The sequence below is a fragment of the Haliotis asinina genome, chromosome 15 (assembly GCF_037392515.1).
Source record: "Haliotis asinina isolate JCU_RB_2024 chromosome 15, JCU_Hal_asi_v2, whole genome shotgun sequence".
Taxonomy (NCBI): Eukaryota; Metazoa; Mollusca; class Gastropoda; order Lepetellida; family Haliotidae; genus Haliotis; species Haliotis asinina.
In genome coordinates, this window is record NC_090294.1 from 31095959 (window position 1) to 31240137 (window position 144179).

The window sequence follows — 144179 nt, forward strand, 5'->3', positions numbered from 1 at the left end:
TATGTTGTATATTTGAAAAAACCAACAAGAAATTCGACCGGTGAAGTGGAAAGAGTATCTGGGCAAATAATTTTACAAGTGTACTGTACCGGAGTACGCTAGCTATTTTAAAGTTATTTCCACCCTCACCTACCCAAGTTTTCACGTTCTTTTGTTTTTCATGTGCAATTATCGTTTTAGTATAGTAGAACAGAAGTAAATTGTTTTACCCATGATGAGTGGTTGATCATCAGTAGAGTATTTGTTTGGTCCATTGTCTTTTTAATACTGGTGTAGTGTCGATTTAAATCGTATATTTTACTAGTTTTACATATTTACTATCTGGAAGGAGTGAGTTGTTAAATTTCAAAAAAATCTTTCCCCAGTTAAGTAGGACATAGTTTTAAGATAGTTCGTAGTGAAAGCAAAGCTATCTCGATACGAACACGAACATGTATGAATGGATATATATGCTTTCAAAAATATTGACTTACCGTCAGGTTATGTCCGAAACGTCCATTAGAATGTGACAGATTAGGGAAAACACACCAGCGATATGCTCTGTACCAAGAAGACCGAGTGCTAGAGAGCTAAACCAGTGCAGAGGGTAGCCGTGTAAACATCTTGACACACTCAATTATGTTGCTGTCTTCAACAGTATAGTTGCGCAGTGTTCGAATTTGTGGTGATGTAATACTGTGTTTGGAGAAAACTAATAGGCATTGACAAAGATTTATATGAGAGCTATAGATATATCCTGATAAAGTAAATACATTTCAGTAGTTATCACATAGCAAACGTTCAATTTGTTTCAACACAATACTCCAAGACGGTTGCGCTTTTAATAAGCAGATTAAGAACATCTGCGTATAGAACGAAAAAAAGCCAGCACCATAACTTACCAAATATGTACTTGAAACGTCATTTAATTAGCATATGCATGATAATTTGCAAAACCTCCATCGTCGTTTAACTTCGTTTTCACAGCTGAACGTGTAAACGACATTGTGGATTCTGTTCACGTGCTGATCATCTTCATCATGGAGATGAAACGCCGCTTCAGGAGCACCCTATTTCCTCTGTTACGAATCTATTACTCCGAGTCATTTCTGATCCATAATGCCAGCACAGTTGGAGTGCAGGGACAACATCAGTGAATCCCTCATCCGACATTGAAAAAAATACCAAATGATGGACCATGCTTGTTTTAATGTTATCACTCTGCAACATGTGAATATTATGGCATTCACTATAATTATCAAACTGTCATATCACATAGTTATCGCATTCGCTGGAATTACGACTCTGCTATGTGCATTCACTTAAAATATCACTCCGCAATATGTAAATGTTACGGCATTCATTAAAGTTATCACTTTGTATTTGCAAATGTTATGGCATTCATTAGAACTAACACTCTGCCATAAACATATAGTTATTAAGAACGGTGTTGATGAAGTTTGCCTTAGGTAGTTTAGTATCAGTGGATTGTGAGTGCTATTTAGAGAGGAACGTTATATGCATTTTATCTTAAAGATATTTTAGTTGACAGATTGTGACTGGCGAGAGAAAAAGAAGAGCTACATGCCCGACGAAAGATCTTTTTTTCAGCTGCTAAGAGTGGGAAGCGTATTTTCTTTCGAGCCAGATAATCTGTCTGGCAATTCACGCCACGTCTAAGATACTAACAAGGAAGGCATAACTGATTTATGTTGTTTATTTTGTATTGTTTTTTCTCTAAACTTTCCATCGTATTTTTATATAAAAAACGTGAACTCAACCACAGGTTTAAGTTGCAAATCGTTTGTTCAACCACCTTATTGTCTTTATCCACAGTTTATATTTATATGAACCAGTTTAATTTGAAAACATGTGTTTCCACCTTTAATGAACAAGAAGAAAAATGTTTCGAGTCTATTACTTCGGGCACCATATTTTTCTGTATATTTAATGTAAACAAATCAATCTCAGCATACTCTGTTTGATCATCTTTGGGATTCTGGAAGAGGTGATTGAGCCTGTAAACAGTACTGTTTTGATAGATGTGTCTGGGTATTACCAGAAGAAAATATTCAGCAGCTAATCTGCCGCAATTCTCAGTGACATGTTCCTCTTCAAAACCTGTACTTCATCCTAAAATGACACTGAATGTATGGAAATCCATTTTAAATCACCCTTTCCATTGAATTTTTCTGTGTGTAGTTTGTTGTGGAATCCCAATTTAGAAACTTTCACAATACAGGATTTCATGATCTGTCAACGTGTATCTAGAGTTTTGTCACGAATTACGATGGGACAGAAAGAAGATCCAAGATACCCGTCTTCCAAAAATGGGATACCCGTGATGCAAAATCTTTGAACAGAGGATCCACAGTTATCCAAACAATTAAATAGCATTGATATATAATGTTACACAAAATACAATGTGCTGCTTTTTCTTATACTTAACTGCTAACTACTAAACTACATAAGGTGCAAAGTATATATCCTAAGTTCAAAGCATTTTTGTCAGTATAATTACATACTCACATTATTGCTTCCTAAACAATGATAATCTTTGTTTTATTAGATCTGAGGCCATGTCCCTAGACGACATAACACTCATTCTGATCTATTTTCTTTCTGAGATACTTACGAGTGTCATCAAAATATATCAACGTTTTCCAAAATGTGGTAAAACACATAGCAAAAGTCTAGGAAAATGAAAATGTCCTAAAGCTTTCACCTCCGGCAAACCAGTGAGCAATATAATATGAAGCTGATTTTCCAAATGAACATTAAAAACATCCAAAACCCACATCTTCAAAGAAAACACTTTGGCTCAGTAATCAACTTCCTCAAAAGCTGATGCTTTCTAGGAAGTATTACATCACATCTGGGTTAAATATATGTTTCTATGTTCATTCTAGTTCCTATTACAGTTGAGAAGTTTGTATTCTGTTCCAAGACTGAATAATGCCTGACCAGGAAGTGACCAAAACGTATCATTTGTATGGGGTTTTTTTTTCAAATTTTCTGGATGCTGAAACTTTATTATGCGTTATGATACTAGTAATCACTTTCAGAATATTCGTATTAGTAAATCCATTAATTAAGAAAAAAACAAAGATATCTTAAAGCAGGAGCCAGGAAACTAAGTTAGTACAATGTGATTGCACTGCCATGATATGTATATGGTGTTTGAATGCCAAGTTTAGGTGACAGGCAGACGACAGTTTCATTTTCTCATCTGGTCGAACCAGTATTGCAGCATTACAAAGACGATTTTTCCATTCTTCAATCACGAGTCCAGGTTCCATTCGCTTGAGAACTGGATCAGTTTGGAGAGCTGAGCTAAGATATGTCCGCAGCATTTTGGACGGGAGTATTTGAGTATTGAGTATTCTTCATTGTAAAGCAATGGTAGGTGCTTTGCCTACCCTTCAACAAAGTTAGGAAGTTGTGGAGGTATGAATCAATATCGGTTCCATCCTAACTCACTTGGTGGCAATGACAAGTTGTCTGCCATCTCTGGTCGCGAGAACCTCTACCGCTGCAATTGTCTTTGCATCCGAACTTTGAGAAGAGTTTGTTTTTTCCTCCCCCCTCTCTCTCCGTCTCTCTTGTCTCTCTCCGTTTGTGCTTGTGTGTGTGTGTGTGCGTGCGCACCAGCGTTGAAGTCATGACTCATCATTTTCGTTTAATCACAATGTTCAAACCTTTTGTACTTCTCTGGGTCAGTAAATGGACCCTATCTCTTGGACTATTTCAGTCATCTGTTTGTGAACGTAGCACCATTCTCTGATCGTGAACCGATCTCCCAGTAATGTGCCTTGCTCTTGGTGGCCTCTGATCAACATCATGGCGTATCTTGTCCATTCCACGATCGTTTCTATAGTACCGATGATTCACAATCTAACACCAAATCGGGTCGTGATCAACCACTTCAACGCAGAATGCAATGAAAACATCAGATCAAATCTTGAGAAAGGTGTTAGAACTTTTATCATTTTGCTTCCATTTTGCGTGTGAAGTTGCAGTAATGCTGTATCAGGGACAGCCAGAAGGGCGTGAAGTACGTGCAGCATACAATAACAACATTCAGGGTGGCATCAAAACTGTTCCGGACTTTAATCTACTCTCCGCTTGTATACTAATGATGACGGGTGAAGTGCTATCCAGTTCTGATTCTCTATTTCATTTTCAACTTTTTGTACATAGTTTTGCCAGGTGGCTGGTGTTATTTTACTTGTGGCTTTTTGTACTTCGTTTTAAATGTCCGAATGTGATATTGCTGCGGCCCACATCGGATTTAATGATACCCCAGATATAATATGACCAGAAATTATTGAGAATTTAAAGAGTGTTTTTTATATATATTCTTTCACTCATTACTCACATATCAAATGTGAATATCAGCAGAGCATAACTCCAGATTGAAAGACAGGTGAACAGTTAGTATTTTGTCAAGTCACCATTGACAGCAATGCAAACTTCAATGCTGGGGGGCGTACTACTGATCAAAGAAGTTAGAAAGTCGTGGTCCATGCTGTCCCAATATCAGGACAGTCCTTCTTTAATTTCAGCAATATTTGTCAGATTTTTCTGATTGATACTTTCCTTCATAAGCACCCAAACATTTTCTATTGGATTTAGGTCAGGGCAATAGCTTGGCCAATTTAATAGCCTTAATGCCATATTTTGCGTCTTCAACCAGGCCTGTGAATACTTCCGACGATGGTTTGAGTCGTTGTCCTGCTGGAAAGGCCAAACATTACCATAGAACACGTGATCGGATGGAAGCAAATATCCCTCTAGATTATCTGTGTACCGCTCACTGCTCATATTACAGACAGTCACAGTTCATCTGTCAGTCATATCCAGCCTTATGTTTTCTAAACTCCTTTATTTGCTTTTAGAAACAAGAATACCAAGCCACCTCCTGTCACTGACAGTCAATTTTCTGGGCCTCCCTGCGCCTCCCTGGTGCTCTCTGCCATATGCATATGCAATATTTTTCAAAACAGGAAAAACAGTGGACAAAGGGATGCCTGTTCTACTTGAAATCACTTAAGCTGATCTGATGTCCTCATTATAACACTCCAAAATCAACTTCCTCTTCTCCAAATCATCCATATGGGGGATCACTGAAAATGTCTGCTAGCAAGTAAACAAAGGAGGATAACTCTTCACAAACTAATGAAAAGGTTTAACAGAGGTGTCTCTCTTGAATGAAACCCAAGCACTTGATAGCTAGTCAAGGTTATTTATACTAGAAATCCACTTAAACACATTCCTAAAATTCTCAATAATTTCTCGTCATACTATAAGTTCTTTTGGACTGAGATCGCAGTAAAAAGGCAGTAAACGTCACGTTTCCAAGTTTCATATCCACGAGCTTTGAAATATTGGTCTATTGTATATATTGGTGTTGTTTTGTGTTAAAGTCATTCAAAACAGGTTTAGCTGCTTTTGAAGGAAACGGGAGATGTTGTTTTTCTAGTCATGTTAATGTCATAGACTAAATCATTTCAATAAATTCCTTTAAAACTTCATTTAGTCAGGCGATCTATGTGGTTCAATACATGTCCAAAGTGTACCGAAATTCTATCCCCTTTGTCTAATGTATTCATCAAACATTTGGTGTATCCCCTCTTACACACGCACGCACGCACGCACGCACGCACGCACGCACGCACGCACACAAACAAACACACACACACACACACCGGGCAGGACCTTTAATTCTCAAACACTATCAATAGATGTCAATTAACACCTCCCTGCGTCGGTGAATCTTACATATGTACGTGTGCACGGGCGAGTGACCTTGCATAATGTAGCGTAATGGATCTGCGTATGATCTGGCTGATATGGTCAGTCGAGGAGACCAACCAGCGAAACCAATGAAGGATACCAGTCACGGGAACCAAGCATGGAAACCAGATCATCGACAGAAGTGGACGGATTGTGCGGCCAGTCGGGGTGTCGGCCAAGGCCGTTGCCCCACCTACGACTACATCCACGATGAAGAATCCTCATCAGACTTCTGAATGTGTGTAAGTGACAGAGCGGGTCTCCACATCGGGGTCTCCACATTGGCCACTCATTCCAATGTGCGCGTTTCTGTGAGGTTTACCCCTGTATATACCATTTCGACCACCATTCTACCAAACAATAATAAAACATGGCTGCTGTTGTTTTCATCTCTACCACTGACTCTTGTCTTCCCTCCGTGTCTCTGTCAGATGAGAATACAGCAGAAAGTGGCAAAACAGCTGCCTCAAAGCGTTTCTTGCAACAAGTGGGCAGGCATTGTCCTACTACAACTTGACGTCACGTCCCCCGCCGATAGAACATAATATGGAAATTAATAGTGACGAGCTGTATTATTCCACTTGTGATGCCAACAGAGCCGTCGCCATACTTCTCTTGCAGAATGTTGTACCCAGTGAGAACTGTCCCGATGAAACCTGCTTTCGTCTGTGAACAGCATACTAACAAATTCTTGTTTCTGAAAATCAGATGCTGTATATGCTAAGCTTAGCATTCATTAGGGTGGCAGGGAAGAAAACCTGGTTGGGGTTGGGGGTGTTCCACCGGAATTGTTAATGAGGTATTTTGGAAACGATTCTTATTGTGGCAGTCGTGTGTGGTTTATAATGCCCCCAACTAAGCCTATAAATCGTGCACCGTTCGTGGGACAAGGTTGCAGAGATGTATTCCGCATGTATTGAACGATCCATTATTTAGTTTCAGGGTGAATGGGTGTCTGTTTTACAAAGCAGTTACATTTTCCCACCAGTATAGATCACCCAGTGAAATCCCACCCCCATGGTGATCTACATGTCAGAAGTTAACATGTTTGACGTGGTCTGGTATCTCACACCTACTTATACTTCTTCCGCGTGTCTAATGATGCACTTAATTTCAGCAATATGTTAGTGTGTAAATAATCAAGTGTGGGCAGGCAGGACAGCAATTGACATGAACATCAAAATATGACAAGCAAATTACAGGCAAATGACAATGTGACTGACCCCAAACCATTAAATTGCCCCTTGTGACAATAGCAGGTTTGTTGGGTACCAGTACTCATCTCTAGAATTTACACATCTGTGGTTACTTATGCCATATTTTTCACATCAGTGGTGATGTCATCTAGCCTTTGACTTTTCCCTTATTCACTTGCCATCATACCAGTTAGTGTGTGTCGATGCTCTGAGACCAGTCAAAGTGATCTTTTCATATGTGCCTCAATACTAAGTGATACTTCTGTTGTCAGCAAACTAAAGATCATCACTGACATTGAACTGGCCCTTCCAAGAAAGATCATGTTTATGTTTACTTACATTTCAAGCAATATTTGTACGTTTTCAATTTAGGCATGCAGACTGTTATATCATCACTAACATTGTTCAGTGGGTCATTCAAAAGGCCTTCACTGAACAAAACTTAGTCTTCAAGGTCTTCTCCGGGTGCACCCTGTAATGGTATCCTTCACTTCTTACTGCCCTTCAAGTAAACTGGTACAGAAATGCAGCAAACACAACACTATACAATCTTAACAATTTTACTTTTCTTATGACAAAATTAGAAAACGACTATAACAAAAATAATGATGTTGATTGGCATCTATTGACAAAATGCTAGCTATATACAGTCTATTTAGAAGGAACACACAATATCACTGAGCAATCATCACATTAGACACATGTTCCAGTAAGTGACATATTCGGTAATTGACACTGTCCTGTTTCTGCTGCTCTGCTTCTTCTGCTGTCACACAGAACATGACACTGATGATCAGCAATGCAATGCTTCTTTTTGTAAATTATGACTATTCACGCCTAATACTGTACATGAAATATATTTAAAAGTCTAGGTTTAAAATATCACAAATCAGCAATTTTAGACTTGTTGCCACAACAAGAAATACCATTTGTGTTGTTACTTTTTCTAGCACCTTCTGTATCAGCCTGCTACAAGCTTCCATACTTGCACAGGATAACCATGAGAGATTATATATTGTGTCATGTGCATACAAATTTCATTTTACAACTACATGCATTTACACAACATACCAAAACAGAAAAAACAATTAAAATGACTGCCATGATGGTTCTTGAAGAAACATTTTTTTGAAACTGCTGGGAACCATGAATTAGTTCACAAACCAATCAGTAACAACCCAATATTTCAGCATGGGTTACAATAACATCAGGTGTACATTTCATCAATGTTCATGGCTAACCAACATGACTTTCCATTTTGTTTCAATTTTGTTTACGCTGCTAGTAACAATATTCCTGCAGTGTCACAGCAGGGTACAGAAATGGACTTCAGATGTGGGGAATCAAACCCAAGCCTTTGGCATGATGAGCAATTGCTTCAACTACTAAGCTACCCCACCGCCCCAGGTCATCAGTCAGACGTCTAGATGAAATGTACTATCATTGTGCCAGATGTTGTTTGTACTTTTCATTCAGGGTCACAACCTATCAGACATTCTTGTGAACAACATATACTTAACAACAAAAAGTTATTGCAACCATAATATTCAATATTTAAGTATTATATGGATCATAACATGAACCATTACATACTATGATATTGAAAATTGGGGTGGGTATTAACTTCTTTTTGTTAAATATACATTGCTGGTGAGAGAGTGAGATTAGTCTTACACTGCACTCAGCAACATTCCAGCTATATGGTGGTGGTCTGTAAATAATCAAGTCTGGACCAGACAATCCAGTGATCAACAACATGAGCATCAATCTCCACAACTAGGAACCGATGACATGTGCCAACCAACTCAGTAAGTCTGACTACCGGATCTCATTAGTCTCCTGTTGTGGCAAGCATGGGTTGGTGGAGACCTATTTTACTCCTGATCTTCATGGGTCACACATCACTAGTATCTGTATCTACAAGGACAGGGATGGAAATAATTCTTGAATTGACAATGTACCCCGTTACAGTGGCACTTGTAAAATCACTTGCCCTGATAATTTTTCCACTATGCCAGCCGATTTTCTTGTTGATTATTTAAATAAACAACATAATTAACAAAGTCAACTGAACACCTACAGTGTGATATACTAATTCGCTTGCCCTACAGAAAAAAAACCCACCAGACTGGGACGTTGGGCAATGGGTTATTTCCACCCCCGATGGAGTATGTGCCAGTTGTTTTACACACCGGAGATAATTAATGTGTAAAAGTCACCAAACAGTTAAATTCCAACAGCGATTTGAAGAAGGTAATAAGACTTATCAAGGTGATGCAACATGATGATGCAGGTCATCTGTGGCTCATTTCAGAATGATCTGCAAAGTAGTATAAAACAGTTGTGTGCAACATTTCCATAAGGTCTGTATGATGTGATGATATGAAGACAAAACAAATCCCTGCCTCACCTTTTGTTTCATGTATTTCATCTGAAAGGAAGTTTGACCACATTTCTCAGTAACAAGTAGTTTTTTAAAACAGTAACTCCAAGGAAATCCAAAGTCTTAATTCATTCAAAACATATGTTCTTCTCTACCATCAAAATACATTCTGGAATAAAAAGCAAACTAGGTCCCTGCGAAAGATATTAGTGGTTTGATTGAGATTGAATGACAACACCATAAAGCATTTCATGATAAAATAAACCATCTATCTACTTCTTAAACAGACCCATACAAGCATGTGAAGCATGACAATGGCAACAAAAACATTAAGCATTCATTTCATTATGGAAAGTCCTCACAGGGGGACTACTGAAAGACTGACAGGAGGCTGATGACCTACCCCAAGAGAAAGGGCACCTCGATGTTGGATTTCGACTTTCCTGCTGTGACATCTGCACACAGCACATCATGGACGTACCTCAACTGAACACAGAACATCATTTACATACCTCAATTGAGCATAAACATTTACATACCTCAGCTCCACACAGATGCACCGTCTATTGGCAATAGTTAAGTCTGGAGTCATACAGTCAACTGAGGATTTCATTCCACAGATTTCACCTGTCTCTTGATCCCTGAAGGTTAGTGTAAGTTACAACCATCCTTACCCCTTGCATCCCCTTTCTGATCAAATTCCCTTTACAATACTTAGCATGAGTTTAGAGGTAAGAAATAGGTCAGCTATTTGTTTTAACAGATACATCTAATTCATTAACAGGAAGGTTGGGGTTTTTTAAATGTGATATTTGTAGTTGAAATGGCTTCTGTGCATGGAAGATATGTAAACATACATGGTTAGAAACCATGTTAGCACCTGTGGTACTGTGACAGGATCTTGGCTAATCAGATTTATACATTAGCTAAGCCAAAGCTTCAAGTGTCAAAGTGAGTTCGTTCCTCCATGTGGCTCTAATTGAAATCCAGGTAAAGAGCACTGCTATCCATTCATAACACATCTTCATAAACACAAACCCATGGCTCCTCTATACAGAGATCCATGTCCACCACATTTTCCCCATGTTTTCTGCAGTCAAGCTCTAACTGTATCAGACCATTATGGAACTCCAAACACAGGCAGAAAGCTTGTATGCAGAGAGATCCATCAGGAACATGTTTCACATATTTTCTAGAAACTAGCTCTAACTCTACGAGACCATCATGGTAGTCTTAAAACAGTCATAAAATTGAAACAATATCATCCAGTCACCATGGTAACTTCTGTAGGAGTTACCAGTACCACTGTTCAGGCTTTCAATGTACAAACAAAATAATTTCGGTTGATCATATGTTTTGTGCCAAGTTGATCTGTAAACAGCTCAACATGAATGTGAATGTGAATTTGTAAGTGTACATTTGGCTGCCATTACGAAATGATTATGTAGTATTGGTGAGTGCACAATGAATGTAACATAAATATCAGTGATATTGTTATGTAAAAATACCAGGTGCTTTTTATGACGCTCTTGAAAATGGCATATCAAACCCTCTGCCAAAACATCTTTCCAGGGCGTAAGTACTATGTGACCAGTCTTGTTTTCTTACTGTTGCTAGTACCTCATATAGACAATAACTGGTTTCTGTCACAATCTGGTGCAAACATGGACAACATGTAATTATAGATGACACTGAGAGGAAAAGTCAGAACATACAGCCTGTAATTATTGAAGACACAGAGATGAAGCCAGAAGACACAGCCTGTACCTACTGATGTGTTAACGCTTTGCAGCACTTCTTCCAAATGTTTCATCTTGTCTCTGTAAGGGCGAGACCAGTCAGCAAGGTTAACAAGGTAGCTGTTTCCAAACACTGAACACTACCATTTAACTTAAATAATAAAAAAACCCTTTCCCTTGTAGATAAGTCTTATGTACACTCACGATATACGCATGTTGTATAATTGTTCTCTGATAACACCTGAGACAAAACAGGATCATAGTAATATATCAAACTGAGTAGAAATAGCCTGGTTACCATGACGATATGAGCTGAACCCTGAATGTCTTGTGAAAGCAGTGTCCCTTGAGCTGCCATGACTATTGTGATGCATCCCTAAATGGGCCCCTTTGAGTTAATGATGTTCGCGCATGCGTAGTGTATGGTTCCGTCATTAAAAGTTATCTAAACAAGAAGCACGTTGTTGGTCATCTGTCCCGGTATTATTACACTGGTGTCAGAAGTAAAAAGAAGATTAACATCGCCAATTAGCAAACTCACATTCGGGTTTGCTAACTTTCAAAGGGTTTGAAGTGTTTCGCCGATATTGCCTCTGCTTTGTAGGTGCACTACTGTGCGATCTAAGCGAGATTTCGCTGCCGGGCGGTTCAGCTTACCACTGAAAAATCGTTTGACATTTTATGTGCTATAATCTTCGCCCCATAGTTTTTCTAAGCTTTGGCATTGAAGAGATATAGTTTTTCGTTGTGTATTGCTGGTTGTTGAGCCCGCGTAACTTCGCGCATCAACTGGCCTAGTCCTGTTTTGTCGTCTGCTAGCCGATCGTTTTGTCCACTCTCTGTGTTGTTGCCTATTGAAACATGTGTCCTTGTCTAGTTTTTTGAGTGTATTTTCTGATGATTTTGCATAAACCTTACATGACACATAACCTTTCATTCAGATTTCTCAGATTTTCGCTTAGTATCATTAATTTCTGGCAAGGCGTCTGTGCTGTTGAACATCTGTCATCACAGTATCCGGCCAGACGGGCGTGTTTGTTTCTGCACATCCATGCTATTGCCCATTGATTTGACAGGTTGCCTTGTCATATTGTGCCAAACTTGCTGGTAAGGTTGTTTCTGTTTGTAATTCCATCAGCTAGGCTTATGTAATATGTTATTATGTGATAGTTGGCACGATCTAGCTGTTTTAGTTAAAGTTGACCTACTTTAGTCACAGAATTTCACTTCTGCAACTGGATGTGTTTGTTTCTGCACCTTCATTCTTAAACCTGAGGAGGCTGGATTTTGACTTAATTACTGTGCCTCAGAAGTTCCACCGTAGTGGACACTGGGATTCACTGCGAATCCTTCAATAACTGTAAAGAGTTGTTTAAGGTGTGATTCACTGCGAATCACATGACAAGCTGAATGAGTGAGCGAGAGTTAGTGAAATTCATAGAAAGACACCCATTGAATGTGCCGGATTCGTCCTCTCCATTTATTCCAGTTCTTGTATCAGATAGTAAAGGACTGTATTTGAAAACTGCTGGTCCACTCAAGTGTTTAAATTTGCAATTTGTATGTGTGAGAGGGGGGACAACTGCAGATCTGGTTAGATGTCTTCGTCAAGAGTTGAGGCAAATCGTGGACACCTTTGAAAAACAACCTTATGTTTATTGGTGGACAGGAACCTGCGATATAACTGAGAAACTCCATGGTCGACTGCAAATAAGAAATTCAGAGAGAGAGACATGGCACAATTTTCGTAGAAAACTGAAGGAGGCTAGAGACATCATACTGGCCCTGGACGGAAGAATTAAAGTCATTGGAATTCCCACGTATTCCTTTTCTGCATACTGTGCAAGTGCACATCTGAAACATCCAGAAAGTGCAAATCTTCACGAGTTGGACCTTGAAGTTCAACATCAAGTTCATGAACTAAACATATACATTGAACATTTCAATAAGAAGCTAGGACGCTCCACACTGAAATTTGATGCAGATCTCTTAAAAACAAAACCAGGAAAGAGTCGTTACAATTTTAATCTTCTTCGTGACGGCATTCATCCAGGAGAACTTTTGTCAAGAAAGTGGCTTCACAAACTACAGTTGGACATTGTGAACGATTTATTCAGGGATAGAAGTTCTTCTGTCCTATCCATTGCTGCTGATCCTCAGGAAGTACTTGCCTTACGGTAACAGTCATGGACATGGGAGAGCCAGGGGGAGCTGAGGGAACTCATAAAATTAAAGATTCCAAGAACCAAGAGGATGCACAAGCATCCCTACAAGGAATGTTGGAGCTTGGTCAACAGACTGCCACATTAGTTGGGCTGATTAATGACCAGAGGCAGCAAATAAACGACCTACTTAGTATGAACAAAAGGCTGGTTTCGGAGTCGCAGAGAGACAGAGATCGCGACAGAGATTGTTTCACTTCGACACCGTATAGGGATCCTGAAAGTGAACGTGAGAACATGATGGCATCTTATGAGGACTCAAGCCCATTCGGAGAAGACCGGCGAAGGCAAGATTTTAGCAGGCAGGCACGGACTCTTCAAAATAACAGACACACTTTTGATAGATCCATGGGAAATTCACATGGGAACAATAGTTCCTTCTTTCAGGATACTCAACGCCCGAAAATGGCTTGCTTTGATGGAACCGATGATTGGGAAGGATTTATTTTACCATTTGAGCGAATGAGCCGTCGAAATGGGTGGTCAGATATCGAACGTCTGGATCGACTCCATAGCTGTCTAAGGAAGTCTGCAGCAAAGTTTGCCTATACCTTACCAGAAGAAGTTTTGGAGGATTACCATAAACTGAAAGAACAGTTGAAAGGGAGATTTGGAAGGGATGAACCACCTTCAACTTTAAGGAAGAAGTTGTCTGAACTTCGACAAAAGAATGAAACAATTGATGAATTCGCAGAATCTGTTAGGCGTCTGGCTGCAAAAGCATTCCCCTCCGTGCCATTAGCAATGCAAGAAGAATTGGCTGCAGAGGCCTTCCTAAAAGGAATTAGCAACACACGTATTGCATTTGAGGTTATGAATAAAGAACCAAAGTCTGTCTCGGAAGCTTTAGAACTAGTAACAACCCTTGAGCACAATTATAAAGCCACAGTAGGACGGGACTCAGAGGGAAAACAAAGTAGACGAGTGTCTTGGGACACCGCAAGCACAGGGGAGAAAGCGGTTACTACCTTAACTGAGAATAAATTCGAGGAAGTGATGAAACGAATGGAGAAAAGCATTTCAGACCTCACACTGGCTATAAAAGGAAAGATCCACGATGAGCAGATTGAAAGGGAGAAGTCAAAGGACTTAAGGTGCTACAAATGTAATCAGTCTGGACATTTCCAACGAGACTGCCACTTAAGCAGGTCACCCAGTCCTAGTCCAGCACGAAGGCGCTGGTCACCATCTCCAAACTACCGCAGGTCTAGGAGCAATAGTCCTGTCGAAAGCCCTTCAAAAATCAAAAGGCTGTCAGGCAACGGGAGTACCATGCTAGTTGATGTCACAGTGAATGGGAAAATATGCTCAGCTGTCGTGGATACTGGAGCTGATTGTACAGTGCTTTCTCAATCATTTGCAAAGAAACTCGGTCTTCAGCCAGGTAGTGAAGAAGTACAACTCTTAAATGCCCAAACAGGTAGGAGCATGACCGCTATTGGAGGTATGACCACTTTGATCAAGCTTGGATCTGAAGAGGTGGAGTGGCAGGTTTGCATTGCACCTATTAGTGACACGATGTTAATAGGAATGGATCTTCTTCGGCACCTGAATGCGATAGTTCTGACCAGAGATGGAGACTTGGTGATAAATGGGTCAAGAGTTGAAGGGAAGTCGCGGGGAGAAGGAACAGAATTTCGAGCAGCAAGAGTTAAGCTAGTAGCAAATGAAATCATCCCACCTAGATGCGAAAAAGTTGTTTTGGGAAGGATAACAGATCCTAGTCCATCAACTCTAGGTGTTCTTGATCCGAGTGATCTGCAAGATGATGTCCATGCTGGGTCAAGTCTGGTGTATATGGACAATGTGATACCAGTGCGAGTACTAAATGTAGCAGAGAAGGATGTAAAATTATCGAAGGGAACACTGCTTGGTAAGATAACTGAAGCAGAACAAATTTCATCAAGCAGCAAGCTCAGTGGAACAGTAAGAAGAGTGGAAACATCAGCACCCAAACAAAAACTGCCCCAGCATCTGGATGACCTGTTCCAGAAAGCATCAGCTGATCTGACCACAGTCGAAGCGAAGCAATTCAGAAGTCTCCTCTTGAAGCATCACGAGGCCTTTGCAAAGGACGACATGGATCTAGGAACCTTTTCAGAGGTTAAACACACAATTGAAACAGGGTCAGCTACTCCAATACGCCAGCCTGTACGCAGGACACCAATTGGATTCCAAGAAGAAGAACGAGCGCACTTACAGCTTCTGCTGGACTCCGGTGTCGTTGAACCATCCAGGTCAGAATGGGCATCCCCTGTGGTCCTTGTGAGGAAAAAAGATGGAGGAGTAAGGTGGTGTATCGATTATAGGAAGCTGAATGACAGGACAGTCAAGGACGCGTACCCTCTGCCTAAAATCGAGGAGTGCCTGGACACACTTGGACAAGCAACCTTATTCTCCACCTTGGATCTTCAAAGTGGGTATCACCAAATAGAACTTGCCAGTGAAGACAAGAACAAAACAGCCTTCATCACAAAGTTTGGCCTATACCAATACACTCGCATGCCTTTTGGTCTGTGTTCAGCTCCGAGCACTTTTCAGCGTGCAATGGAACTAGTTTTTCAAGGCATTCAATGGGAATATGTGTTGATATATTTGGACGACATCATTGTCATCAGTGGCAGTGTTTTAGAACACATTCAACGTCTGGATGAGGTCCTTACCAGATTGAACAGGGTTGGATTGAAGCTGAAGCCAAGTAAATGCCACCTCATGCAAACTAGAGTGTTGTTCCTCGGACACGTGATCAGCTCTTCAGGGGTTGAAACAAACCCGGAGCTTACCAAAACTATCAGATCGTGGCCGGAACCTACCCGTGAGAAAGAGCTCTCTGCATTCTTGGGCCTAACCAACTATTACAGGAAATTTATAAAAGGTTATGCCAACATTGCCCAGCCATTGTATAATCTCCTAAAGAAAGGGACCAAGTTCATTTGGAATAGCACAGCACAAGCTGCTTTCGAAGAACTTCGAGAAAAACTGACCAACCCTCCAGTCCTGGCATTCCCTAAGTCAGAAGGCACCTTCATCCTTGATACAGATGCATCAAATGATGCGATAGGTGCAGTGTTATCCCAGGTACAAGAAAATGAATGCAAGGTGATAGCCTATGCCAGCAGGACACTTGGAACAACACAGCGGCGATACTGTGTAACAAGACGGGAATTACTAGCGGTGGTAGCATTCATCCACTATTTCCGCCACTATCTCCTTGGACGTGAGTTTTTGTTGCGAACTGACCATGCAAGCTTGGCCTGGCTATTTCGATTCAAATCACCAGAAGGTCAACTTGCCAGGTGGCTAGAGGAATTGAGCCAATATCAGTTCATAATAGAACATAGAAAGGGCACTAACCATTCCAATGCAGATGCACTGTCACGCCAAAAAACATCAGTGGGTTCATGCAACTGCTACGATATTGGCACTAAACTGGTAGATTTACCATGTGGCGGATGCAATCATTGCCAGAAGAGACACACAGAATGGGAAAAATTTCAGGAAGATGTAGACGACATAGTCCCTTTGGCCATAAGACATGTCGAACTAAGGGAATCTAAAGACACTGAAGAAAAGACAGATGGGTTCAATTCTCTCACAGTAGAGGAGATCAAGAAAGAACAAAAGAAGGATCCAGATCTCCAGGAAGTGTACCATTGGCTTACCACCGGTACAGTGGTGCCACAAGAAATGATGTTCAGTGAGAGTCCAGCACTGCGCAGATATTGGCTATTCCGGAATCAGCTGAAGCTCCGCGATGATATCATTTACTACCAATGGGAAGGTTCTAGTGCACATGATTGGTCACTGCGGCTGATTGTGCCAGAAACACTGAAGAAGAGAGTCCTTAGTGTGAACCATGATGCCCTTTATGCAGGCCACCCAGGAAGCAGTAGAATGCTTGAACGGTTAAAGCTGCGATACTATTGGCACAATATGGCTGATGATGTGGAACAGTATGTTCTCAAATGTGCAACCTGCTGTGCTCAGAAGAAAAGTTGCAAGGCAGCAAGAGCCCCCCTGAAATCATACCAGGCTGGCACTCCCATGGACAGAATCCACATTGACATTCTCGGTCCTTTTCCAAAATCGGAAAGTGGCAACAAGTACATTCTGGTTCTAACTGACCAATTCTCCAAGTGGGCTGAAGCCTATGCGATTTCTGATCAAGAGGCAAAGACAACTGCACAGAAAGTTGTGGAAGAGTTCATTTGTAGATTTGGGACACCGGGAGAAATACATACCGATCAAGGGAAAAACTTTGACAGCAAGCTGTTTCGGGAAACCTGCACTCTGCTCCAAGTTTCAAAGACCAGGACCACTCCGTACTATCCGGCTTCAAATGGGGCAGTAGAAAGACTCAATAGGACTGTACTACAAATGATCCGCTGCTTTGTGAACACGGGTCAAACAAACTGGGATGCCTACCTACCTCTGCTGATGGCAGCATATCGTAGCACACCACATTCTTCTACTCGCATGACGCCGAACTTAGTCATGCTTGGCCGCGAGGTGAGCACCCCTTTTGATGTCCAGTCAGGCGACTTAATAGATTTCACTAACCTGCCGGACTATGTACAGGAACTACAAGCCAAAATGAAACTTGTGCACAGCGAAACTAGGAAAAACCTCAAGAGAGCCTGTAAGAGGCAAAAGCGCCTGTTTGATTTAAGAGTCAACAAGTCTCAATATGCCGTTGGGGATGTTGTGATGATCATTGACACAGCTAGAAAGAAAGGGAAGTCCCCTAAGTTACAACCGCAGTGGATTGGGCCCTGCCTTGTCACAAAGAGATTTGGTGATGTCTTGTTCGAAGTTCGTTGCCAGAAGAAATCGCGGGTTGTTCACCACAACAAACTGAAGCCCTGTTTGGCTGAGACCCTTCCTACCTGGCTGACCCGATGCAGGAGAAAGCTTACTGACCAAGGTACACTGGAGGATACTGTGGTAGAGGAGTACCAGTGTCCGACAACCCCAGAATTGAACTCAGACCAGGAGTCACTGCGACTTCCTGTGCCTGGAGTTTTAGAGAGAGCATCAAGACAGAGGCATGCAAACATCGAAAAGGAGGAGACATCCACAGAGCCGGAACTACATCCTTTGACCATGGAGTCATCCAGCAGTGAAGATGCAGAGGATCCGACAGGCGAGTTGGAAGTCCAGTCACAGCGACTGACTTTCCCAAAGAAAACCATGACTGATCAGTTGTCAACAGCTACCTACAGAACTGATGGTCGTCCGAAACGAATCACAAAGCCACCAATGAAATTGAACCTGTGAAATGACTTTCTCTTACAAAAAAAAAAAAGGGGGATAGTGTGATGCATCCCTAAATGGGCCCCTTTGAGTTAATGATGTTCGCGCATGCGTAGTGTATGGTTCCGTCATTAAAAGTTATCTAAACAAGAAGCACGTTGTTGGTCATCTGTCCCGGTATTATTACACTATGTTACCCCTGCATGTCCTGTGTGATAGTCCTAGTTGTGTGGATGCATTGGCACTAAAACTTGAGGTGTTCATCTGTATAGGCTCCCAAAATAATTCACCCTGAAAGGAGATGGTCATATGCAAACTCTTGTAAAGTGATGATTCACTTGAAAGGTTTTTCTAGTACCTCAGTGAAGATTGCCAAGACACTTCATCATGAAGAGATAAGTGTGTGTTGTGTTGTTGAGTTCACTGGTTAGCTGCAACATATGTCCATGCAACTCATCTACAGCTTCTCGCAGTATCAGTTGATCTTGTGCACTCACAAATGAAAAGTGTTTGTTCTGCTTGCGTCCAGACTGCTGTGCCAGAGGCTCATACTCTGCAGCTACAAAAGAAGAAAAGTGTGTCAGTGAAATGTTGGTCATAACTAGCTTACATAACACCTACACTCAGTAGGATATGTGTTGCTGGAGAATAATATAATATGTGCCTGAACATATAAATAATCCAGTTAGAAAACACTACAGTACAGGAAGTAACTTCTAAGTTCACCTGTATGCATTGTATGGATTGTCCACACTTAAATCCATTTATTCTGTCACTTTGGTGAGAAAGAGCTGATAAACTATACATGCAAATGTTTGTAGTTCTCCCAACAAGGTTGATCCTGGGCGAGTCTTGTCTGCTTTGCAACACATATCTTAATCCATTTATACCGGAGATTAATACAATTGGTTAGTTGTTTAGCAACACATGTCAATGATAAACAGTATCACCTATGCAGTTGGGATACGATGACATGTGGTCAGCTAAGTCAATGAGTTTGACCACCTGATCTCGTTTGTCGCTTCTTCCGACAAGTATGGGTTACTGTAGTCTTTAGTGTTCTTCCACAGCTGAATCAGTCCATGATAAATGTCGATAGCCACATGCATTTGATTTGTACATAATAGACTGAGTATGAGTGTAAGAGCATAGGCATCTTTTTTAATACTGAAAAGTCTAAATAACCACTGGCATGATCTAGTCTGCATTGATCTTGACCTGTGAAGATCACAGTTAGAAGTGGTCTTCAGTAACCCATGCTTGTTGAGTATACAAACCTTTCACTCAACATGCTTATTGCAGGACCTATATATATGGTGAAATTACTTCCTGCATTCACATGATTACACGTGGGGCAATACGACAACACATGAAACATGTAACATGTTTACTACTTGACAGGAACACAGAAAAACATGTGCTTCTGACACTGAAATGGCATTAACTGTAATTCACTTTTTTGACAGGTGTATGTTCATGTACTTACTTTGTGCACACTGCAGATAGCTCTGTGTATTTATGTAGACTAACATGGCCAGCTCCTCACAGCTTGCGGTGGAATACTGTTGGATCCCTGCACCATGGATCCCAGGCCCCTCATCATCTGATGGGGACTGGGGTGGGGTGACTAAGCTTCGGGGAGGGGAGGCTTGGTAGTATGCCTCTACAACTTGCTTCAGTGATACAGGGAAATCCTCACAACACAGACTGGTCCCATCACAATGATCTTCCAATAACCTCTGTGTTACCTTGAAGCGCAAGAGATCTGAAGACAGTGTCTGTAGAAACAGCTTTTTACACTGAATGTCTGACAAGTAGATGTATGTCCTAACCAATTCACAAGAGATCCGCTTAGCTGCATCCACACAGTTCCTGGATACCTGGATACCCAAATGCAACAGCTTCTGCAGATTAGGTAGCACCTTAGGAACACATCCTGCATCAATACCAGGCCACATGTGTTTAGACTGACCTCCCTTGTCTGCCCTGATTGTCTTCTCCACTAACCTCGGATTACTTACATCTTTGTACTCTGATGTTATAATGCTGCCTACCCAATAAACAATCTGCTTTAAATTGGTGTATGATGTCTCCACTGACAAATACTGGTAAGCAAGGGCTCTTCGTATTTCTGCAAGATTGTGTAGGTTTCTTTTGTAGAGATCCGTTTCAAGAGCCTGGATTACAAGTTGTACATAGAGACTACCCTTCACTATAGACTCTGTTGGTGTCACATTCCTCCCTTTGTCAAGGGACAGGTTGTCCATCACATGAGTGAAGAGATCCCAGTCTATGTGTATACAGCTGGGGTACTTTTGCCACACCTGACTCAGCAGTTTGAATGTCTTATATGATACTCTGATACAACTTGTACCCAAGAGACTTTTTTCAAGGATTTCAGATACAATTTCATCTGTTGGCTTTAATCTTGAGGAGAAGTCACTGACAAGGTCAAGCCCATACTCTAGGAACTTCTCTCCTTCTTCTAAAGCAGCCTCTACTGTATTTACATGCAAGTGAGTCAGAGATGCTGCAAGCTCATCTTCTTCAGTGACATAATGACAATGATAAGATATCAAGCGACTTGAGCGACCTTCGAGGCTTGCTTTATCATAGGAACTACATGGCTTGGAAGGAAAGAATTTCCGTATGTCTAAACGAGAAGCACTGTTAGATGAACTATTAGTGAAACTGACTGTTCTTGTCATCTTTGGAGCTGAAATTTGAGTAGTTTTCTTTATGTGCTGTGACTGGCACAGATTGAGGGGTTTGGTAATTTCACAGTCTGTGGTATCTGAGTCAGGCTGGTATTCATCATCGTCACTATCACTGTTACCACCACTACCACTGTTATCACCACCATCACTATCAAAATCACTACCATCAAGATCTATCTGAGATGAGTTTGACACATCAGACAAGCTTGGCACTGGTGATGGTGCACGAGCATTTTCATTTGGCGGAAAGACTGCATCCATAAAATGTCTGCTACCAGTAGAGGATGGCTTACTGCTGTTACTTGATACATCTGAATATTCTGAGGGTGACTGTGGCCTTCCAAATGTAGTCTTATTTTGCCTCAGAACATTACCAAAAATAGCTGCCATTTTATTTCTAGCAGAATCTGTTAACAGTAACCTTTTGTTTAAACCAGTTTCTTTCTTATCTTGAACGCTTTTATCAAGACTTGGCACTTCTGGTTTACTAACTGTCTCATCTTTAGCGGCAGAAAGTGATGCGAAAATGCCAAGCCGTGTGTTTGACACATCATCATCTGATGACAACACAATGGGAGAGGATGTGATGGCAGGGCCCGAGGAATAGGCTGGATGATGCTCAGGAGTCTTCTGTCTCAGATCCAAGTCAGGAAGGTCATCAGAGAATTCATCTTCATCATCCATGATGGTGATTGTCCTCCCCAGCTTGCTGCTGCTGCATTTTGGTGCCAACTCAGGCAGATTCAGCCGGGCCCGTTTACAAGCTGGAGGTAAACACTTACGATCTTCCTTTTCCTTTTTGTTTTGGGACCAAGACTTTTTGTTATCATACTTGTGTTTCACTGGTGGTATTGCAATCTGTTCTCTCAGGCAGGTCATACTGTTAGGTTCCTTGCAAGACTTGGAACAGGACTGCTCTTTAGTATTTACTTTATTTTCCTTTTTCTGGAAAAGAAAAATAAAAGAAGAGTTGAATGATACCATGACCTATGGAAACATGCGTGTTGAAGGTGGAGGATAACCCCATCCATTGTAGGAGACACTCTCAGCCTAGTCAATTGTGCATTTAATGACCCTTAAAGATGTTAAATGGGTTACAAATGACACTGTGTTTCCCATTGTTTTGTGAATAACAAGAGACATAGCACTCGCCCGGTCCAATTCTGGAAAGGATTTAAGTTACTTAAACACTATATTTGACTCACTGCCATGGTATACCTTCAGTTTATTTAAGGAAACATTATTTTTTTCAATATTTCTAGAAATCCCAAATCATCTAAAGAAACACATTCAACACTAAAAGGCCCAAGTTGCTGTCATTAAAGCACACTAAACAAAACAAAATTTTTGAGCACAGCTCCCTAATATGCTCCCGGCATGACTCTCAACAGCTTAACAACATTATATATTCTTCATTTCTTGACTTTGCACGGCACCTTTCTTATAAAAATAGAAATCATAGCCACATTTTACTCTTTTTCCTGATTTCAAGAGACATAGAAATAGTGAAAAATCTGGACAAATATCAAAGGAGGGTGGAGGGTGATCCCCAGATTTGGAAACAATCATTCAAATGTGTTCACATTATTGGTTGAACAAACAATACCTTGTGTTTTCTGATGTTCAAAATATGTAAATTGAAGCAACTCTTTCAAAATTTTGAAAATTTGAACCACATTTTGCACCTCTCCAGAAGGTAAAGTAGTGGTTTTCCAAATTTGAAAACAATTTAAACAATACTTTTTAGGCTATTGATTGAACAAAGTTTTCTAAGTCTGCAATAACAGGTCTGCAATTCAGTCTGCAATAACAGGTACTTGTTATCTTATCTAAGTTTGTCACCTCACAGGTGTGTAAGAAACTGCAGATGCACATGCAACTGATATGAACATCAAGTATACACAAGTGGCATCTCAAATTTCCATATTTCACCTCAGACTCATGAAGTTAAAGGCCAGGGAAATTCATCATGCCACAATTTATTTATAATTTAATGCTGAGCAGGCATGTTTATCATGTTTATCTTCAAAAAGCTCAAAAGAGATTCAATTATTTCTACTGGCAAACATTCCACTAACAAAGATCAACAACTGACTGTTTCAGCATTCCTGCACAATAAGTAACTGTAGGTTACATAACAATGTCTCTCAGTGCTTATGAAGACTATGAGGCTCCTTCATTTATGGATGCAATTGTGACCTAGGTAAAACCACAACAAGTAGTAGTGTGGGTTACACATTTGTGAGCAAAACAAGCGCTATGTGTTATGTTGTAGTGAACTGAACTGGCGGTCACAATTATGAGCAAACATCCATGTCTGAACTGAAACTGAACATCACCGCCTCATATTGAACTGATGTGGTTGACGTTAGATATTGTGGGTCTTTACACAGAGAATACTAAATTAAATGATGTTTCATGAAATACCATATTTATGCAACAAAAGAATGGTTTGGCATCTAACAAGCAAAAACATAACACTGTAAAATTATTAAACAGTAGTATCTTTCTTTGAGTAACACAAAGTTCTGCTTGATGTGAATGTGCAGAATGTCTCACTGAAACTTGTTTCAAACTTGTTATTTCTAGGTATGTTTCTTTCTAGGTATGTTTCTGCTGAGAAAGTTAACTGCATCAAAACATGGAACCCTAGAATGAGAAAACAGGAAGCAAGCATTATGTCTCCTATAGTTGGCCAGAGCATAAAATACATTTAAATATTTAAATTTATTTTACTTGTTTGAAGGATTACTTTCATGAAATGTCAGGTTGTTTTCAGGAAGCAGGAAACAGATTACCCTGGTTATTGATGAAACATCTTTCCGTCTATCATAATTAGACACACATGGACATATAGGCAGTACAGGATGGTTAGTCTTCTCTCAGTCCTGACCTTCGTTTTTAAAAAAAATCCAATCTAATCAATATTAGGTATAACTAAGGATATTGGGGGACACAGTAACACTCAGAGTTGTCAACACTGCAGGCCCTGTATTACTGGATGTTGTGTAGTGGTGGGACAGGTTTGTCAGGTTTGACCCTAGCTTTACTAAGATACGGACTCATAGAAAACATATACTTTGATGTATACCACTTAGATATTAATAACACAAAATACTGAGACAAAAGAAATGGGGCAACAAGACATTTTCTCCATGAAAGGAATCCATTCTGTCGCCAAGATGACAGACAATTCACCTAGAAATCTTTCCAGATAAGGTGATGATTGGAGGTCCCAGGCTTGCCTGGATTAGGGTGACTGATGTTGATCAGTCTGTACTGTTGTCACCATTCCTGCCTTGGTGAAGTTATTAATGCTGACATAGCTAAAACCAATATCATTTCATTCTATTTGATGATAAAGCAATGTGTACACTATGTGTAACTGCATGAATATTTAATACATACAAAATCTCTATAAAGACATTTAGGGGTAATAGAGCTGAAACATGCAATCAGTCCGATTTAGAAAGACTTGTGTCAATCTTATTGTGAACAGAGGGGCCACACTGAACTCCTTATCGCCTGACTGTCTAATCAGTTGACTATATAAGATACCTGTCAAGCTGGTATGGACAAAGTTGAGAAGCTGACCTGCCTCTTGTCTGATCTGTGTTATCATTTAACGTACAAGTCTTTCTACCAATCTGACAGTGCATGCAGGGTTACCTGGTGTTACATTCATTTTCAATCACAGGATACGAAACATGCATGAACTGAAGTATGCACTTAAGATGTATCATATAATTTATTCATACCTGCCATCCACGCAACTCATCAGTTCTTACTGACATGGTCAAGCCTGAGGACAACCAATTGTTAGTGCAGGAAACAAATAATATCATGGCATAAATCTGTTGAACCCAGTTGCAGCTGATGTGATAAATCAAAATATGTTTTTGAACATCAAATTCAAAATGGTGTGGATGTGATGAATATATTGTGCTACTTGCCTGTGGGTACTGCTATCTTTCACAAGCCAGGTGAGGAAATAACAATATGACACACTTGTATCCTGGGGAATCTGTATCCATACATGCAATGTCTCTGGTTGAATCTGACTTGAAAACTGATAACAACAACCTTAGCTGTGGACACATGACAAAGCCACCTGGTGGATAGTGTAGCATCTTGACACCACCTTGACAACACGGCAAATGGATTATTCATCAGTGTAGGTAACTGTGACCAGGTTATTAATATTATCACTGGGAGCCATCATAGCTGATGCTGATGTACTAGTGTATCCCATGCTGCTACTGGTGGTGGTGATAGCCTGGTGTGTTATCAGAGTCAGTATTGACTGAGGCTGCAGCAGCCAGTAAGAGAGCCCCACATCAGCAGCCAGCACAGTTCATGTGTCTCATGCTGGAGGCTCGTAGTCAATACTCCAACAGACAACACTGGTCTCGCTTCAGGAAACCAATCATCTTGTCCGACTAGTTCCTACAATTCATGCACTCAACTGGAACCACTTATTCCATAACTGATGCTTTAAGAAGGAAAATGAATACTTAACAATTCTAGTTGAATAGGTTATAGTAAGGATTAAAAGTAAGTTTCGTGGGTATTAACCAATGCAATTATTAAAGGTAAGTGATTTCTGTGTGACACACCACCTTCATCACAGAATTCTTACCATAATATGTACAGATATCTGGTATATAGCACAAAGAGTAAAGTAGTAGTAGTAGCAGTATTGTAATGCAATACATGGCCTGGATGTGAACAAACATGTGCTTACTGCTGTGGCATGAGGCAGTTATGACAGACAGTAAGCAGTGAAACTGATAACATTGAGGTGGCAAGTTTTTATTGTAAATGAGATCATTTAACTAATAATGGTCACACAATACTCCTCCCTAAATAAGGAGATTTGACAGATCCCCAAATTTTCTGCCCTATCACATGCTTAAATACACAATACAAATTATTCACAGGGACTATGACAAACTTTGTGTCATCCTACTGTTTTCTAATGACATAATTTACTGAGAGCAGAAGGGGTGAGAAAGGAGGTGGTGGGTTCAAGGATCAACTTCTTGTACAGAAAATGACTTTGGAAGAGGCTAATCCATGTGCTGGATGGATAGCCTATGACTCTCACAATGGGATTCTGTAGTCTCTTCAGTGCATTCACCTCCCTGAGTGACTACTTGATTTGAGATGTACCGACTCCTTCAGTCTTTTACTTTTTTGTCTGTGCTTAAATCCTTGAATCTTTCTGATCTTTCTGTTCAATAAGCAGGAGGGTTACCATCCCGGACTTCCTCAACACAGAACCCCAACACCACTTACTGATCTCCTCTATGTGGTTGACATCAGCCTCTTTGCGAAAGGAGATACCAAACTGAGATATGAAAATAACATTTGGGGAGGGGGTGTAGTTATTGAGCACCTTGGGGAAGATCAGGTCAGTCTACACTTATCTTGGAATGCAAGTTCAAGACAAGCTCTAGAATGCCCAGGTCCAAGATAAACTAAAGGCTGAGTATAAATCCTTCTTAAGAAAATCTGGAGCTAAGAGCTAAATGCTCAAAACAAAATCAAAGGCATGAATACTTTTGCTGTGCCTGTCCTCTCCTTTTGAATAGCTAATTGGACAAAACAAGATATCCAGAGTCTTGATCAACCACATGAAATCGGCTGGTCTCAAATGTGAAACTGAGAGTTTTCCTTTGGCTGCTCAGGACCACTCACTTTCCTATCAGTGATTCTAAAAGAAAATATTTGCAGGAAATGTCAATTGTGCAATGAATTTAAAGAGACTGTCCAAACCTTGACAGTGAATGCCCTTCCTTGGCACAAACAGCATATCCTAAAAACCATGATGGCTTGGTTTATTGCTTTCACTACTGTCTCAAACACTGCCTGTGACTTCAAACTCTATCCATGGTATGACCCTGAACAAGTCCAGGACATCATGAAAAATGATACTCTCAAACTTCTGTGGAATAGGCCCGCATACAGCCTGAGAAGAATTCCTGCCAACAAACCTTATCCTGCCGTCTTTGATAAAGCCAATGAATTTATTCATATCATTGTATTTTCTGTTCCTTTTGACAGAAATGTGATTGACAAGATTTACGAAAAGCATTCTAAATACAGCAGACCTCGCCTTGGAAATGTTCAGCATGAAACCCAAATACACTGTTGTCAGGTTCCCCATGGTTTGGTACCTCCTGGACACTTGCCCCCAAATCAGGAGAGTGCCCTGGTTCTCTACCGGGAACACAGCCCTTCTGACTTCTTGGTAATGCAGAAGGCTGCAGTGTTGGGGAGTCTACATATTCTCCGGAAAGTTCTTCATTAATATTGATGAGTTCATCTAGGAACCATTTCCTGGGAGAAGTCCTATTCACTGCATGTCGAGGGGGCAAGGGTCCTGAGCTGATGATAAGCCGTACCACCAACGCCAGCCTGACTGCCAGGATCACCCAAACTCTCTCTGCTGCATCTCTATTTTAATGTGTATAACATTATAATATGATATAATATAACTCATTACAACGTTTACTGTAAATCATGAAATTAATGCGTGCACTTTATTAATTCGAAAAATGCATCTGTATTCTACTCGCAAAATTTTGTACTTGGGTTTATGTGCCTCCCCACACCCCTTCCAAACACAGCAGCAGCGATACCGAACCCAGTCAGAGCCGGTGTTTGTGCACTCAAGTGTAAAGAAGCCTTTTTATTGACGACTGGTTCCTTTGCCAATATGCTTAGCCATGTCTTTGTTTATGGTGTATATGCCCGATAGGTGTTAATTTTCAAATTGGATATGATCAATGATTGAAGTTGTGTATTGCACATTATCATTAGGAGACAGAGAGTCCAACATGCAAGTGTCAATAAACCAGACATTGAGTTTTCTCTGTGACAGAGTTGGCTTAACACAATCAACATATCTCTTTTATGTAACAAGTAACATATAGTAACAATCATGTGTGCACTTCAAGTGTGCTAACATCCACACACAAGGTGTACGCTAGAAGCGCTAACTTTAAAAACTTTATTACCTGGTCAATGGATCAGTATGCACTACAACCCTTACTTGGACCAAAGTACTACAAACTCCCAGGTGTTAAGGTTCCTAACATATTCACTCATCTACACTCTACACAACCACCATTTCTTAACTTAAACTGATCTGTGTCTGTACCCTGTGCACAGAGCCACACACCAGCACAAATAGTAACTATATTCTAGTCTTGCAATGTTTATTCCTTACAGTCACTCCTCACACTCCTCCTTACACACTCCTCATAGTTACACCACCAACACAACTGAAAGTTAACAGCTGTAACCAGCAACTGCACACAATTATTTGAAGAACTTGTCACATATTCTCTGGCGGTTGCAGGGGCAGTGGGTAAGTCCGGTGGTTAAACCTTTTGCTCATCACGCCAAACACCCAAAGTTGATTCCTCACATGAGTACAATGTGTGAAGCCCATTTTCTGACGTTGCCAGCTCTGATATTCCTGGAATATTGCCAAAAGAGGCAAAAAACCATACTCACTCACTCACTACTTAACTTGCAACTGACAAGGTAAGACTACATAAACATACTGTACACTAGTGGGCATGGTAAGAGAAGTCTGGAATGACAAAGCTCTTGCTGCTCATTCACAAATCATTTACAGTACCATATATCACATTACGCTTACCATCTTCTTTGACTACTTTGAGTCTCCTCCTAGGTAGATGGTAGATAATACAACTTACAAACTCACTGACAATTCCATGGTTTTAATAACTAGTTAGTCTCAACATATAACTGATGCAATTATGGTATCTGCCAAGAATGATATCGTAGATGCTTAGGCAAATAATATATTGACTGTACTATGTACTAGTTTTGGATACATCCTCCAAAACTCCAGACACATGTACTACTCCATTAATCTGACTGGGCAAGTGAGTTTAGTTTTATGCCACTTTTAGCAATATTCAAGCAATATCACAATGGGTGACACCAAAAATGGGCTTCACACATTGTACCCATATGGGCCATAAATCAAACCCAGGTCTTCAGTGTGGAGAGTGAATGATTTAGTCACTGGGCTACTCCACAGCTTTTCATTAATCTGAAGGAGAAACAGAGAACCCAGTGTTCATGAATAGCATCAGACCCTCGGCTCAGTATACAATTGTATATTTCATAATGACCTTGACTGAAGTTGTCAATTATACGTTTGTTAATAATTTCAATGCCAATATAAAAAAGGATAAATCTGAAATGTGTGTTTAATTTTTATTGTATGGGTCCTGAGAATTTTCAGTGTGTCAGCCAGACATCTGAAACCTACATGATTTAAGATCCTGATACTTTGAAACATTTGTGGAAAATGAGAAAAAGGGAAATATAACAACTCTAAATTTAAATCATAGGTGCTCAACACTTTTACATATTTGGAAGTATGACCTAAATATACAAGATATAGAAAGGTGTGACACTAGCAATGGCAGCCCGGCTTGCCTCGATTCGTTTTCGGTCTGACAAACGCCTCTGTAGCTTTATTCGTTGAAAAATCTGCGCAATTTATACTCCGTTGACCTATGTAAAGTATCCTGCATATCACTTACCTGCTGATTTTATTTCCATTTAAACCTTTCAATAGTTTTACCGTCCACTCTCAGACGAAGTCAGGACATCTGCCCGTAAGTAAACAAATATCAGGTTACAAACCAGCACCGAGTAGCAGAGCGAGTCTCTGATTGGACTCCGTTCTTCATTATTGTCACCTCTTTTAACGAGCATCTAAAATATCCAATCAGGGACTCACGCCACTATTTGGTGTGGGTCTGTAGCATGAGATTTGTTTTCTTCCGGGCATATGTCCTCACTTTGTCCAAGAATGGACGGTAAAATTTTTTAAAGCTTTAAATGGAAATAAAATCATCACGTAACTGATACGCAAGGTAGTTTATAGAGGTCAACAGAGTATAAATTGTACAGTTTTTTCAACGATCAAAGCTACAGCAGCGTTTGTCAGACCGAAAACAAGCCGAGGTTAGCCGGGCCGTCATTGTTAGTGTCACACCTTTCTATATCTCATATACTTAGGTCATACTTCCAAATACATATCAGAGTCAAGCGCCTATGATTTAAACTAATGCAGACTCTAATTTGCCGCAGGGAATTGATCATCTGAGCTGGGTTTATATTTACCATTGTTTACCAATATGTAGCAGGGGAGGATGCACCATTGCAGGTATATTTACAAATATTACTGACTTGTAGCAGGCGATGGATCACCAAGGCAAGGTATATTTACAGATATTCCTGATTTGTTCATTGGTCCCTTAGGGACCATGGGTTGAGGTTCCCTCGATGTTTGTTTATGTTCCCCGAGCCAGAAGGGGTGAATTGGAATACACCTCGCTTGTAGACGGGGTGCACTGAAAATAACAGCCAATCAGACATCGACATTTATGAGTGAGGTAAGCTAAAACCCTATGTAGATGCACACAAACATTTCGCATCCTTGCTGAAAACATCGGGTTCGATTCGGGTTTTCCACTGTGCTGATTCATGTGGAATGCGCCTGGCAAGTTGTTTCCGAAGTCCTAGTACACAACCTATCCTGGAGTTAGGTTGTGTGTCTAGTAGTGTTGTAATGGGGGAAGATTGTGTAAAAAGAAGCCTGAACTGAAGGTTTCTAACCACTAGGAACTGTAGATGCATTACCTTCACTGGCTTCGCACGCATACAGAGCTGAGCAGCTAAATAATCTGTATCTACATGCCACTACATACTAATGGGTCAACTCACCGATGACGGTACGATCTGTTGAGATTTTCCGTGCATTCGCTTTTTCCTTTTCTGTGCAGATTTACTTCGACTAGTTTCAGTAGCTTTGGCAAAGATTTTTCCCGCTTCCGATTTTGCATTTGTCCCTGCTTCATCGCTACTGACCGAAACGACCTCGAAGTCACTACTGTCTGAACACGAGACAATGATAATTTCCTCCCCATCCATGTGCTTATTTCATATGTCCCACACTGATCACGCCACCGCAAATACATGCTACAATGTTTTCTTCTCCAGCCTTGTGACCGTCGCCATTTTCTAAGTAAGGGGATTTCCCAAACGGGAGCCTCGTTTTGAAACTTGACCCTGACCTCTTCTTCCGGACCGATCCATGAGAAATATAATATAGTATAATAGTGTGTAGACATGAAATGCAGCTCTTATTTACAACTGTATGGATCATTTTGTCCCAAAAATACACACATGAATATTAGTTGAGTGATGCAAGCGAGGGGGAAGCATTCTGGTTTTCGCGTGAGGTGAATATCATTCGCTTAACAATAACAACGGGAAGAATGGTTCGTGTCAGTGCATTATCTTTTCAAGTTAAATTGACTATATGAACATCGGTATCCTATGATGCGATAAGACCATGCAGCGTAAAGAAGTACAAGAGGGAAACTGGTTCACAAAAGAGCATTCAGCACTGATCAAGTTGACAGAAGCGTCAATACATGAGCACTCGATGCCACTTACTGTAATTAAGATTTGATTTGTTCTGAAGCAAATCGCACAACACACAAGTTCTGCTGCTGAGTTCAAGGAACCCAATTATTTCACACATACATTTTTTTGCATTTACTGTAATTCGCTCGTACATTGTTGCAAAATATTAAGTTTACCCGGATGCTTTGTCTATACACAATCTGCACACAGGCCATTGTGGTACTGGTTGAACTATATCCAGGGATGAGGATTCTTAAAGGGGACACATAATTAACTTACTCACCCAATGCCGCAGTGTTGTAAATAATACAGTCTAAGCATTTTCAAATATCTATAGGGCGGTGAGGGTTCCACACATGCGATCTTGAAACAATGATCAGTTTGGTTGTCGATCCGCTGGAGAGCCCCTTTGAATCTCAACGTCAACCCGGAAATAGATACATACGGAAAATCTACATTACATGAACTTACGAATTCGACGGGAAATGGAACTCAGCTGTTGTCGGACCAGTTGTCTAAAAGCTTCTTGTTCACTAAATGATTTCACCCAGTAAATTAACCAACTCAATAATAAAGCCATTTACGACGTATTGATTGCGTGTTTATACATTTCGATGGGAGCAGATCGATCGGCCAGTATATGTGTAACGCTGTCATTGGCAGATCATCACGCCTCAAGTCACCAAGGGTAGTTAGGCGTGACAGCTGGTTGATTCACATTGGTTGTTTGCTTTAGCGCACTAGTCTATAGATCTTTGTAGTTATTATGTTATTCTCCTAAACCACAGAGGTGGCAGCACGTACAGATATGAATAATACCAAATCAGATAATAATGCATAAAAAAACACACTGAGATTTTTCTTTAGACAGAGTACTGTAAAATATGAGCTGCAAATTTGTCACTAGGCGCGTATACGTAGCAAGATATCTTTTTCGTGTAAACCCGATAGGTTGCAAAGCTTTATATTTCGATAGTACTGAGGGCTTGTCCAACCTTTTCAGGAACAGTCATGTTCAAGCCCGGCCTTTTTTTCATAATGGTAGACACGCCCCTGGTCACGCCACAATAACTAGACACTGAAAACAGACGTTTCCGTTTTTAACACTCTCGTACTGAACTGCACCCGAGTACGTCCGGTTTTAGAGGTCTGTACTGTAGTCAAATACTGAAGTTTACAGTAATGTTCAACAGTACCTGTTATAAGGACTTACCTCTGGAAACCGGGGTCCTGTCGCTGAACTTTTTCTGAATTCTGGAACATCAATTAGGATTATAACCCGTATATTGTGAAATGTAGTTAGATGAAGACGTTCTGGTGTTGGGATCAATGCTTCTCGATCACATCGTACATCAAAACGAGTGAATATGGAATCAACAATTTACGGCAAAATGATGCTATTTCAAGGTTGATGAAAACTGGTTAAAAGTCCACCCCATCCAGTTTTTTAGCTTTTAATATTCCTTTTGTGTATTGTGTCCTGTGTTTGGGACTAGGGATTCATAGCTGAAACGTAACACAAAAGATCAATGTAAAAAAGGGAGTGAGTGAGCATGTTTTTCACTATTTCAGCAATATAAAGGCGGGACACAAGAAATGGGCTTCACACATTGAACCCATGTGGGAAATCGAACCCGGGTCACAGACGGTCACAGAAGACGCTTTAACTACTAAGCTACCGCAACGTCATTGATAACGTGGCCGACTACTAAGCTATGTGAAATGATGCCATTACATACAGAATTGTACAAATATCTGCAGTTTCAGTCCTGTGGCAAGGGTAAATGGAAATCAAATTCACGTACATGAGAAAGGACAACAGAGGCTTGTTTTTCTGCGAAAATTGCGATCATTTAATGTAAATTTTATAATATCTTAAATTATTCTACCGAACATTCATTAATAGTACATGTATTTTAACTTTTTGCTCTCATGTCTGATATGGCAACCTTTCTCTGACACAGAAAAACAAACTTGATAAAATCCTAAACATTTATAGCCAGCAAGATTTGCGGCTTCAATCGGCTTCAGTATGAGTCAAAAGTTCAGAAGAAAGCTCTGGTAATTCAATCGGATCCATCACACTTTCAAATGAATGTTATGATTTTTTTACTTCTGGCCGCCGTTTCAAAAACGTGTCTTACAAAACTAACAGAACTTCAAAATCATTTGTCCCATACAGCATCAAAATTCTAAATCTTCTTCCAAAACTGTAGTAGTGAAATATATGATGAGCCACAAGTGATTGTTTTATCATGTACATGTATACTTTGATTACATCATTATACTCTGATTAGCTCCACATTGTACATAGATACTTTAAATTATTTGTTGTTATATGCTTTGTGTTGACTCTTTGAATACAAGACAAATTTCTCTTGCAGGTCAGCATAGCTTATCTTATCTTCTCTTTAATACATGTCCAAGAGCATGTCCAAATCCGCTGATCTGACCAATCAAAATACCCCCTGTACAATGAAGACTCCTAGGAAGTACTTTACCAGATGATATATAGCAAAGCACAGGACACCACTACAAACGTCTGTTTAAATATTATTCCAGTTAGATCATGGCGCGAAAACGCTATGTGTGGAGATAGGTGAAGCTATGCAATACTAAATGCACCCGCTTTACAATACGTAACTTTGTTTTTGAGACTGTTCTCTACAGGGTTAGATACGCCGTCGTGTCGCCCCTCTATGTTAATTTAGATCAACACAACAGTACAGCATGCACGTATTTATCACTAAACTGTTAGACTTGTTTACCCCGCCATGTACCAGGGACCATATACCAACGGTACACCGATATCAGTATGCATGGTCACCGGTATACCGATATCAGTATGCATGGTCACCGGTATACCGATATCCATATCGGTATATGGTCTTTTGAACTACTTTGATAATGTACGACCACAAAATCGGCACTATATCGAATAACTGTCATCCTTTGAACCCTGAAATTTGCGATAACATACCTTATGTCACCTGAAATCTGGACTTATGGACGATAATGTTGTAATAGCCAGATTAGCTCGTCGGCATATGCGTAAGCGGAAGCACGTGGATTTTTCTACGTGTATCTCGGACAGCAGACGATACATATAACTTTTTTTCAGTATCTTCAATTAACGAAGAGTTCGTCTATAATGAGTTAATGCCGGTGTGGTTCATGTCTCTGAAAGGGGTTCGGGATTCCAAACAATGCCACTCTGTAAAGGGATTTAGACGAGAACTGTCCCTCCCTTTGTGTATGTTCGGTATGTTTCTAGCTGGATGGACGATGATGCAAAAAGAACGTTGATGACAACATGCATGCGTCAAGTTGGCGTCTATACCCTGTGGGAAACATACAATAGACTATTCAGAATACTGTAAACTTATCAATTTCCTGGAGATAGAGTACACCATACTGACCTGTACAATTTCACTGGAGTTAGGTGGTGGAGCACCCGTCCCCCTGTCAGCAAGCAGTATTTGCAACATATGCTCTAGTTGAACATCCATACGTACACACATCCCACGGAGACATGAAGTGTTCACTTACCTTACACTTAAAGCTGTATACAACATGCACGGAGCTAGACGACTACGGTTACCCCGACGTCCAACATACAGGGGAAAAGAATGCATGTGGAAATTCAATGTAATGTAATGACACGTGCACAATACAGCTAGGGTGTGGGTTGGGCACTCGCATGTCTCTGCTAACGGCATGCATGAAAAGTCTCTCCGAGCATTGTCACACGGTTTCACATGAGGGACACGCACACGGCGGTGTCGTCATGCGTCTGAGGCACAAGCGAGACGTAAGCAGATACTTTATTGAGCATGTATTGATTTGTCAAACTACGTATGGTGTTGCATGTACTATTTCACACAGTGCGATGATTCATATTCGTCAGCTGGAGTATCCTTTACCAAAAGAGAAACAATGTAAAGGCTGAACGACTCTAGTCTGTCTCACAGTCCCTGAACCACATTAGATTCTCTAATGCCTAATCCCTGCAAAGCTAAAGTACCACATGAAGCAAGTCTAGATTTCCCCAGGTTCCCAACCCGCTGGGTCACCTTTTGAAGTTACACACGCACGCACGCACGCACGCACGCACGCACGCACGCACGCACGCACGCACGCACGCACGCACGCACACACACACTACCCCAAACAGCCTACTTAGGCATCAGGACAAGGCGGGAGAAAGCGATCTGATTAGTATTAAACATGCGGCATTAAAGATATATTTGCCTTCCTTGCAGTAGTGGAGGATATTCTGGCGATGAAAACCCCCAAATAACTGCCATGTCATGAATGTCAAAAATGTGTTGCAATCGAGGTCTTCAAAGGCCACTTGTCTTTTCAGCCAAGAGCCATATCGGTATAATTTCAAACTACATCATTTGGGTTGTGTGAGGTTCCCTAAATACAAATGTTTGGAGACAATCTTTTTAAAATTTGTTTTGTAGAAGTTGACACTTAATCTCTTATCAACGCAATTATTTCAAGATGAAGTATCCAAATGTGGTCGTTTTTAAATGGATTCCATGCACATATATAAATTTACATGAAATGTAACGTACATCACGGCCTTTGTGTCACAGTTCTGAAGGTCTGACTGAGAAACAAGAAAAAACGTTTTTAGTTATTTGAAATCTTTCTTTGAAATTTGACTACAGGTTAATCTATCTTGCACAAGACACCAGAAACCACGTGACATCATCTCATTTAGGCCACTGAACAATCTGCTTTTACCTCGCCGAGAAGGGACGGTAGGGTCTACCAGTGGACAGCTTGGCAGGCCGGAGGCCCGGGTTCGATTCTCTACATGGGCACAATGCATGCAAGTTCTGGTCCGTCCAGCCATGATATTGCTGAAAAATTTCCCAAAAGTGAGGTAAAGCCCAACTCACTCACTTCCCCAATTCTTCTAAAAGGGACATTTCCACTTCATTATCCTCGCCACCTGCATGAAACGCATTTCACATCTATGTTACCACCACACGTATTCTAATGCTTGACCTCAAATGTTCTGTAGGTATCTGGAGTTACAAGTATATGTTACATTACAAACAATTACGTCAACAGCATGGTACGATTAGACAAGTATCAGTGGCTAGGGTAACCGATTTCTAAAATTCAAATAGCCTAACAATCAATAGTTTTCAGTAAATTGATTTCATTTGAATTCAAAAAGTAAAATGATAAATGCATGGACATATATCTGCTTAATACAGTTGGCATACTAGTTAAACGTCAAAAGTATTTCATAATATTAAAAGTTATGAAAAGGATGTTTTTTGAAATGTCCACGAATAACTGGATGTTCTGGTGAAATATACATGACCAAGTGTAACATGCATTTCTCCCTCGGTTTACATGAATAGTTCGTCATTCACAGTTCACAGATCAGCCACAATCAAGGTACAGAAGTAAACTAACCCCAGAGGAATGAGTTATACGAACAACATGTCTGTTAGACACAGAAAAATATTGGTATCAAAGTTGCAGACGTTATTTGATCATATTTTGAGCGATACTGGCGATGTTCATTCATAGTTCTGCCGACTAAAGACTAACTTGAGGTATTGACGCTGGAATACAAAATGAGAATGTACTGGTATCGTACATTTCAGTAACGTACATGTCTTTCTGTAAACATTTCACATGTCTTTCACATAGTCTGCTTTTCAACCAAATGAATCCCACTTCAAGAGTTATCGTGTCGGTGGTTGTGGAAAGAAATGACAAGATCCTGCCTGCACTACTGAATATCTTAGTCTACGATTGGCCTGCTCATCGAAGTCTGTACATGCGCGTACTTCGAAGAACTCGCAATTGATTCCTTTGGGCGCTGAAAGTATTTTCTCGTAGCCGAAATGATACAGCAGTCTTGTGATAAACTGAAAAGCCTCCACATGAATCATGTTCAATTACCTCATCCTAAACGGGCAGCAGGCCCATTTGCTTGTTAGAAAGTAACTCGACTGGAGTAAAGTATTGAGCGTCAACACAGCACGTCTGAATAAAAATTGTTAGATCACATGCTTAGTAGCAAATACTGAACTCACCATTTTCTTCTTCAGTGATTAGAATGTTTTCAGACTCGTATATTTTTTTAACGAATATATATCGATCGTATCCAAGTTCGGGTGATGTCACATATGACGTCATCTCCGGCGCGTAATAAAGTTCTACCGTTACACTCAACGTTCTCACACCCAAATGTCTGTAGTTCCGTGTGATAACAGCACCAGTTATATCGTTTGAACAAGAAACGGCAATAGTGTCTAATTTTGTCTTTCAATGAATACATCACGTAAACTTGTTATACACTGGTCATATGAGAACATAAACAAGCATCGATGGTATGTCAGCCCATGGGAGCCAATCTTACCGTACAATTGTTTGAGGCATGGGTATAAAATTTAACGCAGCCACCGCCAGATCAAAAACAAATTTAGAGTCATGTCCCTTCCATCGATTTGCATTCGCAGAATATCGGTAATTTCCCTACACCATGCATGCGTGATTCATTTTCTTAAGAATTTAGGAATTACTACCACAAGTACAAAAAGAGATCGGCATTTTCAGGGTACCTAGAGCATGTTACTCGCTTGGAAACGGGGTACATCGAAAGTAACAGAAGTGCGCTCAGCCAGTCAGAAAGCGACATGTATACATGTGTGAGGTAAGATAAAATAAAAGAAACCGTTCATTGTAAACAAAATCAAATATTGGCGTAGGACTGATCGACGTCCAACTTGTGTCCAAATTCTTAATTTGACCTTCGTCGTGGTTTCGTTCTCTCTGTGTTATGTGTGTGTGTGTTTAAGTGTGGTGCTTGTACTTAGTGTACACGTGGTGCGTGTGTGTGTGGTGTATGTGTGGTGCTTGTACTGGGTGTACACGTGATGCGTGTGTGTGGTGGATGAGTGATGCTTGTACCTGGTGTACACATGATGCTAGCTAGTATGGGGCAAATAAGTGATGTCTGTGTATAATATGTTGCATGAGTAGCATTTGTGTGTGATGCGCGTGTGTGTGCGCGCTGTGTATGTTTGTGTGTGATGCGCGCGCGCGTGTGTGTTGTGTACAAGTGACGTTTATATGTCATGTGCTTGTGATTGTGTGTGGTATATGTATGATGCTTGTACATGTATTTGGTGTCTACGTGATGCTTGTATATGTTGTATGTGTAATATGTGTGTGATATTTATGCGTGATGTATGCGTGATGTATATGCGGTCTGTACAGTACTCAACCTTGTGAGAATCCTCGAATCCGTTGGTTGATGGTGGTCACATGAACACGTGTAAACACCTAGTTGCGGGTACAGCAATGTGCAGTAAACTTGGTACAAATACTGTCACTATACGTGTCCCAGTTCACCCAGCAGTGAATGGGTACCCCTTAGGGATGGGAAAGGTACACTAACTTGGTGCGCCTAAATGACCAGAAGAATTGTATGATCCCCAAGGCGGTGAAATTGAAAAATTCGATGTGCCGTTGAGATTGACATCCCATGTCAAAACAAAGGGAAAAACAAAGCGGCTTTGAACAGCTGTACTGAGCTGGATATTGGCGCTATACAAAAAATCATATGACAGTAATAATGTGTGATAGTTTACTGTGATGGGTGTGATATATTTGCCTGCGATGTAGGCTATTCGTGATGTTTGTGTGAAAGGGGAATCTGGGGTGGTGTTATTCTTTCTAAGAGCTATCTTTATAAGATTAAGAAAGCGTAGTTTGGAGTAGATTTATCTGTGTAAAACAAACAATGTCATTCCACGTAAATTATAACATTCAACAGTCGTCTCTGTCTAGGATAAAGCCCGAAATGCGTCGATCAGTTTCGCTCACGAGGCTCATTTGAGGCCGTCAATTTAGAAACCTGATTTTGTAAGATTTTCTGGAATTGTTTTGTTACTAGGTACACCCGTGGAGAATATTATAATCAAGGACGTGTATTTGATTTAAGTCCCTTCTTGTACACGCATTAACAGTTTACACTGATACATACCCCTGCCACGTTTATCTTTGCACACAAGCACAATGCACTTTAACATTTCATCGCTTCACGTGCAGCTTTCACACAATCAATATTATTACTATGATAATCCTACCTCATGACAGATTACTTGTGTCGTCTCCAACAACATGATCTTGTTTGAAACCCGACGTCTGATTACACGGTTCTCGTGTCAGTGGCCACCCACAATCTCCTACTGTTGACTACACGCGCAACACACCACAGTGCTGTATAAGCTACAAGAGGCCATGTTAGCATGACTTGTTATTGTACTACTCCAAACATGTGAACGAACATCCATACTTCGAGGGTTGTATGTTTCTGTGTGTAAAATTGTAACAGATTACCTATATATGACAATGGCGAGTGACCTTAAACTTTCTTTTGAGTTTTAGTGGTAAGATTGTTTGTGTGAGTGCCTGTTTGTGTATTCTGTGTTGCCTACATCCCCGCCCACGCCTACACTGACGCACCTTGTCGTCGGTATTGACCATTGTCACTATATATAGACATATTATTTAGGTATTTTCAATTTTGTGAAACAATATGACAATACGCGATTTGCATATATAGATGGACCCGTGAAGATTCGGGTTAGAATTGATCTTCAGCAAACCATGCTTGTTGTAAAAGGAAACTAACGGGATCCTCTGGTCAGGCTTCGTTGACACGTGTCATTGTATCCCAGTTGCGTAGATCGATATTCATGCTGTTGATCACTGGATTTTCTGTACTAGACTCGATTATTTACAACCCGCCGCCATACCTGTAATGCTACTGAGTGAGGTGTTAAACAACATTAAACCAAAAAAATTACATACAGATGATCATGTATGTCAGAAGGGTGAGTCAGTATATTTTACGCCTTTTTAGCAATATTCCAGCAATATCACAGCAGGGGACACCAGAAATGAGCTTCACACGTTGTACCCGTGTGTCAATGTGTGCACATGAACACTATACTAAACTAACGCCGACAAGCAACTGCACAGCTCGAACCTCATGAGTGATCGGACACTGGAGAAGACGTTAGTGGATAGACTTTGCAATATCAGACTAAACGGTGGTGATAAATCCAAACTATAAATGTTACATTACTTTCCGTATTAAAAACCTGGAAAGTCCGTGCCATGTCAAACAGCCTGAAATTTTACATCATCGCATTGTAGGTTGGTGATTTCGACGCCCTATAGTGAGTGAGTTTAGTTTTACGCCTCACTCCGCAGTATTCCAGCTATTATGGTGGCGGTCTGTAAACAATCGAGAGTGGACCAGACAATCCAGTGATCAACAGCATTACCGTCGATCTGAGAAATTGGGAATCTATGACAACCAAGTCAGCGAACTTGACCACCCGATCCCGTGAGGCGCCTCTTACGACATGCATAGTCGCCGTTTATGGCAAGTATAGGTTGCTGAAGGCCTCTTCTACCCCGGACCTACACGGGTCTCGACGCCCTATAAAACTCAATAGCTGCCATGAAGTTTCGGTAAAGTCAGTATACGATAATAGCCCGGGAAAGCCACATTTAAGAAAAGCTGACATTGTTGTGGGTCATGGGCACACATGGGCATGGCTGAATGGTTCGTGTGAATGTGGCTCTCCAGGTAATGTAACCGTCATTAATGTGAAATATTCATTATGGAATGTCTAAAAAAATCCAGTTGAAATATTCGTGGAGAAAGGTCCAGATCCCTCAAACTAGCTGCCTCACGTTGGTACTCAAACACCTTAAACGAATCATTTATGATTATATAACCGATTATTTCTTTGAAGCATTTTAACTAATGGGAGGGTCAATTCAATGTTTGAGATAAGAGATACTGTTGCCTCAATGATTATGTTTACATTCAGGCTGAAAAAAACTAAAAAACATAACATAGAAGATTGACCATTTATTGTACAAATATACTTATGAACAACTACACGTGTGGCGTCTAACTCTTCCAAGCTGTTTCAAACAAACTTCTTGGTCAGATTTTCCAAAATCAGTATTTACGTCGCCGCTACAATAACTTGAAACGTAACAATAAATTTGATGAAAACTTCTTGTCCAAACCTCTCTGCTGATGCAATATACCAATTATACAAACCGACGTACTGTACGTGAAGGTGTTCACCTAGGTTGTACTTGAAATGTGGCTTTAGGACAATTGGTAGTTTCCAAATATGGCTTTCACAGATTTGTATGTGATATCGAACTCCGTTTTGAAGATCGGGATACTTTAGACAAAATGATCAACGCGTAACAGTTACACGGAGCATTATCGACATATCTATCGATTCGGCTGAAGAAGGATGAGCGTATAAGTCGCATTTGAAGGTTTCATATCGAGAAATAAAGGTGTTTGAAGTTTTTAGCTGTTACATGCATTATTACGTGACGAGCAGGGAACGTTATTCACATGAAAGCACGGCTTTGAAGACTGCAACGAACTGTAGAAACATGACTTAAACATGAAACATGGTATAGATAAACAGAATACTTCGTGCCTTGTGATAATTATGTTGTCTCACAAAGTGCCTACCTCTGTTTGTTTATCCTACGAAGAAGCACTAGTCATCCTTGTGGGTTAAGCCTCATATCTTCAGCAAGCGTAATTATTTAAATATTGTGGTTGTTCCCTTTTGCCTGCAAAGGATTAGTAATAAGTGTCGACTGTCAGGTACTCGAATTCACTTTGATCTGCCACTTCTCTCTCAATCAACAGCCTCCATCATGCAATTCATTTGGTTCAGCTGAATCAGTAGCTTTTCACAGCGTGTTCGGAAATGTATTGTGTGATGTTTACAATGTGTTTTCTTGCAGCGTCAAGACTGTTACATAACATTTTTCTGATTTTTATTGTCAAGAGTTTTCCGCCAGACACGACATACAACGCACCAAAACGGTATTTGTCTGTTTGTAGCGAATGGATTACGAAGGTTTCTGTACTTGATCCGGTACGCCGACATTTGCAACATATAACTACGATGTTATTTAAACTGTCAATGTCTGCAACGTCTTCGTTTCTCTGTGACGATGCAGTTTTTGGTGTCGATAAGGACATCTTAAATGTGACTTTATTGCAGCGGATAGTTTTGGTGCTTCTGAGGTCCTGTATATGAGAAAATTTAGAAAAGACAATAAAGTCATTAAAGCCATTTCGAGCCATTGTGATCAGTGGGTGACCCTAATTTGAAATAAAAATACTGATTCCCTTTCTCATTGTGACTCCTGAGGCTATTCGCGGGTCCGAGTTTTGTACTTGAAATGTAACTTTAGTCGCAACTAGGGGCATGGCTACCATTATAAGAAAAAAACCCCAGGCATACACGTGATTTTTGCTAAAGATGATATCGAAGCTGGGCAAGCCCTCAATACTCAATACTAACTAAATATGAAATTTTGCAAGCTACCGGCCTCCACCAAAAATGGCTTACTACGCGCCTTGCAACTGGTATTTTTCATATGTGGCTTTCCCGGACGGACACCCAATATACAACCGATTAAGTGATAACGTCTCATGTATGAAGCCATTGTACAAACGAGAGAAGTGACCAATGATCCTTTGGTCGAAGGGAGACAACTCGTGAGTACCTGAGGTTGACAGACGTGACCTACTTTCAACTGTACACTTTTTCTCCTTTGTTGACATTCCCCTATCATTTGTGTCCCACCTGAAGCGTGAATCAGACCTCACACAACAGGATTACGACAGGCAGCACGGCCATGGAAGGTATGTTGATATAAAAGTTTGCCTGTGTTACCTGTATTTCTTGATGTGCATACCTGGATATTAGTATCATGTACCCGCTCTCTCTCTCGTGACCACTTGGTGGTTGTCAGGCACACCGCTGAGTCTGTTTCGCTGTCAATGAACCTTTCTATCCACGTGCCCGTGACAAGCTCGAGGTGCGCTCCATTATAGTCGTTCATATTTACGTATTTAGTTTTGATACTGTAGCTGGTAAAGTTCGGGGAGGAGTGTGTTTAAAGGCATTGCCTGTGATCGATAGTCGGGTGTTTGTCCAAGACAACATCATCAAGACGTAACAGACCACTTCAAAAGCCGCATATGACATCAGTGTAAGAAACATACCCTCCATGTGGTCCAGGGTCATGGAGCGAGGTCACGTACTTCCGTGACAACAAAGACGAGGAAAAGTGGTCAAATCATGTTCCGAGAATGTGCATACTGATAGCCAGCCCGGCAATGGTGTTTACCCAAGCGCGACGTTTGTTCAACGCGTGCATCTTTGTTGGGAACTGCACTGTGTTTTGTTTCCTTCTTCATTACTGCTGTGTTAGCAATGATTTCATTCGTGAATGTTACCTGCTGCTCCGAGCTTGGGGTTGGGTGTACGGGAGTTGGGGGCAGACGTACGTTATCTGGATCCCAGAGGCCCATTTCATTTTAACATATGAGGTATGAATGCTATGAGAAAAGGTACGACACTGTAAGTGTGAGGGCATTACAGCTTAATGACACGCTGATAACACAGGCAGTTACATACGTGCCACCATATGTTCTCTAAATACTTGTTCACTACTTGGGCTGACGTCACGTTATGATATATACATAAGGGACTTATACTTCAAGTTCAACTTCAACTTCTTCATAAACCACAACTGGTGGTACAAGAACAAAGAATATACAATATGAAAAATATAAATACAAGCATGTGTCATGACGAGTTATTTACGGAACAATTCATGCAAGAGAAAGATAAAGAGTGGTAGAGTAATTAGTCATGACAAAACAAATATGTGTGTTCTTGCGTGTGCGTGCGCATGTGATCAAGTGATTTCTTCAGGTGAATAAACATTATAAGCAGACAACTCACACACGGGTAATTGTCAAGATGTCATTTACACACAGTCAATTCAAGGTACTCCTGTGTAATTATATTCACGTCCCGGAGAAGACACTATTTTACCGCTACCTACACGTAGACACGCTGGTATTCCGGTACTGGTTGTCATGAGGTCTTATGAGTTATGTGTCTCTATGTGGAACTTAGCTGTTGGATTATTCAGTATACTTGAACGGTTGTTATGGTGAACACAGTATATAGTGTATATGCTATTAGGGCCATACAAGTTCTTCCAGTGCAGGCAAACTGATGCAAGGTGCCGTGCTGCCTAGGGGTCAGAAAGGACACGGCGACCGTGTGTCTGCATAATGTACATTTTGCAATTACATGAACAGGCCATGCGAGCCTTGTGGAAGGGTTTTCCTTCTTAGGCAGATCGATAGCTTTCCTGCTCCAACACTTGAAGCTACAATGTCCCAGACACACAAATTATATTTATGGGGGAACATTTCAGCTGAGAGGTAAACTATCTCACTTGAGTTAGCTATATGACGCGATATACACCTCGCGTGAATATTTATGTAGTCAGAGGCCTGTTTGTTGTCGCAGTGAGTGATGTTATGAACACCGTCTCGTGCTAATTTATCAACAGAAAAATGTATCGGCCAGTAGGTTTTAGAAGCGCACTTACAATGTCTTGATAGCGCGCAGTTGTATATCTCCGGTGGGCTCGAGTTGACTCGCCAGTGTCACCCTACATCCCAACGTCTCCCTCCGACAATTCTACCCACCGTGAGCTTTCGTCCTATGGGTCTGTGAATTTAGTTTGTGTTTTCAAAAGCACGTTTCGCGTAAGCCCATAAGGCGATCGACCGGCGCCTGTTTCTTTCCAAACAATCCACCATAACCTGCGTCAACCACGGTTTTGTTTATTTGTTTGTTGCTAAACGCCGCTCGAAACAACAATCCAGCTTGGGTCTGTAAACAATAATCTGGACCAGACAATCTCGTGATTCACAACATTAGGATCAATCTACGACTTCATGCATCGTCTCAAGACAGGGTACTTTTCTTTGTGCTTGTATGTGCACCATTCTGTTGTCTGTCCCTTTCTTTGAGGAAAGTCGATGCTTGCCATTCGTGGCAAGCGCTTTCCGTATTGAAAGTTAAACACAGGTATGCAAATCTATTTACACTGACAGCATTTAGCTTGCTTACAGTTCTATAAAGTTGTTCTCAAAGTATCCACAACACTGGACATATACGAAGTAAGGTAATATACTTATAGATATTGGGAAATGCATTATTTTACCGATTCTCATAATGATTGAAACTTCATGAATTCTCCATCAGTTTTGCTGGCATTAAATATTTACGATGTAATGTGAGACGGACGGCGTGTAATGAGTCATCCAAACTATATACAGTTGTGTATATCCTGACTGGGTGTGGATCGGATGGAGGCGTATATCTAGAACTTTCTAGCAGAAGTCATTCGGATTTATTTCGTAGTTGGGGCGTGTGCTTGTTATCTGGGGAGTCCGATGTAATCATTATTACTATACTCAGTCAGTCTGCTAACGACAGTTGTCTGAGCATGTTAGAATGTTGGTCAACCATTTGGAGGACACTATGTGCAGAGTTTTAGTTAAATAAATTCTAAATACTTGCCGAAACCACATTGTGTTTGATAAGGCACTTGTGGTTTGTTTTATTTCCGTGTAAATATTTGTAGAACGTTATTGAGAGGTGATTATGCTATTAATTTAATTACGTACTTCCTGAACAAATACTTATCCCAAACCACCATTTAAATACGCTCCTACCTTGTCGACGTAGGCGGTGGCCAGTGAGCATGTGTCCGACACTGTCCGGAGCCTGACGAGAGAGACGTAACATGATGGTAACGTGGAGTTAATGTCCGTTCGCAGTAGGTCCAACATTGGTACGCTTATAAGGAAACTGACACCGGAGACTGAACACTTCACAGCACCTAACAGGTTCATCATTTATTTATCACTTGTCGAACAAAGCAAGGTCACGTGTCGTATTTGATAGCATGGCGACGTATTCTTACACGAATGGGGGTGCATCTCAGAAAATATTGTACAGATAAGCAAAATGAAACAACTCGACATCACTGTTGTTATTACTGGTACCGAACGGAACCAACGTGTCCATTTTGGTGCCATTAAGAGATTCCCAGCAATATAGAACTATGAATAGACATGAACTCTCGTTTCTCTCTTCATATCTGTAGTATCTTCAGCTTCTTACACAACCAGCAACACGTTTGTTACAACACATTCTACTTAGTACATAGTCTGGTATACTATATATTATTCGCAGTGCATTTGAGAATGGCCGCCATCGAGTATTGATATTATTTGGTGTAAAGGGAAATGTTTTCATTGAGTAATTATCTTATCAGACGTTATAACATCTGCATGTTGAGAGAGTAGAATGGTGCATGATAAATCCTCTTAGCTAAACGACCCACAGGGTACACCATACTCAAAGTCCGCGGGGATACGTTCCCCAGAAGGCCGGTACAGCAGGACGTGAACATCTCAGTGCCAAGGATAATGTCGCATCTCATATCTTGAATAACCCAATCTTGTACTGGAACGCGAGGAGCCCCTTCTGTTTCCGGTCAGCGTCCATCCAGCATTGGGAGGGGTTGCGAGAAAACACGTGAAGGTCCACACTAAGAAGCACCTTCGCCTCTTCGCTGATCATCAGGTCTTTATGAGGTGACCCCCGGGCCCTGTAGGCAAGCCATGTAATCTTTACACATCACGTGATATAAGATGTCAGTTTACCCTTGCGTCGTAATGAACATACACTGAAACTAATCCGATGACAACGCCGGCTAAAACTGAACATGTTTCCGTGTTGCTGCAGTTTCTGTACAGAAATGTTGACTGACGAACTGTCACCGACTGAACTATATGGTTTTGAGAAGAGTTGAACTGATGTTTTATTGGAATGTGTTCCTGTATGGGTAGCGTAGCAGAGGGTTTCAACTAGGCCCCGGTTACTGCCAACAGTGCTGGGATGTGCTGTATTGAAGATGTTAGTCTTCATTTCTGTTACTGAGCCATGATACGTGATTACGAGGATTGGAAGATGACGTCATTGATTAAAGACGCTTTCTAGCAGTGTAGTGCTGCAGCCTAACGTATTTGATTTTAAGTGTCTTGCCGATGTTTTGCAACCCTGGGTGTCAGCCTGCTGGTTCTGAAAGTCATCGACATACTGGTGTTATTATCTTTATGGAATGTCCCTATAACACTTTGTTACGCATTTATGAACACATGTTGGTAAATGCATCGCTATGATCCGGATTAGAACATTATCTCCTTTTACGAAGCAACCTTTACTAAGATTAACCTTAACTCCCATTCTTTAACATTGCGCTAATGTCGCATCCCCACCACAAAATACATTATCATGACGTATATATCACGTCATGCTGTAAGTCATGCGCTCTGGATTGTCTGGGCCAGACTCCGTTATTTACGGACCGCAGTCATCTTGAATATTACGGAGTGCTAAGGTAACCTAACCCGAGCTAACGTTTAGTCAGTGTGAGTCATGGGTCCTGCTAAACTCAACATTTAGGAATATAATCATTGTGGTAAATGAGGTGTGTACAGAATCGATTCCGGACCAGACAAACCGATGACTGGTATAATGACCACCAAACATCCCTGGACATACGTATATTCACACCGCACACGGTGATTGAGAGAGAGAAAGAGAGAGAGAGAGAGAGAGCATATATATATATATGCCGGCCCTGAAGGCTACTAGCCACCCTTAGTATATGTGACAGTGACATAGTGGCACCTCTGTGCCAGTGACAAGTGTGCCTCTGAGCGACGCAACGTTGATTTTGGTGGATAATGTTGGCGACGTTTAATGCAACCAATATGGAAACGCGTGCGAAATGTCAACGCACTGTCATCGAGGATACCAGTGTATACAGTGCAACAAAGGGTTCTCCAGGCATGCGGTCGACATACTGGACATCATATATGTCAAAACATACATAGCTGACAACGTGTACGGCCATAGCGCTGCAACAAGCAGTGCCACTTGCCAGTTTTGTCCCACTCGTGTGTTAATTATACTGCTAACCACATATTCCACCTCACAAACACAACATCTGTCATGTGTGTATAGGTAAGTTCAATCTTCATACCGTCTCATAAAGAGGTATAACTGGCAGAGATGTGGCTTCGGGCGAAACTAATAATCTACACACCTACACTGTCTGTCACCAAGACGCCTTGGAAGCAGATTCATTGTCATGTAATCATCGCTCGTTATATTTGACTTTAGATGATTGATAAGACTGTTCCGTGGCGTACACTGCACACACCCACCGACACCCCAGTCGCTGACAGACTGAGTTTACATTCTTGGTATAGTAACACTGTTCTGGCCACCTGGGACCCGTGCTTCCCTGTCCCGCTAGACACTCACTGACCCGGAACTACACACCTGAAAAGAGGTGGCTACCGTTAGTTTATATATACTTAAGTTTTGTGACAGGATGTTCACTTACCACTCTGCCTGGCTTAACCCCGACTGAATCAGCTGTCTTCAACACACATGGTAAGATGGCTTTTCTTGTTACATTCTGAACCTCTTTTTCAGAGCATGTAGGTGCCATTCCAAACCGTGACCATGGAATGTGATGCACACACCCGGATGATAAAGATGGTCACTTGTAGCCACTGAGGTAACTTATATCGGGACAAAAACTGTCAACACCAGTTCCAACGGAATGTAACTCTTTAGAAGCTCATAGACACGCTAAACACCAAATATCGACGATAAACAGCTGTCTAACGAGGACCACCAGTACCCATATGGCTACGTAGAAGTGCAGCAATGATAATCACAACGGTGCAACGATGATAATCAGTACTCAACGTAGAACACAATGGTGCAACGATGGTGATCAGGACCCAGCGTAGAAGACAATAGTGAAACGATGATAATCAGTACTCAGCGTAGAACACAATGGTGAAACGATGATAATCAGGACCCAGCGTATAGCACAATGGTGAAACGATGGTAAACAAGACCGTGGAGCGCAACGGTGCTAATTAACACCGTGGAGCACAATGGTGAAACGATGATAATCAATACGCGGCGTGGAGCACAAAGATGCAACGATGGTAATCAGTACACAGCGTGAAGCACAAAGGTGAAACGATGATAATCAGCACACAGCTTGGAGCACAAAGGTGCAACGATGATAATCAGCACACAGCTTGGGGCACAAAGGTGCAACGATGACAATCAGCACACAGCTTGGAGCACAAAGGTGCAACGATGATAATCAGCACTCAGCGTGGAACGCAAAGGTGCAACGATGGTAATCAGTACTCAGCGTGGAGCACAATGGAGCAACGATGATAATCAGTACCTAGCTTGGAGGACAGTGCAATGGTGCGCCCATATTAATCAGTACATTTGGGGATACAGTTGTGGAGCGATAACCACCATTGGTGCAATGCTAACCGTTATGGAAGGAGCACTGCTTGGGAACGTTGAAAAACACCACCCTTCGTTTCGAAAAGGAATAACTCGTTGAATTGTACATGCTTTTATTCCCGAACCATTTTCGTTTTGTCTAGTAAGAGACAATATCGTGGAAGAAACAGCGTCTTTCAAACATATCCCTCGAAAGACTGCCCGCTGTACCCACGCAGGCGTGAAACACGTTATAACCGACATATGTTTGTTGCTGTTTCCGGACATTGGAACAAATCGGCTTACACCTGATGCCCCGTCCCTGTCGGAGGTCAAGGAGCTTGGTCAGTCATGTCCTGGTTGATTTTCACTAATCACACTTACGTCAGCTGGATTACGTTAACTACCTCGTTTTCCAACGTCCCTGAAACGACGTACGTTCAACGGTGACATGGCAGTGATACGTAACAGTTTGTTTGGGGGAGGGATTAAGGGAAGGTAATGGTGATTTTGTGGTTATTTCCTACCTCGTGCTCAGGCCATCTACAAGAACTGAATGAAACCATCCCATCCTAAGTGGGGTCGGTGCAGATGTTATGCATACCGTGATTTCACGTGGCCGAAACCCCAAACTTATCAAACACATAACGAAAAGATGAAGTGACCTCGATATTTAAAGATGATGGCGAAATATGTTTCAAAGATGAGATTACAACAGTTGCGTAGCTTCGGGACATAAGGAAATCTGGCATAAGACGTTTATGCCGCACATATCTATACCTGTATGTGTTCCTACATTACTTATGGACACACCTTGAACTACCGGCATTTATATGAACGGTGCCAACCGCTAGTGTTGATATTAATCCTGACGCTTTCGTCGTGTAAGTTTCTTAAGGCGTGCAAATAAAATGGTTCTAACATGTAGAAAGGGATGTTAACAGTGATTTGTATATTGTTCTCCAATCAGGGATGTTGACAGTGACTTTAATATTGTCCTCCAGTTACGGATGTTGACAGTGACGTGCTTATTGTCCCACAGTTGAGAGTGACGTGTACATTGACAGGGAGGTTGGCAATGACGTAAATACTGACATGTTGTTTGGAAGGTTGACCGAGATACAGCTATATCTGGGCAAATCTGGAAGCCCCGTAACAGGGGATACTTTGTAGGTGATGCTACCTCCTCGCAAATGTATTTTGTAGCGTAAACCTAATTCCTTATGTTATTCCGCATCTCCGCTGATCATGAGCTGTTTCTTAAAGATCTTGACTGTTGACGAATACTAGGAGAAATGGTTATTTCATACATTGTGTGTAATTACCTTCCAATAAATATGAAAACTGAACACATGACTATTCCACTTTTTGTCAGAGTATATGCTGTCGACATCCCTTTGTGGACAGAAGAGTGTCATGTTGTGTACAAACTTTTTTGAAACGATAACACTGATAGGGCAGATAAGTCACTTTAATGATACAAGCACGAAAGTGAAATACAGAACAGTTACAAAGGGAAGTAACTCTCAAATGATCTGTCTTTAGCATGTCAATATCGACCCATATACAGTCAGTATCATTACCACGCTAACACGGCACTCCAAACAATTATTTCGTTGAACACATAAACTGGAATATTATTTTTATTCAAAGCCTCCCAAACTGTTCACGTTCACACTCAGCGACGGAAATAACATGTTGAAACTGAACACGCATCGAACTTACTTGTGTGAGTCGGTTGGGTTTCTTTGGTTGATGACTCAAACATAATATTTATGAACACGAGGCCCGGCTGAAGCAGGTACATGTCTATTAATTCCACCATCCGTCTACATCTCCCCTCCCCCACAGGCCTGCCTTAACCCCTTCGAACAGTCGCACAATCACTGGCATGGTGGCTACTGGTCCGTGGAGCTGGAGGGACTGGTATGTAAATTGAATCCTTTATGAAGTGTCTGGAGGTGTTATAAAAAGGTGCAATGGGTATCCGGCGAGGTGGCCGTAACGTCAGTGTGTTTCAGTTACTGCATGTCTTCAACTATCGATTGTTTCGGGAAGACGGATCTTCATGTCATCGCCTGAGCTTCAAAGATTGTTGTGTTCGCTTCATTGCTTTACCTTGGGGAAAAGATGAAACACGATACTGGTCCGTGTTGTAGAACCTAAGAATCTGTTTGATAAAAGAACGCAGATATAATTTCAAAAGACTTGTTCTCTGTGATCTATAGGTATGCATTGATCAACATCGTTAGTTAGATTCTGAAGTTGTGTTTGGGCGGACATCAATACTGTATGGACGTTAGATACGATGTGAATGAGATGTGAAATCACTAATTCAGGAGCTCTGTAATGGTACTCCCGTGTTAGTGTCTTACAACGTAGTGTTGTGTTTGTGAAAAACTATGTAATATTATATTTGCGAATGACTGTGTAACGTTTGAACCTGACAACTGCAAGATCTATAGCTATTTAATTAACGTCTGTTATGGGGTAAAGAAACCTGCAGTACCTTCAAAGATATGTCTTTCCGAGAGAACAGCCGAATTCCTTGATATGGACAGAATATGTACTGGAAATATAACAGTGAATAAGAGCAAAGTAACATGACAGTGCAGCAAACGGGGGAAATCGTTCATTGTGTTTTCAGTGGTACTCCTCAAGGAGCAAATTACAGAAATATCATTTGCTATTTTATGGAGACCAACACGGAAAACCAACATGCATATACCTATAACCCGAACTTTGATTTAATTCGGGGTATAACCGCGTCCTCAGTGTCGCATTATTTAAAACATCTGTCCGAAAATCTGAAGCACATGCTGTTCCGATGACCTCTGTCGTTCCGTTGTATAGCTGATAGAGTCAGCAGAAACGCTCAACTCGTGCGAATGTAATAACGGACCTACGCAGTTCTGAAGCATTGTAGTGAATACATGAAGCGTAGCACTTCCAGTTATCGGGTCTCATTTGTCACTAAAAACTGTAATAATATATATCTGGCACGAATGATTCAGGGGTTATTTCCATGTATGCGCATGGCTGGAGAACACTGTACCCAGAATTGATGCAAATTTCCAATCTGTCACAGAATTGTATATTCACAAGTGAAACTGCCAATAGTCTGAATACTATGTGAGCCTCTGAATACACATATCATGATATATGTAAATGATATGATGAAGATAGTGTATATTAAACAGGCAAGTGATATGTATGCACTATTATGTTTTGAAGAAACTAGTTTTTATGCTGACATCAGTCCCAGCTGCGCTTACTTTTTTCGTGTTTTACGTATGATACACGGATAATGACAAGCGAGAACTCTGGAAATGTGACTGTTTTGACCTCTGTCGTGAACGCTGACAACGACTCCCGCTACGACATGTTCCACTCCACGACAATATTTTACTCCCCGCGCGGGGACACGGTAAGAGTTGGCTCCTGGCATAAACGGATCAGGGTGGGGGAGTCCCGAGTGGGGAGCTGAGGTGGAGAGGATTTGTGGAGCGGAACACCTGCTATGTAGTATATGCATCTTGAAGAAAGAAACGTCCAGGATGATTTCAACTACTCGAAGTATTTTGCTGTTTGGAAAGTTAATACTTCTTCACAGTTTTATTCTCCATCAACCGTTGACTTAGCTGGTTAACCCGTTGACTTAGAGGGTTATCACATAACAGTTCAAGATGATGTCGCTCTGATCACAACAGAACTCGTCCAGAAGCCCTTTAACGGATGCTATTTTGATGTAATCGTGTTCTTTGTTTTAAGCATATGGGTTAATTTCATGTACCGATGGAGTAATGTACGTACAGTTTTGAAACTAAGTATCACGCTGTTACATCTGCGGAGTAGCGCCATTGGTGTCTGTTATCAATACCTATGTCAAGGTTAAGTAGATCTACCACTTTAGTGTATAATATGGCGCAGTGTCTACACAAATCGCCTGTAGAGTTTATTGAATGGCTGTGCACAAAACAGCGAGCCTCACAGTGGCGGCCCTCCACCCCGGTGAGGACAGAGCGTGTGAACACTTGTATGTCTGCCTGGCCAGGTAGACGCATCTCACAAAGGCATAGGGCTAGACGTGGTGTACTCTAGGCAGTAAGATATATGCGTATATGTAGACCAGACCGTGTGAACATTGCTACAGAGTGATGAAGCCTTATCCCGAGACTTCAGATGTTGAGGTAGGTTAATGCATGCAAGGTATAGTGAACGGAGTTTCAAGGGTACATAATGATGAGGTATCTATTCTTGACCCTTTATATTTCAGTGTGTGACCGTTAATACCTTTCTGATACAATAAGGTATTAATTATTATTGGTTTTATCATTGATCTAGGATCAATCACGCACGCACACGCACGCACGCATGCACGCACGCATGCACGCACGCACGCACACACACGCGCTCGCGCGCACGAAATGGCCTCACGTAATGAACGTAACAACGGTGACCATGTTGGAGATGAAATCCATAGAAGTCATTGTAGTTGTCACGGTACATAGACACCCAGATTATTCTTGTGCCGTATGCATGTCTTCTAAAGAGTCTTTACGAAACTGAACAATCCCAGTGATCACCAAGAATATCTTGTATGAATTCGGAAGACCGTGTGTAATATTTGCTTCCTGTTTCAGGACCGCGGCAAGATGGAGCGGCTGCGGCCGGAGCGGCGTCCGCGACAGCGCGTTCAAAAAGTATGGCGTAGTGTGTGCTGGGCAGACTCCTTTTCTGACGAGTCCCTCGTCATGGACACAATCGACATCACCGCCGACTTCGCTCTCCGGAAGATCGCCACGCTGTTCGAGAACAGAAAGTATGAGGAGTGTGCCTCGCTCATCCGCCGCCTCAACCACCTGATGGTGAAGGCTATCCTGAAGGAGGTGCCTATTGACGTTATTCACGAGGCTTTGCCATACAGTGCGTGTATTCTGGAGGCGCTGTACGTCAAAGTATATCAGACCTATGCAGAGCGGTTCCCGATGGCAGAGATGCACCAGGATCAGTTGGTCAAGCGGATGGTGTGTATCTTTGCGAAGCAGTACAGCGCCAACAAGGGAGATAAAAACTCGAACATGTTCCTGCCGTCTTTCAGAACAGTGCTACGGATCATACTGTCTGTGCAGCCCGACTTCCGCCACCAGATGTTCCTCAGGAAGAAGAGCATTGATCAATGTTTGCTTCATCTTGGTCACCACGGTATGGTTGACAGCTCAGGTGGGAGACTCATGAGCCTCCACGATGCACTTAAAGTTGAGTTTGAGAAGGTCGTGATGCAGTATAAATCTGCAATACAGAAGATGGACGATCTGAGTCTATCTGCTAAACACCCCACCAGTAGTTCTGTGACATCCGGCAAAGCGCCGACAAACGCCAGTCACCAGCGACTGATGCAGGTGACACGATCTGACGTTCAGAACCGACTCATCAAGAACAAAACCCTGTTGAACGTTGTGGAACCATCCATTACCAGCCAGTATTTGAAACATTTGATCATGGTGCTGCAGAAAAGGATCGAATACGACAAGTATATGCTGTTTCACGACACAGAGTTACGGAAGATGACCGGGATCGTGGACGACGACATCTACCTCTCCGTCACTTTACGTCAGTTCTCACAGGGATATGCTGCCATGTTGCAGGTGCTAAGGGAGATAACTGGCGATGACTATATCCCTGAGGGGCATGATAATGGCAACCACACCCTCAGCCAGGAGGATAATCTTGGGAGACGTAGTACGTCTACAGTCAGTGGCAAGACAGAACCGGGACATGGCATTGGGAAAGCACCAGGTAAGACACTACTAATATAGCATGTTGTTCCTTGATAAAACGTGCGTGATAATGTTATACGAATTGGGTTTTGTGTGTCTGTGTCACTTTGGCCTCATATCCCAATTATGTAAGATGCTCTGTGCTCGTCTATGTTCTTAAGTTACGTTCATTATTCAGAAAGCAATAATATATGAAATCATCTTTTCCAAACGCTGGAACACATTTTAGCTTTTTTTTTTTAACATATGAACACTTAGCTGTGTATCATCATCAATATTCCTTCGCAAACTCACAAACCGCCACTTAATTAGTTCTTTGAATCATGATCTTTGAATTGGCTAGAGTGTGCATATGTGTTATCCAAATCGGCAGCTGTACACTCTATATTTCTTCATAAGTTTGAGTATGTTTGATCAGATCTTATGATCTGTGTATCTAGCAGGAGGTAGCGTGGGGAGCTTCAGGTTTCCCATTAACGTTGCGACACAGACAGTGTTACCTTTACACACGGGGGTGGGGGGTGCATTTTACAGCTGAGTGCGTCACCTTGTCTCGGCCCTGTCATAATAGTATCTGTATCTTCTCATGATTACCCGTGTTAGACTGACATATACTCTGGTAGAACATGCCCGGACACATACTCTCAGCCTTTTTGGAGTTGTCTCACTTGCTACGACATCAACGATCCAAGAGGCTAGAGAATGGCGTCACTATGCGCCGTGCTGTCTGGAAAGAAAAAGAGATACAGTGCTGGTATGTCCCCTGTGTGGCTATATATAGTGGAGATTTATGTAGGTATCTTTCAAACTGTAACGGCTTTCGTTCTATTCTCTCTTCTCATCAATCATTGTCTCGTCAATCTTCCAACCGATCACGTCACAGCTATTGTGGTCTCAGGCTCTTTCCGAGGGCAATAATGAATTATGCATGTAATGTTCGATACATTAGAACATCATTTTAACTCTCACGTTTATTGTGTCACAAATGTGATTAAGTGGATCATAAATGGGTTCTTATGCTATAACAAACTCTAAGAACTCATCTTGTGATTGATCTTTTTAATTCTTTGTTAATAAATAGTTGAAGGAAAAAAACAAGGGACAGTCAACTTCTTTATTGCAGTGAGTGCGACGTTTCGGTGTAGGCGCAATCACCGTTATCAAACAAGTTTTACTTCATCTTTGCAACTTCTAAAATTCTGAAACGCTGCTTTCTGTATCTGATGGGCCTGCTAGGCTCACACATACGTCTGCACGCACATTGTATGTGGGGTCTACGGCTGTGGTAGAACCAGGTACATGTATTGTGAGGCATTCAAGCAATGACTTCATGTTAACCGCAACAATCACATGAGCCGAAATAAAGGTTCCTGAGCGACATAAGGCGCATTTGTGTGTGTGTTGACAGTACTAACGGCATAGATGTATGTCAAATGGATATTCATGCTTGCTGAACACAACAAAGCCGTAAATTGACACGAAGTCACTGTGAGGACAAACACAATGTGTTGTAGGTTATCAGCGGCCTATAGTAGCTACAAAAGCAATCACTCTAGGCGAGGACTTGTCCTGGAATGTCAATTAGTGGGACTTATGGGCAGGTGCGTGCTCAGTGTGGAGAACATTAAGCCCATGGAGAGGTTGTCTTTCCCAAAACTCTTCGTCGATAATGACCTATGTTATTTCATTCGCGATTTAAAACTAAACTAACACTTACTGTCTGAAAAACATATCAATTTGATAGTCACAAACCCATTTATATTGAAAAGGAGTACCAGTGAGATGGGAGATGCAGAACTTGCTTCGTTGCTTCATTCAGACTTGCTCCATATAGGTCATATCAAAAGACGTTAAAATATGGTACTTGTTGATGCTTGCCTGGCGCTCGGCATTCATGGGTACAACAAGGACTGGTCGGCTCGGCGTCATTAGAATTAATGTGTCGGAGTGCTTAACTGCGGCATGTTATCTCAGTGAGCTAGGCCTGTGAAACCAGCCACACATGCACACATATGCTCGTGGTCATATGAGCGAAACATTCTTAAGTCAGACGTGAAACCCAATTTCACCTGACCTGACTTTAGTAGGGGGGGAGGGAGGCTGGGCAGGAAGGGCTCGGCAATAGGGAAAATAATGTGGTCACGGGACTTAGAGACTGACTAGAACCTCCCATGCTCTTGTCGCGTATGTGGCTGACATCACTGCAATAACAAAATACTATCTATACCATAAAACACACGTGGATGCAGAGTTTGTGTTTCTTCTTCTGTCTCCCCTAAGTTTTCAAAAGGACATTTGACATAGTAATTCTGGCTATTGCTTGATACGCACATAAATCAAAGCTGATTTAGGAAGTCGCATCTGCTGGAGTTTACTACCTATCTGTGACAGAACACAAAACGATGACAGCGAGGCATCATGATTCAGTTCTCCACAATCGCCTGTCGGGTGTAGTGGACAGAGCATGTGGGTGGAGAAGAGGAGCGAACCACAGGCCAATATTTAGCAGTCGTTTATATACTGTGCTTGTCGCTATCCTGTATATACATTGAGCTTGGCATCAGCTGATCGGTCTGGGATAGACTTACAAAAGCCTCTAAGGTAAATTCCAATTTATTACATGATAGTTTCTGAAAAAGTAATGAATAACAGATAGAGGTTCCATGGGCTCAGTATTCAGTACAGCACCAACAGACCTAGAGCAAGGCCTGGTATATCATGATAAAGATGCGCATTAACACACGCAGTTACATATGTACGCCCCTGTATGAGCGACAGATGCACATCTAATAAAAAACACAATTACACACACAATGTTGAGCACTTACAGGATTCTGGACGTCGCAGATGTTGAGTGCACATACTGTATGAGCTCCATGTAGCGGTATAATGTTCTAAACATCGTCACAGAAAAGTGATGCTATTACGGTAAGATGTTTTTATGTGTGTAATAGACGCGTTACTTTCACGATATGTCTGTACGTTACCCAATGGTGGTTGACACATGTTCTTGGTGGTGAGTTGTTTGAGAGTTTACATGGTTGACACATGTTCTTGGTCGGGGTTTGTTTGAGAGTTTACATGGTTGTTCTTGATCATCGGTGACATGCGTCCGTTGTCGGTCGATAGTTAAAGAAGAGCTTAGATGGCTGACATATGTTATTTGTCATTGCTGTGTGTACATATTGATAATCGAACAAGGTAGCTGTCGGATGTCATAGAAGTAACTGGTCCACAGTGGTTACTGATTAAACAGTTCATTTCCTTACGGTGAAATTCATAGAGTCGCATGTAAAATCATCACAACGTCAATGTATGTAGATGTAGAGAGACCGACCAAGATTCACAGTACCTCACATGCAATAGCTATACAGTGTGGGAGCTGCGCTCAGTAGAAATATTGAAAGGCTCCATTGTAAGGTTTGAAGACGAGGATTACATTTTATACTACAGCAGCTTGGTGTTTAAGGTAGTCTGTATCTGCCCAATCTAGCAACCCATTCTATTGCATGGACGATATATGTCAGGTGTGCTGTACGTGCGTACGTATTTGTCTTCCCCACGGTCCCCTAAAGAAAGAAGGGCTGTGTTGGGCTTTCTTGTACCAGTGTTTCGTAGGAAATAAAAGTGCCTCAGAGGTAATACATATAAATCAAAACCTCAGTGGATGACGCAATGCTGGTTTAATTTTCTCTAGTATGTGACCCGTTTTGAGTTGAACATATTTCACGTCAAGGTGATTGCCAAATGTGTGAACTGTCACATATTCCAATGTTGGAAGAGCCTGGTTCTGTGCTACATCAAAGTCAAGCCAGGAATGCCTTGTCTCTATCAATACCCAGTGTTTGGCTGCTATTACCACAGAGACAGACACTTTAATTGCAAACAACTGTGTCCTGGCATATCAGGGCTTGATTTAATGCTTTGTTGCTTGCACTGGCACTAATTTTACTTAACGAACCTACTTATGAATCTAACCTGCACAAGGTGCAAATCAACCTTTGCGAAATACATCAGCATTAAGTCGAACATTATAAGCATACAGTTTTGAAATTCAGATGGTGCGGCTGAGATCTTGTCATAGGCTACACCTGCCTGATGGAAGCAGGATAGCAATATTTGAATCCAGCCCTGTATACTCTTCCGATTTGTCCATAACAACATATAACATGTGACCTGTACACTGAAAAAATGTGAAAATAAATAAATAAATAAAAACAAACAAAAAAACTGTGTCCTGGCTCATTTCAGTTTGCTGATAGATACTGTTTTTTGCTGAAACGTTGTAGCCGATAACAGCAGCAGACCAGTTTAGCACATTTCGTCTATGATGGTGTTCTTAACCACTCAAGACAGGGTACTAGACAGGCCCGTATTCACAAACACATAACAGTTCGGTAAACCCATCCTCTATTTGTAAACACAAGACATGGTACAAGATCGTGTCTGTGTTGTAGTTTGCAATTGCTCTTGTTCATTCCTGTTTGATTGCTTCCACCGAATTCACACTATTAATTGTGAACCTGAAAACTATAGGGATAGCAGGACTGATTGAGAACTGGAGGTCGGGAATGAAACAAAATACGCATTTGGTTTCGTCCTTGTAACTTATCCAAACAGAATAAAATTTCCCACGTACAATTATTGTCCACTTTAATCTGACCTCAGTTCACACTGACCCTTTAAAGCCCGGGCGATGTATACCGCCGGGAGACGGATAAGCTAATAAATGTGTACATGTTTAATACGCCCTCTCTAACATGCTGTGACCTTGCATTTATTGTCAGAGAAAATATAGGGAAATTCATTCATGACGAACATGAATTGGTATAACCTCAGATGGGTGTTGGGGTGTTATTACAAGTCAAGAGTTACCATGGGAACACAGGGGTAACACGATTCTTTAACTTTGATAGGTGTCGGTACTCTGCTTACAGGAAATGGCAGTGTGGAGAGCTTGCCTCAGAGGAGCGGAGCGCCATCCAGTCTTCCAACAGGTTAGTATTGAATTTAGCTATGTATCGCCATATATCACTCAAGGCCAGGATATATTTATGAGGTATAAACAGTTACGTTTGTGTCTTCTACACTTGTTTTCAGATGAACGGGCGGTTGTGATATCGGCCAGTATGGTTGAAAGTATATGTCAGCTTGTCCTCCACATGCATGAGTAGGTTAACAACAAACGTCATTGTAAACTACACTCAAGCTATATATCATTTCATTGTCACGTACGGGTAAAAGTGTTATGATTCTTAATAATGTGACTCCTTTATTTATCTATCCATTGTTCTTGTAAAGTTTAATCTTGATCAGTTTATAGTTGACGAAATATGTTCTTTCTTTTGCTTCAGGTCATTACCACTGGAAGCCACCAAGCAACGTCAGTGGTACCAACAGCACCACCGCGCCTTCACACCATTCGGTGGACATGATGACGTCATTTTCATCCAGTGACGCTGAACATGAGGTCAGGTCTAACGGAGTCATGTCACGTGACACGACGTCATGCGACGTGTCAGCTCTGCAACGTCAGGTCGAGCGACTACGTCTTGAATTATCAGAAGCACAAGATCAAATCCGCAAGATGGAGGCAAGAGAAGTACAGTTGAAAGAAAGGTACATCCGTTTGGTCCTAGCATTATTACAAGTATATATGACGCATTGACCTTTCGAACGTTTGTAAGTGATTGTGCGTTTGTAGATTATATGGTCATGTCTCGTAGCTCTTCATTTTTTTAAACTGCGCCAGATTTCATTTTCTAAACTGCTCCACTAGCTTCCGTTATCTGTTGGCAAATGGACTCGAATCCCAGTTTAATCCCGAATTAATAGCGATTATGATCTCTGGTCTTTTTGTCAAGTGGTAAACAGAAACGACATGATTGACTTTCCTCAATAAACTAGTACCAGATCATGAGGCACCGTAACTGATGATCCAAACGCCCCAGAAACTTACCCAGTATATCTTTGTGTATAGGCTCTCCGACCAGGTTCACAAACAGTTTACTGTGAACGCTGGCAGCTTTGAAAATATCAATCTTGGCAGTGGTAAACGCCCCACTGAGTTGATACGTCAGTATGGGAACTTGTACACTGATGGTCGGGTGGACGCCATGGACGCCCTCAACAGCTTCACGCAGCTGGGCGACCTCGACGTCCTCAAGATGAAGATTCTCTTCTCAGTCATCGTGGTGAGTGGCTAGTACACACTGACATAAGCATTGCAGATCGATAAGCTGGGCATATTTTATCAATATTGGTTTAAGGTTTAAGGTCTGATTTATTGGAAGACTGGTTGGGGTGGGCTTAAAGCGTTCGCTAGTCACGTCTAAGACCCTTCCCCACATGGGTAAAACCCATTTTGGGTATCCCCCGCCGTGATATTGCTGGAATATTGCTAAATGTGGCGTAAAACTCACCTCACTCACACCAGTGGAAGACTGTAATATTCAGTCGCGAAATTGTTCTGGTTCACCGTCATGTTGTCTAGCTTCAGTGACCTAATTACCCCCTGGGTCAGTGTAGTCCGCCCATACAAATATGCCAGGAGTCTCAGTAACGTGTGTCTTCATGCCTAGCAATGGATAGCAACCAAGTATTTCCCAATTAAGCCCAAGTAGGAAACCGAGCAACTGTACATTGTTATACATCGGCAAGCAGTTAATTAAACATCAAGGCATTTGATTAGAAGGACAAATAAATAGGCACCTATGGTTGCTGACCCTTCCACTGAACCAAGTTTGTTTTACAACAAGTAATGTATAGGCACACCATGGGCGTATTTAAGTGCGCAACAACTAATTAGCTAATATGCCTCATCCTGCGGAAGTTGTTTTTGAGAAGTACAACACCTGTTTGCGTTGTGTTGTAGTTACAACATATTACATGGATGAAATGGTCATAAATGCCTCAAGCAAAATCAGCCACTGTATTCTTTACAAATTAAAATGTTATAATTAGGTCTAAAAAATTAAACATAATTTCTTTGTTTTTCAGCTAGCCTTCAGGACAGCCCAGCAATCCTTGCAAGATCTCAAACAGAAACTGCAGCAGATGCTCAATATCCCAACTCCCGATGCAGCTTCCGCTGATCCCTTGTCACGTGACTTGGAACGTCACCTAGATTACTACCTCAGCCAGTCAGCTGACAGATTTGATCTGAGTAAATGTGTTGAGGTTCGTATTATATGTAAACACATCTTTACTTGAGTCAAAGTAGCTACATTAGGAAAATAACATTAGACGCAATGTTAACAGTTGCTACAACTGAAGAATATGACACCATAAGCCTCCGTATATGTGGTTGATGGAGATTGTCCTACAGGGCTTTCCGTGTTGTACAAGTGCAATCGCAGAAGTAGTAGTACTAGCGGAGTAGTAATAGTACTAGAGGAGTAGTAGTAGTAGAGTCAGTTTACTCGTGGTAATAGTATAGTGTATGATAATGGCAACTCGAAATGTGTGTAACATTTCGTAAATGATATATTTATAGACAGAAGTTTGATTGTGCTGTATAATAATTATAATAAGCAGGGGTGCATGCTGGTATAAAGTCACCTTTCTCCTGGTGTGGTGGTATAATGCAGTTTCCTATGTTCTGGCCAGGACGTGTGCAGGCAGATCTACGCCACCCTGTACGACTACCCCTGTCTCAAGGATTGTCCAGTGCTCGTTGAATACATCCGGGAGTGTGTCCGCCTTTCATGGGGGTTGACCGTAGTCAACCCTCCCTACGTCATTGTGTACGACAGCCGCTCCTTCTCCTCAGACTCTCACACCCGATTCCATACATCCAACCCAGATAGTGAGGACGTCCAGTGCTTCCTCTGGCCGTCACTCATCGAGTCACAGACAGGCGTGGTGCTGCACAAAGGCGTCGTGATCACGTGATGCCTCCTCCCCACTTTGTGGTACACTGATGTGATCGTGGTATAGTGCTACAAGACTTCAAATGTCAAAGACTGAAGCCACAGATCTGCAGGTGCAGCTGTACTAGTTTCATGCACGTTCACCTTAATGCCGTCAGAAACACGTATTTATACAGCTTGATTTCACCATGTACATATGTAACAGCGGTGGTGCGGTAGCCCAGTGGTTAAAGCATTCGCCCCTCACGCCTACGATGATTCCCAACATGGGTGCAATATGTTAGGCCCATTTTGGTGTCCACCGCTCTGATATTGCAGAACTATTTCTAAAAGTAAAGTCATACTCACTTACATTTGTAACATTTATAGGGATATTCTAACGCTTCACCATGCATCACACTATGGTTGTATGTCAGTTACCCTGAATAAATGCTGCTGCGATTGTCTTATTGTCCAGTAATAAGTAATGTCACCTATATACATTGTGAATGTACTTGTAAATATACACCATTGAGTTTTAATAAATTACACATAACGTTTGACGGCAGTAGTTTGTGGTTATTGTGCAAATACTTTTCAATATTAATGCGAAACCAAGAGGTATTTCTGTTACGGCACCAGCGACAGGTTTATATTGTGGTTGCCTGGACTAGTCAAACTACAGATCGCCACAGCTTTCCATGCCTCCAGTACACTACACTTGCCCAGCCACGCCTGGCAAACCTTAGCTTACTCTAGCCACTTCACTACCCTACACTGTAGTACACAATACTACAATAAACTGTAGTACACTATACCACACCACAGTAGTACACTACATTCGTACGCTACACTTCACTACCCTACACTGTAGTACACAATACTACAATACACTGTAGTACACTATACCACACCACAGTAGTACACTACACTATACACTGCACTTCACTACCCTACACCGTAGTACACAATACTACAATACACTGTAGTACACTATACCACACCACAGTAGTACACTACATTCGTACGCTACACTTCACTACCCTACACTGTAGTACACAATACTACAATACACTGTGGTACACTATACCACACCACAGTAGTGCACTACACTATACACTACACTTCGCTGCCCTACACTGTAGTACACTTTGCTACAATACACTGCAGTACACTATACCACACCACAGTAGTACACTACACTCGTACACTACATTACACTATACACTACACTTCACTACTCTACACTGTAGTACACTATGCTACAATACACTGTAGTACACTATACCACACCACAGCACTACACTACACTCGTACACTACACTACACTACACTATACACTGAACTTCACTACCCTACACTGTAGTACACTATGCTACAATACACTGTAGTACACTATACCACACCACAGTAGTACACTACACTCGTACACTACACTATACACTACACTTCACTACCCTACACTGTAGTACACTATGCTACAATACACTATAGTACACTATACCGCACCACAGTAGTACACTACACTCGTGCACTACACTACACTATACACTGCACTTCACTACCCTACACTGTAGTACACTATACTACACCACAGTAGTACACTACATGTTGGAGGATGGGTAGAGCGAGACATAGAGCAGATGAACCCTAGAGCCATACAGATATGAACCGACTGACGTTTAGTAAGAGATATCAGGCTGTAGGGATAACGATATGGTTCAGAGTACTGTGAGGGAGGGTATTTCGCATTTGACATTTATATTCATACATTACAGGGAGAGAGAGAGTGGAGAGAGAGAGGGGTGTGTGTGTGTGTGTGTGTCTGTGTGTGTCTGTGTCTGTCTGTGTGTCTGTCTGTGTGTGTCTGTGTGTGTAACCACTTGTCTGTCCTAATAGCATGAGGTCGAATCAGCATCTTCATGTGACCCGTGCGTCACTTATGGCCACGTTCGAAGTCTCTGCCTGTTTGAGGTCATTTAGTTTCGTGCGATCTAGCCGCCGGTCTTCCATGTTCACCGCTCTCCCTTCATGACATCTGAAGCTGCGACCTGTTCAAATATAAACAGGAATGTAAACACATTCAAATCTCTTCATTTGTAAATTTTGACAGTGTGCTATTTCAATGTTTCAGTTGTTGTTGAGGACACTAACACTGACTGATCTTAGGGTATGATAAACCATTAAGATGGCGTCCTACAGATGGGGTAGATAAACCATTAGAATGGAGTCCGACAGATGTCAGGGTAGATAAACCATTAAGATGGCGTCCGACAGGTGGGCTAGATAAACCATTAGAATGGAGTCCGACAGATGTCAGGGTAGATAAGCCTTTAGGATGAAGTCCAACAGACAGGGTAGATAAACCATTAGGATGAAGTCCGACAGATGTCAGGGTAGATAAGCCATTAGGATGAAGTCCGACAGACAGGGTAGATAAACCATTAGGATGAAGGCCGACAGATAGGGTAAGATAAACCATTAGGATGAAGTCCGACAGATAGCGTAGATAAACCATGAGGATGAAGTCCCACAGATGTCAGGGTAGATAAACCATGAGGATGAAGTCCGACAGATGGGGTAGATAAACCATTAGGATGGAATCCGACATATGTCAGGGTAGATGAAGCATTAGGTTGGAGTAAGACATATGTCAGGATAGATAAGCCATTAGGATTAAGTCCGACTGATGTCAGGGCACACAAACCATTATGCTTAAGTGTCATCAACGTCCCCTCGTCATTTATGCCGTTACACATCACCTTGTCACGTTACATGCTTATATAAACCTATACACTTGTTTCACATCACCTTGTCACATACATAGAAGATACTAAACGACCGCGTAATACCATTTTTGTTAAACGAGTTAATGATTTGGGATCAAAAGAGCGAAAACGTGTTTGATTCTAAATCTTTCACGAGTTTAGTAACAATGGTATTTCGCAGAAACAGGTTTAGTATTTTGATTACTACTCTCCATTATAAATTATATACACCTATACACTTGTCGTTACACATCACCTAGTCACATACACCATTGTGTTAAACCTATACGCTTGTCGTTACACGTCACCTTGTCACATACACCATTGTCTAATGAAATTCTTCAAAGGCATTTAGAAGTTGGTGAGGTAATACAAGACACTATTATGGATGACAACTTCTTTAATTCTTTAACACGACGTTTTATTCTGATAAGACATTGAAAAACATCCTTAGAGCAAATGGAAGAGGTGGCAGTGATAAAACTAACCCCAACCCCAGAGGCTGCATCTACAAGATAAACTGTGATTGCGGCAGCAGCTACATAGGTGAAACCTGCAGACCATTCTACATCAGACTCAAAGAGCACAAAACTTCAGTAAGAAAATTAGATCTGAAATCGGCCCTCTCTGAACACATCGTCAACTATCCAAACCACTCCATCAACTGGAAAAACACCGAGATCCTGGCTTCCAACATCAGTGATTGGCGGAGAAGGAAGCTTTGGGAAGCAATCAACATCAGAAGATTAGAACCTCAGATCAATAGAGATCAAGGCGTGTACCTACCCTCTGCCTGGTGTGTCAACAAGGACTCATAGACTCTCAATCTATCTTCTGTGTAAACAACCATGTACTGTTAAAACATTCCTCCTTTTCATCTCTCCTCTGTGATTGTATATACCTAACTACATTTATGCGCTTGTATATACATCTTACCTCTCTGGCTTCATGTATACCTATATATATTCTGCAATGCTACCTATGCTCATTATCCACCTGACGAAGGGGCAAGAATTAGCCTTGAAACGTCGTGTTAAAGAATTAAAGAAGTTGTCATCCATAATAGTGTCTTGTATCACCACTGTCTAAACCTATACGCTTGTTACACATTGCCTTGTCACATAAAACATTGTATACACCTTTCCATTTTCGTTACACATCACCTTGTCACGTACAGCATTGTATAAACCTTTACGCTTGTCGTTACACATCACCATGTCACGTACACCACTGTATAAACCTATACGCTTGTCGTTACACATCACCTTGTCACACACAGCCATTGTCTAAACCTATACGCTTGTCGTTACCGATCACATTGTCATATAAAACATTGCATAAACCTATCCACTTGTCGTTACACATCACCTTGTCGCGTACATCATTGTATAAACCTATACGGTTGTCGTTACCCACCACATTGTCACATACACCATTGTATAAACCTATACACTTGTCATTACCCATCACCTTGTCACATACACCACTGTATAAACCTATACGGTTGTCGTTACCCATCACCTTGTCACATACACCATTGTATAAACGTATACGGTTGTCGTTACCCATCACCTTGTCACATACACCATTGTATAAACCTATACGGTTGTCGTTACCCATCACCTTGTCACATACACCATTGTATAAACGTATACGGTTGTCGTTACCCATCACCTTGTCACATACACCATTGTATAAACCTATACACTTGTCATTACACATCACCTTGTCACATACACCACTGTATAAACCTATACGGTTGTCGTTACCCATCACCTTGTCACATACACCATTGTATAAACCTATACACTTGTCGTTACCCATCACCTTGTCACATACACCACTGTATAAACCTATACACTTGTCATTACACATCACCTTGTCACATACACCACTGTAGAAACCTATACACTTGTCATTACCCATCACCTTGTCACATACACCACTGTATAAACCTATACGGTTGTCGTTACCCATCACCTTGTCACATACACCACTGTAGAAACCTATACACTTGTCGTTACCCATCACCTTGTCACATACACCATTGTATAAACCTATACGGTTGTCGTTACCCATCACCTTGTCACATACACCACTGTATAAACCTATACGGTTGTCGTTACCCATCACCTTGTCACATACACCATTGTATAAACCTATACACTTGTCGTTACCCATCACCTTGTCACATACACCACTGTATAAACCTATACGGTTGTCGTTACCCATCACCTTGTCACATACACCATTGTATAAACCTATACACTTGTCGTTACCCATCACCTTGTCACATACACCATTGTATAAACCTATACACTTGTCGCTACCCATCACCTTGTCACATACACCATTGTATAAACCTATACGGTTGTCGTTACCCATCACCTTGTCACATACACCACTGTATAAACCTATACGGTTGTCGTTACCCATCACCTTGTCACATACACCATTGTATAAACGTATACGGTTGTCGTTACCCATCATCTTGTCACATACACCACTGTATAAACCTATACGGTTGTCGTTACCCATCACCTTGTCACATACACCATTGTATAAACCTATACGGTTGTCGTTACCCATCACCTTGTCACATACACCATTGTATAAACCTATACGGTTGTCGTTACCCATCATCTTGTCACATACACCATTGTATAAACCTATACGGTTGTCGTTACCCATCACCTTGTCACATACACCATTGTATAAACCTATACGGTTGTCGTTACCCATCACCTTGTCACATACACCATTGTATAAACCTATACGGTTGTCGTTACCCATCACCTTGTCACATACACCACTGTATAAACCTATACGTTTGTCGTTACCCATCACCTTGTCACATACACACCTGTTCCAGCCTGTCTGCTTGACTGCCCACCCATTGTTTTCATCCATCCCCTATCCCCACCCACCATTTGATGTAAGTCATTCTCTATTCATCACTTGGCGACTTATTTACAACTTGTTGTGTTCCTCTCCCTCGGCCACTCCTTGGTTATCTCACCCCTACATTCCCCCGGCCTCCCCGACGTCCATATTCTCATAGAACACACAGACGTGCCGCTCCTTACTTGAGGCTAATTAGCGGGACATTTGACCTTGGACCGCTTGTAATTAGGAAGGTATCACATGACAGTCCTTTTTAATATACACTTACTGCTTGCATGATATGGGAACAACGGTGTTTCACATTTCCGTCAACCACCAACAGTTTCCTCCCTCGGTGCTAGTGAGGACAGGCTTGATCGTGTTCAGCAACAGGGCACTAGTTATTATATGTGTTAATAACATAGTCATAAATTTGATATTTAAGCAAGGAAAATGACGTTGTCTATGCATTCCTCCAACAACACATACCTCGTATCTAAAGTGAGACCACTGCCATTACTGATCGTAGAAATCAATTTCACTTCATCTCAATTTACGCACACATTACGCCCACTGTGTATTTTGAAGTCAATGTTTTCGTCCTGGGAGCTAATCAGAATCGTACGATTTCGATCTATTACCGCAGTCAACTCACCTCTCCCTTGACCAACTGACCAACATGTGTCTAAAATAAATACAACTGCTGTTTTAAGGACTTTCAACCATGGTAACACTGACCACTGGAATGCAGCTAATGTTAAGAATTATATGACTGGATTCTTCGTTTAAAGACCACGATGATTTACTGTACATTTATCACCACAAACACTAGTGAAGACCCTCATGTCCACTCAGCGGCGACATCCAAGATATGCCTGTGGTCTGGCCAAACCGCCCAACCCTACTACCCACTCTCTCGCGGATCCCCCCTGCCTTGCTACCCCGACTCTGTGGGGTGTCCGCGTCACGTCGTGTTTACACCGAGACACATAGAGTCATCCTATCATAGTGGCCTCTCACCTACTTCATCTCGAAGGGGAAACTTTATGATTTTATTGGGGGCAAGCCAGAGCTTAATTAAATGGTTTATAAACATCCAATAAACACACAGCTCATTACGCCGTACTGACCTATGCCGCTAGTTCCTGCCCCTAAGCGCGGCCGCCGGGATGTCTGCCGTGCTGCACCGTCACATGATTAGCTGATCTCACCAAGTATACAGTCTCATGGTGACTTACTCACAACGCTTGGAAGCAGGTTACCTGAATATTCAATATATATTCGTATCTTGGAGATAAGTCGTGTAGAAGAAGGTCTGATGTGAATAATTTTGATGCGCACCGGAGTATGTGACACACAGTCTCAGTGAACAGGTGTCAAGAAAGCGTCCTTTTCCATACAATACCAGTAGTATTGTTACAAAGATGTTGTGCAGTCAAGAGTGGCTATCGGAGTGCGTTTTTGAATATATGACACGATTCTGATAAAGGGTTCTCAAAGTTGGTTTGTGAGATAAAAACAGGTCGGATAATGTCTCTGGGAAGGAAATATGACGTCAATCGGCAGACGTCGTTACTGCTGCGAGAAGACACACCGGGGAAGTACAGAAAGCTAACTGACAATGAAATAGATTCGGAAAGGGACTGGTTACGTATACAGGCCAATGGCAACATGATACCACACATTAGTGATGGAAGCAGCACAGATCTAGCTACGCCCAAGGTGCAAGACACACGGGAGGGGAGTCCTAGTTCTGTACACTCACTCGATGGAGATGTGAAAAAGAGCAAGAGAGGAAAACTGTCTAAAGCAAAGAAGCCTACATCTTTGTCCATCAAGGAGGAAATACAGGTGCGGGTGCCATCTTTGGACCGGGCGGGAGTAGAATCAGGGATCTCGCCTGCAAACCAAGAAACAGCATCCAAACAGGACGAACATACAACGTCACTTGACGTTGCCGTTGTTGCTGATACCAGCGCGGAGTTGGATGTAGCCGTCCGAGGTGAACATACCCACATATCAGATGTAGGTAAGACAGAGGTAACCGGTGTGTGTGATCCCGGGCAGCCCAAAGGAAAGCCTAGTACTGAACTGGGCGTGAAAGGCAAAACAGAAACTCGAAAAAAGGAAAAGAAAATTAAAAACAAAGATAAAAAGAAACCAAGACATAAGAAGAATACTTGTGAAGTTCACAAGAATGGGAAGCCCCGTGAAGAAGGTAAGTTGAGGAAAATATTTGACATTGGTAAGAAGAAATCTGATGACATAATGAGCAGCCCTCGCCACTGTCGGAGTTGCACATGCGACGGCGCTGCCACTCACGTCAACGTCCACCACGACACATCTGATACCTCTAGTGTGTCATCGTCGCAATCTGAAAGCAGCTTCCTCTCTGTCAAGAGAACTGAGACTACTAGCCTGTCCTCCTCTCATCGTTCCGAGTCGACCAGCATCACGTCCAGCAGGGCCCTCACGGACAAACACAACACGCCATTAGAGAGATCGTCACTGTCTTCACATTTGTCAAAGTCATGCAGCGGTGTCAACACAAAACCCGAGAAGCCACGGAGACTGCCGAAGACTCCACCATCAACACCAGAACCTACAGAAGTAGAACCGGATACGTCATTAGGGCAGGTGCGTCAAGATGACGTTGCGTCAGCACCGTCTGGGGACAAGATAAGAGAGAAGAAGGAGCTGCGTCGTCTGTACCCACAGGTAGACGGAAACGGGGTGACAGGGGGATGGTCCCACGGACTGATAACTCTTTCCTTAAACTCCCCGGGAGTGCTGCAAGACGGGGCCAGGTTACAGATTCTCGGAAGTGCCGGACATCGCGGCGAGTCGGACGTCGACACCGGGACGTATGTTTGTCTGGATGAAGTAAGAAAAGATGGGATCCCTGGAATGTCAGTTAGTGCAGGTAAGGACAAATACACGATAGGTTGCAGTTCTGCGAGGAATGCTGAAGATGACTGTAGTTTTTGTCAAACATTTTTTCCAGGTTTGGGTTACTGTTCCTGTGGTATTACATACGAGTGTAGGTGTTGCACACAAAGCAACCGTATGATTTACACAAACAACACCAAGACATTTATCTACACCTCGGAATCAATATTGTAATGTTGCTGCTTCAACTTTCAATTCCTAAACTGAATCTTTCCATTTTCCTAATTTGACGCTATTCCATATAAGTTCTCTTTAGCAGCACACAAGCAGGCCTCCAAGAGCTCTTCTTTAATGTTTAGTTTTTGTTGGCATTCAGACTGAAACAAACACGTAGGTTGGTGGACTTTGATTAAAGCATTATAGTTGGAACTAAACGGGCTTGAACAACACGACTGGTGCAATGAGACATTATCAGACCTGATACCGCTACCGACACTTATATACATGAAACCATCCCTGGCATTCCAAAAAGCATCACATGGCAAAACAGACTTCAATGTGAACGGTGAAACGCACGCCAAATGTCAAAGCGAGGCTTGTAATTGGCTCTAAGTGTGGAGGACAACAAAGGTTAAGAGGAGATGGGCTCTTGTTGCCCCTCAAGGAGACAAGCACCGCACAAGCAGGCCTCCAAGAGCTCTTCACATTATCTGGCTGTGTTTGTGGGCAATCTTGAGCGGCCTTTATTATAACAGTATGGCATAAATCTCCCATAGTAAGAACGGATAACAACCTAGCAAATAACACTCTCCTTGTACATGAGTGGTTTCTAACGAAAGGGTTAACATGCTGTCCATGAACATATACTGTATATCTTGTTGTTAAGGAGTTTTTGTTGTTAACCAACGTTAACTAACATAACCCGTTAATTAGAAAATATCAATCGTATTGTATTTTGTTGGTAGACACACTGGTTTCAAACTTATCATAGTCCGGTATTTAGTACCATCTAAATCTCAATGCTATGAATACACCGAATCTGTTGTTCTCAATTATTTGAAGTGCGACAGAATCGCGCTTGCTTATGTGTTACCCAGGACCACACGAAGTCGCTGTGACAGCCAAAACGTAAACATATTCGCCGCCGTCACGTAACTCCAGAATCTGTGACTCATAGTGACTGTGACATGATACATACAAGCATCGCATAACGGCAAGTTATTGGACATCAGGTTAACGTCGTCATGTCACTTGTACCTTAGAATAGTACTATCACACACACACACGCGCACTCACGCACGCACGCACATACATACGCACTGACATACACACACACGGAACACGCGTAGCTTCTCACACACCATATATTTAGAGGTAAAGTTCAACTGCATCAGCAGTTCATATATAGAGAAATCCACAAATTATTTACTTCGTCATTTAATTATTTTGCGAATGTCTATATATACGTAGAAGAGAGACTACAATATAGAATGCCTCCCTACTGCAGGCAAGGGCAGATTTTCTGGTTCACTTAATTGATGTTAAACGTCTTTAGTTTAGTTATCGACACGGGCAAATAATGAAGTTTAATGCTTGATACAGTTTGCCTTAGATGGTCCTTCGTGTGCAGATAACGCGGTACAGCACCGTGATGTAGTCAGTTTGTGTCAGGTGTCGCGACCTCAGCTCTGGCGCCTGTTGATGAGCGTAGTTGACTATCTAAACATTATTGTGGGACAATAGCGATCCCTCCCCTCTGGCCTCCATGCTCACCTGACCCTGCAGCGACCCCACCTGTACGACTGTAATGAACACTGGTGCCTAAGCATACACGTGGCTGGTTGTAAAACTCCAAACACTGCCAAATGCAGTGATTTAAGTTCCGGCCTAGGTAAGTGTCTGGCACCACAGAAAGCATGCATGATAATGATAATGAAAGTCTATATTTTTAACGCTCATCTCGTTATTAGGCGGTAGGGTATTACCATAACATAAATGGTCATACCTCCAGTGATGACTGACTTATGTATTCTGTAAAATAGTTGAATACATTTTGTAATACTGGTATGTGCTATCACGGAACAAATAGCAAAAGGCGATGGTAACTGACATTGTTCAGTATCACCTCTGCCATAAGACACAGTAATAGATCAAACCATCCTTGTTATCTAAACGTGTCCATTGTTTCCCCAGATTGTGGACCCGCCACCCAGCTGGCAGCAGACCCCCAGCCTACATCGACCGCCACAGTCGCAAGTCAACATCGGCCACACATGTCCAGTACTTCAGACAGCGCCCGTAGGGTGGGGGTGAACGTACGAGAGGGTGGTCCTCCTCTCAGAACTGTTCCTTTGGAAAGGGCTATGGCATGCCAGCTGGAACTGCGCCCCCCTGTAGGGTTCAAAGAACGCGATATCCCTGATGACGATGTTGGTGTCGTGATGGAGGCAGGTAGGCAGTCCAACGTCGACAACGTTGTGACACGTGATGGTGGCGCTGCTATCGATGTGAGAGGGAACATAACACACAATGCTGGATCAGATGCTACACGTCTGGATTCAACCGGTGGCAAAGGGACTATTACGTCTCCAAGTGCCCCGGTCCTACAACTGCCGCTACCCTCGACTGACGGCGCCAGCGACGAAGGGGATACGACGGAAAATAATAACATTTATCTCCCTGGAGCTCCGGATACTGTTACTGATGTCGCATCACAGATAAGCGATAGTTCAGGAATTGTAAAGCCGACCTTCGATCGTGTAAAGAATGCTCCATCTGGAGGCGAAGTGTTGTCGTCAACATCCGAGTCTGAGACAAGTTCCTCCAGCGGCAGTGGATTCAGGAAGCATAAACCTAAACTGAAGATAGAGAAACCTAAAAGAAAAGGGAAAGAGAAGTCAAGCAAGGATATGAAAAAAGACACAGTTGTGGAGTCCAATCAAGCATCAAACTCGAAGCTTTCTCCAAATCTGCCGACTGTGAAGGATTCCGAACCCCCTATGGGCATTCGACGAGTTGAAAAGGTGGAGAATGTTTCAAAAAGTGTTGATGATCGACGGCCCGAACATCTCAATGCAGGTACCTGTCTGGATCCTGGTAGTATACCATCCGAGGTAACACGTTATGTGACAAGTAAAGACGGAGCTAAAGTTTCTGAAATTGGTATAATGGCTCCAGAGTTTAAGGCTGGGTCTGAGGTGACGGTCAATGCTCCAGATGTCGGTCTTCCAACTATAAGTATTCAAGGTGAGGGCAACTCTCGTGTTGAGGGAAATGCCAGCGTCCCTCAACAATCGGTACACGTACCAATACACGTCCCTGACCTCTCAACTGGCAGCCCGGGGGATGCACCTCGGCCCCAACCGTCATTGAAAGACAGAGGCATGAGTTCTGACAGCGAAAGCAGCTTCTCCTCCACGGATGACATCAGGAAGAAGACGGGGAAGAAGCACAGGTTCGGTGACTATAGCCGTGAAGGTACCCGTGAAGGGACTCGAGACAGGTCTCTGTCACCCTTCATCCCGCTGGCCTCACACTCCCCACTAAACGTGTCACAGACACTAGCAGCCACATCCAACTCCAATTTGAATGGATTCGATAAGCTCGATGTCTCGTTCACCCACTCCACGCCATCTTGTGCCATGGAGGCCGACGTACCAGCGATTGTTCGTCATCGCGGTCATTTTGTTGTTGTTGCCATAGATTTCGGAACCACCTTTAGTGGCTATGCACTGAGTTTTGTCCGTGATCCTGAGAGTGTGCATATGATGCGGAACTGGGAGGGGGGTGACCCCGGGGTCATCAACCAGAAGACCCCCACCACGATCCTCCTCACCCCCGAGGGACATCTCGACTCTTTCGGATTTACAGCCCGAGATCGATACCACAACCTGACCCCGGATGAGGCCAGGAAGTGGATGTACTTCGAGAGGTTCAAGATGGTGCTCCACCATAATGCGGTAAGTATGCTATATGTACTAACGGTTATCTACAACACAGGTACAAAATCCCCGTACAGTCACACTGTGTACTTTGACAGTCTGGCACGTCTCAAAACGCGGCCATATGATGGAGAACTAGAGTATGCTGTTATTTTCATGTTAAACTACCTGTCAGACCAAAAGCCATTATGTTAAAGTTTGAATTATCGATGGCGCAGCTAACATGGTAAGTGTGGCCCTCGCCTATACACATTCATGTTACGGAGTACAGGACGTGCAGGGGAATGTGGATGTCAAGGGGGATTTCAACTGATTAGGCATGTCATGTGTGGTGTCACGCCAGATAAGAGAGCACCGGCACATTGTTAGTGTTACATTCATGAAGGCAAACAAGGGACGGTCTGGCTGTCACTTCGCTGAATGTTATTACCTTAATAATGTACCTATCTAAGTGGAATCAGGTTTATGCGAATCCAAACAGTTTGATTGGTTTTAAAAACTCCCATATCCATCTTACAGTAGAAGTTGTTCTTTTTTTACAGTCACCAGTCATAACCAAGATATTTAATACAAAGGCAAAATAATTTTCACGAAATGAAATTCTCGTATCTCGTGGAGATAGCACACGTTGAATTTTCAGTACAGTAGGAGGATCAGAAAATCGAGGATCAAACATATTTTCGTTTTACTGCAATTATCACACTGTACGTACTGAATACATAATGACTAGCGGCACACATCGAATGTGTTCCAAATAAGCTAGATTTTGATAAGCGATACTTCATTCATTCAACAATTACGATAATGATTAACTCGTGGTACTTATGGTAATGTGATCGAGGAAAGTGTAAATGTGAAGGTTTATTGTCTATTGTTAAACCAGCTGCAAACACTACACACATGAATTGCACGAGGATCATGCATCAAATTGCTGAACAGCATGTAAACGCGGTGCATGTTAACAGCTGTATTTTGCTGTTGTGTTAAACATTTGCCAAGTTTGACTGAGTATATTGAACTCTTGAATAATCTTTTCAGCGTTACGGATCTTTTCACGTGACATTTGCTCATTTGTAAACAGTTCTTTAAACAGTACGGACTATTTTGCAAAATCTAGTGGTACACAAGCGAGTCTAAGCTTTTGATGGGTAATATGTATTCACATTTTTCAGGGGAGCACCTTAAGTTGCCTTTCCACGTGTTTGTAAAATATCAATTACTTTTGAAGATATTTCTTTTGACTAAAGACATTTTGTTTATGTCGCGATTGGTCCGATTTCCTGAAGAACGTACTTCCATGCATGTCCAAGGATAGTCACGTGACTCTACAGGATGTGGGACAGGGTGAGGGCAAAGTTCGGCGTTTGCAACATACATACGTGAACCAGTTGCATGATATGGTGATTGTTTGTCAGGGGACATAGTTGTGGTCCTGAAATGAAGTAAGAATAAACATTATGTGCAAGAAAGTTAGTTGACAATTAAAGTACAACTTTATCCCTTGTCGACCTAAAAATTTCTGGGCTGGCTGTACAGACGGATTGTTCCAGGAGTCAGTCTTAATCGACATTCTGTCAGTACCGTAAAAAACAACAACATGGAAACTTTCATACAGATATCCCTGCAATCTAATCTCCCAACTCACTGGGTCTTTCTTCCATTTAAATAGGCTTATTTGTTACTCAGCATTCGTGAAGAAGACAAGCGTGTAGAAGTGGTATCCCGCTCTGTTCAGATTCCCTTCAGGAAGACAGTCATAGCACTGGTATCATGTTCTGTTCAGAAAGCCCTCAGGAAGGCAAGCATATAGTACTGCTATCCTGTTCTGTTCAGAATGCCCTCAGGAAGGCAAGCATATAGTACTGGTGTCCTGTTCTGTTCAGAATGCCCTCAGGAAGGCAAGCCTATAGTACTGGTACCCTGTTCTGTTCAGAATGCTCTCAGGAAGGCAAGCATATAGTACTGGTATCATGTTCTGTTCAGAAAGCCCTCAGGAAGGCAAGCATATAGTACTGCTATCCTGTTCTGTTCAGAATGCCCCCAGGAAAGCAAGCATATGGTACTGGTGTCCTGTTCTGTTCAGAATGCTCTCAGGAAGGCAAGCATATAGTACTGGTGTCCTGTTCTGTTCAGAATGCCCTCAGGAAGGCAAGCATATAGTACTGGTGTCCTGTTCTGTTCAGAATGCTCTCAGGAAGGCAAGCATATAGTACTGGTATCCTGTTTTGTTCAATATCCCCTCAGGATTCAAGACAAGAATACGGTACTGGTAGCGTCTTCTGATGTTTACTTTATGCATGTATGCAACGTCTGTCATATCAGAAAGTCATGTAACAATGTGATGATTTTACGTCTTTCTGTGATATTCTTATTTATGGCTCCTGGTAAGCACATACACAAGCCGTTGTCAAGACAATCTAGACTTCAGCTGTCTGGGACATGGGCGTGACCTGTGTGTGACTACAGGAGGTCACCAGACAAGGTACATGTCCGACGTGGTATGTGAACTGGCATTCCACACGAGCCGGTTCGGAAGGCAGGGAGGTGATCTCGTCACTTCTCTTACAATCATTGTCCTGTATCTCAGCTTAATCAAGAGTACTAACACATCCTTATTCTTTTGGTTTAATTTAAGGCTCGCATCGCGTGTACACATTCTTATAGAAACAATTGTACGTGTCATCTATATGTGTCACATAAAATTGTTCATGCCTGAGAATTTACTGCAGTGACATTGAATAGTGGAAGCGGGTTAGGCGGCTGAGTTTGTGGAGATTGGGTACCTGACTCTGAGGGTGTGGGTTCGAATCCCGGTAGGACTCAACTCAACAGAAGTATTAGAATCTATACTTTACTAGGACATTGTAGTCCCAAATATGACATGTTACACCGAAACTGATTGTATGTAAAAAAATCTTTCACGTCGATAGCAAAATAACATTTACGCATGTAGAGTGAGTTTTAGTGAAGTCTCATTGCTTCATTCTGCCAACTTGAGTAGATAGCACTGCCAAAGCACGAGCGTTCTTGGGCTCCATATGAATACTTCCAGATAGTGAACAATAGCAATTCAAATGTCACACTGCCACACCGTGTAAGAACAGAAAACGACTGGACAAGCAGTAGCTAGCTCCATTGCAAAATTAGGACAGAAGAAATGCGACTGATTTTATGACCGCTTCACTATATATTTTCACTATATATATATTTCACATTTTCAAGGCCCCAGTTTGACAACCAACACAGGTGATATCAACAACACACGATTGACTACTTGAAACCGCGTATTGTCCCGATATACACAATCTGAAATTATCATAATACACTGGGACACCATTGTCATTCTATTCTACGTATACAGGGACGCGCGCGTGTGTTGTGAGTTATCAGTTTTATTCACTTTCTTGATGCTGTTTTCGACAAACGTATTAAGGAAACCTAAATTTTTACAGACTTGATCAAATCGACAATCGCACCAGGCCGGAATGTTTTCCACAGCATGAAAGATTTTAAATCGGTTCGGTTTTTCAGTAATTTAAGTTTCAAACACTGTACATTTATGTCCTAGATATTAGATATAAGTGTGTCAGATACAAACACACTTAAGCTGCTGAATAAGTGTGCAAATATGACATTAGTTGATACATGTTGTGATAGAACTATATAGCTGAGCAGTATCTGGCTCCAATTCATCGTCTGTAGGAAATGACTTAATGTTTGGACCATGTCTACACAATGGAACAGTATACATGCATATGGGTATTGCTGATGCCCCACTTTATTGTGTGCAGGACCTGACCAAGGAGACGATGCTGAAAGCTAGCAATGGTGAGTTGTTCCCCGCCCTGAAGGTCTTCGCCCTGGCCCTCCGCTTTTTCAAGGAACACGCTCTTCAGCAGCTTTCTGACCAGTCGGGGATAACCGTCATCAACGATGACGTCAGATGGGTCATCACCGTTCCGGCCATCTGGAAGGCTCCAGCCAAGCAGTTCATGAGACAGGCAGCATATGAGGTTAGACATGTCAGCTGTTTCAGTGCCTGGCCCCTGAACCAACACAGCGGCTGCACTACATACATATACAGCAGCATTAGTGTGTTTGAATATATCTTTCTGAACTACTAATATCACGTGACCTCTGAACATTCGGGTTAGTATGGGTATCCAGAAACAAATGCTTGTCCTTAGAGACGACTAACGGGATCGGGTGGTTGACTTGGTTGGCACGTCATCGTATATCAATTGCGTACATCGATGCTCATGTTGTTGATCACTTGATTGTATGGCTCGATTATTTGCAGATCTTTGGGACATTGATGACAGCAGCAAGTAATAACATATTTTGCAGGGAGCGTAGGTACCATCACCTCCCTGGAATACAGGTGACATTGAAGTAGTTAACTACATGCACCACTTAATTTGGGCGGTCGTCCACGGGAGGTTGACACGGTAATATGTGTCTGAAATATTGTTGGAACAGATGTTAGCTCGTGTGTCAGAATGTGAATATGTTGCGTCCCCACGTATTCCAGGCTGATCTCGTCTCCCCCGACTGCCCTGACCAGCTTCTCATTGCTCTCGAACCGGAAGCTGCCTCGATTTACTGTCGCAAACTGCGCATGTACCAACTGATCCCTGAGTTCCCAGAGAGGCGCCCCTTACAGCCGCCAAGATACTCTCTACCGGAACCTCTGAATGATGGGCTTGCCTGTACAGATGTCAGGGAAGGTATGGGCAGTTACACCATGGTGTACTTACACAATAAGCATAATAAACAGAGAAAGTAGTTAATATAATGCACATAGTAGAGAACGTACTTGTATATTAAGTACTGCTAAATGATAACAGCTGATATACCAGCATTAATCATGTCCTCCATTCTTACAACTAATAAAGGCGTTTATACCATCTAGCTTCAACACATTTCTTCATAATTTCATATATTACATTCGTCAATATTTATTTATTCAACTACTCATAATTCAATATGAAACACGCCGTGCTCCTTGCAGATGTTGCCCGTCCCCCATTTGATCTGCCCCCTGACCATCCCCTGGAGAGTAAGATTAAAGGTACACTTGCACCTGTCCTAGTACAGGCCCACTCTCACTCCGTCAAGCACGCGTTATCACTGTAGATCCGGGCTCTTTGTCACTTTGTCACTGAAATACCTCACTTTCACTACTACAACCAATCGTCTTTTGTACAACGAGTCTCCGAGAACCTTCCCTTTCGGCAAACACATCGAACAAGAAGCCTGTCATGTTATAGATTTCGCTGACGTCACTGCAGATTTTACCCCACTAACATCTTGTAAAATCTTTTTCCATGGCTTTTACTGCCGTGTAACAATGTAACTGACTTTAAACATGCAGGAACTCACCATCAGCCTCCTACTATTTTAACATGTGTTCTCACCACCTACCACTGCACATGCCATTAGTCTACCATACATCTACCATGCAACATACCTGCAACTAACTGGTCATCTACAACCGTTACATGATATCACCTCACTATCCACTTGCAACAGTCTCACCATCTACCACTGTACATGCCATTAGTCTACCATACATCTACCATGCAACATACCTGCAACTAACTGGTCATCTACAACCGTTACATGATATCACCTCACTTTCCACTTGCAACAGTCTCACCTTCTTGTTCATGTGTGAACCGTGGTCAGATGGAGTTAGGGGCACGGTAGGCATTGCAAGATTGTTTACCGCATGATATTTAGAGAGAGGAATGATTTGTTTGATGGGACACAAGGTGAAACTCAAGGGTCAGTGAGAGTAGATGAAACACAGAGGTGAGTGGGTGAAGTTGTTGCTTAAGGGGGAGATGTTCTGATAAAATTAAGTTGGAACCTAACACTCACTCACTCGAGTCTCGATCTTATGTCAGCATCAACAGAGGATAGGACCACTGTGTAGACTCACGTGTAATCATCGATCCAAATTGTCCTCTTTCATGCATGATATTTAATCATTGATATTTTATCTTAAAAGTCGCTTTTCACAAATAAACTGGTTATTGATGTGTTTTTTTCAGTTACTTCTTACAACGCTGTTTGAATCCACTATCGTAATTCAGTTTTGTTTCCTACCTAACTTACTATATCAATAATAATGAATATCAGTGATCCAATTATTGTCAGATTTTCTTTACCTACTCTTTACCTCTTTGTTTTCTCTTTACTGCCAAAGAACAATTATCCTACTACATGCATTACAACAGAGAAGAGATCCACTGTTGTATTGTCCCTGCAGGAACCCGGTACATGGTTGTGGACTGTGGAGGCGGAACTGTAGATATCACAGTGCATGAACTAGGGAACGACAACAAACTGACCGAACTCTACAAGGCTACAGGAGGACCTTATGGTGCAACAGGTGTGGTGCCCTACAGGGTTGACATGACACTGGTACAAAGTATAAAGTAGTACAAATGGGTTCATGAGACAATGGATGTATTGACAGAATCACAGTATTTGACATGAACATGAATACATGTATATTTTTCCAGGTAACTCACTATGTTGTTTCGATCTTGTCGCACATTATATAGCGATTAGATTAGCCAAGATACATGTGAGAACAGTAAATAGTATTAAACCTTTATAAACTCTTGCAGCTGTGGACGATGAGTTTGTGAACCTGCTGTGTGATATTTTCGGACATGACTTCATAGCCCACTACCGGACCAAGTACCCAGTCGGATGGGTCAATCTCATGATCAACTTCGAGTCCCGGAAACGTTCAGCCAGTCCCTACAAGAATAACTCCCTCAACGTGTCCCTGCCGTTCACATTCATTGACTACTTCAAAAAGCAGAAGGTACATGCACACATCAGCCTTTACATGAGCAGCACGTGGGGCCCTACAACTTAAGGGGCTTTGAAAAAAACATCCATCCGTCAATCACTGGTCATTCATATCACATAATCATACATGGTATATGATATTATTATCCCATAAAGTGGTGTCATGAATCGTAGATACACACTGAGACATCTACTTCAATGCTGTGAGGAGGGATTAACATACAGTCAGTGGCACGTCCTGCGAGAGGAAGGGGTTAACAATCACCCTGATATCGATGAGGGTTAACATGTACGAACATTCAATGACACGCCTTGCAAGAGGAGGGTGGGGTGTCGGGTGGGTTAACAACATACATCTTGATATCTTCCTTCAGGGTGATGAGGGGTAACATACATGTACATTCAGTGACGACATGACCGTTATGCTACAGGGGGGCCACATCGACAGTGTTGTTAAGCGGTACGGCAACAAGGAGATCTGCTGGTCGTCCGAGGGTATGCTGCGACTCAGCCCACACGCCATGAGGTGTCTCTTCGTCCCTGTCATGGAAAAAATAAAACACGCCATCGGAGACGTCCTCAATAATCCGGACGCTAGACGTAAGTCGCGTTCATGTGTGGAACGTCCATAATCTGTTCGTGTTTAGATGACATTCTTTCATACAAGATACCGACCTAAAGTGTGGTCGGGACCGTGCGTATTTTATGTGTAATTCAAATTACATGCACTATTGTGTTACAGATCTGAAATTCCTGTTTCTGGTGGGAGGATTCGCCGAGTCTGCCATCTTGCAGCATGAAGTCCGCAAGGAATTCTCTCCAATCCTTAAAGTTCTCATTCCCACTGGCGTCAGCCTGGCCATACTCAAAGGTATTTCAACACCTAGCCCTCATAGGAATCTAAAAGGACACTTGAAAGAAAATTATTTTTAAAAACATTTGAACCTCTTTAGCCGAAGTTGTGGAAAGAGAAACGTTTATACATGTACAAATATTGCAATACATGTACTGTAATGTTGCAATGACACTGTTGTACATGATATTGATAGGTTTTGAATAGTTTCATTAATCACTTTTTTCATGCACATATTAATTACAGGCGCAGTGCTGTTTGGTCTTGACCCAACAGTTGTAAACGTCAGAAGGTCAAGGTTAACGTATGGAGTTGGCGTTCTTAACCGATTTAACCCGTCCCGTCATCCAACCAGCAAGCTGGTCCACAGAGAAGGCGTTGATTGGTGCACTGATGTGTTTGACGTGTTTGTTTATGAGGATCAACCAATCACATTAGGCGACACAGTTATTCGTAGTTACACGCCTGCAAAGGCCAATCAGATGGTTAGTGTCATACATATCTACTCGAGTGACAGTAAAGATTCCGCCTTCATCACAGACCCTGGTGTGAGGAAGTGCGGCACTTTATGTCTGGACTTGACAGATGAGGATGCTGACCACCTGCCGAGCAGACGTGAAATCCAGGCAAGGATGATGTTCGGGGATACGGAGATCAAAGTGAGCGCTATGGATATTGCTACAGGGAAATGTGTCCGAGCTAGCATAGACTTCCTCAATAAGTGATCTACTTAACACCTAACTTACCTTGCTGTACCGCGTTGTTAGCTATTAAAGGAGTGTAGTTAGAAGTAATGGTCCGTGTAATAGTGTCTTGACTTTATTGTGTGGAGGTGAGGAGTCCAGGTTATCACAACCCAACACGGCTGTTTGGTGCCACTGACTGTAACTGGTATATATGTGACCCCAGACAAATATTCTGTTGTCGGACTAATGGTGGCACCAGACCTAGTGTCAGCAGTTTGATAGGAAAGCGGTCAGAGTACGCCCTTGTATTATCACAGACTTCCTGCATAAGTTTCACACGCCTTCAGTGGGTTCCGATGCCAGAAACCCTATACAGTTGATTATTTCATTGGACTACAAAGTCAAGAATGTTTAACCCCAACATTCGATACTGGAATTTTGACGGTAATAGAGTTGAACTGGTCACATGGACGGGGCTGTATGTGTCAGGGGCCTTGATGTAAAATATCTTCCCATCATCCACTATCGCTTTTGAAAGTGGTTACATTATTTTACCAATGTATATCTGAAGTTAAACAAACATTGCATGAACATACCATCCTTGTACTTCTATACGTGGGTGAGACATTAGCTTGACGGTAGTGTAAGGATACACCCAGATGTACTTATAACCACGCGGTGATGACTATTGTGGCGTAAATCTGTTATTATGACCGTTTAAGTTGGTCCTTGTTGGCAAATATGGCAACCTACCTAATATACCAACGTTTCGCCACTTGCTTGTATCATATATTCTCGTATGACAATAAACTATTATTTCATAGAACATTTCGTTTGAATATTTCCGTCTTGATACACCAAATATGTGTATAGTCGACACAGGATAGGGTGTGTGCAAAGGTGCGGGTGTTCTAATTATGTTTGAGTCGAACATACCAACAGTCACAACAACACACTGGACCTCAGGCTAAGGAAGGGATATAGCTTATACCAAATGCTTCAAGGGTCAGTGTTACATTACAGAAGCGCTTCCAGCAATCCTTTCTCCAAGAAGTTTCAAACATGACACTGGCAAAACGAAAAGTGCTCAAGTTACCCGAATCATGTTAGTGTATTGAGCCTTTCATTCCTCAAGTTCGTACATTTGGGCTCACAGGACTCAGTTCATTTCAAGACTCATCCTGTCATTGTAATCTAGTTCAGTCTCGTATAGGGAGATTGATAGAATACATTTTGAGTCTTTAAAATGTTGTTGCCGTGAGTATTAAGTAAATAAAGAGACAAATGCTGAAGTTTGGAATTGAACCATTTATTTCCCATGTACATAAATGATGGACATTACAACCTAATATATTTGTGTGTATATCTACAATCTTCATTTCCTGGAGGGTGTGGCAATAAATTGATCAGGCTGTGTGCTAATGATTCCATAGAAATATATACAACTGAAAGAGGGAAACGCACAGACAAACAGAAGCAGGTGGCATTCGGTACTGAAAGTATCATAAATATAAACTGAGACACCATAACCCCTAGCATGTAATATAAATCAGTTATGCCAAAGTAAGCATTACTGGATAACTAAATTAAATCTAGAAACACATGACCAACTGGATTTGTTGGTTTGACTAGATGACGTGAAACTGCTCATGGTTATCAAAATTCCTGTGTTGCCATGGTTTACAGAAAAACAGTGTCACAGAAACCACTGCAGCTTTTGAAAGTGTATTGATTTCCATGTAAAGAAAGCAAATGCATATGGTGCCACCTCATTATTCTGAAGCACAGTCCTGCTTTAGTTACCTAATAAGAAGAATATTTTATCACAGGAATGACAAATTGTTCCAAGGCATAGTATCATTAAGCAACTGATTTAAATCATTTTATGTGGAAATGAGCATAAATATTTGTCTACATTGATATCAGTCATGAGTACGTGTAAATGTCCTTGGCCAGTGGAATGTTGAAGAGTCATCCCAGATACTTGGACTGCTCTGCTACAAGTATACCAGATCCTTGACCACTGATTCCACCCATGATGATTGGAGTTGCCATGGCAACATTCTTCAGGCATGGTTTACAGCTACAGATGTCTATATACAGTTGCACAGCCAGTTTATTCATTGTTAGACTCTGTGGGTTATCTGGAAGTAAAGCATCTATTGCATATCAACATGATCAATCTCAAACTGACATTTAGCCAGTGCTTCACAAACAAGATCAAACTACTGATTCATTCAGATGCTCTATCCTCTCGATCATACACACTGTTCATTTTCACAGGCATGGCTTGACCAAACCTCACTCCATCGTCCTTTCATCTTGTATACAGCAAACACGAAGTCTCCAACATTGGTTACAAAAAGCAAACAAGGTGTCTACCCTATGTATTATTGGTGTGCCTCACCATGGTGTACCATTCACGATACATATTGTGATACCAAACGTATATTTTTGTAAACTGTCTAGGTGCTGAGATACGTACAAGTCATATCAACCATGCTAAGGACATGGAACTTAGGTACTGTGAATTATTATGAAGACTGCACTGGTGGAGATAGCTGTAATTGCATTGTAATCATGGTAAAATGAAAATGCACTGGCAATCATGGTAATGCACCAGGAGATGCCTTGGTAATCATGGTAATGCACCTAGAGATGTCTTGGTAATAATGGTATAATGGCTGGGCACCAGGAGATGTCTTGGTAACCATGGTAATGCATGTATTAGCATTTATGGTAACCATGGTATTGGTAATGCATGCATTGGTATTTATGGTAAGAATGGTAATGCATGCATTGGTATTTATGGTAACCATGGTAATGCATGCATTAGTATTTATGGTAATGCATAAACATTGAACAACCTACCATTTCCACTCGTGTTGTATGACCCGCAGCAGGTCGCCCTTCAACTGGGGTCCAAACAAGGGGTTCAGCTGGCAGATGTAAGCTGTAAGCCAGCTGTGGACAGAACAACATAATGTATACATATAATGTATATTATTCCAATGTATCAATCTAGAGTAACATGTTCGATGAGACAATCAATTTAATACATGCATGGTTTTAGGGCACATACAAATTGCAAAACAAAAACCATCCTGCGTGGGTGTAAAGGTTGAGTTTTAAGCCTTTTAAGAGCAATATTACAGCATGGACACCAGAAATGGGCTTCAAGTTCAAAACTTTTACCTATAAAAGAAATTAAACCTGGATCTTTGTGACCATCAAACACTTTAACCAAGTTAACCACTAGGCTACCTCAATGATCTCCCTACCCACACATGAAAAGAAGATTTAGGTCACTTTTAAAGTTTGACCATAGCAACTGTATCATCAGATACACAATCACTACCAATACCATTCTCTTCCCACAGAGGTTACTTGTCATATCTTTCTACAAAACTCTCTTCTAATATGCCCATACTTCCCGTGTTCTCAAAACATCCCCTTGCAGAAAAAAATCGCAACACGAATTATCTCCCTTCTTTCTATCCAATCAGAATGTGTGACATCGGTTAGATCCAACTTGACCCATACAACTACAAGCAAATATAGGGTCACAAATATCCCTCATCTGCCAGCGACTTGACATGATCTTACACACTAGACATTTAATGGCTAGCTTGTCCATTGTCATTATGTCAATGAGAATGATGAAGACGCCATTGAACCGCCTTTGCATGACTGAGTTCTGTTTAGAAGACACATTTGCACATTGCACTTGGGAAAAGGTTCTAGTTTTCCCTGAAGGAAATACAGAAATTACAGAGGCATTTACGAATGATCACTCCTGAAAAAATGCCAATCAAGAATCCACAACACTCACACCATGAAAGGGCCTTATTAGAACAGATGTTCGTATGAAGATATGACAAGTAACCTCTGTGGGAAGAGTGAGTGAGTGAGTTTAGTTTTACGTTGCACCCAGCAATATTCCAGCTATATGGCGGCCGTCTGTAAATAATCGAGTCTGGACTAGACAATCCAGTGATCAACAGCACGAGCATCGATATTCGAAATGGGGATCTGATGACACGTGTCAACCAGGTCAGAGAGTCTGACCACCCGTTCCTGTTAGTCGCCTCTTACTACAAGCAGAGCCACCTTTTATGGCAAGCATGGGTTGCTGAAGGCCTATTCTACCCCGGGACCTTCATAGGTCTTCTGTGGGAAGAGGTTAATAACCATGTTGAACAGTTGTGTGGCAAAAATGACGAAACTAAGTTCATAATTAGTCAGTGATCATCTGGATTATGCACTGTTGAAACATAACAGTGATTGCAGGTGTGCCCAAGGGACATGATTATGGAATATGATGCCAAACACTCTCCAGGATACTTACAACACATAACAGCACACAGCGCTCAGCACCAACATAATCTGAATAATTCTGGAACAATAAAATAGTGGTTCAATGGTTGTAAGGAGATAGAAGTTACTAATGATAAATGAACATGATTAAAGAATGAAAAAGAAAATGATGGTCTCCAACATTCCCTGACATTACATCCTTACATGTGTACCCCAGTAAGTGAAAAACCTTGATATCTACCAGAGTGATTGGCACCATAACTAGTAAGTTCCATAGAGAAATAGGAAATGCTTGCCTTTTGAAAAAAAGTAACCTAAGTCAATTTGGAATTCTGTCTTGGACAGTGCTAATGTTACATTTTTCATAAATTCCAGAGCATCAAGCACGTATGATGCTGATTATAAGTTGCAGGCTTTTAAGTCTTAAAAGATAAATCAAACCCATAATTTAAGAGTGACATGAAATATGTTGACTTATTCCAGTATATTACATCTCCAATACTTAACAACAATCAATTAAAATTTACTGATATTTATCACACGATTATCAATCTCTGCGATCATGATCATCACTAGTTAGCCCTAAAATATACTACCAAAAATATTGAACGCATGTTACATTTGGGATTACACAGATTCTAGTAATGTTGTTGGGTTGCATCCCATACAGGATTCAAACCCATACACTCAAAGTCAGGTGTCTGGCTTTGTGTGCTGGTGATTAAATGCCTGACTCTGAGGGGTGAATTTATTCAATACCAGTCATGAGACAATTACTCCCTTATTCCCTATCTAAATCTCAGCATTGCTTTCCTGATTGTAATCATGCTAATGAATGCAGAGGGTGCTTGATCGGAAATGGAATCCAAGAACTAGGGATACTTTAATTGGGATAACCCAACTTTAAGAAATTTAATATGAAGGAGTGAAGAGACATATGACATTAGTGAAGTCAGAGCTGATGACTGTTGAGTGAGGCATCTGGAAAACAACATTCTTGCTTACTTATTTACTGGATTGGCTTCACTCCCCTGGTTCTACTGATCAAGCTGATGGAAGTGATGAATGTTTACTTCAGCATACATAGATACCGTAAATAAGTTCATATTTATAACCATGTGTAATTCTGCTGTTACTATGTGAACCGTACCATTTTGTCTTGTTCAGGAACTATTCCTTAGACATTTAACACACAGTATGTTTAATTGTTGAACAGAACTACACGCAATTATTAAACAAGGCATTCATTATGGGCTTGAAATCAAGAACTGAGATGATATCAATGATTATGCGTTTCTAATGCATACCTGTTTGTATACAACCACGATCACTAGACCGCTTGTCCATGAGTGCACATATAAACATCTCGACAACACAGGTATCCGTCTCACAGCCCGGTCATTCAATGACATACTGTCACCATCACGAGCCTATCAACTAATGTTTATAGCATTGTGTTGATTTTTCCTACGTTCAGTAACTTTACTTCCAAGCTTACCCCTTGTTTGGTGATCTCCACATAAAGAATTGGACCAGAATGGGCAAAACAATGCCAATAAAAGCCCACACAGCCGTCACAATCCCAACAACAACCGGGGTGTCCATCTTCTCTTCGCAATGATATGACCCGGAAGTTAGCATCACATGACTAGAAGTAGAACTCCCCGCAGCGACTAAATTAGACTGGACAACTTGCTTGGATTTCGATGGCGCCTTTTGCTTATCAGTGGAAAGTAGTAAACGAGACGAATCTGAGTTTGTTATGACACTTTCTAAAATAAATTTGTTGCCATAAAACTATTTCATATGATCATAAATGCAATGTAATCATTTGAAAGAATACTATGGATTATATATTTTTATCGCATTAACATTTGTGCGCGCACATATATATTGACGTCATCCTCACGTGACATAAACATTATCACGTGTATGTTTCGATTCACGTACTGAGTAAGTCTGTTGGGGATGACAGGCGAAAGGATGCTCAGCTATAAAAGATTGAGTGTTTAATGTAGCACTTCCAAATGGTTTGAAAATATGCACTCGTGTAGAAATAAGTCCTTGCTGTGATTTGGGTGCTGCTTCCGAGTTTTGTAGCTCAACTGATAACTATATCATAATGTCAAGTTAACTTACCAATGACTGTTAGAACATATACACTTGATATTTGAAACTGAAATAAAATCAATCGCATTTTACCTTTGTTGAATTTTAGAATGCACTTAGGCAGTTACATACATGTAATTATTTGCTTTAGTACACAACACATGCATATTTTTATGGGACAATTCCTCACCTCTTTGGAAACACCTTCCAATTGATGAGTTAATTAGTGCATCGGAAGGGAACAGTGTTTGGACATCTATTAACATGTGATTACTTTGGGAAATGTCCAACACATATTTTTGTATTTTTTAAATTGGGGAATTGTGAGAAAGTAGTGTTTATTCTAATGATTACACTGATCACTGGTTGAAAAGTCATGTTTGAATGAACTTCCTAAAGTGTGTTAACTGAGACTTTGAGATGCTGGAGCAATGAGATTTGGAATATGACGTTAAGGATGACACACATTTTACATGTCACTGTGAACAATATGAAAAGATAAATATGAATGTGTTGTAAGACAGTGTTTAATATTATCAATGTTTTCATTACACATGCACTGTGTATACTATGATGGTTAAAGTCACGAGTGAAATGTGTGACAGTTGATCACCAGGAGAAATTGCAATAACTATGTGCCGTGAAATGTATTTAACACTGGTTCCTGTTCATTCATTCATTCATTCATTCATTCATTCATTCATTCATTCATTCATATATTTGAGTCCAAAGACAACAAACCTTATTAACTCTGTTGCCAAGAAAAGCTTCCTAAATATTACAGAGTGAAATGTATTTCACACTACTTCTTGTTCATCCATGAGTGAAATAACGACAGCTAAAAACAACAACAGGAAGGTGGGGAACTGGCTTGGTGGGGAACTGGCTTGGTGGGGAACTGGCTTGGTGGGGAACTGGCTTGGTGGGGAAATGACTGAGTAGGTGAAATGACTGGATCCCATTTGTTAGGAAACAGTGAAGTCTTTAACATACAAACAGCATCTTTAGGCAACTAACTTGCATGCAATACAAAAGTTACTACACTTCCATGCATGCCAGTATAAAACCTACTACTGTTTATTTCTCATCATTCCCTTGATGACTTCATAACTGACTTGATTAGTGTTAACACCACGCAAAATTACCGTTCCCATTTGGCTTGTCATGTGGGCTATGTCTGCTGACAAATGGGACTTTACATGGATGCAACAAGAATACTGTAAAGTAATGTGATCATCTGAGGACTAGCACTATTTTAGATTATTTTTTTACAATATTAGAATGTTAAAAGACATGGAACATATTTCTTTTTCAGTTCCTTTATGTGAATATTGAGGGATACATTCTTTAAACAAAGTAGCTCCCTGATATTATTCACATGAATTTGTTAGTTGATTTTACGGTATTGGCATTTTGTTTTCATTCCTTTGCTGAAGAAATGGACAGGATCATCCCCTTTTCAGCTGGAGGTCAAATTAAACTTGGAAATGTTTGGATTTTTTATCATGATAAACTGGATGGACATGCTTTGCAAACATTTTATAAAATAACTGAAACATCAAGGGTCACAAAATGAGTACATTTCCCATCATATCCAGTGCCAGATCTGTTTTTCTTCTTTGTTGATCAATGTGAGGATAAACCCATATACTGTGATTTGTGCTCAGGGTGACTCTGAGCTTGTGAACCAGTGAAAGAGTTTGGAATATCATCTGGGTACATAGTGAAAAATGTAAGAGCCAGTCCTATGGGAATTCTCATGGATCAGTGCACTTTTAATATTCATGAGAATGACGCGTGAATTCCTGACCCAGAACTACACTGCAATAGTGTAACATCATAACAGTTTAAAGCCGGGGAACCATGACTACTTTCAACCAGCCATCTCACAAAATGGTGAACAGTTCATGGCCCATGAACATATGACACACACCCTAACTCACTCACTAACTCTCCCACTCACTACCCTTCCCACTCACTCACCAACCCACCTACTCACTGACCCACTCTCTCACCAACCCTCTTACTCACCCACTCACTCTCCAACCCACACACTACATGAGCCCACTCACTCCCCAACCTGATTACTAACTCACTATATGAGCCCACTCACTCACTCTCTCACTCACCAACACACTCACTGACACTCGCTCGCTAACCTCCTCATTCACCAACCGACTCTCTTAGAAACCCTCTCACTCACCAACCCACTCACCGCCTCACTCACTCACCTACCCACTCACTCATCAACCCACTCACTCACCACCTCACTCACCAACCCACTCACTCACCGTCTCACTGTCTCACCAACCCACTCACTCTCCACCCCACTCACTCACCCACTGCCTCACTCACTCACCAACCCACTCACCAACCCACTCACCAACCCACTCACTTACCACCTCACTCACTCACCAACCCACTCACCACCTCACTCACCAACCCACTTACTCACTGCCCCACTCACCAACCCACTCACTCACGCCTCACTCACTCACCAACCCACTCACTCACCGGCCCACTCACTCACTGCCTCACTCTCTCACCAACCCACTCACTCACTCACTCACTCACTCACCAACCCACTCAATCACCGCCTCACTCACTCACCAACCCACTCACTCACTGCCCCACTCACCAACCCACTTAGTCACCGTCCAACTCACTCACCAACCCACTCACTCACTCACTCACCAACACACTCACTCACCGCCCCACTCACTCACCAACCCACTCAATCACCGCCCCACTCACAAACCCACTCACTCACGCCTCACTCACTCACCAACCCACTTACTCACTCACTTACCAACCCACTCACCGCCCCACTCACTCACCAACCCACTCAATCACCACCTCACTCACTCACCAACCCACTCACTCACCAACCCACTCACCGCCCACTCACTCACCGCCCCACTCACCAACCCACTCACTCACTGCCCCACTCACACACCAACCCTCACTGCCTCACTCACTCACCAATCCACTCGCTCGCCGCCTCACCCACTCACCAACTAACTCACTCCTATTATTGCCTATATCTATGAAGGTCATGTATGTGCTGGCACGTTGCAGGTCAGCTCAAGCCCAGCTGTCACGTCCCAGAAGGGTCAACAGTGAGACAGAATCTGACACTCTGCTACAGCACTCCAGTGCACCATGCTGTACAGGAATGTAGTCCAACTTTGTCGAACAGGGAGGGACTTGGTGACATGTAGTCAGTTGTCTGGGAGAGGATCAGGTGGAAAGGTGTCTGTGGATAGTTTCAGCATCAGTGGACACCGATCAACCCACACAGACAGCCTCAAGTCTCAGTATGATGTAGTGGTGATTGGTGCAGGTTTGTGTCTGATGGGGTTTTGACTGATGGGTTTGTTAGCATAGGTCACACATTAGGCTGAAGGGGTGGTTGTTAGCACTGGTTATCACTGGTGCTACAGACCCAGGTATGTTTCTGTATATAGAAACGTACACCAAACAAAGACCAAATACAGAAATGTACCTGATACCCTCACATTGGATCAGTCCATATTCTGCAAAACCACAAACTGAAACCATATGTAGTTAAATTTTCCTTTCCAACTGTTTGCAAATGATTTGGAGCATCACAGAATATTCAGTACTGTCTAGTACGTGTTTCCTCACAAACAAATAGTCAACAGTTATAATGACCGTTCCAGGCAAGAAAATGCAATGCAGAATGAACCTGTCCAATACAGAGAAATGTACTGGGGATACATGTCTGTAGCATGAGTGTCAACAATGATTCCTTCAGCATAACTGTTGGGTGACACTTTGTATTGTCGTATATTTTTTAAGAATATTTACATAATGGTTCATCTGAAGTAATAAGAATGGTGTTAACAGTAATAGTTTCATTTCCTGAAATATGTCTTATGTGATATAACAGTAATACATTTGTACCTTTGTTGCATGGAATATTCATTGATTTGTGTGCATTTGTTTTTCTTAAGTCAGTGTACATGTTTTTTCATGATTTTCCAGGCCACAATGGACTGGTGTCTGTAAGTATAGCATCGTATGGGGAACACCTACAGAATACTGGCTAGCTACCAGCCATATTGTTTAGTGTCAGATGGACTTCTATTAAAGGGAAGTACAAGCTATGAAATTAGAAAAACTAAGGGAACATCGATATAGAAATACCCATTAAGTTTGGATTATTTGGGATGATGTCCAGTTGGTAAAACTAACCAACAATTTTGAAAATGACTTTTGACAAATAAAAAATGTATATGTCTTTGAAAAAACGAAGCTAAAATGATTTCTGGGAGTTCGGGAGTGTCAGTGCATGGGAACGTAAGGGTTTTGGAGAGAGTGAGCACAAGAACAGTGTTACTTTTCAAAATTTCTACTGAAGGCAGTTACCAGTTAACAATTAGCCTGTCTCAGAAGGCATTCCAGCTTCACATGTGTACTGACAATTACTGTATTAGTTATGTCAGGCAGCCTACCTCAGAAAGCATTCCAACTTCAAATGTGTACTGTCAATTACCATATTAGTTATGTTGACATACAGCCTACCTCAGAAGGCATTCTGACATCACATGTGTACTGACAATTAGCGCACTACTTATGTTAACAATTAGCCTCCCTCAGAAGGCATGCAACCTACCAACAGAAACTGGGGCTTGATGTATGTTGTGAGAATTACAATGCTAGTACTGTTGTTATGTTGACAGGCAGCATACCTACAGAAGGCGGGGCTTGATGTGTGTGTGGTGGAACGGAGACATGTCATAGGGGGCGCTGCAGTTACAGAGGAAATCATTCCAGGTCTGCTCACAGCATACACTGTGTTGTAGCTTGTCCCAGACTCTTCCAGACTGACGTGTCTTGGTGGTAACATCAGTGCTTACTCTCAGGAGGAATGTTCCACGTGTTAGTGGTTAACACTACTGCATCGGTTGGCCTACAGTGAGGCTTAAACTATGATGCTTGCTTGCTCACTCACCCACTCACTCACTCACTCATCCACCCATACACTCACTCATTCACTCACCCACCAACTCACTCATTCACTCATCCACCCATTCACTCATTCACTCACTCACTCATCCACCCATTCTTTCAATCACTCACCAACCCACTCACTCATCCACCCATTCACCCACCCACCAACCCACTCACTCACTCATCCACCCATACACTCACTCATTCACTCACCCACCAACTCACTCATTCACTCTTCCACCCATTCACTCACTCACTCACTCACCAACTCACTCCTCATACACTGTCTTCTAGTACACTGTAAAATGATATATAATACTTACTGGTATATTTTCTGGTATTGAAGAAATATGTCAGTGTTACTTGGATATTCAATGTTTCAGGTTTCAAATTTTCCAGGGCATCGTATGTACTGAGCTTGTTGCGACCAAAGATAGTGGAGGACTTACAGCTTAAGGTGAAGCATGTTTTATTGTCATATTATACATGTGGTAATTAGAGTGACTTTATTGTCAAAGGAATATTGAAAGTGATCTCTGAATTGTAATCCATTTGTTAACCGATAATATTTCTTGCACCTAATGGCATTTATGTGTGTCATGTGAGACTCATGCACTTTACTTCAATGTCACACATTCACGAATTACCTCTCTAAACTCATGCATTATTGGAAATGTGTTAAAAATAATTTTTATCAACATAACATACTACTATACTCATGTGATTTTAGGCTACAGATCTGTTTTGAAATTATTTCTGAGAGTGTTTTAAAATTATTTTGTTCTCAAGATGTCATGTGACTTTGATTTTTGTTAAAAGATTTTGAAGGTAAAGGACATGTTTTTCCCATAGTTTTTTGTCACATGCTGAAAATTACAAAATATTTTGTTATTTTTTGTTTTTAAGTTTGTATTTTTGTTAGTAAACTTGCACAAAATGACATAATAATCATATTTTTCCTTATCCTGATGCTTATTATGCTTATCTCCTGCCTCTATGGGAAGATAGTGGAACACTTGAAGTCGACACTTTGACTTCTGTCTTTAAGCAGACTTCCCAGCATTACTTCCACAAGTAAAAATGCTCCATGGTCCAAAGAGCGAGAGACAACACAAGTGGTGGCAAGGGCTCCTTTCATTGCCGAAAGAAACAGGTGCTCCCATGGAACAGGACATCCTGCCAGGGGCGCTAAATGAGGAAAGTGCTGAAGATCAGGTTCAGAAAGACTAGAGTCTTCCACCCTCAGCCATTCCCCTACAACCTTCGTGAGTGGGTGGACGTCAACAAAGCTACTGGAAGAATTGGGGATTTCTCAATGACGATTACATCTTGAACATCCTACAAGACGGCTACAAGATCCCACTACAGGTAACACCACTGCTCACAAGAGACCCAGTACTCTTTGTGTATTCCAGGGATCAACGAGACAAGTTAGCTGATGCCATATCATCTCTACTACAGAAAGGTGCAGTGTAAAAATTACATTTGGTACCCAAGAAAGTTGCGACTTACATACAACATGAAATATTTCAACAAGGATTATCTACTGAAACCAGAATGGTTCAGATTGATCTACCACAAGTACGGTATCTCATCCATCCAGCAGATTATCTGGCCATCATCCTTCTGCAAGATGTCTACCTGCAGTCTGTGACTCCAGGAAATATTTGAGCTTCCTATTCAATGGTCAGCACTATCAATGGAAGGTCCTATCATTTGGAATATCTTCAGCTCCGTGGCTATTTATCATCACTTACCTACATTGGCAGGGACTTCGCTTCGCTTTTTGCCCGGATGATTGCATTAAAGCTCATCATGAGAGAAGTCAACTCAGACTACAGTTAGACTTCACCATCAGGCTATAAAATCAGGCTTGTGAATCTACTGAAATTGGAATTGAAGCCACAGGAATGTTCAATTCCTCGGGATTCGGTTCATCACTCTGTTGAACCACATTGTCATCCCGGAGGATCGGTGGGTAAAAATTGAAGCCATGATAGAACAAGCTCTGCTCCCTCCCTTTCCACTACATCTGCTCATCTTGGTCACACCAGCACAAGATTTGACCAGACAAGGACGTTTACAACTACACCCATTACAATGGTTCCTGATTCGACACCTCAACACCTCGGATCCGACAGTGCTGCCGGACAACTTGAGACCATATCTACTATGGTGGAGACACCAGTTGATTGTCTGTGCAGGAACTTGTTTGCTACATTCAGTCTACAACAACCATCTCTTTGTAGATGCGTCAGTACAAGGTTGGGGTGCTCACCTGAACAAACGAGGTGGCAGCAGGAATCTGGTTTAGCAACGAACGCATTCAGCATATCAATCACTTGGTGATGAAAGCTATAATGATTGCAGTTGATCACTGGTCAACAGCGCTGAGGAACAAACTACCGATGTTTCATACAGACAGCTGCACAGTAGCATTCTACATAAACAAGCAAGGATCAACTCGATCTCACACACTGCTACAGCTAACATTTCAACTCTTCGACTTCGTCCACGACTTGAACCTCCACATAAAGGCATGTCACATCCCAGGTGCATGCACTGTCACTGTCATGCATTCTCCAACCATTTCCAATGGAATGGATGCTACACCGAGAGGCATTTCGACTCATCAGTCAGACAAACAGACGATGCTGAAAATCAACACCCTGGACAACCAGACCAGACAAGTCCACATCCCAGTCCATTATCTGAGACACAGGATTTATCATTATGCCCAGTCAGAGCATTGAAAATATATCTCCAATGTACTAAGACAAGGAGCAATGTTTCCAGTGCCTATTCATCCCATTAGCTACTGAGACACCTATGGAAATATCTCGCAACACTATCTCAGTGTGGATGAGAGCCGTTATACTAAGGGTCTACAAAGCAGCAGGACTCAAAGGTCCACAAGACTGCAATCCACATGAAGTAGGAGCCTGGCTCTAGCTCTACATGGAAACCTCTCCCTAACAACTATAATGGAGGGCTGCTCTCGGAAATCAAATAAGGTGTTTGCCAACCACTACCTAGGGATATCACCACAGAGGACATAACTTGCATTCACCAATTTGGGACACATGTTGCACAACAACTAAAGGTTCCACAAAGGCACCTGAGTTTCACTCACCCTTTTATCACGTGACTTGTGAAACCAAGATGCTCTGCAGAGTCTAATGATTGAGAGTCCATGCGCATGTCTTGAACAGGCTAGCATGATTGAAGAGGGGTGGTCTTGATTGAAATCTTGACGTACAGTTGCACTAGACAATAGCAGGATGCTAACTGATCTATATATCATCATGTTCCAGTCAATGAATGCTTCAAGAGAAGAATGGATATGATTCCCCCCATATCACAGATGAATATTGGAAGAACAGCTGGGATGTACTGGATGTACTGATATGGCAGTCAACAGAATCCAGCCTGACCCACTGTTCTGTTGGATTCTGTAAGCATTAAATCAGCATGAGTCAGGATAAGGACAAAATCTGTACTTTTCTGATTAAAACTGATATTTTATACTTATCCTGACTTATGGCCTCACAGCCGCCTCTTTCAGGCACGCTGAATTCACAGTAATTCCTGTGTTGGGCTTATGACTAGTCTAGATTTTCCATCATTGCTCCTTTATATTATATTTTATTACTTTTCATTGTCCTGACTCATGCTTATGATGACTGCCTCCTTCTATTCGAATGATAGTAACAGGAACACTTGAAATTCCTTGTAGTTCCCTCTGAAGCGGGAACAGGCCATAAAAGTACACTCACTCACAAGTTTCCTTCCTTGCGCATCATGAAGGAAGATGGAAGAAGAAACTAGTTTATCAAAAATCCACACAAATCTGAGAGATTCACTTTACTTGAAGAAGTCTGACAAGATGTGTTCCCCTGAGTTACAGATGAAAACTGTGGCCGAAGACGTGGCCTGACTGTCCACCGGTTCCATCGGATTCTGGCAGCATTATGACCATGAGTCAGAATAGGGATAAGATATAAATTTTATTCCGAAAATTACATTTGTTTAGTATGAATATTTTATATCTGTAAAATATGTTCATTTCAGAGACTAGTTGGTAGTTTACTGCATCTGTGTGTGTGGAGTAGGAGCTCAAACAGAGGATCTATATATTATATAACACATTGTTGATGTATGTTTATGATTGTCAAAAATATGTTTTTTTCTAGTTTATAGCTATTTCAAGTTCCACATTGTGTAAGACATGCATACAAGGCCATGCCAAAGAATCAGTTTATATCAAATTGGTATTAATAAGCATTATATGGTTTTCAGTACATCGTTAAATTGCTAAGCTAGGTACCATTTGTATCAAATTAATTTGAAATTCAAAGGTGAAAGCTTACCTTGAATGTTGTGGATTGATTGTTATTACAGAAGTATGGTTTGAAAGTGTACCTACGTGACCCCAGCTCATACACTCCACTAGTGACACCTGGTGGTCGTGATGGCACAGCCAGGTCACTGCTGCTCAGTCGAGATCAACAGAAGAACAAACAACAGATAGCCCAGTTTTCATATAAAGATGCACAGGTACGTGTAAATCCCTTTGTTATAACACTGATCGTAGAACATGTTCAAAGTATTGTTCAAAATACTGTTGTTGTATTTCTCTTCCTTATATTGAAGTTGATGATGTTGATCACTTGATTGTTCAGTCCAGAATGCAGTCATATAACTGGCATATTGTTAGAATAGTTACAAAAAAAAAAACCAAATCTTTCCATGACTTGCAATTAGGCCTTCAGCGAGTATGAAGAAACCCTGGAGCGTATTGTGACAGCAATGGACCCTTTATTGGACAGTCCACCCTTCCCACTCACTGCATTCAGCTCTGCTTCACTACAGGAGAAGTGGAACAGCCTACCATCAATAAGGACTCTTCTTGGAGCAGGTAAACTAGCCAACATGTTTAGGTCTGCTGTTATGTTTATCAAAGTTTTTGAATATAACAAACTATTCATTGGACACTTATATATATAAGTTTTTGTTCTCAATGTTCAGGTCATTTGGACTTGGGAAATTAATCATGTTGCCAACATTCCATCATCCCAACCCAAGGCATGCTTCTTATTTTGTCTGGTGCAAGATTTTCAACCCATTTGTCTAGTCCAAGCCATAACCTCTTTTCACCCAGTAGAATATGCAGCAAGTAGAGTTGGAGGACTGTGGTAGGACAGCATCTTACTGAATGAGGCGTGCCTGGTTTGAGCCAGACAGGTGGGCAATTATAGGGAAAGGCAAAAATCAGTACTTCTCATTATCAAAGACATTACCATATCCTGTAGCCCTTTCCATGAATAGGTACAGTCTCCTTGCAAGATTTTGGAATAAGAATTTTCTTAGAAGAGAAAAAGGCAAAAACTGCCAAGCACATATCCAACAAGGAACATTTTGTTTTAAAGCACCCCATGCTGTCACTGTCCCGACTTCAGTGATTGAGAACAGTTCCTCAGTGTAAAGGCAAGTGCTCAAGTGCTATACTTGACTGTCAGTGGCTGCTAGAGGAGCACACTGTTGGGAACTGTCCTCAAACACACACAGATAGTAGCAATTACCAATTCAAATTTGACTTCTTGATGTTTCGATACACATTATGTGTAAAAGAATGGCACATTATCCTTTTCCAGAAGATGTGAGGCGTATGTGTTCTTGTCTTTCGTTAAACAAAAGACTTGATTATTTTTTTTAGAAAATTCTTGAACCCCTTGAAAATCAGATGGTTTGGTTCAGTACAACAAGCAGATACCCTACATCTTGTTTGTTATAGTTTACCCTCAGTGAAAACCCTATTGTAATGCAAGACATGATTGGAAAATGCTTTTTGGCAGTTATTTGATAATGATTTATATTTCAGATTCAAAACCACCTCAACCTAATATGGCATATGAGTAATCACAATGTACCATTCCCTAATCATAATCATTGCTCATAAGATATGGAAAAACTTACAAAAACATCCATAGTAGAAAGACATCTAAGAAACTGTAACACACAGGTAGTGCATTCCAGGGACCATCTCAAAATATCAAGTGCCAGTATCACTGCTGGTCAAGGACCCAACCGAACTACGTACAGCAGGTCAGCCAACATTAACATCGTCCTACAGATATTTGTCCTCAGCCTTTTGCCACACTTCCGGGGTAATTCTTGCGAAAGAAGCATGCGCAAGCTCTTTAACATCTGAAACCTTGAATGTGGTATTATTGCGAGCAGTCAAATTCTCACAGTTACCCCAGATCAGCATGGTCAGATTGAGCTCACAGTGCCATGCTGGTGTATGCAGAACTATGTGACCTTGTTTTGCAGCCAGTTCATCAGTGACGTACTGGATTGGCTTTTTGTGCTTCCTCAGTTTTCTGATTGCCTGTAAGCCGCGTTATGGGAAATGAGAAATTCAGCAACTGAACCTAGAGATTAATCACTCTCTGATTTCTTGGCCTCAACAACAATATTACAACAGTCCCTTGATGTTGTTACCATGATGCAAGATGATCAGATCTGTACCCTTGCTTGATGGTAACACTGTTGCCTTAGAATAATCTAAAGGAAGCCTCATTCCTTCGGTTGAGTAACTTTTATTACACCAGGTTTCATCAAAGTATATAATTTGTTGATCACATTGACAGGATTGAATCTTTGATTTCATCTTGTATTTTTGTACATGGGTTTTCGCATTCACACAATTTATAAACTGCACGGCAATTGATACCCTTATCAAAGCTATCTTGTTTGTGTTTCTTACCTAGTTTTCATTTTGACACGACCCCTGAGGTAACAAATTTGTTTACAACTTTGTAAACCTCACTATATGTCAAATTAAGGGCTTTACACATTCTACAGTAAACCTTGTCATGTCTGACAAGAGTTTTCCCCCTTTGTTTCTCCAGCGTGAAATAGTGTTATCAATTTGAAAAGAATTGTCCTGCAGATATGTCAGGTTGCATGTTGCCAGTTCAGTGCTCATACATGAAGTGAAACTTCCATGGGTGAATGAGATTATCTAAGCGATTTGAATTAAGGCTTTTTTATGTAACTATTTTGAATATACCTACTACATATATACATAAGAGTTCCATCTTTTTCACCTATAGATGTTAAAAAAAAAACTTTTCACAATCAGTTAGGTTATTTAATTAGATGAGGCTATATGTATTATTATAATCTGTGTTTCAAAATTCCGTTAGTACTTTACAAATTTACAAATGTTGTTGAAGCATCAGAATTTCCTCCTGTGAAGTCACCCCTCAAATACATTTTTCCATTTTTCCGCTTTAATATCCAACTGGGTAGAGTCGTACATATCACAGCATTTCAGATATGTGCTTTTGTCTTGTGTCAAATTCATCATAGTTATGTTGACGTCCATTTTCCAGGCATTTCCTGCATTAATTTGTCTGGTTGGGTTACTTGAGTGGCATACTTCCATACCAGGAGCTCTCTCCAAATGATGCCATTTGAACTGTCAACCAAACTCTACTGCCCTTGTGCTAGACAATTTTAGTAAGTGCCCCTCTTGAAGGAGTTATCTCAGCAGCACCGATATCAGATGTTCTGGGGCAAGTTGATTAGAAAGCTTGACATCAAGTGGTTAAATTGCTTCTGGTAACTGTTAACTGTGATATTTTTCAGTGAAATCTTTAGGTCCAGAACTAAGTGGCTTCTATGAATTCATGACGGCACCAGCCCAGAAGGTCAGTTTGTCACCTACATTGTCCTCTTTCATTCCATTTTGTTTCCATGACAGATCATACCGAAGGAAAGTATATCTAATCCTCTATTGATGGTTTCTACACATCTTCACTGTCAGATCTTGGACCGCTGCTTTGAATCTGAGCCACTGAAGGCAACACTGGCCACAGATTCTGTGATTGGAGCGATGTTGACACCGGAGTCTCCAGGCAGTGGGTGAGATTTCTGTTTGCCCTGAAAATGTTGGTATCAAAGCTAGCTAAAGTATGTCTGTGTTTGTTTTAAGCAAGTTAAAACCCATCTGTAGAGCAATGGGGATGTACACAAACATCACACACCTTTGTTCTATATGAACAAATTGTGCAGTAAATGAATGTGATCACCTCAGTTTTTTACTAGAGGTTTATCTCAAGTAAATTGATCCAGTCTTTTTGCCCCACTTCCTGTTTATCATGGAATGACATGTTTTTAGCCATGTGTTGTCATGTTCCAGGTTCCTAGTTATAGGATGTGTGTGTGTGTTGACAGTTATGTGCTTCTTCACCATGTGATGGGGGAGCTGGAGGGCATCAAGGGAGCATGGGGCTACGTGGAGGGAGGGATGGGAGGTGTGTCTCAGGCAATAGCTAACTGTGCCACGGACCATGGTGCCAGCATCTTCTGTGATAGAGTGAGTACAGATGACCAGGGGAGGGAGGGATGGGAGATGTGTCTCAGGCCATAGCTAACTGTGCCACGGACCATGGTGCCAGCATCCTCTGTGATAGAGTGAGTACAGATGACCAGGGGAGGGATGGGAGGTGTGTCTCTGTGTCCTGAGGTTTGTTGTGAAGGAAAAGTATTGGCAGATTATGTTTGTCAGAGCAGTATCATTGAGAAATTTGTAATTGTTATTTGTAATGTCATTCCTTTTCATTTTGAAAACAATATCAATCTTGAAATTATTACCAATGGTGCCACTGACCACTGGAGTATGTGATACTGTGATTTCTGCAGCCTGTGAGCAATGTGCTGACGAGCGGAGAGAGATGCCATGGTGTGGTACTGGTGGATGGCACTGAAATCAGGAGCAAGGTGGTCCTGTCTAATGCTACTCCATCTGTAACATTCCTTGACCTGGTAGGATCGGTGAGTCATCCTTCTATTTCAAGGATCAAATAAACAACAAACTGAAATGTCTTAATATGTTTAACTTACCTGTTGCGAAGAGCCCTGACAAGCTACAATACATCACTTTTGTTCAAAAATGGCATTGATAAATCAGGCCCTTTTCATATTGAAAACACTCTTTCTTAATTGAGGCCAGATGATAAAGCATACAACTTTTGGATGACGACTTCTTGTTTATTACATATAGAGCAACATTGATAACTGAGTCTTCACTGAAATGTCACTTTGAGCAATTAACTTATCATCCATAAGTGACTCACCAACTTCTAAAATGCTGATCAAACAATGTGAGCCTGGATATTCCATAAGGGAAAGGAAGCCATGTTTAGTTGTGATATAATTCAGTCAGGTGTTGGGAGCTACATTTTGAATAACCAATACATGGGTATACACGCTGCATACTGATTTTGAAGCAGTTGAAAATGAACTGTTGTTTGCAGGCCACCCTGCCTGACCACCTCGCTGCTCAACTCAAACACCTAGACGTGAGGTCTCCAGTCACAAAGATCAATGGTCAGTCCAAATAGTATGCAAAGTGATTGAGCTACATTGTGTGCAATATTTCAATGTTACTCTGATGTAGCTTTGCGCGTCATAGTGACCTGAAACTGGAACAGACCTATTCCCTGAAGGTTTCAAGGATGATGTTTCTATAGTGGACAAAAGCACTACCCATGTGGTACATCTGGTTTACTGACCCCTTTGTTATCACCTCTTATCTACTGGTGTTCAGATGGTCATTTGACCGGTTATTGACAATGCTTTGAGATTAAAATGATTGATATTTTATGTATTGTTGAATGTGTACCAGAGTGCCTTGAATACTTATTGAAAACTTGGTGTGACAGACCCATGAAGGTCCCGGCGTAGGAGAGGCCTTCAGCAACCCATACTTGTTGTTCGTCACTGGATTGTCTGGTCCAGACTCGATTATTTACAGACCGTCTCCATATAGCTTGAATATTGTTGAGTGCAGCTTACTCACTAAACTCACTCACTCACTCAAACTTTAATGTGACAAGCAGACGTTTTAACCACTAGGTTACCCCACAGCATCTACTTCAGTAAGAAGCAGCCAGAATAGTTATGGGTCCTGCTAGATATACCTTACTGCAAAGTGTGTATTTTGAGATGGGAAACGTTAGACAAATAAAGGAAAAGAAGTTTGTGCATATCAGTACATTCAGAATGATTTAGTTCCTTTATACTTGAAAGATATAACTCCAGATAATGTGGGATAAAGATCTACTAGTAACCTTCAGATTATTAACAATATTATCTAACCTTCTGCAAGACAATCATATGATTCCTTTTTCCATCAACCAAACAATTATGGAATGATATTTCTGATACTGAATGAAATCAATCTTCATTACCATAGAACAATTAGAACCCAGATATTCCATAACTGAAAGGAAGCTATGTTCAGTTGTTAAAGTCAGTAATTCAGTCAGCTGTCTTTTGAAAAACCAACACAGGGTTACAGCTTCTTTGGTACCAGTGAAGTCTAAGTATTTTACTCACAAAATATTATACTCACGATACAATTATTAAATTATAGTATGTTGAGGTATATGATTCCTCAACTGAACTATGACTTCATTTCAAGATGAAAGATACTGTTTCTTGTTCCTTTGGTAATGCTTGTGAAAATGTGCAACACTTCCCATACCACAAACAAAAAGTATGGGAACATCCTTAAGTTTGATGTTTATATCTAAACTTAAACATGGTGAGGTCCACATCATTTATACTCTGAGGTAAATGTAACTTTTTGAATGCTTAATGGGCACCTTAAATGACATGTTAGAACATGATTGAAAATTTCTTAGTTTGACTGAAATGAAAAATAGTCAAAAAACAACAGGTGCTGAAACACACCAGCACCATGTTTGATTCAGATGCCCAAACACACTAGTCTTATGCATGTGGGAGACAGACTTTCCATGCAGCTTGTGGCAACTGGGCACTGTGGCATTTGGGAATGGACTGCGAAGGGCTTTGAGCACAACATATCGGTCATCTTCCTATCGGACACTCCTGCATTTGTAAATATGAACACAGAATACTGTACGTATTCAGATGAAACCTAGGAGCTGTGGGTAGCCTTGTGGCTAAAGTGTTAGCTGAAACCCAGGTTCGATTCCCCACATGAGTACAATGTGTGAAGCCCATATCCAGTGTCCCCCATCATGATATTGCTTGAATATTGCTAAAAACGGCATAAAACTATATGCAATCACTCACTCAGAAGAAACCTATTTCCAAGTTGGTTTCTGTTGTCATGTGTACGTTTAACAAAGCTGACTGACTGACTCATGTGCACTTGTCATTAGGTGATTATCCATCATCCTCAGTATCTTTAGTTGCGAACATTTTCTCATCCCAAACAATTACACCAAGCTTAAGTAGTGTCACCAGCCATATTTAATCAGTGTTTTGGATGTTTACCTTAATTTGGAAAGTTGTCTACAACTGCTTTGTAGTCATCATTTCCAGTGGAACCAGTCAACTGTAGACCCCAGGCCATGTTGTTAAACAAAGTTGTAAAGTTTTATTTACATTCTTTTGATGACACTATTTTTATTAAGTCCTACCTGGTTCGATGACAAACAATGCTTGCTGAAGAATAGTAGTATCTGTACTTTACTGAGAAAGTGTAATTCCAAGTATAGCCCTTGTAACATTGGATCACTTTCCGCAACACAGACATATGACAATGTTTGCCTTCAAACATGACGAATCTGCCAGCATGACTGAGTCTGCTCTAGGCAACACAGGTGATGGTGATCTTCATCTGGTGCTGTGTGATTAGTTGCAGTGGACAGATTGCCAGACTTCCAAGCTGACCCCAACACCCATGGCAACAGTGTGATGCCACATCACCGCTGCACAATTCACATCAACTGCGAGGACAGCCGCCTCATCACTGATGCATACCTGCAGTGTCAGGCAGGAGAGTTGCCAGCATGGTACTATAACATCTTGTCCTTTGTCCGTCAACTTGGAGCTCAGAACCAGCAAGGCCTGTGAAGTGGAAAGTTTGCTGCAATGATTCCATCTTTAATTACTGTCTGATGATAACAATCAGCTCATTGTGGTCAACTGTCAGTGAAGGTCATGAAGTCTATTTTTCACTGTTACACTGAATCTGCCAGGAGATACATTTTGCTTACATTCTGTATGTAAAACCAGAAGGGATTTACTTTGAACTGGTTTTGAAGGTCAGCAATACTGTCAAAGTCATTTACTTTCATTATTCAAAGAGGATTTCCTTCTCAGCACTAGTACCATGTCTTTATAATGATATACATTCAGTTTTTGTTACACCCCAGACCTAAAAACTTTTACATGTCCATCAGTCTGAAGACACTTTTTCTAATCAATACTGGAAAACTGTCGGTTGGATGATTTTCAAATGTAGGGACCAACTGTTTAGCTAGAGGTGCAGATCAAATTTTGGTGCTGGTGATTTAAGGTTCTTGTCAATTATTTTACAAATTTCAACTACAAATATTTTCTAATTTGAAAAACAGCTTCTTTGACTAAAAGAAACATGCAGTGCAAAGCTTTGTTTCAATTTTCTAGTTTTTGTAAGAGATGCATGAATTTACATATTTTGAACTTAAAATGACTCGAGGGTTTTTTGGGCTCCAGTCAATAACGTGAATACATTTCAATTGATTGGTAACAAATGTCAGGATCACCTCCACCTCTATAGGAGAGGTTGAGCGCACAGTTATGTTTGCATCCTGTCTAATTTGGACCAACTTGGGACTGAGTAAAAACTCTGAATTAGACTGCAGTCTTAGTTACAGAGAAATTTCCAAAGTCGATGCCTGTTCATCTCAATTATATGATCATCTCTATGACAGTTTGCAAATTAGTGTTAATTGCATCAAAGGTAAATTCACTGTGTACTTTATATATACAAACCAACCAATGAGTTGATTATTTATGGTTTATTGGCCAAGCGGACAGCTCAGTAAACAAGACAACATGCCCAAGTCAGTCAACAGTTGTTTAATTAAAGTTTATTGGCCAAGCAGACTTCCTGCACAGTCCAGATTATTAAGCAATATCTTTTCTTGTAACTACCTTTCCGGGCCAACATTTTGGTTCAAAATCCGAAATAATGAAAGTCCAAGATATAGAGTGTTTTCATGATGACAACAAAGAAGGATTACACCGGGACCATAAGTTTAGTCATGGTTATACAGCAATCTGAGAAAGACAGAGTGCACTGTATATAAAATTTGTTAAGACTTTTTACAAATCTCTTGGACTTGAAAAGTCAGATTTGTAAAACCAGTGAGTTTACCATCATTTTATGCATTGTTTCAGGTTAGGTTAATTATTTCTCCTTATATAGGAAAGGTGCAGTTCCAAGTGTGATACAGATCTTGTATTTTTTTATTGTTGAAAGCTGAGGTTGGGTAAGTTCGGGAGTAACAGTGAACAATGTTCACATATTTTGGCTTGTCTCATGGTGAAATCATGGTCCTTGTCAGGCTTTACTAATAATACTAGCACAGTGAGGGTCTTTTGGAAATGGCTGTGTCGTTGATAGAGTTGTAATAACTTCTGCAATACACTTTCTCCATGTTTGTTGTACAAACATTGCACTGTGCAGCCCACTGATTGAGATGGTGATCCCGTCCAGCCTTGACCCCACCCTGGCCCCGCCTGGAAGTCATGTGGTCCTGCTGTTTACTCAGTACACCCCCTACACCCTAGCTGGTGGCCAACCCTGGGACAACACTACCAGGAACCGGTATGCTGATATAGGTAAATACATATTACTTTGTGTGGACCCAACAGCTGTTTGATACATTCACACAGGTAAATCTATGACCTCATCTTGACACTAATCCAGTTAAATACATAGAACCCAACATGGGGCCATTAGTTGTAAACAGGTAAGACTGTGACCTCTACACTGACACAGGTAAATACAGACAACCCAACATGGGGCCATTAGTTGTAAACAGGTGAAACTGTGACCTCTACACTGACACACGTGAATACAGACAACCCAACATGTGTCCATTAGTTGTAAACAGGTAACACTGTGACCTCTGTATTGATAGCTGGTGATGTGTAGATCATCACATTTATCCAGGTATACCTGGGACTGAACCTGATGTTGAGACAGGTAAATATCTGGTCCCCTCATGTATGTAGGTAAACTTGTTCTCTATAATAACTGACACATGTCATCAAAGAACCTCAAATCAGATTTTGGTGCTTGAATGTTTCCAGTGTTTGACAGTATAGAGAAGTATGCCCCAGGCTTCAAGAACAGTGTCATTGGGAGGGACATACTGACACCACCAGACCTGGAGGAGATCTTCGGCCTGACTGGTGGGGTAAGACATTAAATAGAAAGTCTGTGTTGTCAAATGTTGCAGTGAACTCTTTTGCAGGATGTTATAGAAGTGGAAATTGCTTGACGTGTTTTTAGTATCATGAGTTTTGAATGTGCCTAAGGTCAAAGGGGATATGTCTGTTTGATACAGACAGCAGCTCAGCAATGACTGAGGGATATTACGAAAGAAAATGTCATGCATTTATCCCACTAGTATACATATATGTTTTAGAGGTGAAGATCCGGATTAGAATTGGTCTTCAGTAATCCTGTGCTTGTCGTGAGAGACAACTAGCAGGACTGGGTGGACAGGCTCACTGACTTGGTTGAAATATCATCATATCCCAGTTGTGTAAATCAATGCTGATGCTGTTACTCACTGGATTGTCTAGTCCAGGTTCAATTATTACACGACCCCTGCCATTAGTCTGGAATATTGCTGAGTGCAGAGACAAGAAACTAACCCAACCAAGTCAAAAGTTATGAGTTTTAATGAAATGAAAACAAATTACTTAGGAAAGCTGACATCTGATTGGAGCCTACCCATCCATGAGTTAGACCGTGGTCAAAGTTTACACAGGGTCCACCTTACATGCACTCCAGTGATGTTGCACCTTGCTAACAGGTGTTGTGTCAAGTAAGGGTTCCAATTTAGATGAGATGAACTGTTTACATATCTCTTGCAACAGGCTGATGCTATTGTGAACCAGTTTTTACCTGAAGTCTGAACATAATTGATAGTAAGTGCCTTGACGCAATATTTGCACAATTGGAAGTTTAATGGTGTGACATGTTTGTTAACATTCCATTTTTTTTCAGAATATTTTTCACGGGACAATGTCATTGGACCAGCTGTATTTGAGTCGACCGATTCCTGCCCTTTGCAATTATCGGTGTCCAATCAGAGGCCTGTATCTGTGTGGCAGCGGAGCACATCCAGGTATTGTTAACACATTCTGGGTATGTGTGTATATATGTTTTTGTAAGTTACCCTTTCTCTTTGGTTTGGTGTTTGTGTGTCTCTGTGGGAATGTATGTTTTTCATGTAGAAGGTGGTATTAGTGGTTGTTAGCATTTGTTTATTTGTTGGTATTGATATGAGGTGTGTTGACAGACTGATACTCTCTGTATTTTGACGTAGTAGACTGTGGTTATCAACTGTAACACATCTTGAGCTGGTTCACCATGTCTATACTGAAGAGAGAGTGGAAGACACATTTACAATGTGTCCTTTGGCTGCAGGAGGTAGTGTTAGTTGTATTGTTGTATTCTCCTGGTTGCAGACAATGGTGTTACTTTTATTCTCCTGACTACAGGGGACTCTGTTATTTGCATTCTCATAGTTGCCAGTGGTGGTGTTATTTGTATTCTTCTGGTTGCAGGAGGTGGTGTTATTTGTGTTCTCCTGGCTGCAGGTGATGGTGTTATTTGTGTTCTCCTGGTTGCAGGAGATGGTGTTATTTGTGTTCTCCTGACTGCAGGACGTGGTTTTATTTGTGTTCTCCTGGCTGCAGGAGGTGTTATTATTTGTGTTCTCCTGGCTGCAGGGTGTTGTATTATTTGTGTTCTCCTGACTGCAGGACGTGGTTTTATTTGTGTTCTCCTGGCTGCAGGGCGTTGTATTATTTGTGTTCTCCTGACTGCAGGACGTGGTTTTATTTGTGTTCTCCTGGCTGCAGGAGGTGGTTTTATTTGTATTCTCCTGGCTGCAGGAGGTGGTTTTATTTGTATTCTCCTGGCTGCAGGACGTGGTTTTATTTGTATTCTCCTGGCTGCAGGAGGTGGTTTTATTTGTGTTCTCCTGGCTGCAGGGGGTTGTATTATTTGTTTTCTCCTGGCTGCAGGACGTGGTTTTATTCGTGTTCTCCTGGTTGCAGGAGATGGTGTTATTTGTGTTCTCCTGACTGCAGGACGTGGTTTTATTTGTGTTCTCCTGGCTGCAGGAGGTGTTATTATTTGTGTTCTCCTGGCTGCAGGGCGTTGTATTATTTGTGTTCTCCTGACTGCAGGACGTGGTTTTATTTGTGTTCTCCTGGCTGCAGGGCGTTGTATTATTTGTGTTCTCCTGACTGCAGGACGTGGTTTTATTTGTGTTCTCCTGGCTGCAGGAGGTGGTTTTATTTGTATTCTCCTGGCTGCAGGAGGTGGTTTTATTTGTATTCTCCTGGCTGCAGGACGTGGTTTTATTTGTATTCTCCTGGCTGCAGGAGGTGGTTTTATTTGTGTTCTCCTGGCTGCAGGGGGTTGTATTATTTGTGTTCTCCTGACTGCAGGACGTGGTTTTATTCGTGTTCTCCTGGTTGCAGGAGATGGTGTTATTTGTGTTCTCCTGACTGCAGGACGTGGTTTTATTTGTGTTCTCCTGGCTGCAGGAGGTGTTATTATTTGTGTTCTCCTGGCTGCAGGGCGTTGTATTATTTGTGTTCTCCTGACTGCAGGACGTGGTTTTATTTGTGTTCTCCTGGCTGCAGGGCGTTGTATTATTTGTGTTCTCCTGACTGCAGGACGTGGTTTTATTTGTGTTCTCCTGGCTGCAGGAGGTGGTTTTATTTGTATTCTCCTGGCTGCAGGAGGTGGTTTTATTTGTATTCTCCTGGCTGCAGGACGTGGTTTTATTTGTATTCTCCTGGCTGCAGGAGGTGGTTTTATTTGTGTTCTCCTGGCTGCAGGGGGTTGTATTATTTGTTTTCTCCTGGCTGCAGGAGGTGGTTTTATTTGGGGTTGTAGCATTTGTGTTCTCTTAGCTGCAGGAGGTGGTTTTATTTGTATTCTCCTGGCTGCAGGAGGTGGTGTTATTTGTATTTTCCTGGCTGCAGGGGGTTGTATTATTTGTATTCTCCTGGCTGCAGGAGGTGGTTTTATTTGGGGTTGTATTATTTGTATTCTCCTAGCTGCAGGAGGTGGTTTTATTTGTATTCTCCTGGCTGCAGGAGGTGGTGTTATTATATTCTCTTGGCTGCAGGAGGTGGTTTTATTTGTATTCTCCTGGCTGCAGGAGGTGGTGTTTTTTGTATTCCCCTGGCTGCAGGAGGTGGTGTTTTTGTGTTCTGGCTGCAGGAAGTGGTGTTATTTGTATTCTCCTGGTTGCAGGCTGTGGTTTTACTTGTATTACCTTGTTTGCAGGAGGTGGTGTGATGGGTTCTCCTGGAAGACTGGCTGCACAGGCTGTACTGGCAGATTACCCCAAACTCTGACAGAGTAACAAAAGCATTGAAGGTATTGTGATACAGTATGTCAGTCATGCTGCATGTCAGTGTCTCTCATGAGATGCCAACTTCAAGTCTGATGTTGGAGTAAAGTCGTTATGTCATCCACCACATGACATCATTCTATGTATTTAGTCACCCACAGGAAAATCTATAAAACGACTGGTCTCTTTTGCAATATCAAATGATGAATAACATGTTTGTTTTGAATGTTCAACCATGTTTTTTGTTTTCAACACAGACTAACTTGAGCAGAGAGTGATGGATAGCGATGCATCTGTGGGCCTCACAGCAAGGACGCAGGTCCAGCATATTCAACATTGCAGCTTCTTTTTCAATATTTGCACCACTGTTTAACAAACTTGGTGAAAATAGTGGTGACCTCACTGCTACAGAACTCATTTCATTTTCTCCCGATGGCAGCAATATTGATTGGGAAATTACACCAGAATTTTCATTAAATGTATATTTAGCTACACAGATGTTGCTATGTGTTTCCATGATGTGAGATGGGAAAATGTAATGTTAGTAGTTTTGAAAACTAAAAACATTTGACCCATTTCACCCAGGTACATCAAGAATATTGTCTCTGGAGGGAAGTGATAAGGGAACTAATTATATGGTCCTGAACGAGTCTGGTGTGTCCATTATGTTTGAGGACACCACTCCTTGATGATAAACATGGGTGGATTGCCATTCTACTTCAAGAGCTGCCTCATGGTGGACCAGCAGTCTTGGTCTGGTACTGACATTATGTGTTTCCGCAAGTGAATCAGATCTTCATTTGTTGTTAAACATGACCAATTACATTGATGCATCCCTAGTGATGCCGTGCCCACTTGAACAGTTGTCGTCTATGGTACTGTGGTGCTCTTCACAATGCCATGCTTGTAGTCAGAGTCAAGAGGACTGGTTCTGTTGTCGTACCTATTTTCTTATGGTAACAGATTTTCATTCACCAGTTTGGACTTATTTTTAGTGACACCAATCGTCTGTACCCACATATTTGCCATTTTATCACTCTGTTGAACTTCAGTCTAATCCGTGAATATCCGTGTTATAAATGGTCTTCTGTAACCCACACTTCTCGTAAGAGGCGCCTAATGGCCTGGTATGGTCAGGTTGGCTGACTTGGTCAACACAGGTCATCACACAGATCAATGGTCATGGTGCTGATCACTGGATTACCTGGTCAAGACTCAATTATTTATAGATGCAGCCACATGACTGGAATATTTTAAGTGGGGAGTTACAAACACAAACATAGCTGTTGCCTACACCTGCATCACATGAAGTTTATGTAGTATGTGAAATATTACTGTTCATGTAAGTTCATGGTATGGTAAACAACTTCAGAATCCCCTTGATGTATTCAAAACATACTGTAATGCATAGAAACCCCTTGTTAACATAACAGAAAACTAAGATTATTAGATTTGGAGAAGGTGTCGGTAATAAATCTAAACTATGATTTCATTTTGACTCTAAACCAATTGAAACTGTTAATAATTATACGTATCTTACAAATTTCACCTCAAAAGGAGATTTAGTTTTTCTATCAGTGGTTTATTGTCTAACTCTACGAAAGCCATGTTTGCATTACCGAAGAAATCAAGAAACTTCTGTTTGGCACTCAATCCTGTCATTAATCTGTTCGATAGTTTGATACTACCTATCGCCTTATGTGGCAGCGAAATATGGGGGAATGAAAATAATTCAAAATTACAGTCGCTCTAAGGACATTCACATATTGGTATAATTAAGGAACCGCATCTTCCCTGCATTGTTTATCATCGCGTCTCCGTTATCTCTTCAACCTGGACAACTCTCTTAATCTCCGTAATAATAACATATGGGTATCTCACATAAGAGTATTTTAAACGGTTGCGGTTTTGCTTATGCATTTGATAACCCTAGTTGTATTTGTAAGCAATTTGTAAGCAACTCATGACAATAATCTTTTCAAAATTACGAATTTGTTTTACGATACATCAGTTCATTTGTAAACGTTACTTTTGAAAAAGTATGGAATATTTGGCAAGTCTAGACAGAACAGCACTGCTGACTGAGGCTGCAGTGAATGTACACTATTGAGTCTCAATTTTTCATTGGTAGTATAGAAAGGATGACAATACATTGATGAATAATTTCTTTGGCTGTGAGAGTGACGTTTCGGTGCAAGGTTTAACAGCGTCATCAAGCAAGTGATGGACAACATAAAGATGAGGTTGTCTTTGATGTGATCTGATAGGGCTGATTTTGATTGGGGTTTTGTGAGGTCTTGATGCCTCTCCTACGTAGGTCAATCCACAATCGTTTGTACTGTACAAACATGTCTAACTTGTATATATGATCCCCTGTCCTTATGCTGTTCATCACATGCTTGATAACGGTGTTAGAACCTACACCCAAACGCCGCTCTCGGGGCAATAAAGCAGTTGTTCATCAACAAATTGTCATCATTCTCAAATGTCCCAACTTCTAAAGTTCTCAAAGAACTTTTGATGGGTAGTATAGTTATCTCCATCGGATGTGTGATGTTTGTATGTTGATCGGATGAAAGGCTTGGCCGTTCTTTGGGATACCGCCCAATATTCATCTGGAATGTCAAAGGTGTTGTGTGACATTAACCAGTCTCTTAGAAGATTAGCTTGATGAACACCTAATGTGGATTTGAGATTACTCCCAAGAGCTATGAAAATCTTCAGGTATCAAAGGCCAGCGTTCTACGTCGGACGGTCAGAAACCGGGATATTCTTCACTCCTCCATTCATCATAACAACACTACGACGGATGAACATAACGTCTTTGAATGTATGTGTACATGAACAACGGGGAGAGTTCTAAGGATGTACGTCTTTATTGTTAATATGAGCAACGTATCGTGTAGCTGTCACTTGCTTGATAACGCTCAAATTAATAACAGAGATGGCGTATATCCAAAGAATTCTCCCCTTTCATAAAACACACATATCTAAATGCAAGAATTCAAATTGTAATTTATGCACATTGATGTTCAAGTATTAATCCCAAGAGTCTCTTCAGTCCGTCTAGTACAACTCTAAAACCTATATTTACACAGGAAGGCGTTATCTATCAAACACAGTACTAGATTAGTATGGAATGCTCAATGGACAAAGTACTAGGTTAGTATGGAATGATCAATGAAATTTTGATGTTGCTTAGCTGAACTGAGGCGAAAGATTTAACCAACAATTCGCAGCCCACCCGAACCTTCACACTACACTTAATTTCAATCCGTTATATTTGACATTTATTTGTACCATTCTCCTCTAATTCACATTCCTCCTCTATCTATCCACCCTGTTTCCATTATGAAATCACATCGCAACCCAGCTCCAACCCCAGTCCGTTCCCAGCACCCATAATTACCCCATTACTGCCTCCTACCCAACGTAGAACCACGCCATTGCTGCCATCAATCCAGAACACAGAGCCACCCCACTGCTACCATCAATCCAGAACACAGAACCACCCCATTGCTCCCTCCTAGTCGGCACACAGCTAGAACCAGCCTATTGCCGCCATCAATCCATATCACAGAACCACCCTATTGCTGCCATCAATCCAGAACACAGAACCACCCCATTGCTGCCACCATCTCAGCACACAGAACCACCCTATTGCTGCCATCAATCCAGAACACAGAAACACCCTACTGGTGCCATCAATCCAGAACACAGAAACACCCTACTGGTGCCACCAACTCAGCACACAGAACCACCCTATTGCTGCCACCAGCCCAAAACACAGAACACAGAACCACCCCCTTGCTGCCATCAATCCAGAACACAGAACCACCCCCTGTCGGCTGCCACCAACCCAACACGCAGAACACAGAACCACACTATTCCTGCCACCAATCCAGAACACAGAAGCACTCTATTGCTGCTTCCAACCCAACTCACAAAACCACTCTATTGTTGCCATCAAGTTCTAACCTACTTAACATCAGTGTATTGTTCAGGCGATGAATGTTCTGTTATATTGTTTTGAGCCTCCTTCTTATGTTCTGTATATTCTGCCTGAGACATTCTGGAGTGTTTCTGTAGATAAGATGCACAGTGAACGCCCACCACTCCACGCTTATTGATGACGGGTAGTGTTGTCTGAAGAAGGCCTGCGTGGGCTATCATAGCGTAAAGGGCGTGGATACCCCATCCATCCACATTTTCAGTCAACACATATGCTTAAAGAGCTTACACGTACTCCTGACTCCAAACAGCCTCATGTATACTGACCGTTACAACAAACCCTTACCGGAAGGAGCGTGTTGCAGATTCCTCCAGAAGCTGGTATTCATCTAAAGGTCAATTCTGCAGTATGATGTATGTACAACGGAGTAAGTGTTAACGTTCCCAGTACAAAACTGTCTCTTTCAAGAGTTTCACTTCACTAGATCTCAGAATAGAGGAAGAATAGCCGCCTGTCGCTAATCCTCGTGACCAATCAATTCCAGACTTTCAATTATCAGTGCATACACTCTTGAATTCTCTCCAGCTTTCATTTGATAAAGAGCGCCAACGATGTATATTTGCACATGCACGAGGAATGAGATGGCAAAGCACAGGTATGATTAAGGCACATCAAGGTTGCGCAAGATATCGTAGTTCTTCCCTTGTTGAAAATGTTTTACTTCACCTGTTAGTTATGTTTACAACTTTAATGACAGATACTTCTCAACGTGGTGTTCAACCCATGGAAACGTCTTGTTTTTGAAAAGTTACTTGAGATGTGTTCTCAGTATTTAATGCTTCTGGTGAAATCAAGAAACAGTGGTCTTCAATAATAGACGAATACTCCTCATGCATGTTGTCGCCAAAATTTTACTGTATCTTATGTTTGATGAAACAGCAACAACACGCTCGTTGTTGAAGTTACTGTCTTCAGCAGTGGCCCGTGACTAGCGTGTTACCATTTAGGTGGCATTGCGATATATATGTATATATCTTTCATACGTTGGCAAAGAACTTGAATCGGAATCATTGGTGCACTTACATCAAAGCGATTGTCCGTGGACATAGCATCACCTTCCTCCCTATCTCAGCGGCAGAGTCCGTACCTGGCGTGCGGCACACACGGACGTAAGGTAGGTGGAACTACAAATATCCGAGTAAACTCTCAGGAATTTATGTACAGTTGTTACACGTGTGTAACAATCGCGTGCACGCTACTGTTACAGTCATGTCACTCCACTGTTACAATCACGTGTTACTCCACTGTTACAATTATGTGTCATCCCATTGGTACAATCATGCGTCACTCCTGTGTTACAATCACGTGTCACTCCACTGTTACAATCACGTGTCACCTCACAGTTACAAGCACTTGTCACCCTATTGGTACAATCACGTGCAACTCCACTGTTACAATTACGTGTCACCCCACTGTTACAATCACGCGCCACTCCACTGCTACAGTCACATACTGTGCTACTGTTGCAACCACATGTCACTCCATTGTTACAATCACGTGTCATCCTACTGGTAGAATCATTCGTCACTCCAGTGTTACAATCACGTGTCACCCCATTGGTACAATCACGTGTCACCTCACTGTTACAATCATATGTCACACTCTGTTACAATCACGTGTTTTTTGTTGTTGTTTTGTTTCTTTTTATAAACATTCTTTATCTTGAAATATACGTGAATTGGCACAGCTAGCCATTCCATCAGATATTACACCTCTAATTAAATAATATACCCTTGTGTCATACTAAATTTTACTAATGGCAGAGAAAACGTCTTTTACTTCTTTTCCATTATCTAAAACATGTCCTTTTAAGTTAAACATATATGTATAAACCCTAATTACAAATTTGTTCACTATTGTCCCGAAATAAATCAACATCCTCCCTCCCTCCCAACAAGCCTGTTTAGTAGGTAGAATCATAATAATAGTAATCTCCGAAATCAAGTCTGACGAATTAAACTAGTGTCCGTCAGGAACCTTTGCAAGAGCAGAAAGCTCAAGTTGCAGCAGCCCCAAAGCTTCTCCTCTTTCCTCTTCCTGAAGGAAACTCTCCTAGTACAGAGCCAACCGCCCCGAAATTTTGAACCCTCACTCTTCCCCTTCTCCAGCTGCAGTTCATTCTGAAATCCTGTGTATATTTTGCTTCATTCTATTTATGATGAAATATCTGACATACCTTTAGTAAACCGGACGCCAATCAAGCAAACAAATGGATCTTTTACCCAAAATGAAATTAGTTTATTAAATGACATGAACTTAATTGTTGTGTCTACGCTGCCGCTCGAACAATTGCGGAGTGAGTGAGTTTAGTTTTACGTCGCAATCAGCAATATTCCATCTATATGGCGGCGGTCTGTAAATAATGGAGTCTGGACCACATAATCTGGTGATCAACAGCATGAGCATCGACCTGCGCAATTGGGAACCGTTGACACGTGTCAACCAAGTCAGCGAGCCTGACCACCCGATCTCGGTAGTCGGCTCTTATCACAAGCAATCGCCTTTTGTGGCAAGCATGGGTTGCTGAAGGCCTATTCTACTCCGAACCTTCGCGGATCGAACCTTGAAGGAACTTCTCAAGGTTTCCAAAGAAAAATCATCTGATACTAATAACAATAAACCAAAGAAAAACCTGTTTCAAGTAAAAACAGCTCTTGGTTTGGTACCTCCTGATCTGCGGCAAGAGATCAGGAGAGTGTCTGGGTTCTCCACCGGGAGCACAGCCCTTCTGACACACTGGGTATAGCAGAAGGATGCAGTATTGAGGGGTCTACATATTCTCGGGACCTATGTGGGTCTTGGCAGCGTTTCCTGGGCTGCGTGTAGAGGGGGAAAGGCTCCTGTGCTGAGGATGAGCCTTGCCAGACTGACTGCCAGGATCACCCCAACCTACTCTGCTGCATTTTCATTTTATTCTCTAAAACATGACGGTTTCAATAATTATTCTTTGTTGTCCTTTAGAGTAGCTTCGAAACAAAAGAAGGATGTCGCAAGACAATATGGTCAAACATAACGTACTTGTTCTATCACAAAACGCTTTGTTGTTATAATCCACACTCTGACAAATTAAAACTTTCAAGGTGGAACTATTAATGAAATAGAATCAAATAAAAATGTATCTGTAAATATACCCATACCTCGACTGCACGTCATGTCACTGGTACTGCTTTTGCTTCAGGAATGAAGCGTATGTTGGTGTGGACTAGCTGGGCGTCAGCAGTAGTGGTGATGGCGGGTAAGTCCATACAACAAACACATCATTTCTTCATAACGAACAATGGGATAACCTTTTTTCACACTTTCACATTGTTACATTTAGGCACACCCCTAACATACATATCTTACATACATGGTCAAGGAGTATATCCTCGTGTCATTTCAGTTCGACCACTTAAGACCTGCCACTGAATTTTCAAAGTAATATTAATAAAAAGTAATTTTCTAATATTTACCTCTAAACTTGTTTATTTCATTTACCGAAATTTTTACTGCTTTTCACGATCGCAACAAAGACCCAGAAAGTTACGTCACACAAGTGTGACTTGTATGGACGGACTCTTGTGTCAGAGTTACAGCAGTCCCAAGTAAATATATGGTAGTAATGTCCATGAAACGCTCAATTAATAGTTTAATAATTTTACAAACGACGAAAATTCACAAACCCTCAACATATTTACAAGTATTATGCAGGGAGTTATTCTTCAGGCTCATTGTGCCAGGGGCACATAACTCGACGCACAACAGGAACTGGTGTGCAAAAACGTACATGTGTTCAATGCTGACAAGTAGGTGGGTACATTGTGCCCAAGTTATAATTATCGATGAGGCACTAGCTGGAAACTCATCGGTTCCAAATTGACGGAATGTCTCAAAAAGTATAAAGTTTTCTATAAGGAATGTCGTTTACTTGTGATGTGACATTTAGACAAACAACGTAAACAAACAGAAGACGGGTATGCCGTCAGTTTTCAACATGTGAAATTAATTCTGTTTACGTTTTATATGAGCTGATAAAAGGTTAAAAAGGGGTTGTTTGCTGAATATGAGCTATAACGTATGATTGGTAACTTGACACTAACCAATCCTGGTCCTAACAGATGTCACCAGAAGATCCAAGCTGCAGATACCGTAACTTATAGCGAGAATTGCCATATCAAAATGGGCGATCGACGTTACATGTCGATCGCACTTGTGTGACTTGACGATAATATACCACTTGCTTTCGACTCAAATTTCAGGATTTGTACAGGTAAGATTCAGCGTAAAGTTAAACGTTTCGACATAGATTCCCAAACCAACATATATATTGCAATATGAAAGAAACATTTGTTGTGAACTGTTCCGGGATTTTGTGTTTCGCGTTACCTAGATACCCGTTCCATTCATTATACTGGAAATCAATTGTGCTATGGATTTGTACAATATTTCGTCTTAACTGCGGCTATATAATCAAACGCAGTTGTAGCTTTAACTACATTTGAAAGCAGTAGTCACCACGGAACCTAAAATACATGAAATGACGAAAAATCAGAAACACCATCGTCACCCGAACATTTGAAATCCTGCTGAAACCAAACGCATGTTGTGAAAGACACGGAACACGCCAGTTATACAACTGTAACTGGTGATACCAGCCAATATCAGTCAACTTCGAGGCCTTTTTTATAAAAAACCGGAATTTGAAATTCAAAATTTCAGTTGTGGGGCTACCAATGCACTTCACACTATACGAGAATTCCATGACGTGGAACGAGGCTGCCCGGATGTGTCAGGGCAAAGGTCAGCAACTGGTCAACTTGGACTCCCTCAGCAAGGCGAATGTGTTTGGCAGCATTGTTGCCAAATGGCGAGCAAGTGGGAAACTGTAAGTTGCATTAAAATTCAACTCTCTTATAACGTCATGATTGCAAATATCTGGTACTGAACGAGGCCCTTGTTTCTGTAGCTCGGTGTGTTAAGACGGCTGAACGGATCTCTTTTTCTGTAGCTCTCTGTGTTTGACGGCTGAATGGATTCCTTATTTCTGTAGCTGTCTGTGTTTGACAGCTGAATGGATCCCCTTTTCTGTAGCTCGCTGTGTTTGACGGCTGAATGGACCCCTTCCTTGTATCTCGGACTGTTGTGTGAACTGAATGGACATGTGTTGAGGATCCACCAAGTCCACACAACAGTTGCATCCACTAGGAATACCACTTCTTCTGTTTTGGTAGGTTTTGGACATAAATGAAAAAAGAACATGTGAAGTTTCTTCTTTTCCTTTAGTATATTCAGGACAAAAAATTTCTCTACAACATGGACACAACTATGGTTGAATGTAGACTGACGTTCAAAAGTACACCGGCAAATGTTGGCTTAAGAGCGGAAAAATAACAAAGCTTTCAAACATAATTCCACATTCGTCTCATCACTGTGACCTTGTTGATGCGGTAACTCGCAAATAGATAACTCGGAGGTAACGGTCTTCTTGTGTTATGACCCTCGGACGTCCACCTCTGTTTCAGTCCGCAGTATGAGCCTCACTGCCGAACACGTCATAACAATCGGATTATCGTTTGCCTATCATCTGGCTATCACTGCCCCAATCTGTGACATTCCAATGGTTCTTTCTCGTTGAGATGACATGTGTCCTGGCATTGTACTAATTGCCGTTGGCATTGGCACGTCATTGTGTGCATTCCTGCCCAATATACTTCCGCTGTATGCCTATGTTATTTGGCTATGTGTGGATGTTCCGCTATGTAGGTGTGTTCCTTCTTGCGTATGAATGTGTTGGATCAAAGACAATGAAACACTGCATGGTTTGGGGTTACAGTGGCGCCAAAGAGGACATATGGAGCGGACTGCACGATAGAAGTACACCTAATCGAGATTACAGGTGGAGTGACTGCACGGCATTAAGCTGGTCAAGATGGTACTCGGGGGAGCCCAACTATTGGAACACCGACCATTGTATCCGCCTAGATGACAGACGCCTGCGGTTCAGGACCGATCTCTGCAACAAGAACTATAAGTTTGCGTGTGAGCATAAACTAGGTAAATATGTACAACTCTTAACAGAATAAAAGTAAACAAAAACAAAAGTAAGAAGAAACATGGTTGAGGAAAACGAAGACGAGAATGATGTAGCAATGACAGAGAAACGGTAGAAATGATGGTGGCGATGTTGGAATATGATGCACAGTGAGAAGCATGAATATCCAAAGGGAAATTAACCAACCTATTACCTTCAGATGGGTGTTGGTTCGAGACGTTCGGAGGGTCCAAACTGTCTGGGAGCCTCCACAACGCTGGCGTCCTTAACTATACACAGTGTCTGAAGATGTGTGAGACGTATACAGATGGCGGGAGGGAGTGTGTTGCTACAAGTGCCGACAATGACGGCACCTGCTGGCTCAGTATGGACGTGGACCTCTACAGGCTGGGCACGCCACCGATGACCTGCAGCTCAACGACCATCACTGATATCAAGCGTTGCCATTCTTGTGAGTTCATCATCAGTCTGTGGCTACAGTGATGTGTGTAGTGTGAGTGTGTGTATGTGTGAATTGAACACACCGTCGTGACACGGTGGCTAATCGTGTATAGTGTGAGTACATCGTCCATCGTCGTTGATACTGATTAAGAAACCGTTTTTTTTATTATTTCTGGCAATCATATTTCTAAGCTATCATTACTTTACGACCGATCATATTTGTATTTCATGATGTTCACGACTGGTGATGGCCTTCTAAACCATTTACTTACAATGGCATCAATATATGACCTGGTTCTGTTGCCTTGAAGGTTTCTAGTGTCTATGACTGCGTACCAAAGGATCCTTTGATCGAATCCCTATATCAACAGTCTGCTCATCAATTCTATTATTATTGACAAATTGTCACTTAATGTTTAGAAAATAGGATCAGCAATATCAACAACGTCATCAATGGAAGACACGAAATTTTAGTCTACACAGAAAATTAGATTTACCCAGGGAAATCGATAAATCCAACAGCGTTTAAGTGGAAGGGAAAAGTTACAGTAAAGCCCCAATCTCTCCGTTTCCCTCGTTACTGGCCACACCCATAAAGCCCATTCAGTCTGTAGAGGAAGCTATTTGCTTTAGCTGATATGATTTAGTGACGTTATTAAAAGATAGTGTGTGTTTGCATATACATGTATATGGATGGCAGAAATTATTACATAATCCTGAAAATTAAATGAAAGTTGTTGATATTGTAGAGAAGATACATAACAAATGAATGGTGTGATTTTCACACGGTGAATCAAGACATTTAAAAAAATTAGTTATTTGGTTATGATGAAACTTCGTATGTGACTGTAAGTCATCTCCTTTAAAGAAGCACATGTACATTATGAAAGTATCCAACCAACAGCTGCATGCAAAAATATGCACACCCGATTATATTGCTATTTTTCAGGGTTTTAATGCTACTTACTGTATGGGTATATGGTCTATTTAAACCTAGATGTGATATATATCATATACTGTCAGTTAGATACCGTTTGTCGTAAAGATTGAAGAGTACTTTTGGAATGTGTAAGGTAGAGAAATGTGCACACTTACGAAGCGGTGGAGTAGTTGGTGTAGTTGGAGTAGTTGGTGTAGTTGGAGTAGTTGGTGTAGTTGGTGTAGTTGGTGTAGTTGGAGTAGTTGGTGTAGTTGGAGTAGTTGGTGTAGTTGGTGTAGTTGGAGTAGTTGGAGTAGTTGGAGTAGTTGGTGTAGTTGCAGTAGTTGGTGTAGGTGGAGTAGTTGGAGTAGTTGGAGTTGGTGTAGTTGGAGTAGATGGTGTAGTTGCAGTAGTTGCAGTAGTTGGTGTAGTTGGAGTAGTTGGAGTGGTTGGTATAGTTGGTGTAGTTGCAGTAGTTGGTGTAGTTGGAGTAGTTGCAGTAGTTGGTGTAGTTGCAGTAGATGGTATAGGTGGAGTAGTTGGAGTAGTTGGTATAGGTGGAGTAGTTGGTGTAGTTGGTGTAGTTGGAATAGTTGGAGTAGTTGGTGTAAGTGGAGTAGTTGGTGTAGTTGGTGTAGTTGGTTTAGTTGGAATAGTTGGTGTAGTTGGAGTAGTTGGAGTTGGTGTAGTTGGAGTAATTGGTGTAGTTGGAGTAGTTGGTGTAGTTGCAGTAGTTGGAGTATTTGGTGTAGTTGGAGTAGTTGGAGTAGTTGGAGTAGTTGTTGTAGCTGGTGTAGTTGTTCACATGAACTTGTTTGATAATTTCACAGCGAGTGTGCGCGTATGCGTGTGCGTGTGCGTGTGCGTGTCTACGTGACAATGTTCAAGACATTTGTGCAAATCCTTTTTAAAGGCAATACTTTGACAATATTTTCATGTGCAATGGTCATAGTTTCATAATGTCTAAGCATGTAGCTAGGTGTGAGCAAAAGTGCCATTGCATCTAGGACACCCTAAATGTCTTAAGCAGTTGGTGATTCTGGTGTCAGAAGCCATTTACACGAGGCAATCACTATGTATCAGCGTTTGAGGACGAGCTTGAAGTTGCAGGTCACCATTTGAAGTTGTAACACCCCAGATAGCATTCGTAGTTGGCCCAACTATAAATGCTATCTCGGACTTGGTGGGGTTTGTTGATTCCGGGTCCTCGTTCACCTCACGTATCGATGATCATTACATTAACATTATGAAGCAAATCAAACTTTAAACGTAATCGCAAAACACGGTTTTACATAATACATTTCCTGCCATTGTTTCTTGTTTCTCCTTCCTATTAGTACCGGCTTGCAGTTCCAGTGGATTTGCAACTGAAACATGCATATTCTTATAAATCATGAAAGGTGCGTGATAAAATGTACTACTTAAACACAAACATGAGCATTATATTTCTGAAGGAGTACAAGGTAGATTTTCCAAAGCGCCATATTGAATGTCCTTCTGAGTCTAATGCTATCATGCAGCACCTTACTGAAGGTATAGTTCCGTGCTACAACGGGGATGCTGGATATATGACAATGCAGCTGAACCAGGTTCGAGCATGAATGACTATATGAACAGTTACTATAATTGTGTCCAGATTCTTCAAGAGGTCAGTCTTCGTCCTACACCAACAACAACCGTGTCCCCCAGTACACCTGCACGTCTCTCCCGCCACCTGCACCAGTTACGCCTTCTGTAACTACTACAACAATGCCCGGCTGTATCTATGTGCCAACGACAACGGCATCTACAACCCCAACCACAACCACAACCACAACCACAACCACAACCACAACCACAACAACCTCGACAACAACTGTAACTCTAATTAGGAATCCAACTATTTCTGCAACACCACCATCAAGAACAAAAACAGCAGAGTCTGTAACAACAATACCATCAGCGCTACCAGCAACGACAACAGCCACTGACAGTCCATCGACCAGTTCTACGAGAGCACAGACAGTGATGACTTCAACTACCTCATCACCCACAGACATCAGTAGTGTCACTACCATTTCAAGTACAGCTGCTTCTGGTCCAGCAGTTGCCTCCAGTGCCATCACCTCAATTCGCCCACCTTCTACATCCTCAACATCTAGGACTTCTACTCACTCAAACAGGTTTTCAAACAAGAAAGGTAAATAAATAACTTGGCGTTGTCGTTATCACTCAGTAGGTACATGTGATAACTATAGCTTCCACAACGCAGATTCACGGAATAGCTAACTTGTAGTAATATGAATGGGAGGTGAAAAGGAAGCATACTTAAGTACATTTTTCAATTCCAGCTACAGACTTGCTTTATTATTCTAAAATGCACAATTGGGCATCATTAATCATCCCTATTTTTTTAAATCTTTGTAAATTTGAGTATTTGAAACTGCCTTTTAATGAATTCTGATTTCCGCTGTTGTGAGTTGTATGTTGTATGTAATTGCAGCGAGCAAGTTTTGTCGATGTTCAGGGTTTGGTCGTCGGTCACAGAACCAGTTTCGTTCGACTGTTGGCATGCTCGTTGTTGACAAAACAACTCTTTCCAAAAACAAGCGGAAGTTGACATCTGCGCATGACGACCGGGAATCTGCCTTGGTGATTGGAGTCTCCGGTGTGACAATTGTCTCTTGTTTTATGCTAGTCATCTTTCTCTTGGATTGTGACAGGGTTTTAAGACAACCGAATGTGCATCGTCGCTCTTAAGGACTCTACTTCCTCTTGTCATAAACTCGTACAACTAAAGAATAAACACAATATTGTACATTTAAGTGTATACATGGTAAAGACAACTGAAACTGGATAAATGAGCTGTTTGTCGTAATGGAAAAGGGCAACTTGTACCAGATCATCAGACGTTTTTCGCTAGCAGATGCGATTTGGTAACATATGCTAGACTACGCCCGATTCACACCCTCATCAGCTGATCTCAGTGTCGACTGCCAGACGGTGTCTGACCCACACCCTCATCAGCTGATCTCAGTGTCGACTGCCAGACGGTGTCTGACCCACACCCTCATCAGCTGATCTCAGTGTCGACTGCCAGACGGTGTCTGACCCACACCCTCATCAGCTGATCTCAGTGTCGACTGCCAGACGGTGTCTGACCCACACCCTCATCAGCTGATCTCAGTGTCGACTGCCAGACTGTGTCTGACCCACACCCATACCAGTTATATACCAAATGGTCTATATACCAAGAGGTGCTGACTGCGCACCGATTACTCGGAGTTATTTAATCCTCACTCTGAGGTCAACCTATCTCCCTACAGTACAAGAATTCAGAAACCCAGAGTTCAGAAAGATATTACAAACAAAATTTGATCAAATCAAATGAAAAATAACCAAATACAGAATAATAAGAGCTATTGTCCATGACTTCTGTGTCTATTTCACGTAAATTACCAAAAACAATGACAGCATCTGTTGTGAAAGGCATCCCAGCTCGACCAGCATATAGACTCAACTCGGGATAATCTATGTATGCCCCATAGTTTGAGGTGGGGAGATTTATAGGGATACGATCAATGCGATTTACTTTCATCTGGCTTCGTTTCACAGAAAGTGAACGATGTGTCATACAATCTCACCCTGGACACTGACTTCTGACTCATCTGCCTCCCGACAATAAGGAAATGTTGTTCATTAAATCTTGATGACGATACTAGTAAAACATAAAGTAAAGACAAACTGCCAAATAATAGTTACGTGTGCTAAGTCACCGAAGGACACACACACAGACACAGATGCACTTTCGTTTAATATTTTGGCTTTGAGGAACAGGGTACAGTTGAATGAACAAAATATGCTTGTAGTCTCATTTGCTAAATTATCAACGTTAAGACATATGACAGAGACTGCGTCTGACCAAAGGCAAATGCATTCATTAATACAGACGATCATACAACAATATTAATAATTATGATAACGTGCATACAATAATACTTTTATCAAATCAACCCTTTCTCAGAGTGATTTGCTAAATATGGTGTTATGCTTTACATATCACGTCTCGGATGATCTAAAGTGCATACATATTCCAGGTGATGGACAATCGGTTTAACATGAATAACCGATAACTTCCTATACTCCCGCCGACGAAATTCAAATATGTCCCATAATAATCAGAATAACAGTGGTTCACAATCTCAAACTATCATCTTAGAGGTATTGCACTTCAATTCTGATCAATATCGCTTAATAAAACAAAATATCATACGGGTCCGACAAAAGTCATGGTTTTCAATGTTTTCACCACGACTAGTTTTATGTTCGTGTTGAAAACATATCATTGAAAAGTAAAAGGGGTGCTTTATCAAGTTTTTTGTGTATATTTTGAATTTGTTGAATTATCCAAAACTATGTCGTGTTTTACATTGAATATAGTTCCAAATGTTGGCAGTGTGTTGTTACGTATTGTCATGTGTAATCTTTGCCACATTTAGTTGCTTTTGCAGACATAAAGCAGCATTAATCATAAGAAGATACACCATATACACAGAACACATATATACTCTCCAATTCAATTATGATTAATTCTTTCAAATACCTCAGCATGCTCAGCGAAGATGCTGTAAAATCGTCCTTATTTTTGGAAAGCTGTCTGTGCAGCTGTGTGACGATAGTTTTGCACCCAATTCTGAAATATACTTATCGTCAACCAAGGACTGTAATGATTTTCCCATATTATACTTGGGAAGAGATGGAAGTGTACAGACCAGTGCCAGTTATATTCGGACTTCTGACGTATTTACCATAGACTAACATGCTGTTCCAGTCTGGCATAAACAATTTTCTTTTTAGGATGGATCTTTGTAAAATCTGACGGGCAAATGTGAAATCATCTCCGCTCTGCACACATGATATAAGTTCAGTTTTCCAACCGCTATATAACTAATGACAACATATTTGTCAACTTAGGTATGGTTCATCAATGCACAATCCCACAGGCCACGACACTGTGGATATGTTGATGAACATGTTGCCATTCGATAAATAAGCAAACGGAAAATTAAACAGAAAATATGTGATTCTAGGTAAGATGATTCCCCACAAGTGTGCAATTTTCTACTTGGATCTTACGAAAATTACATCCACGAAAAATATTTATGCTACACTAAATTAACATGTAAGTCTATGGAAATTACGTCAAATGTCTGAATATAAGTGGCACCGGTCTGTATACTGAATCAAAGCAAGACATGCCTGTGAAGTATCTGTTTGTCAAGGAATATTTTCATCATTCAACGTAAGTATGCATTACTTGGAGATTTACATATCTAGTTTGTAACAGGTCAAACTATTACTTTCTCATGGAAAGCATGGGTATTGGATGATTATTAGACCCAGATTTACGATATACATACACAATATATCTTATTAGTCGGTGTCTTTGTTCTTCCCAATTTCTTGCAGTTTCAAATGTTTTAAAATATTCTAGACATTCAGACATTCTAGACATTCAGACCTGTGCTTAGTAGATGGTGTGGTTTATAACATACTTCTGTCAGGATAATTGCTGTAGACTGGACATCAGGTTGTGCATGGTAAATGAAGTATATGTACACAGTTGAGAGCTCACGGCTTGGCATTAGACCAAACAGTGTCAGTGATACTGTCGTGTTCATAACATTGCAAAACACTTGTAACTTACATCAGCATTACCACTTGTGATGGTATACTCATTTTTTGACCGACACTATAGCCGCTTGTACAGCATTTCAGCAAAACTAGGTCACACTTTTTTCCGAATTGAAACGGGAAACTTTTCTACATCCATATGAAATGTATGCTAAGAGCACAATATATTGTATAAATTGTATAACACTGACTATACCGTGTACACACACACACACACACACACACACACACACACACACACACACACACACACACATACATATTTACAGACATTTATGGTGCGACATATTCACGAACACACACTTGACCTGCTCACAGGTTAGTATCCTTATAGTTTTGTGACAATGGGGCATACACGTATTCATCGGTACAGCATCGTTGAATGGGGTAAGTTTGGGAGGTCAGGTATTTATCCTGTCGAAACACTCTCCGTACTGATTTATTGCGCGTTACCCTGGCGTTGACCTGAGTGAGGTATTTACAATGCACTTAACTGTTTCAAATTCATGAGGCATATGTATGTAAAATAGACAGTCCAAGGAAGAAAGTTTCTCATTTTGTGCCCGTATTCAACCCACACTATGCTTTACGTTCATTCTCAACATCTTAATAAACATTGCTGGTGCACATTCTGAAGACCCCGGTTTGAATCCAGACACTGGTCAACGTTTAAAGGACATTGTTGGTCTCCTCGCTCCGATTTATGGAGGACTATGTTTGGAAGTGTCATTGAGCATCACTTACTTACGCATTCACCCATATACTCACTCTCTCGCTCAAACAACCACTCACCTACACTCACTCACCCACACACTCGTTCTCTGAACTTTGTGTTGTGTAAGCTTTGCATGTCGCTGTAGTTGAATGTCATATATCATTTACAATGTCGTATATATGGAAGAAAAGATTTCGTTTGGTAACACAGACGCAGTGTATCTTCAGCATCACTAAAGTGAAAAAAAAAAAACACGGCAGAGTATTGAGAACATTTGATGTTTTTATCTATAAAAACAAATATCACGTGGATGTATATGAAAACAATGTCACAGTTTTTACAAGGCACCGTATACTGTGCTGCCTTAAAGTGTGTTCAGATTGCGTGAGCGCTTCCATATTGCTAGCCTTTCTTTCTAACCGGAAAGTGAAACTAACGTAGCCTCTACTGAATTGTTACAACTATCCACTTCCCTAGTTCTAGTAAACATACAGCACAGCAGCAGTAGTTACCGATGTCCACACCATCATGCTGTTTTCTGCATTGCTAATGTAACTGTCTTAGTATCATGTGATCACCCCGTAGCTAGGAACCACAAGTCACATGTCCATTTTGTGAGGTATATAACCTCTGTCCAGTATTTACAAGGTAGCGAATATTCAGCTGACGTCTGTGAGGTATATTGTTACTGACCAATATCCACAAGGTATATTCAGCTGACTTCTGTAAAGTATATAATTTCTGTCCAGTATCCACGAGGTAGGATATACTCAGCTGACTTCTGTAAGGTATATCATCTCTGACATAGGATATAGGTAGGATATATTCATCTGATATCTTCTTCATGGGTTGATGGGTATCCTATATATCCATTTCCACTTGCTATAGACTGTAACATTGTTGTTCACCCAGAGCTGATATTATGCAGTACGGATAGCATACACGTGTTGATGAATGGTAACAGAACAGCATGCTACAATGCAGGTGGAAACGTTTACATCGTCCTTGATATGACAAGTGTAACTAGCATGTCGTTAACAGTCACAGCTGTTGGTTGATACGTTACATTAGGCTCCATTTGATCTTCAAACCATCTAGCCACCGACCCAATTGATTACCAAGCTGAAACAGAGACAAAAAGCATGGGGATCATATTTATGCTTCACGACCACCCTCTCTCTGGCGACAGCTGACAGTCTGTAAAACACAATCATCTGAATCACTTTGGCAATTATGCAGAATACAGGTATCACGTGGATGTGGCCAGGTACGATATTCTTTATGCAGCGTGTTTTTTACCTTCAGTGTGTGCATTTTGATCGCCTGTGGGACAAAGGCTCTGGTACTACTAGACTATATATATTGAATATTGTTGACGGAATCGGAAACTCCATTTGGATTGTAAAGTATACCCACTGGAACATCTAGACTTGTTTCTAGACTTTTACAGCAAGGGCTTGGTGGAACAGCAAACAATAAACTTAAGGATTTGCCTTCTAGCAACATTTCAAGGTGACCTTACCCGCGGCTTCCAGTGACAATAACAGAGGGTCCAGTAGATCAGTCCTTTGTGTGCATACAGTATGACACCCTGCAGTTCATGCCTGCTATTAGTGTAAGTTTACAGTAGCGTAAAACACGCATAATTACAGTGCGTAATATTATTACTGTGCGTATTGTATTCCCTTATCAGGTAAAGGCTGTGATGACCATACGTCCACGATTTACTTACTAATTATTATCCTGATGAATAACAATAAGTTATATTACTGACCATGGAATGGTTATATGCTTCAGATACACATGTACATGTTCGGCTGTCTGGACACAACTGCTGTTTTCGGAGAGCCAAGGGCTGTCCCATGACGTTTTCCTGATCAGTGCGCAACATACAGCAACCTTGGCTGCCAGAGTCACTATATCTCGTAATTTAACGAACGCCGTAACAAATCTCGCCATCGATCTTTTACCTCCAAATATTTGCATGTTTTCCATTGTGCAACTTCCCATGTACTTAAATTATCTTGTTGGGATAATTGCGGTGACGGAAAAGGACTTTCACTGTCCCGGTGTCCAGCTCTATAACTAGATACATTGTTCCACGATCTTAACTACATGAAGTCCTGGTATTCAAAAGCGAGCGTCTTGGGAAGTGAAACGATTTTGAAATGGAACTGCACAGAGACGCTGTTTAGTACAACTAGGTACTATGTGCGTTTGGGTTTGTTTGTTTTTTTGTCTGTTTTTTTTTTTTATGTTTCACGATCACTACTATATTAATATGTTTAATGAACTACAGAAAGCTAAAGTAAAGGTCCACTTACAGTCCACTGCGGACATGATTCAGGTTCATCATTCACCCAGCCATCTAGGTTGTCATAAACCTGAGCCGGTCGGCTCTTGTCGTGGAGGGCCTCACAAAGGTCGCACCAGAACAGCCGCCTCGCCTCCAACTCCCCATACACGTCGTACGACTTCGTCCACTCCAGGTACTTGTTGTAAGCCTGTTCATCCTTCTCCAGCTTCAGCAAGTAATCTCCGAGACTCTTCATGTCAGGAAAGTCAGCGATGTTGATGAATGAGTGGGGAGGAGCGAACTTCTGATAGTCAGCTCCCCCAAGGACAACGGGAACCTGCTGGCGCCGAAGAGCTTCCCAGAATTTCTCCGATACATAATCCTTGCACAGACAGTTTTCTATCGCAAAGAAAAACTTATAAACAGAAATAGTATCCCTGCAAATCGTTTCCGGACAGCGTCTAACCCCACACTTGCCATATGTTTCCAATGGAAGGTGGTGCTTGATTTTATTGATAACAACAAGACGTCGACTGTAGTCATAGCAGTTACTCGACATCCATCCTGCTAGCCTTGGTCTTTCTGCAGAAAAGTTCCTTGATGTCTTTGAATATTTATTTAACATATCACTGTCATATTTAACCAGACCGCCATATGTCACAGGCACGTCCGAATCAAACCTGTACCACGCAGTCCAGTTGAACAGACCTGCTAAATTTTGAAAGTTTAAAGGAGTTCTTGGGGGCGGTTCCACATTATACATGATCCATACTTGGTGCGGAAGGCGGACAGTGGGCCACGTGATCCCCCGCCAGAAGTTAAACGTAGATCCAGCGTGGAACAAAAGAGCGTCAGCTTCGCCGACCTTGTCTTTGTCCTGTGTTAATTTACAAGTCTTAACTTTGCATCTCTGAAAATACCTGTCATCTGACTGCTCCCACGACATGTCGCCAAAGAAGCCTGTCCATCGGAGTATTGTCTTGTGGGTGGTGTTCCTCCACTCACGGTGGGGCAGTTGACGTATGTAGGGTCCTGTATGACGGACACAGCCCCCTGATGGACACCCGCTCCAGCTCAACAGCAACAACAACAACAACAACGTAAAACTGCATATCAGTAACAACACACGGAACTTCCTCTTGATATGAACAGTCTTCATAGTTACGTCAGTCCCACATGGACACCTCAGTATCCCGCAATCACTTCTTGTCGATGATCTCTGAAATGTACAACAAGGTCTATAGACAACATTTTTCAACTATTCACAAAGTTAGACAATACGTGGCAAGTAAAAAGTACCTTTAGCAATAACACATAAACAATAAGAATACCATCGGGGAAAATGCAGGCAATATATAAAAGTGGATAGTTTATAGTTACCATTCCTGTGCTCGATAAATATAAATGACCTGGCATTTGCTGAAACATGATTATATATGTTACTCAGGTTACCATAGCAACCCCACATGTTTAACACTACCGTGATGAACGTCAATTGTATGTAACACCTGGGCAGCCCGTATACGGCAAAACACAAGAGCTACACATTTATAGTGTTCACGCAAAAACGTGTAGTATCCACCAAAAGTTTAGACTCACCTGAAGCACTCACTATATGTTATGCATATATACATATGATTCGATAAGTGACTTTCTTCACTAACTTTAGGAAAGCAGCTGCAAACCTTATGCAAATGAACTGCATGAAGATCATGCATCACATTGTTCAAATGCATCTGTATATATCGTGTATGTGAACTGCTGCGTTTTAGTGTTAAACAACTAAACAGTAACGGTATTTGTGGAGAAGCACTTGTGAAGACTACACTTTCAGCTTCGGTTAACTGGCCAACACGAACAATAACATGCCGCGTGAAAGCCGCTTGGACAGGGGCATTTGAAGCATTCATTAGGTATCATCTTGTTAGATCATGGAAAACATGTAGGCATGCCTAATTCAAGAACACAAATTCAAATATATGGCCAAGCTTATAGTATTGTTTGAAAATGCTTGAAAAAGACTGGTGTATTAAATTTTGAAACAGGTTAATCCAGGAGGACAATGAAAGAATAATGCATCATGTTTTCATCTTGTTTAACTAACTGGACTCATATGGAGAAACATTTGTTTTCTTGTGTTCGTTTTTCTTTTTCAGAGTTTCTCTTGGTATCAGTTTGGTTTCAGTAGTAGAAAATGTATCAAATTAACCGGACCAATGCCAGTCAAACCTTAAAGGGCTAGGGTGCTAAATTGTACAAGTCCTGTTCCAGAATGCCTTAAATGGGGCTGATTTTCTCGCTTTACTAGGCGAGTAATGGATCACGTGCGTGATGATAGCTGGGAAGTTGTATTGTCGAGGCCAGTTTACAAAATTTACTTACCTACTCGGTGGCAACGTCTCAGTGACAACGCTTAATTATATTGCCAAACGACACGTGAACAGCGCTCATTAATGAACGGGCAGAACGGGCGTGCCCCTTGTGGAGAAGAGGAATTGTTCTACTTGTCTACACTCATTGTGATACGGTATAGTTTACCATTAGTGTTCTTAATTAACTTATGAATGGACTTAGTCTGTATCATGGCCACCTTTGTGTGCCTTGACCTTCTTGCTACGGAGGAAATAGACTTGAAATGACGTTTGACGTAAACGCAGATAAGCACCTTATTTGTGGCTTATTATGTTTCAGCCGGATAATCACGACTATGGAAACCTTTGAGTGTTTGTATCCGTTAATCGGTAGCTTTTAAAAGCATATTAATCTGTGTACAGTAGTTAGTCGCATATACCTTCTTAGAACGATTCAAAATGTGTGGAACGTTTGAGATGTGTCACCGCCCTCTAGTGCACTAATGTGTAGCCACCAAACGGAGATACGCGTGAAGCGTGTACAGAGCATTAGTTTTAGAGCTTTTTTAAAAGGGGATTATGGGGTTTCTTTCACGAAGCAAACCTTAACTAAGGTTAACCGTAACTCCTATTCCTTAACATTGCACTAAGGTTACCTGAATTCAGACGTAGCTATGGAAATATATTGTCATTCCACTGGAACAGTGCAGATCACCATAGCAACGTGTGGCGGCTATAAAATTTGCTAGTCCCCTGTTGGGATTCGAACCATGGAATTTCTGACTCGAAGTCGGATGCCTTGTCCCCAATAAGACAGGTGTCCACTGGTTAACCCCGTCAGCAAGCTGACAAGGTAATGGTGTCATCCGTGGGATGACTCCACTCCCTGCTACTAGCGTATTATCATGACAATCCCCATACCACCACCAACACACTCACAAACACACGCTCCACCTACTTCGGGACGGTGTGGACTCAAAATGAATCACTGACGTTGGTATTGACTTGAAGTTAAAACCACTTCAAATGTCCCCGCCTGTGATTCATTCAGTGTGAGGGTGACACAGGTGAATACCGGTTTCGGTACGGGATATTACCCGCTTATGAGAACTCATTAACATATCTCATGCGAACAAATGTAGCGGTGACTGTCGCCTGACACACATATTTGTGAATAGACACGGCTGGTAAACATGCAGCTGTCCTCGTTGTACGGGTTTTTGTTTCGTCACCCCAGTATAATCTGCAGTTTTGTCATTCGTAGGTACTCGTTTTCATCTTTACCTAAACATCCATGATGCCCTGTCTCTGTGTACATGAAGCATGCTATGGCGGCCACGTGGAGATGGTGATGTTCATCAATACTTAACTGACCCACCACAGAACGAGACCAAGGAATATTTCATGCGTGATACATTAGCAAAGCATACACCTGTTGCTCCGACACAAACAGTTAGTATAGAGATACAAACCTACATAATAAGCATAACACAACAACCCCGACAGTTAGCATATCATGATCACCTGACTGTCATATCGCCATGGTTACGCGGGACAAATACGTTGTCTGAACGCCTTATTAACACCCCGTCCATCATACTAAACACACATAAAGAACGTGTTCTGTCCGTAGTGGACCGTTTAGATAAACAGCGTTTCATTAGAATATTTCTAAACTTGTAGGGTATAGTTCAATGAAAATAGATCATTCCGAGCAATGACCAGTGCTATTTCAACGCCACAAAATGAGTAGAGCGAGACGCTAGTTGTTCGTTACATACCTTCCGTCCGATCAGTGTCCAGGTATAGCCGGTCTTGCTTGTGGTGTTCAGATGTAACTGCTGCTGACAACACTGGTCTCGCTGGGCAGAAACTCAACCATGCGTGGTCACCTGAACGGCCCAGTTACTCCGCAGAAAGACAGTTTGATTCCAGGTGGAGTAAACAATTGATTCTATGGCTACAGCATTAAAGTATTGATTAACGCCCCAGTGCAGATCAGTCGGGTGTTTGTGTTGTCAGGCGAACAGCTTTACCTGGCCGGGCGATAACTAGTGGGACACGCTAACCCTGCTCTGAAACCCAAGTACTGGATGGGACTTACATTCAAGTTTTAACATGTGCCTTCATCTCACGTTTGGTATGGTACCTTCTATATGTTGGGAGATAATCAGATAATCGGGTAATTAATCCAAAGTTATCGACTGATTGTTGTAGGTCTGTGTTAGCGGTTGACAACCACCCGTTGTCAGGATACCGGAATTGATGATTAACAGTCCGTGAAGGAGCAGGCTTATGTGTACAGTGCGTGTAGGGGCGAGCGCTCTCTCCCCCTCTCCCTCTCTCTCATTCTACTGTGCAAACACTGTGGACGGTATACACGGGAAGATAAGTGGAGGTACGGTATAACCACGGAGAGACAAGCAGAGGTACGGGACATCCACGGAGAGACAAGCAGAGGTACGGGACATCCACGGAGAGACAAGCAGAGGTATGGGACATCCACGGAGAGACAAGCAGAGGTATAGGATATCCACAGAGAGACAAGTAGAGGTAGGGGATATCCACGGAGAGACATGCAGAGGTATGGGATATCCACGGAGAGACATGCAGAGGTATGGGATATCCACGGAGAGACAAGCAGAGGTATGGGGCATTCACGAAGAGACAAGGAGAGGTATGGGGCATCCACGAGGAGACAAGCAGAGGTATAGGATATCCACGAGGAGACAAGCAGAGGTATGGGATATCCACGAAGAGACAAGCAGAGGTAGGGGATATCCACGGAGAGACATGCAGAGGTATGGGATATCCACGGAGAGACAAGCAGAGGTATGGGATATTCACGAAGAGACAAGCAGGGGCACGGTATATCCACGAGGAAACAAGCAGAGGTAGGATAGGGATCGACTCTTGGTATGTTCATTCAAGAAATAAAGGTACTAGAGAAGGATTTCATACTGACATACGTTGTAAATGAGGATGTATAGTCTGGTTCATAATTATTGAGAATGTTTCTTCTTACTTTGAGCTATCCTAACACCTCAACCGATTCACTGATACTTAAAACTAAGTAATGGTATAAGGGAGGTAACTCATCTTGGCCTACTGAGTATAGTACAATTAGAGTTACCTCCCCTGAATTTGTAGCAGACGTCATTTTCCTCAGCACTGTCAACAATGTCTGCTGAAGATAAAAGAAGGTTGATTTTTGAGTTGTGTAATCAAGGAATTGATGATGTAAATACATTGGCAGAGAGAACAGGAACTCCTCTTTCTACTGTGTATAGGATTAGGAAGAATTTTAAAGAGGGAAAGGATTTTGGGCACCAGAAAGGAGCAGGGAGACCCAGAAAATTGGACTTCTCAGATCGCGTCCGGCTGGGAATTTTAGCGTCTAAAAAGCAAAGGGCAAGCATCTCCAACATCAGGTATGAAATGATAGAAAGGGGATCAACAGTTGTATCAAAATCTACAGTTATAAGAAATTTGATTGATCTTGGATGGGAGAAAAAGACTGGAATTCCTTCTCCTCTCATGAAACAAGAACATAAAGACAGGCGTGTTGAGTGGTGTTTGGCACATGAAAACTTTGACTGGGAAAATGTGATTTTTACTGATGAAAGCTCAATATGGGTATATCCCAATAATGTGAAAATATGGACAAAGTATGCGTCAGCACCGTTGTATCGACGACCTAAATACAGCCCAAAGTTTCATGTATGGGGAGGGATATCCTTATTAGGAACGACCCCGCTGTGTGTGTTTGAGGGAAATCTGACAAGTCAACGCTACACTAACATATTAGATAATTTTCTCCTTCCAAGTGCACATGTGTTTTATGAAAATGACTAGATTTTGCAGCAAGATAATGATCCTAAACACACCGCAAAACATGCCAAGCAGTGGTTTCAGGAGGAAAATGTGACTGCATTACCATTTCCTGCATATAGTCCTGAGAACATTTGGGGGATGATGAAGGAATGTGTGAATCAAAAGGGGTTGACAAAAATTGAAGAAATGAAGAGAGAAGTGGTCCGATACTGGGACAGCATAACTCACGAGACACTAACCTCTCTGATAGGAAGTATGCCTACCCGTCTTAGACTGTGCCGTGAAGCTCAAGGAGCCTTGATAAAATATTATAATGTTACCTACACAACATGAAAAGGTCAGTTCACTTTCACAATACATTCAATTTTATCTGATTTGTTCTTGTTTAATAATATGAAATGCTTTAGCTATTCTCAATAATTTTGAACCATACTGTATTTGTTCCTCTCAGTAGTCACTGGTTAAGAAAAATACAAATTCCTTTCTAAACTACTTCGTTAACTCGTTAATAACTATTATCTTTATATATTCCACTTTTTTCTGTACAGCGTATCATACATCATACACAGACACATTAAACATCAGTGATTAGAATACAATTGACTTAGACAATGTATATGACAAGTTGATTTGGCACAAGAAATGAATGTTACATTTACAAGATGTTCACAAGCTGTGTCAAGCAAGTAACCAGTGACAGCTGGAGCTAAACCTAATAAATTTATTGCAAAAACAAGCTGAATATGCTATTGCTTTAGAACCATAATAGTAGCTTGTCAACGCCTGCAGGACAACTTCAAAATTCAATTGTCATTGTTTGAAATACGATTTTAAAATAAAGTCTATTATGACCAGAATCATAGCATTTAAAGGGTCATTTTGGTCAGGAAATCCTAAGAAAACATTTTCGTTATTGAAATATATTCGAGCTTATGCGACATTGTGAATATCAGTCCAGAAAGAGTTGACATGTTTACAATACCAGAATAATTGACTGATATCAGAATCTAATTGTTTCCATTTAGTACACACATTGTCATAGATTTTTAGGCTGCCTAGTGCTACGTATGAATTTAGTGTTGGATAAACGCTTTTTCATAGTATCACTTTTAAACAAAGAAATTTTTGGACTCATCATATATATATACATATACATATACATTAGTACAATTGGCTCCCGTAATGGCAAAGTAAACTCCCGTAATGGCAGACAAACAACACACCGCTGAGAGAAAATTGAAAATGTGTATTGAAGCGCAATTTCAAACAGACATAATGACATAAGAATAAACCATTCAGAACCGAAATTGTTCCAGTAACGTTAAGTCAAACAAACATGGGGTCAAAATTACACTTTTCAAAACTGCTGATGAGAAAGTCATTGTCAACAAAACAGACGACATGAAGTCCTAACAATAGGTAACACACTCAATATCTTGTGTGGCCCCCACTGGCATCGATACACGCCAGGACACGTCTCCTCACGGAAGACGTAAGCCGTCTGATGACGTAATCAGGAATTCTGGCCCATTCGTCATGGAGAGCCTGTTCCAGTTGCTGAACGTTGTGTGGTTGCCGTTGTCGACGTTGTCGACGTCGAAGTTGCCTCCCGAGGTGATCCCATAAATGTTCAATGGGGTTAAGGTCAGGTGAACGAGATGGCCAGGGCAAAACATCGACATTTGGCGGTTTAGAAAGTCTGTGGTAAGCCTGGCGGTGTGTGGTCGGGCGTTGTCATGTTGGAATGGTGTTCCTTGGTGCTGTTGTACGAAGGGCAATACCTCAGGTCGCAACACCACATCCCTGTATCTCTATCTTCTGGTCGTTGCAAATGGCTTCATCACCATCACCAGTGGCTCCCCACACCATCACCAGTGGCTCCCCAAACCAAGTCCAGTGTAAATATCCTAACTTACAGCACAGCGATGAAATAAAAACGCATCAAAGAAATCAACAGCTAACGTGTATACATATGCTGAATTTGGAAACTGCTAGGTGAAGCAACTGTGTGTGAATATGGGTGGACAGATGGTTTATTAATATTTAAACCCCAAGGTTCTATTTGCTAAAGAACTGTCCCGCCCTAGACTAACATCTAGCTATATAGTCCCTTAAATGAATATATTTTACAGAAGAAACAAGTTTTTAGATTTTTAAAAATGTAAAAAAAGAGGAGCTCGGAGACATTTCAGACACTGTGGTAATCGAACCTTGCGACACATTCTAGACTTGCCAAGGCTTTATTGGATATATTTATTTCAGGGTCTGTATGGCCTGACTCTTGTCGCAAAACAGCTGTTTCTGACTGGTGATATTAACAACTTCACTGCAATGTGTGTCAGCTGACTGACTCTTCTGAGTGGCACATGTGACTTTCTGTAGCATGAGCTTTTCCTGTATTACAGTATTACTGACATCTACATGAGATCACGGTGTTGCGGTTCAAACGTGTCATGCCTGCCTAGTCTCACATTCCCTGTACCACAATATTTTCCCTACTGTCTAACCCTCCCTGCAATGCTATAAGCCTTATAATGACGCAATTCAAATGGGTTTATTCGTTACTACAACAATTATGTGCTGGCGATTAGGTGGCTTTCTCTGAGGGCGCGAGTTCGAATCCCGGATGGGACTCAACCAAAAAAAGTACTAGAATTTGTACTTTACTGAGAAATTGTAATTCCCAAATATGACATGTGTTACATTTGACCACTTTGTAAATGGCATTGTATAATCGAAATCCGACTACGTCGTTATTGTGCGCACTCTTTTGAACCACGCACGCACGCACCCCTTCCATTAACCTTTTCTCACGTGTGACGTCCTGTTACTTGAATCAATCAAAATCTGTTCCGGCTGGCTCCAGCAAAACTACCTCCTCGCGACCCTCATAATACTTCTCATGTAATATATTCTGCTTAAAAGTCATTTGAGAGAATGTGTTGGAAGTATACCATCTAACGCCCGTGGAATTAAGTGAGCCACACGTTCAGGCAACTTGTGATAATGAGGATACTTCCACTATCGGGCGTGATTAATTCCCCTATAGAGAAAACCCCCCATCACGTTTATGAGCATCCTGTTTATGCATGACACGATATTGTGATAAGACGTTATGTTTTGATACATCACCTCAACAACAGCTGCCTTCAAATCATTATTCCCTTTGTTTCGAGTCGCCAGTGTATATCTATAATGACAGCTCCAGCGAAAGCTATTTGGTGTGATACGTTTGCTAATGAAACTTGATGTAAAGAAAAAGTGCTTCATAATAGGCTACGCATGAGTAAACATTTATATACCAAATGCAAATAAGTAATTTGAATACCCTTGTTTGCTTAGGTAAAATACACACATGTACCTCGGGTAAGGTTTCGGTGGCGCTGATCGCAGCTTGGCACATGAATAACACAGGTGAGCAGGTCCCTTAGGTGTGCAAACACCAATTACAGAGGGTATTGTCGCGTGTACAAACACCCTCTGAGTGAACTGATCTTAACAAAGATCGGGAGTTGAATCTATGTACCCTCCACAAGCCATAAACTGTTCTAAGAGCATGCAGGTACGCGTGTGTGCGTATCAGTGCCAGCATGCGTATGAGTATGGTTCACTTGTGGGAAGATGGTTGATTTACCATCATCATTATCATAATTCATTCATTCATTCATTCATTCATTCATTCATTCATTCATTCATTCACTCACACACGCGCGCGCACTTGTTAAAATATACAAGATGGCTTTATACATTTGATATTTGCGGATTAGTCCATCATTGATATAGATCGAGTGCATACAAAGTGTGCTTCCATAGATGGTAATAATGCAATAAACGAAAAGTATTTATCACCAACTTTTTAAGATAACAATTATGAATGTGGATAAGATTTTTCAGTTCTCTTTTTGTTAACATCAGTCTTTTAAAATTTTATCTGCTGATTTGTACATTTGTTAGAGTTCGTATGAAAGTATGACTTTGATCATTTTCCCCTGGAGCTGTCGCTCAGATTCCCTTCTACACACCGGTCGGGCTGGACTGTTGATTGAGGTGAGATTCCTAGTTTTAGTAAATTTGTATGGAGTGCTTCCAAACAGGATGACTTTATAACTTCACTCAAGGAAAGTTTGGATGGCAGAAAAGAGTCCTCTTGGAGAGGACACTGACAATTTCACAGAGTGTATATTAGATTCGGCATCTTGTATGAGGAGACAATTTAGGTGATCTAAATCGAAAACCCAAGTTTAAGAAGGAGTGTAATGTAGCTAGATCAGAATCCAGAAAGGTTCTCAGGCGGTTCAGGCGTTGTCGCACTGAGCAAAATCGGAGAAGCTGTTGTCACATTAAAAATGTGTATCAGAGTTCTTGATGAACTTTTAAACTGGGAGTGTAGAGCTCATGGACATCTCGGCTAAATAGCACCATTCACAGTCCACGGCTAGTTTGGCAAAATATTCGCTCCCTCCAAAGTATATCACAAGCACTTCAGGGA

General features: G+C 41.4%; 6 protein-coding genes across 13 annotated transcripts; 3 read left to right on the top strand and 3 right to left on the bottom strand.

Annotated features, from left to right (window-relative positions):
• Positions 1–18761: 18761 nt before the first annotated feature.
• Positions 18762–31421, bottom strand: LOC137265305 (uncharacterized). The gene is made up of 3 exons (XM_067800665.1): positions 31066–31421; positions 20055–22230; positions 18762–19127 (listed from the first exon to the last, which is right to left on the bottom strand). Exons 1-3 carry the CDS (start codon positions 31270–31272, stop codon positions 18928–18930), a joined length of 2583 nt encoding a protein of 860 aa, XP_067656766.1. The 5' UTR covers positions 31273–31421; the 3' UTR covers positions 18762–18927.
• Positions 31422–43366: 11945 nt separating this feature from the next.
• LOC137265897 (uncharacterized) lies at positions 43367–64286 on the top strand. 2 transcript variants are annotated; one of them, XM_067801361.1, is made up of 7 exons: positions 43367–43525; positions 54737–55892; positions 60811–60870; positions 61228–61492; positions 61854–62067; positions 62873–63052; positions 63482–64286. In XM_067801361.1, the coding sequence occupies exons 2-7, from the start codon at positions 54749–54751 to the stop codon at positions 63764–63766; spliced, it is 2148 nt and encodes a 715-aa protein (XP_067657462.1). In that variant the 5' UTR covers positions 43367–43525; positions 54737–54748; the 3' UTR covers positions 63767–64286. The 2 variants fall into 2 exon arrangements, with proteins under 2 accessions (XP_067657462.1, XP_067657461.1); XM_067801360.1 differs by having other exon boundaries at positions 43434–43525; positions 60790–60870.
• A 6279-nt stretch (positions 64287–70565) lies between these two features.
• LOC137266435 (heat shock 70 kDa protein 12A-like) lies at positions 70566–85394 on the top strand. Of its 3 annotated transcripts, none has more exons than XM_067801932.1 (10): positions 70566–72297; positions 74457–76222; positions 79996–80217; positions 80736–80931; positions 81216–81275; positions 82479–82601; positions 82843–83045; positions 83464–83632; positions 83775–83903; positions 84132–85394. In XM_067801932.1, the coding sequence occupies exons 1-10, from the start codon at positions 70905–70907 to the stop codon at positions 84608–84610; spliced, it is 4740 nt and encodes a 1579-aa protein (XP_067658033.1). In that variant the 5' UTR covers positions 70566–70904; the 3' UTR covers positions 84611–85394. The 3 variants fall into 3 exon arrangements, with proteins under 3 accessions (XP_067658033.1, XP_067658034.1, XP_067658035.1); XM_067801933.1 differs by having other exon boundaries at positions 70572–71592; XM_067801934.1 differs by lacking the exon at positions 70566–72297 and adding an exon at positions 74125–74154.
• A 5380-nt stretch (positions 85395–90774) lies between these two features.
• On the top strand, positions 90775–113912 carry LOC137265767 (pyridine nucleotide-disulfide oxidoreductase domain-containing protein 2-like). Of its 3 annotated transcripts, none has more exons than XM_067801216.1 (18): positions 90775–90841; positions 94076–94340; positions 95006–95025; positions 95704–95797; positions 96358–96431; positions 100376–100531; positions 100739–100892; positions 103631–103692; positions 103809–103906; positions 104219–104360; positions 104687–104818; positions 105301–105373; positions 107676–107832; positions 109494–109648; positions 110123–110229; positions 111048–111168; positions 113352–113444; positions 113676–113912. In XM_067801216.1, the coding sequence occupies exons 2-17, from the start codon at positions 94160–94162 to the stop codon at positions 113420–113422; spliced, it is 1797 nt and encodes a 598-aa protein (XP_067657317.1). In that variant the 5' UTR covers positions 90775–90841; positions 94076–94159; the 3' UTR covers positions 113423–113444; positions 113676–113912. The 3 variants fall into 3 exon arrangements, with proteins under 3 accessions (XP_067657317.1, XP_067657319.1, XP_067657318.1); XM_067801218.1 differs by having other exon boundaries at positions 90790–90818; XM_067801217.1 differs by having other exon boundaries at positions 90832–90918.
• Positions 113913–124505: 10593 nt separating this feature from the next.
• LOC137264973 (integumentary mucin A.1-like) lies at positions 124506–125622 on the bottom strand (the record flags this gene model as incomplete). Its single annotated transcript, XM_067800315.1, has 2 exons — positions 124506–124510; positions 124998–125622. Coding segments are annotated over 2 exons (630 nt in total), but the record flags the coding sequence as incomplete, so codon positions are not given.
• A 5847-nt stretch (positions 125623–131469) lies between these two features.
• On the bottom strand, positions 131470–138234 carry LOC137266068 (alpha-(1,3)-fucosyltransferase C-like). 3 transcript variants are annotated; one of them, XM_067801568.1, is made up of 3 exons: positions 137638–138234; positions 133534–134724; positions 131470–132331 (listed from the first exon to the last, which is right to left on the bottom strand). In XM_067801568.1, the coding sequence occupies exons 2-3, from the start codon at positions 134662–134664 to the stop codon at positions 132272–132274; spliced, it is 1191 nt and encodes a 396-aa protein (XP_067657669.1). In that variant the 5' UTR covers positions 134665–134724; positions 137638–138234; the 3' UTR covers positions 131470–132271. The 3 variants fall into 3 exon arrangements, with proteins under 3 accessions (XP_067657669.1, XP_067657670.1, XP_067657668.1); XM_067801569.1 differs by lacking the exon at positions 137638–138234 and adding an exon at positions 137141–137228 and having other exon boundaries at positions 131472–132331; XM_067801567.1 differs by lacking the exon at positions 137638–138234 and adding an exon at positions 134886–134905 and having other exon boundaries at positions 131472–132331.
• Between the last annotated feature and the right edge of the window lie 5945 nt (positions 138235–144179).

Excerpts from the sequence above, each read along its gene's own strand:
- LOC137265305 (XM_067800665.1), bottom strand. The coding sequence starts at position 31,272 with ATGGATGGGGAGGAAATTATCATTGTCTCGTGTTCAGACAGTAGTGAC. Across the intron at positions 22,231-31,065 it reads AACAGATCGTACCGTCATCG|AAAAAGGAAAATAAAGTAAA; the intron begins GTGAGTTGACCC and ends TTTCTTTTCCAG. Across the intron at positions 19,128-20,054 it reads CTATCTGCAGTGTGCACAAA|CTGCAGAGTATGAGCCTCTG; the intron begins GTAAGTACATGA and ends CTTCTTTTGTAG.
- LOC137265897 (XM_067801360.1), top strand. The coding sequence starts at position 54,749 with ATGGAGCGGCTGCGGCCGGAGCGGCGTCCGCGACAGCGCGTTCAAAAA. Across the intron at positions 60,871-61,227 it reads GCCATCCAGTCTTCCAACAG|GTCATTACCACTGGAAGCCA; the intron begins GTTAGTATTGAA and ends CTTTTGCTTCAG. Across the intron at positions 63,053-63,481 it reads ATCTGAGTAAATGTGTTGAG|GACGTGTGCAGGCAGATCTA; the intron begins GTTCGTATTATA and ends TGTTCTGGCCAG.
- LOC137266435 (XM_067801932.1), top strand. The coding sequence starts at position 70,905 with ATGTCTCTGGGAAGGAAATATGACGTCAATCGGCAGACGTCGTTACTG. Across the intron at positions 72,298-74,456 it reads TGGAATGTCAGTTAGTGCAG|ATTGTGGACCCGCCACCCAG; the intron begins GTAAGGACAAAT and ends TTGTTTCCCCAG. Across the intron at positions 80,932-81,215 it reads CTGTACAGATGTCAGGGAAG|ATGTTGCCCGTCCCCCATTT; the intron begins GTATGGGCAGTT and ends TGCTCCTTGCAG.
- LOC137265767 (XM_067801216.1), top strand. The coding sequence starts at position 94,160 with ATGCTGTACAGGAATGTAGTCCAACTTTGTCGAACAGGGAGGGACTTG. Across the intron at positions 100,532-100,738 it reads TTTCATATAAAGATGCACAG|GCCTTCAGCGAGTATGAAGA; the intron begins GTACGTGTAAAT and ends ACTTGCAATTAG. Across the intron at positions 103,693-103,808 it reads TGACGGCACCAGCCCAGAAG|ATCTTGGACCGCTGCTTTGA; the intron begins GTCAGTTTGTCA and ends CTTCACTGTCAG.
- LOC137266068 (XM_067801567.1), bottom strand. Across the intron at positions 132,332-133,533 it reads AATCATGTCCGCAGTGGACT|CTTGGTAATCAATTGGGTCG; the intron begins GTAAGTGGACCT and ends TCTCTGTTTCAG.